The sequence below is a fragment of the Scleropages formosus genome, chromosome 7, assembly GCF_900964775.1.
Source record: "Scleropages formosus chromosome 7, fSclFor1.1, whole genome shotgun sequence".
NCBI classification, from domain to species: domain Eukaryota; kingdom Metazoa; phylum Chordata; class Actinopteri; order Osteoglossiformes; family Osteoglossidae; genus Scleropages; species Scleropages formosus.
This window is the reverse complement of record NC_041812.1, coordinates 9,705,012-9,812,143: the sequence shown is the minus strand read 5'-3', so window position 1 is coordinate 9,812,143 and position 107,132 is coordinate 9,705,012. Positions and strand designations below refer to the sequence as shown.

The 107,132-nt window shown below is 45.0% G+C and overlaps 2 protein-coding genes across 3 annotated transcripts; one reads left to right on the top strand and one right to left on the bottom strand.

Annotated features, from left to right (window-relative positions):
* Positions 1 to 29,757: 29,757 nt before the first annotated feature.
* Positions 29,758 to 87,493, top strand: LOC108937572 (double-stranded RNA-specific editase B2-like). Its single transcript, XM_029253622.1, has 10 exons — positions 29,758 to 29,967; positions 55,583 to 55,669; positions 60,085 to 60,962; positions 73,699 to 73,813; positions 77,452 to 77,620; positions 78,713 to 78,864; positions 79,829 to 79,997; positions 82,858 to 83,048; positions 83,913 to 84,094; positions 84,692 to 87,493. The coding sequence occupies exons 1-10, from the start codon at positions 29,820 to 29,822 to the stop codon at positions 84,869 to 84,871; spliced, it is 2,271 nt and encodes a 756-aa protein (XP_029109455.1). The 5' UTR covers positions 29,758 to 29,819; the 3' UTR covers positions 84,872 to 87,493.
* Positions 87,494 to 87,760: 267 nt separating this feature from the next.
* On the bottom strand, positions 87,761 to 106,825 carry LOC108937791 (WD repeat-containing protein 37-like). Of its 2 annotated transcripts, none has more exons than XM_018757952.2 (14): positions 106,536 to 106,825; positions 104,160 to 104,336; positions 99,692 to 99,788; positions 99,206 to 99,301; positions 98,995 to 99,059; positions 95,163 to 95,298; positions 94,698 to 94,769; positions 94,501 to 94,545; positions 94,281 to 94,357; positions 93,743 to 93,977; positions 93,491 to 93,632; positions 91,180 to 91,314; positions 90,614 to 90,728; positions 87,761 to 90,487 (listed from the first exon to the last, which is right to left on the bottom strand). In XM_018757952.2, exons 2-14 carry the CDS (start codon positions 104,313 to 104,315, stop codon positions 90,356 to 90,358), a joined length of 1,503 nt encoding a protein of 500 aa, XP_018613468.1. In that variant the 5' UTR covers positions 104,316 to 104,336; positions 106,536 to 106,825; the 3' UTR covers positions 87,761 to 90,355. The 2 variants fall into 2 exon arrangements, with proteins under 2 accessions (XP_018613468.1, XP_018613467.1); XM_018757951.2 differs by having other exon boundaries at positions 87,762 to 90,487; positions 106,541 to 106,822.
* Positions 106,826 to 107,132: the final 307 nt, after the last annotated feature.

The window sequence follows — 107,132 nt, the reverse complement described above, 5'->3', positions numbered from 1 at the left end:
CTGCATTGTCTGTCTGGCTGACCTTGGGAGTGTCCCTCTCACCAAAGGTGATAAGATGAGGGCCACAGAATTAGTGCTCTAAATATATAGAGGAGACTCAGGTCAGTCTCGTGCTAAGGAATAAATTCCGGGAAAGGCATGGCCCTGCGCTCGGCCACTCGCCCTCATTTACGTGTTTTTTTTTTAAAATACTGGTAGCATGGTGGCCAGCCAGTATGAACCAATAACACACAGCTGAAAACACTCCCTGCCTGTGATACTGAACACAGGGTCTGTGGAGCATAGATTACTACTCAGGGACTGGTCAAAGAGTCATGACCTCCACATCCAGAAGAGAAAAAATACATACTGGGAAAATATGGAATGGATCACGCTTTACCACAGGGGGGGAGGAACTTATTCACATCTAGCTCAGCAATAGATTTAAGAGCCTGGGAAGACTGGAGTCCCAGAGGGGAAGATTTAAATTCACACCAAAAGAATTGTTTTCTCGCTGTACATGTTTGGTGAATTACCGAAAAGGGTTCATTTCGAAGAACATAAATTTTTTGCCAGAGATAGAATGAAAGAGAAACATTTTAGGATGGCGCAACCAGCTCTAGTGTTCTGTTCTAACTGACATTCCTGGCCATTTTTCGAATTCCTCGACCGTTTAAGTCGGAGGTGCTCAGTCTGCGTTGCTGCCACTTGCTGCAAGCACTTCCTGTTACACACATACGCCTATTTTGCAGCCTGAAGTTCCAGGATTACGGCGAGTGTAGCCGTCTAGTGGTACTTCCTTGAAATTACACTAATTCAAGGAGCGCAGTGTGATGGCAGAAGTCAGGTGTCGCTGTTGTACTACGCCGTGCTCTATTCTCCGAACTCTCTTACATGTTCCGCGACTCAAAAGTGGAACCGTTCCATCAAAAAGTAAGCACAGAAATGTAGAGGAACTTGCAGGGAGAACTGTTACTGTGCGAATATGATGCCGAAGTGAGGCCGTAACTGAACAAGCGTGTTCCATTTCCTTTATTGCGTCCTGAAGGCCACCTCTTCCGTCCTGAAGGCCCTTTCCTCAGAATGGCTGAGGGCGAGAGATCAGAACAACTCACCACATATGACACGTGGTGTGATCTGAGGGGCATTTATTTTCAAATCAAATTGTTTTCATAGTATGCAGTTCATTGAGATGGATGGGGGGGGGGGGGGGGGCAGTGTGAGAAAATGATCAGCATGGAAACTAAACCTAGAGAACATCTCCTCTGTGGAATACAAGGGTATCAGCCTTTTCCAGGTTCACACACACTGGCTGAAACTGCTTGTCCCAGGCAGAGTTGTGGCAAACCGGAGCCTAACCCGGCAACACAGGGTACAGGGCCATAGGGGGAGGGGACACACCCAGGATGGGACGCTAGTCCATTGCAAGGCACCCCAAGCAGGACTTGAACCCCAGGCCTACCAGAGAGCAGGACCTGGCCAAACCTGCTGCGCTGCCGCACCCCCCTTTTATTCCAGCTTCAGTGGAAGAAAAATCAGTAAAAGACAAGTTTTTGTAAATGTTTGAAGAGGGTGTTTTTGACACCTAATGGCGGAGGCGGGTTGAGTAGTGGGGAGCATTACTCAAGTACAAGAAGTGTTACTTTAAGGAACAGTTAGTTAGGCATAAGTAGCGCTAGTCCTCCAGAAATAACTTTGAATTAAAGCAAACAAGTTTTAGGTTGAAAAACTTGTCAAGCTAATTTGATTCAAATGATGGTTTTTAATGTTCTGCACCAGCTGGCAATGTTAACATTTTAACTCCACAAATTAACAATTAAGGAAAATAATTTATATCTCCAAAAATATATCAAAAATCTATCTACAGCAACAGGGACAGCTGACAGCGTACCGGTTAGCACTGCTGCCTTTGAACCCAAAGGTTGCAGGTTTGATACCCAGCTGCAGTACTCTTGAGCATGGTGCTTACCCTAAATTACGCCAGTACAGTTAGTCACCTGTATAAATGGGTAAATAACTGTAAGCACCTTAACACTTTCTTTTGGGGGAAGTATCAGCTAAATGTAATCCAAAACTTTAAATATAGCACTACTTAAAAGTATGTGAACTGTTTGTGTACCTTTGCTTTACCAGAAAAAAAAATTTAATTCATTTTATTTAATAAAATTTTGTTTAATGAGAAGCAGTCTTTCTCATGTTGGTGTGTAATGACCAATTCCTTATGTTGTTTAAGAGGAAATCATGTGAGTAGTAGAAAAACACAAGTAGTGCAGGTGCAAAAACAAGTAAACCCCAGGCTGCATTGGTTAAACCAAGCAGGTAACAAGAATCAGGGGTGTGAATCATATTTGTTCATTTTAGATTTACACACACACACACACACACACACACACACACACACACACACACACACACACACACACACTTGCTGAAGCCACTTGTCCCAAGCAGGGTCACAGCAAGCCAGAGCCTAACCCAGCAACATAAGGTGCAAGACTGAATGGGGAGGGGACACACCCAGGACAGGACACCAGTCCATCACAAGGCACCCTAAGTGGGACTCAAACCCCAGACCCCCCGGACAGCAGGACCCAGCCAAACCCACTGCACCACCACACCACCGTGCCCCCATGATTCACGATTAGGATTTTCTAAATTTATTTTAATAAATTTATACAACAATAATGATAATCCCTTCAGGGTTCGGATACTTTCAAAAAGCATCATATAGCTAAAATATGTATATATTTTTGCAATAAATGAAATCTGTTGTTCCAATAATATAGATTATGTGAATGAGTTTAACCAACTAAACACAGAACAGAGACGGGCTGCTAGTTAAATGGCTGGTTAATCACATTCTCTGAATTTGCTTTACTTGGTCACTAGCTGATGCGATACTTATCCAGCGACATAATGTTTCATTTCGGGCACTGAAGTTCGACGGAAAGCACCGAGAACGTGACGCAGCTGGTTTATTGCAGCTGGTTAAATGGTGTCTAACTCCACTACCTGAGATACTTTATTTCTAAGGTTGACGGTGAAATTCTAATTAGAAAGCATGCAGACCTTGTTAACAAATTAGTGAACAATTAGCAAACTCGCTTTTAAAAAGGAGACAAGCAACTGCTTACTGTACTTTTAGATTGGTTGTGTAGTTCATGTACACTGAGACTGACGTCGTTGGCAGACACACTTGATAACACACAGGTGAAGTGTAGATGATGTACACCAGAAGACCTATAGCCAGTGTTTGGGTGGATAACCCACAGAGGAAGAGACTTCTAGTCCCTATAGGAGGTAGTGATGTGCTGTGTGTAATGTTCTCAGTGCTTGCTGTCTAATTTCAGTGTCCTATATACTGTGTACACATACATCTATTGGATGCTTTTGTCCAAAGTGACTAACAATTATTCACCTATTCATACAGCCAATTTAGGGTAAGTACCTTGTTCAAGGGTACTATAACCAGAGGTTGGACTTACCCCTGCAGCAGTAGCACTAACCACTATACTACTCTCTGTTCCCAGAAATGTGTATATAAATTGGAAAATGTTTTCAGTCTAGCATTTAAATACAACTAACATTTAAAAACCCCATAAAATCAGTACCATTTCATAATAAATGAATATTTATTTTAACATTGCCATGGGTGTGGCTCTTGGTTGTTATACTACAGGTAAGGATCTCAAAAGTACATTTTATTCTCACACAATCTGATCAATACATTTTTTTCTTAAAATTCAGTCGGTAATTATACAGTGTACTGCTGTTACTGACGGTTATCCTCGTTCCTTAATGGTTTACATGGTTAGTAAGTGTTCTAGAACTGTTTGATATTCACAAAAGAACATTTTACATTTATTCATTTAGCACACGCTTTTCTTCACAGTGACATACAACACTAGAAATAAGGGGAAAAAAAACCCTGAGATCAGTTGCACTTTTACAGTAGTTAAATAAACTGAGCCAAAGTTTCAGCTTGTCTACATTACAAACTGCTCTTTTCAATCCTTTAACTTAGTATTAATGTGTTAGTAACATGAATAACGTAGGAGAGACTCACCTAAAAACTCAGTTCAAGAACAGTTCAGACAAGCTCTTACACAATTTGACTCTCCCGATGCGAGAAAAAAAACTTGCTCAAAATCACACCTTTATGTCCACTTATGACAACCTCTTACTGCCCATGAACGAACGAGGCTGAGAGTCAAGGTCGGCCAGAACTCAGCTCAGTGCTCTCATTGGTCAATAATAAACTGATTAATCGGCACCAAATTCGAAGTGCTTTCTATTGCAGATAAATGTTCACATAAATTTTGTTTGTGGTCTCAACGCTCTGCTCGTCAAAATTGTGGCAGAGAACTCATATAGCCAATGAAAACCACTGAAGACACCAGGTACCATCGCATAAACAAATAACTGAATAAAAGTACAGTGCTGTAAAAAAAAGTATTTGCCTCCTCCCTGGTTTTTAATTTTTTTGCATATTTGTCACAGTTAAATGATTGAGATCATCAAACAAATTTTAATATTACACAAAGATAACCTGAGTAAATACAAAATGCAGTTTTTAAATGATGATTTCATTTATTAAGGGAAAAAAAGCTGTCCAAACCTACCTGGCCCTATGTGAAAAGGTAATTGCCCCCCCCCCTTTGTTAAATCATGAATGAACTGTGATTAACCACATTTTTTTGGAAAGCTGAGTTAAATTTCACTTGCCACACCCAGGCCTGATTACTGCCAGACCTGTTGAATCAAGAAATCACTTAAACAGAACCTGTCTGACAAAGTGAAGCATGCTAAAAGATCTTGAAAAGCAACACATCATGCCATGATCTAAAGAAATTCAAGAACAGATGTCAAATAAAGTAATTGATATGTATCAGTCTGGAAAGGGTTACAAAGTGAGAACCATTATCCCCAAATGGAGAAAACTTGGAACAGTAGCGAACCTTCCCAGGAGTGGCCGGCCTACCAAAATTACTCCAAGAGCGCAACGACGACTCATCCAGGAGCTCATAAAAGAACCCAGAACAACATCTAAAGAACTGCAGGCCTCACTTGCCTCAGTTAAGGTTAGTGTTCATGATTCAATAATAAGAAAGAGACTGGGCAAAAATGGCATCCATGGGAGAGTTCCAAGGCGAAAGCCACTGCTGACCAAAAAGAACACAAAGGCTCGGCTCACATTTGCCAAAAAACATCTTGATTATCCCCAAGACTTCTGGGCAAATATTCCGTGGACTGATGAGACAAAAGTTGAACTTCTTGGAAGATGTGCGTCCTGTTACATCTGGCATAAAACTAACACAGCATTTCATAAAAAGAACATTATACCAACAGTCAAAGATGGTGGTGGTAGTGTGATGGTCTGGGGTTGCTTTGCAGCTTCAGGACCTGAATGACTTGCCATAATTGATGGAACCATGAATTCTGCTCTCTTTCAGAAAATCCTGAAGGAGAATGTCCAGCCATCAGTTCGTGACCTCAAGCGCACTTGGGTTATGCAGCAGGACAATGATCCGAAACACACCAGCAAGTCCACCTCTGAATGGCTCAAAAAACCAGATTAAGGTTTTGGAGTGGCCTAGTCAAAGTCCGGACTTAAATCCGATTGAGATGCTGCGGCATGACCTTAAACAGGCCGTTCATGCTCTTAAACCCTCCAATGTGGCTGAAGTAAAACAATTCTGCAAAGAAGTGTGGGCCAAAACTCCTCCACAGCGATGTGAAAGACTCATTGCCAGTTATCACAAACACTTGACTGCAGTTGTTGCCACCAAGGGTGGCACAACCAGTTAAGTTTAGGGGGCAATTACTTTTTCACACGGGGCCAGGTAGGTTGGGACAGCTCTTTTCCCTTAATAAATGAAATCATCATTTTAAAAACTGCATTTTGTATTTACTTGGGTTATCTTTGTGTAATATTAAAATTTGTTTGAGCTCAATAAAAAAAAAAAAAATCAGGGAGGGGGCAAATACTTTTTCATGGCCCTGTAAATTTCTTTACAAACTTACATGGTAAGGGAGTAAAAGTGAAATATTTGGTAAAAACAATTAACAATTACTCAAGCTATGGAGAAGTTAGTTTAGTGGTAACGTACATTGACTGCTTTGATAATAGATTCTGAAAGGAGTGAGTGAACCAACGGCCACATGCAGTGGAGCGAAGATCCTTGCTGCAGAGTGACCCCCTAGCCAGGGACAGCTGGTAGTGTAGTGGTTAGAGCTACTGTCTTTGGACCCAAAGGTTCAATCTCCAACGGTTGTACCCTTGAGTAAGGTATTGACCCTAAATTATTATAGTAAAATTACCCACCTGCATAAATGGGTAAATACTGTAATTGTAGGTAGATTAACACTGTAAATTGCTTTGGAAAAAACCATCAGCTAAATGAGTAAATATAATCAGGACATCACTTCTAACCCTCTGATATTTCCTTCTATCTGATACCCTTCTTTTCCAGTTTCTGGAAACTTATCACAGCTGTAGGACAGCCAGTGGTCACTGAGACCAAGGGTGATTTGGGCCTGAGAGTAATTCCAACTGAAAGCTATTTCAGGATTCAAAAGATATTCATACAGTGGTTCTCTGAAAATGTTTCTTAACCATGATCCTGGAAAATTGACAAAATGCTAATCCATGTAATGCCAGTTGCAGACCCCTTAAATAAAGAATTTGGTTAGATTATTACATTTTAAGGGGTCTTGGGTTTATATTATGTTTTCACATACTCCTGTAGTGACAAACTTTGTCCAGGAGATGTCACTAAAATCAACAAAATGCGTGAAAATGAACCACCAACAGCACGAGTCTGAACTTCATCCCAGCTCAGTATAAAAACATTACATTGCAGAGAACAATATTAACCACTTGTAAAGTTAACTAATTAACATCAGTAAATTTATACTGATGTTCTATAGCTATTACAAAGTTATACAATGCAGCAACACATTTCAGTACATTTTATTCTCAGTGGAGACAAGTACACGGCGTTGAAAGCCTCATGGTCGGAATACTGGAGATGTTCTATGTCACAAGCAAAGGAACATATTTTGATGTAAAGTTATCTCTTTGGAGACTGATAATCTAGTATGTAGTGACTTGTTAAAGGACAACCAGACACAATAAGAAAAACAAAGAAAAAACATATATCAGAAGCCGCAAGTATAACTGCAATAGAAAGACACATTAGGTTAAAGGCTTTCGTTGAAAGCTGCCAATATGTTCAGGTTGATTGTTAATGTGATTTAACAGCGGGACAAAGAGTGTTTCACTGGGCGAGTCTCCGCCTTTCCCTGCCAGCTCTGATTGGGTTAATTGGCCCTTTGTCCCTGCTGCCTTTCAGAGCGCTGAAGAGAACAAATTATACTGAAAGGCCCCCTTTTGATTCCCCCTATCAATTTTGCACCATTACATTTTCTATAAAAAAAATTCTCACATCGTCTATCAAGGTCGCTTAATGATCGCCTCGTTATTATTTAGATGATTGTGTGTTGCAAGCCATTTAGCATGCCCGACAATTCATGCTTAATTTATTTGCTCTAGGTACCTTAATGGCAGCCGGGGGAGCTGAGCCTCTGTAGAAAATGAATATTATACTGTATGTATGAGGGTGTGTAACAGCAGAAAATGAGTGTTATAGTGCATGTACGAGGGGGTGTAACACTGCCTGATGGTATAAAATGTTATGTATTGTTTTAATCAGAATTACATTTAGCCGACACTTTTCTTCAAAGCAGCTTACAATGTCAAGCTACTTACAATCAGTTACCCATTTATACAGCTGGGTCATTTTTACTGGAGCAATTCAGAGTTAGTACCTTGCTCAAGGGTGCTACAGCTGGAGGTGAGACTTTAACCTGCAACCATTGGTTTCAAAGGCAGCAGCTCTAACTCCTATTCTGTCAGCTGCCCTTACATGAGGGTGCAATGTGGTGTGCGATGGGTTATGATGCAGTATGATGGCATATGACGCTTCTTTGTGATGCTGCATCAGACAGAACAAGATCGAAACTATTGTTTCCATCAGTTTAAGTCAATAAAAATAATATTCTACCGTAATGACTGTACAACTGGAAAAACACTAACTCATCAAGTTATGTTGGAACATAATCCCTACAATAATATTTTAATACTTTCGAAAGATTTTTTTCTGAATGTGATATTAGCAATTAATGTGGAAGAGCAATGTGAGAAATAATCATGTGAGGAATTACGTCATAGAGTCAGTGACTCGGCAGCTATTTCAAGATGTTCGAAAAAGACCCGTCTCCAAAAAGACACCGTTCCAAAATGTCTTCACTTCATCAACACAATATGCACGACTGTATTTAAAACACATTTTTGAGAATGTTTAATACAGGATAATTTTAAACACGATGGCAGTAAAGAATAATGTGCGCTTTAGAAGTCTAATAAAAACAGTTTTTTTCTACTGTGGGCCCCCGAACAAACGCCTGGTGTTTCAAACACCGTTCACAACTGAACTGGCACCTCGCTCAAAGTGCAGGAACGCCGCAGGAAGTTCTCCACTTCTCCCTTCCCTCTTCGCACACACACCTCGTCATGTTAAAACGTGGATCAACACGTTGATCCAGGTGACCCGACTTCACTGTAAATAACATATTACGTTTACCTGCCTTTCGCATAAAACCGTGACACATCTGCAAATTCCCGGTCGCAGTAGTTTCTCGGATAACTTGGTTCCTCACACCACAAGATCGCACCAAACACCGGGTGGAACCTCGGCCCCCTGGGCGCAGTGTCATTTAGCGACAGGACAGACTACCTTCCTCGACAGCCATGATTAATGAGACACAAAACAAGGAGCTGAAAGCCTGAATCTGCCCTGATCAAGACAATCAAATCAAGCTATTCATTTTTACATTAACTTTTAACATTTTCAAGTTAGTTACTTTGAATAAATTATATTTTAATTCAGAAGCACTCCTATAAATTACAGTACACCTGCAACAAACTAAACTGCATTGGGGTAAAAACAGCACGCTTATATAACCTTGTGTAATTTCCCGTTTTTATTATTATTGTTATTAATGATAATAATGCAGCTGCTATTACTGTAATTGGAGCAGGAGGACTCTGGTTTCGCTGCTTTGAGCACATTGAGGACAGTGGGGGGTTGGGGTTGGGTGGGGGTGGGTGGATGGTATTGAAATCCAAATGTGGAAAGGCAAGCGAAGCCTCTGGCACACAGTGTCACAAATAGGCACCAGACAGATACTGATGTGCAGACTCGCACCTACGGCTCCTTCATTACCACGCGGCTGATTGGACATGATGGGCCAAATTAATTGGCTCCGGATTGGAGTAAATAAACGTGACGGTCAGAGGAAGCGCAGCACACAGTGCATCCGAACAGCCCTTCTGGCAGACAGACTCGATCCTGCGCTCCAGGATCCCCTCCCCCTGGGGGACTTGGGCACCAAAGAGACACACACAATGCAGTGAGGCCTCGAATGATGCTGGCACCTGGCCATCATCACAGAGAGGATTAAGCCAGCTGAGCTGCTCTAGAAGGTTCCCAAAGCTTCTAGACTTTCTTCAGTGACTCCAGAATGTTGCCAGCTGAGAGGCAGTGAGGAGACGTGTAGGAGAGCCGATTATTTCTGTTTACAGTATCTCTACCAGCTGGATCAACATGGCAGCTGGGACAGCAAAAGCCTTGACAGCTGAGCTGAAGTGACAGTGCCAAGAAGGGTGTCTGTCGCCAGTGTCGGACAGTGGAACTAGAGGTCATCGGAGTGTCGTGAGGCATCGGGGCAGTATCAGTAGAAAAAGATATGAATAAAAGATATGAATCTATTAATCCTGGGGAGCGCAGTGGGTTGGACCAGGTCCTCCTCTCTGGTGGGTCTGGGGTTCGAGTCCCGCTGGAGGTGCCTTGTGGCGGACTGGCGTCCCTTCCTTGGTGTGTCCCCTCCCCCTCCGGCCTTACGCCCTGAGTTGCCGGGTAGGCTGCGGTTCCCCGCGACCCCGTATGGGACAAGCGGTTCCGAAAATGCGTGTGTGTGTATATTAATCCTTTTTTTTAAAACCGGGGAGAACTTCAATAGAAAATAAGTTACTCACTACTGAAAGCTGAGGTGGTCTGGAACCTAGCATGGAAGCATACGAGACAGACCGACACACACATACACACCCTCTCTGTGGGCAATTTAGAGCCACCTGAAACACTTGTCCTTGAATGATGGGAAGAAACCAGAGCACCTGGAGGAAACCACTGTGAAAATTTAGAAAAAAAGGTATTAAATTTCAGATTCAGTATTTTTTTTTTTTTTTTACTGTTCTAAAACAATTTAAGCAAGTATATTTCAATTTAACTGTCACTTGTCTTCAGTGTGATTCACAATGCCAAGTTTGTGCACTAACCTACTTGCACTGATTCAACAATTTACAAAGCAGCATAATATTTACTGTATCAGCTCAGTATAAGTACCTTGATCAAGGGTCCTACAGCAGGAGAAGATTCAAACCCAGGACCATCCACTTCAAAGCAGCCAACTTATTGATTACAAGTACTGCAGTAATTTGAGCTACTGCCTTTGAATTCAAATGTTATGGGTTCAAGTACCACCTCCTGCGGTTGTACCCTTGAAAGTATTTACATTTATCTATTTAGCTGACACTTTTCTCCAAAGCGACTTACAATGTGAAGGTTACATTGGGGGCATGGCAAGTAGCGCTGCTGTCTCAGTGCCTGGGTGGTGCGAGCGGATGTGGTGGGTTCAATCCCCGCTCAGTCTGTGTGGAGTTTGCATGCTCTCCCCGTGTTTGCGCGGGCTTCCTCTGGGTGCTCTGGTTTCCTCCCACAGTCCAAAGATATGCTGTTCAGGTTCCCCCATAGTGTGTGAATGACAGAGAGTGTGTTCCACTGATGTATGGATGAGTGACTCAGTGTAAGTAGTGTATCTAGCAGAGTAAGTCACCTTGGTGAATAAGGGGTGTGGGCTGATAACACTACAGAGTCCATTGGAAGTTGCTTTGGAGAAAAGCATCTGCTAAATAAATGTAGTTATTTATACAGCTGGACTTTTTTTTTTAACTTAAGTTTTATTGATACAGTAAAACTTACCCAGCTGTATAAATGGGTAACTCAGTGCTAGCAGCTTATCAGAAAAATGTAAATACATGAATGTGTATGGAAGGAACATCACTGACCTCAAAACACTTCCCTCCCGTTAAAAATATGAGTGTAAAGCAGCTCATTCCAGCAGTGAGCAACCCTGTGCGTGCGTGTCACCTTGTCCATACAGCACCTGGCCACGCGCGCAGCGCCGAGCGCCAGATTCGAGTAGTAAATGTCATTGTGCAGAAATACGTTGGGTGAAGAAATCCAACAATCAACAAGAGCAGCATTTCGGCGGCACGGGGATTCGCAGGATACACAGCGCACAGCTGAGGGGCGGGATAACATTTCTGACTCTTCCGCATTTAACGCAAAGGTTAAACACCTTTGGCTCCGTCTCTCCCGGCCGAGGACATGAAAGCCGACAGCGGAGCTTCCGCGCGCTCCCAACGTCTGGCCCTGTGATCGTTACCGCCGCCGCCCCCGTTGCGAGAGTCCGCACAAATAAAGGTGCGACTTTGAACGTATGAAAAGCCGGAGGATTTTGCCAGGTCCAATTTGAATTTGTGTCCCGAGACATCAGCCTGGCCCGGAGCTCCCTCACTGGCAAAATCCTCATCGCCGGCATCGTCATGGGATCGGGCACGCACGTGACCTCGCAAAGACAAGTCTGTCTGCTCAGTCCGAAGTGTCTGCGGTGTGTGTGTGTGTGTGTGTGTGTGTGTGTGTGTGTGTGTGTGTGTGTGTGTGCGCGCGCGCGCCCTTCCTACAATGCGTAGCAAAATAAATCCCAAACAAAGTGCACTTCTAAGCAGTCAAAGCTGACCAAAGAAACCGCTTTGTGTCGTCTTGACAGCGCTGACGCCTCGCTTGCCGTAAGTTCCCTAATAGAAGTGCACCTTCTTTTTCGTGTTTCCTGGTGATGGTTTCACCTCCACGCTGACTGAGTCATCGCTCCTAATGCCTCTAATTTTTGCTCTCCGTTAAATGGGCTCTGATTGATGCAGTCAGACCTTAAGAGATCGCCTCCGGAATTTCAAACACTTAATAGTGTTGAAAATTACCGCAAGCTTCCAAATGTCAGACAAGATGAAAATACAAATTAGCCCGAGACGAGCGCGCACTCGTAATTAAGAGCCACAATGAATTGCGATAATAAAATAGTTTGTCCTCGGAGGAAACTATTAGGGACATTATTATCGCATCGCGGCTCCCGCGTCGCCTGGCGACGGCCTCGTTTCCCGTCGCTTGTGCTGTTCACGTGCTCTACTGTGTCGCCGGCTTTATGCCCCTACTGGGCGATACTCTGTCTCTTCGTTCGCAATCAGCGCCACTCTGTCGTTTCCACTCGCACCCCATTGCCAAAGTTCGGTGAACGGGGAGTCGTGAGTGTGGTAGTTATCCTGAGGCCTGGTTGTGACGCTGATCTGATCCGTCATGCTCACATGATGCTCTACAATTCCTTATCAATGCTTTCAATTCAGTTCTTTTTTATGAAGTGCTCTTCTCCCACAGCGCAAGATTCCTGAAGAAAGGATGAGAAGCATAATACAAGTAAAAGGGTGGCTATACATTAAATTACTACAGTAACAATGCAATTATTAAAGCAGTAAGTAAGCCAACTGGCCCTGCATGGATGAACAAAAAACCTCCAACCAAGAGGCAAGGGAAGAAAAAATAACTCTGGGGGTCCAAGTGCCACAGGCTGACCACCCCTCCTGGGCATTTTAGATAAACACTTTTAACTAAATTTACTGCTATGTATGACACCTTTTCTAGATGCAAATAAGTAGATGTCTTGGTTCACATAGGCAGGTCTCACCCACCATGGCATGCAGTCATCAGCTTCCATCAACACAGAGTGCTGTTGTCACAGCCGTCCTCCTCAGCTCTCATCATCGAGAAACAATGCTCAACAAGAAAGAAAGGTTAGTGACTGATGACATAATGAGATTAGAGTGTTTTATACAGAATAAAAACCAGGAATTACACCAGAATGAGCATATAAGTCTTAAACCTGGATTTAAAGACTGAGACAGCCGGGGCATTCCTGACAAAAACTTTAGGCTCTCTGTATAGCTAAAGACACGCCCTCCTACTGAGATTTTATTTATCATGGGTACTTTGAGGTAACCTGCATCCAATAAATCAATAATCTCACTAAGGTAAAGCGGAACAATGGAATTTACTACCTTATAGGTCAAGAATAAGATTTTTATAATCTTTATTAAATGTAGCTGGAAGCCAGTGCAACGATTTAAGAACCGGTGTTGGTTGGTTGTATTTTCTAGTTCATTTTAATTTTAACCTGGATACAGTCTGGAATGGCGAGCCCCATTATAGCGCATTACAATAGTCAAACCAGCTCAAAACAAAAGCACGAACCAGTTTCTCTGCATCTCGTCTACACAAAGATTGCCTTAATTTACCTATATTCCTCAAATGAATGAAGCAAAATCTAGTCAACATGACATCAACATGACATATAGGTCTCTGTCCAACAAAACACCCAAGTCTTTAATACATTCCATATGCATGAAGCTTAAATCTATGAGTGGTAAAGACTGACATGACAGTGTCAAGGGTTTCAGCATCACCACCCACCACAAGTACCTCTGTTTGACTGCAGTTCAGAAATACATTATTACTCATCCACAATTTCATGTTAATAAAACAATTTGCTAATATAATAATATGTGATGGGTCATCAGGTTTAAACAAAAGATATAACAATGTCATCAGCATATAAGAACTTATATTATGTTTACAATTAATGGTAACACATAGAGTGAGAACGATAATGGACCCAACACAGAGCCCTGAGGCACACCATATTCAACCACAGACAAAACAAAGGGATGCAGTCATCTGACTTTAGTACAAACTGTTTATGGTTAGATAAATACAAACAGAACCACTTCAGGACAGTGTCCATTAGTCCAGCCAGGGATTCAAGTCTACTGAGTAAGACACTACGGTCACAGTATGAAAGACAGCACTCAAGTCCAATAACATAAAGACTGAGGTATGACCAGCATCAGATGAGATAAGAATGTCATTAACAACGTGGGTAATGGCTGTTTCAGTGCTATGACCAGGACGGAAACCTGACTGCAATTTTTCAAATATATTATTATGATTAAGGTATTTTACAATACTCCCAAATGGTCACCAGAGTCTGCTGCGCAATGTGAGCAAATTGCTGGCTCTCCAGAAGTTACCATCAGTTGCAACAAGTCAGATTAATTTCCATTGACCACCAAGGTCCACTCTGATGAATTTGCCAGTGTTTGCGCACAGTGGATACAAAAGTTTGATAGATATTGAGCAGCAACCTCTCATCTATCTGTCTCTCTGTCCATCTGTCCTTCTCAGGTGGAGATCCTCTCTCAAGGGTGCGGCGGCTGAAACCTTTCTACTGATGGCTTTTACTCAGCTGGTTCTTTCCAGCTTCCTCAGACCACCAGTTGCCAGGTCTGACGGTGACCAGTCACTGGGGTGCGCGGCTAACGATGCCAAACGCAAGTTTGTTTCATTCTGAAGCAGATGAGCCAAATGTTTCTGGGAGATATGGGACGTAGACGCCTGGGAGAAGCGGCTGGCAGAAGATACAAAGCAGCAGTCATCAAACAGGAAGTAGAGCAGCAGTACCCAGGTGTCTTCCTTCCCTTTTTCTGCCAGAACACTGATTGTTTGTCATCCCCAGCAAGCTCAACCCCCACTCTGGAGTGCCATCAAAGGGCCCCTCCCCGGGGGTGTGAATAATGCAGTGACGGGGCTCTTCTTTGGAGTGCAAGGACACATTTGGTCTTCAGAATGACCTGGGTGGTGCCATCAATACCTTTGTGAAGAGGGCAGGATGTCAATGTAGGCATCCCCTTCCACTCGAAGGTCAGCGCCAACTGAGAAACATTAAACTAGTAACAATAATCTGGTGTTTTAATGCCTTAGTCTGTTGATGGTCTGCAAATATGAAATTATCCTTTGACTATGTTTGTGAAATACTGTTTCTCAGAGGTCAACAGGAAGCATAGTGGTTAGAGTTGTTGCTTCTTGCACGAAGGCCCCAGGTTTGAACCGCACCACCTGTTGCAGTATACTTTGGTCAAGGGTTAATTGTCCAGCTGTATGAACGGGTATATCAGCGTAAATAGACAGTAGTATCAGATAAATAATGACAGGTTAAAAACTTTATCACATTACATAACACAGTTCTTTAAGTTCTATAAACTCTGAAAAAGTCATGAACACCTGCAGCTTTGGAGTTACAGAATCGTGAAGGTTAGTGAGTTTATACACAATGCATGTGATTAACAGGTAGTCATTGCCAGTCGTCTGGTGTTCTAACTTCCCTCCAAAAATTTCTAACAAAATTCCAATAATTGCACACTTGACATGATTATCGTGGAAATTTTTAAGCTCAGTTTTCCCTCATCCATCGGCCTCCTTCATGGCCATGGTTCAAATGCAGGAAGGGACAGAAGCACTCCCCAGGTTGATGGCTGTTGCCAGGTTCTCCTTCTCCTCCCATTTTTGAATGCCAGTGCACTTGTGGAGTTCAAACTCCAAGCACGTTGAAGCACTTTCTAGGGCTGATGTTTCACGCTTTCACATAGGCTGGCGTTTCTGATAGAGCTTCTCTCCGGACAGCCTGCGGCAGCCTGACTCGGCACTCTCTTTCACTTCATTTAAGAGCGCCGACCTGAGGAGGCCTGTGGCCGCTCTGTAAGCACTCTGGCAGAAAATCCCCATCACGCTTATTTTTTAAATACTAAAGTGTGAAGGGCAGTTTTAGGAGATGTGATTTCCCCAGACTGAGGTTTTAAAAAATATTGTGGTACGCTGTTTTGATGCCGTGGCACGTCCATCCATGACACGTGTGAGGTGGGGCAGAATCCAAGGCAACATCAGCATCTTAATGGGGAATTTAGAACAAAAGCAAGACTGATTATCAGATGCAAATTAGCCATAATGACAATAATTACAGCAAGCATCCCATTGGTGGTGGAGAAATTATAAACAGTGGCACGTTGAGCCCAGAGCTAATTGCAAAGGTTTGAGTCGAGGCAGAAATAAACTGGCGAGGGCCGCTCTCCATTGATGTCTACTAGTTTCATATCTCACACAATTACATTGATTAATACGTAAATGATTAATTAAAGTCATTTACGTGTGAGGTGGTGTCACCTTGAGGACACTGTGTTCCAAATGACATGTCCAACTCACTGACGGGCACTGTCTCTGGGTGGATGTAAGCAGACAGGGAGACCCAGGAAAACAACGCATCCATCGTGCACCGCTACGTGACATCATGCAGCGCCGACCCCGTGCTCATTGAAACAAGGTTCACGTTCCTCAGTGTTAATGGTCAAAAATAGTTCCCGCATTAGCATGCATGTGTACATGGAGCGACTCATGAGGCCACCAGACGTTTCAAATTGTTCATAATTGCTCGTTTGTGAATAATTGCTCACTTTAATGAAGACATGCCAAAGGTGTGGCATTGGATCAAACAGTTGATTGCAGACTGCAGGATTCATAGAAAATAATTCATATATTAAAAGGATGTATTCTGCCCAAATTATTAAATGTGCGGTAAATGCACTTTTTATGCGCGTTTCTGCTGAACATCAAAATTGCCGAACTGGGAAGACGAGGAAGACCACCGAGCTCTGAGATGAAGCGCATCGATATTTGACACCAAAACACAAGGAATGAGACAGACGCGGGTTGTGGAAGGGGGACCGTTGCACATGCAGGACCCTGGTGCTAAACAGACCAAAAAAAAAAAGGAAGCGTAATTAAAAGCTTTCTTGCTATGTGAAGTGCGAGGCTTCTGGAGTTCTGAAAGAAAAGCGTCCACAGCGAGGTGATGATTCATACATAATCGCCCACGTAACACAAAGCGCTCCCTTGAACATGTAGTCCCCTGTGAAATGTGCAAGGATGCCGGGGGGGTCTGAAAGCTTGGAGCCATAGGTGATGGGCGAGAAGTTTGTAGCTGCAAAATATTATTATTGTTAATATTATTTATTTATTTTACGTCTTTCTTAATTATTATTACTTTTTCTCTTTTTTGTGTTATAAAAAGAAATGAGAACACTGGGCGCACCTGTGTGTACTGGGTAACATTATGAAATTGTCCCTGGAAAAGGAGAATAAAGTTTAATGTGAATAATAAAACACGAAGTCTGTGATGTCCATATTTTAAGGGACTCCAAATGGAGTACAGAAGCCATGAAACACAAGTGCAAAGCAAACTGTAAAGTGCACAAGAGCCAGAAACAGCAGATTTAGATGTAACATAACTAGTGCAACATACTGGTGTGCCAGAAAGGTTAATGTCATGTTGCTGTAAACAAACACCCGCGCTGTCTCTCTCAGGCTAAGACACACACACACACACACACACACACACACACACACACACACACACACACACACACACACACACACATACACACACAGACTGGGCAGTCAGTCCAGGAAGACTAACACGCCACAAGCCAGGCAACACGCCAGCCCTTGTTGGCATTAAGAGAAGAGGCCGCATCCTGGCAGCGTTTGCGTAAACACTCCTCGGGCCAAGCTGTCGCCACACTTCGGAAACCACCTGACACCCCCCCAAGACAGAACGCGGCGGACGGACAGTGACCCTGTTTCCTCAGCAGGATTACAGCAAAGAAAAGGCAGATACCTCGATTTTCGACAAGAGACTGTGGTCACTGGGTCCCTTTAAACGCCACACGGTGGTCCACTGCTAATTCATTAAGGGCTGGAACTCAGTAGCATCGTCTCCCGGACCTGTTAGCCGGTGTCAAGTGAGAAACATTAAACCAGTAACAACTAAACAGATGTTTCAATCCCTCAGTCTGTTGGTGGCCTGCAAATTTCAAATTATCCTTTGACAGTTTTTGTAAAATAGTGGTTTAGTGGCCATCAGGAGGCATAATAGTTAAAGTTGTTGCTTCTTGCACAAAGGCCCCGGGGTTGAGTCCCACCTCCTGCTGTAGTGCCCTCGATCAAGGTGCTTACCCGGAACAGACAGTGTAAAAATGACCCTGCTGTATAAATTGGTAAATCACTGTAAGAGGTTTAGTGTACAAAGCACATATTTGAAGTCACCTTGGAGAAAGATATTAAATTATGGAGAATAAAAATATATAGTACTACTATGTATTCTATTTTTGAGTTTAAAGCATTGTGACACTTTTGTAATCTCCGAACTGCGTGTTACAAACTTGCAGCACGAAAACTCAAAGACGGTGACTGTGCAGTAGACAAAGCTGCAGCACGCAGCAGGGGACGTAGAGGTTGGAGCTGCTCCCTTAGTCCTTGGAGGTTGTGAGTTCAAATCCCAGCTCCTGCTGTAGTAGTCCTAAGCAAGGTATTTACCTTCTAAAAATACTTAGCTGTTTAAATGGGTAAACATAAGTACATCCCTTTCGAGAAAAGTGTCAGCCAAATGAATAAACACAGCAACTATAACCCACCGGCTCTTGGTGAAGGTGGTATCCTAGACCTCTGACCTGGCTATTAACACCTAATGTAAGGAGGTTTCTTGTCCTTTCCATGAGCTGGGGAAGATGCTGTGCATAAAAAAAATCAGAATTTCCTTCTAAATCAGATAGTTATTGCTTCTTAAATAGTAAGCACTTATTAGCAGGATGATGTAGAGACTCTGATGTGTTCCCTTGTTAATCCATTGTAATAAAGTCAGCAGAGCCTTTGTGAGGCGTTTGACACATATCACACGTCTCCCTCACTTTTAGTTCGAAATAATGGCTCTATCTGTGGAACAGCCTGTTCAAAAATTCTTTTGTTTGTGTGTGTGTGTGTGTGTGTGTGTGTGTGTGTGTGTGTGTGTGTGTGTGTGTGTGGCTTCATTTTCCAAAAAAAGTCTTACATACACAGAGCATGGTGGAAATATTTAGAAATTAGGGAGCAGATGGATATGGTCAGCGAACATGATCTTCATCTGGAGGAGTTTAATTAAATCACATCTCAAGGGCTATTGTCTCATCGCTGCTATAATCTCACACAGTAATAGCATCAATTTAGCTTTAAGTCCCTTCCATATTTTATGACATATTTTTTCCTTGATGTTTGTTTGTTCCTTGTATATGACCATTCCTTTTTTTAATGTCAAGATATAATTTTAAAGGTTTCAAGTTTTGTACCATTTTCCTTTCATATTTTTTTTTCTGTTCTACTTATTTGAATGCAGGTCCTTTGATTGCAAAGTGGAAGCCCTAAGCACTACGCCGCCTGCAGATATTCCGAGAGAAAGAGGAGGAGCAGGAAAGGTGCAGACAGAGGACTAAGTGGAGGAATCAGCGAAGGAGCTCAGTGGGAATGGAATCCGCCGCCTGGGGCTCTTCCGTTTGACCCGGAGAAACACTTTGGCTCTAGCCCAGCGCAGCGTAACGCTGTGTGTTACTAAAGCACTCTTATCTACAGTTTGCATTCTGCTGGACATGACCAAGGCCTGTATTCTTCAGCTCTTAGCTCCTTAGGGCTCAGCATCATATTTACCACGGATATAAAGCCTTTTTTATACTCGCTCTGGTTGTCATTTTAAAATGAATTCTTCCTGCCTCTATCACGAGATGTTTTAACCCTGCTTGCTGTTATTAGGAAGGTGATAAAGTGGATTCATATAAATAAAACATGTGTAACAGAATCGGGCGCAGCCTGGTTGGCCTCGAGCTCGTCATCAACGCAACGACTTGTAAACAGAAAATACGTACAGTAGGTGGAGAACAGAGCGAAGTGGAGATAAAATATGCCACCCATTGTATTTCGATATGAATGATAAGCATGTAAATTAAATTGACAATTAGGCTGTCAGGTTGACGGCTCAATGAGAAAAGCACAATGCTTCCTGCTGTTGGAAAGAAACGGGGCTTTGTGGCAACAATGGGAGACGAGCACCGCTGCTCAGGCCCTCAGACAGACGCTTTCAGCGACGCTCATTAGTCAAGCAGTGGCGCCTGATGCAAACCCAACGTATGTGTCACAGCTGCATTCCTTTCCCAACCCTGGCATTTAACTCTTTGCATTGGTGTTTCACTTTATATTTATACCCAGTCCTCACATCACAGGTTAATTCGTACGATTCACCCCATTAGGCAAATTGCCGTAGTGAGGGGGTCAGTCTGGTGTTATTTCTTATGGAAAGTTACATTGCTTTAACTGAGGATTGTGGTCTTTGAGATGTTCAGTGCGGACATCAGAATGGGAAGTTCTGTATATACAGTAGCTGGTTTTGTTGTGGAATAAGTATAGTGTCCGTGTGCCTTTTCAGAATGAAAGTCATCGGAATCAGTGAATAAAATATCCCTTATGGAAGTCAAATTGCCACATAAAGCGCAGAACACTGTAGGATGCTACACTTAATGTCATGGAAATTACACACACACACACACACACACTTTCAGAACCGCTTGTCCCAGATGGGGTCACGGGGAGCCAGAGCCTACCCGGCAACACAGGGCGCAAGGCCGGAGGGGGAAGGGGGACACACCCAGGACGGGACGCCAGTCCGCCGCAAGGCACCCCAAGCAGGATTCGAACCCCAGACCTACTGGAGAGCAGGACTGTGGTCCAACCCACTGCGCCACCGCACCCCCTAATGGAAATTACACACGTGAGAAAAAGGTTCATATTTTTATAAGGCATTTTAGCTGTTTTCTGCCTTTTATGATCCTGGTAAATGAAGGATGAGTTATCATTTGGGAAGACAGGACAGGAAAAACATGGAGATCAATGCACTGTGGAGCTGGAGGAGACACTATGGACAGCCAGGAAAACAAACAGATGGATGTCGTGTCCAGTCACACCAAAACTCTCACTGGAAGCACAAATGATAAGACTGAGGTCGTCATACTTCGGACACATCATGACAAGGTTGGATTCTCTCAGAAAGAACTCCCTGCAACCCTAAGGACACAATCTGAGGATGGACCTTTCTTCAAGAACTCTGTATGTGTGATTTATAAGAGTTGATACGGACTCGAGTAACACTTAACGACATATGAAGTGGTCATCATTAGAGACCGGTCCTAAAATGTACATTTTTCCAAATGAAACATGTAACAAGTAAACAACATGGGCTGCACAACTAAAGCAAAGTGACTCAGCTGTAAAGTAAATGTCAGGTAGAGGCACTTTAACTACTGTGTGAATAAGGGTCCCGGATGACCGAGAGATAATTGGTCAGTTTAACTTTAAATACAACTGCATGGTAAGACAGATGCAAAAAAATCCAAGAGAAAAATAATAATTATTCATATTCATAATATTCATAAATAATAGGACTTTGTACTGGCAGGAGAGGGATTTAAATTTTGCGAATTGGGGATTACGACCATTAAAGCGAGAAATTACTGGAAGCTTAGTCAAAGGGTGGCATGGAGTGCTTTGTCAAGAAGGACAACGAGCTACAAGAACATAGGATTGAGAAGAAAGGGGCACCTTGTGAGGAACACTATAATTAATCTTGCAACGTACGCATCATTTACATCTTTACCCGTGCGCTGCCTGGTAAAGGTTTAGTGCCAGCATGTCCTCTCATTACACTTGGGTTTATTATAAAGGAATTTTTGTAGAACGTCTTGACTATTTTTTTTAAAAGAAAAATTTATATTTTGGCTCAGCGGTTAGTGCTGGTGCCTCACAGCTCCTGGGCTGTGAGTTTGGATTATACTTTGAATCCGACTCAGTCTGTGTGGAGTTTACGTGTTCTTACCGTGTTTGTGTGGATTTCCTCAAAGATCTTGGGTTTCCTCCCGCAGTCCAAAGATATATGTTTTAGATGGAACTGTGACTCTAATTTGCGCTTAACCCACGTGTGTGTGACTGCTCTGCGATGGACTGAAATCCCATTCATGGTGTACACTCTCTCACACACTGTAGTCCTGTGATAGGGTCTAGATCACCAGGACCCTACACTGGACTAGCAGTTATTGAGAATGGATGGATCGATGGATCAATGAATGAATATATTAAAGGACTTGATATTCAGAGGAGGATTTGGCACAAATCACTGATGAACTGTGTAGGAGTTTTGAGAAATATGGAGTTTAAGCGTGAGGATGCAGGCATCTCAGGGTCTCTCAGAGTTCTTTTCTAATAAAATCCTTTCCTTCTCACAGAAGCGACACTGAGCCTCCAGGGGTCGACTTGAGAAGTGAGTGCAACGTCAGCACGATGCACTGTGCCCTTCAACATCATTTAAAAAAACACTGGGTTCTGGATTGTACGCCATGCTGCCTTTTTCCAAAGTAATTTTATGATTCAAGTTAGAGAAAAAACAAAAAGAGCATCCTGCTTGTTGCAGCGAAAAGGCACAGATTGGACTGTTTTCTCTGGGCTGCAGATCTTCATGAAGATCTCATGTGTGTTTTTCAGAACTCATTTCCTAACTGTCAATCATTTTCTGGCACCAGAGATGGTTTGAAGTGAAACGGCAAGTCTCCCTCCGTCTGGGCTTCATCTGTCTGGGCTCCTTATCCAAACAGTACAGAGTCCTGCCATGTGAACATCCCACCATCGTACTGGTACGGTGTCCACCACCCTATTTGACTTTAAAAAATCAACTTGTAGTATACTTTTATATATGCAATCTCTGCTGACCATACATCATTATTATTACTATTATGGTTATTATTATTTAGAAGAATGTAAAGGCTTCGGTGTGTGAAAAGTCACATTGAATGTAAGACTTTAATTCTGCTTGCATTTAATTTCTCTTGACACTGGACTTGCCTTCAGTGCCCAGGTGCCCCATGGGAAATGTCAACATATTGACATCATTCCAGAACTTGTTATCACCGATTAACAGCTGGCTCTCTTCTTAGATCCAGCAGAGGCAGGTTACAGGACTGTCAGAGCGAGGGTACGTGGCTCTGTATGATTTACCTTTCACTAGACATTTTGGTGAGCTAAGCACTTGCAGGTGTATCTATGCAGTATATACAGTATGCGATGATTTGAACGTTGTTATGTGTCATATGTAAAAACTGCATAAAAATGTCATCACATTTTTTCCGTTAACAGCAAACTCTTGTCCATTACAGGGTTTCTGTGGTCTGGAACCTATCCTGGAAGTGTAACACACACACGCACGCACGCACGCACGCACGCACGCACACACACACACACACACACACACACACACACACACACTTGCTCTTTCTCTCTTGGGCCCAAGGCCCAAACTGCAACTCTGCTCTTCACAGCCGTAGCTGATGGAAACGGACACATCGGCTCTGCTACCTGGGCACCTGCCAAAGGTGCTCGTCTTCAGCGGAGCTGTTTCAGCTCAGGCCAGTAAAAACACAACCAAAATTATAGCAGCAGCTGCTGCTGCGTTTCTTCTCATGGTCGTTATAAGTACTTTTGCAAGCTTCCCATTGGAAGATTTATTCAAGTGAAAAAGAACAATAAAAGCCCTTTATTCTCCCATTCCTGTTACCTCGTTAACTTGCCCTGTCTCCCCTCGATAAGGCGCATCCCTGTAACGGCACAATGGAGCCTTTGTCGGGCTCCACTCAGCCCCTGGTGCTCTGACATTTAGCCATCGGGATCCAGGACAGCTGCGAGAGACAAACTGATCTGAAGGGATCGCAATACCAACGTGTCTCTTCTCCCTCAACCTCTCACCTGTCCAAACTGTCCCCCAGCTCACCTGTCTGGAAATCTGCTGTGACATAACCCTGCTGAACTGACTGCTTTTTTACACACCTGTACGATCCACAAACCACCACCTCAGCAAAGAAAATTTATCAACAAAATATAGCCCTAAAAAGGGCAATTAATTAGTTGCAATTAAAAAGCCAGCAGGGTGTGTAGTGCTGGTGTCATCACCATACACCATACTCACCCCTTGCTGTAGTGCCCTTGATCAAAGTACTAACCCTCAACTGATACAGTAAAAATTACTCAACTGTTTAAATGGGTAAACTGGTGTAAGTAGCTTAGTGTGGAAACCCCACATTTTAGTCACTTTGGAGAAAAGTGTCAAATAAATGAAAAGGCAGTGTAGTCATATAGTAAGTGCTTCCCCAGTGATTAATCCAAAACAAATCGATGGATATAGTGGAAACAAAGTGAAACTGCCAAAAGTATCACAAAAAAATCACTTCAACCTATATACACACACGAATTTGTGTAACATTTTAATTGGTGTCGCAAAGCCTCGCTTTAAGTGTGAACATGTTTTTGTTTACTTTCCATTAACTATACTTATATTCCTTCTGTTTATACGCCGGTGTTAAAAATAAAAAGCCTTCTTGGTAAACATGTAGACCTTTTTGTACCCCTCGGGGGTTAATTACCTCTCACAGAGGATTTTCAATTAGGGACACTATCCTACTGCTACACATCTGGATGCTGATGTTAAGTAACCATGAGCTATGAGTTATGAGCAGCCCTAACTGCCTCCGTCATGGGTCTTGGATCTGTGGTTTTCAATAGAACACAAAGTAGACTCAAACAAGGTTTCCTCATCTGCGCACAAATGTATAATCAGTGTTCGACAAATAAAACCGACTTCAATGCTGTCCAGCAAAGAGTGGACATAATTTCTGCTGGAGTGTGGTACACGATCGGGACAAACAGTTTGAACTGCAGCTGTGCTATTGATTTAGCAGGATGCTGAAATATACATATAGAAACACAAAGAACCTTGTCCTGCTGAAATGGAGAATATTGAAAAATAATCACAACATTTTACTTATCTTTAGGGATGGATCATAGCTTTGGAGAAATTTGCAAGAAATTAAATTAATAAATAGTCATTTCCAGTTCTGTTACACATCTTCACATTGCTTAAAACAATGTCAGTGGTGAATTATGTTTGCACAAACTGCACAATAAGCTCCTGATTATTTGCATGCAGTCATTAAGATGGTGTACAGTGAAATATGCATTTGCATTACATTTGCTCACTTAGCTGACTCTTTTCTCCAAAGCGACATACAGTGTTAAGCTACTTATAATTATTTATCTGTTGATACAGCTGAGCAATTTTACTAGAGCAATTTCTAGGGTAAGTACCTTGCTCAAGGGTACAGCAGCTGGAGGTGGGACCAAGGGCAGCAGCTCTAACCACTACACTACCAACAGTCTCGTAAACAGGGAGGATATGGGACTGCTAAGGTCAGTCCCTAATGTGTGTTAAAAATAGTGTAAAAAAGCACATCCGGGTGTTCCAGGTGAGATGAAGTCGGTTGAGGCTCTCTTCTCCACTGGTCTACGAGGATGCAGCAATCTTGGCTCTCTTGAAGGTCAAAGCGATGTGACATTAGAGATGGGAAACCAATAGTGCTCTCAGTGCTGCTGTCCATAGAGATGACCATAGATATTATTTCAGTAATTAGAATGTTTACAGAGATGATCATTAGACTGATGACAAGGATAATAATAGGTGGGAAGAAGGGTCGTCGCATTGTCTGATGACAGGTGGGAATGCAAATAAAGGAGTCACACAAAAGAAGTGTTACATGGAGGAAGAAATCAGAACACGCAACCTGAGAACTCATACAATCTGTCATGTTTTTGATTAAGGACAAGAAATTTAGACAGAATTAGACTGCAGTCTCCCCATTTTTATGATATAGAGCTGCTTTCCACAGTTTTTTTACAATTTTGGAAAACTTGTGAGGATCAGTCAAAAAGTATCTTCAATAACTTTTCTATGAGAATTATTGTAGATGGTTTTTGACTTACCCTCATATAATATTGAAAGGCCCTTCTGTATATAAAGGGTGGCACAATGGCTCAAAGGGTACCTTTCCTTGCACCCTGATTTTGAGCTAAGATCAGCAGCACAGTGACCCTACCCTGGAAAGACAGTTATTGATATTTGATGGATATTTGTATAGCTGATACGTAGCAATTTAAATATAAATAACAGGCACCATTTGTGCACACTTTTGGAACAGTCCATGTATAGAAGCACTTCATGGATTTCTTTGTATTTATCTAATTAAAAACTGTGTATATGTGGTTCAGTAATTTCCAGTTTGCTTAATAATATGTACAGTGAATATGAGAAATATAAAATCTGATGTATTCAAACGCAGTTGTACAGGGACTCACAAATGGGTTCACTAAATATATTTTCCTATTGATGTCACGAAGAGGCGGAAATGTCTTTGCATTCAAATATTCATGCACTTCGGAGGATGTCAGCGCTGCGTGTGACAGAGCGACAATGAGGCCCGCAGAGGAAAATCACAGACGACACAAGGAGTGGAGCACGAAAAGGGAGGTGACAAAAATAAACAAATTCTCTGCTTTAGACACAAAAAGACGACAATGATGTAAATAGCCAAAACCCTGAAAACTGTGTGACAAACAGAAACATGTGTCATTTTTATCAGAGTCACGGAGGGAAGTGAAAGGCCTCCAACGTCAAGACGCTGTACCATAAACCTGCAGGAGTGTGTACCTGTGCTTCAGTGATTGTGACCCTATGTGTGTGCGACTGTGTGCAACTGTGTATTCATCTGAGTTACCGTGGTAGGAAAGTGCTACAGACACACATTTTGACCCCCGATTTGTTTTCAACCTCACATCTAGGTCACTGAGGCCATTAGACTTTTCCGGAGTCAGATGGTAATTTTCAGATAGTTTCCTCACAGGTTTTAAAGCTTAGCTGAAACAGTCATCCATCCATTAGGAACAACCGCTTGTCCAGTGCAGGGTCACAGTGACCCAGAGCCTATCCTGGAAATGAGGCAGGCTGCACCCCTGGGGAGGGGGGGGGGACAGTCCATCACAGGACACATGAGTTTTATTTCTCATGAAAAATCTAATTTCTAAAAGCACATGCAGCATACAAGCTGCATTCCATAGTTACAAACCACAAAAGAGCACATTATTCAAAAAGTATTTACTTGGTCTCCGTTAACTAGTTTGTGTTTCCAAAAAATGTCAATTCGAAATACATACGTTCGGAAAAGTTCATCTGGCAGCCGGTTAATTATAAACAGGTTTACATTAATAACGCAATGTAACTGTCGTGATGAAGAGAGGAGACGGACGTGACGGACCCAATTGCAGGTCCTTTTAGTCTCAAATCCAAGGAGAAGGCAAAGGTGTAGTTGGGGACAGGCAAGGTTCAGTTGATGGGCAAACTTCGTACGGGGAAAAGACAAGAGACGTGGTCAAGGAAAGAGAGCCAAGGGTGGAGAAACCAGAAAACGGACTAATGGCGCACAGGAAAGGAACGGCTGGAGATCAGGGGAGCAAGAAGCAGCTGCTGTTCTGCTGTTGCTGCGGTTTCTCAAGGTAAGGTTCTGCAAACAGGTGCGCCAGGGCACCGCCCTGTAACACCCTGCCTTCAGGATTCACTGCAGGTGCCGCCGTCAGCCACAAGGTTGGGGGCGTCACAGTAACAAAAATTTTATTCTGTCCCATTTTTTATAATTTCCATTCAGTTTTGTTAGATTAATTCTACTTTTGGAGTTAGTTCAGTTTTTAGAAAAATATTGTGGCATGCAGTGCTCTGGGATCGGATGGAGAAAAGAAGGAGGCGCAGACAATGTACATAAACATTTTATTACGACACCGGCACAGAGAAAAATAACACTATCAGCTCGAGGACCCTCAAAGACCTGCCTCTTAAACCAGCCTGTTTAGCACCCCGAAGGTTTTTTTTCCCCGCACTGGCAAATACAGACACCCCTTTATTTTGCCCCTAAGTACCCCCAGTGGTTTCACACTTTATGCACATTTCCCATAATGCAACTATTTACACTAAACGTATTTCCCGCTCCAACACGCGGTAACGCGGGTCGTTACAACACTCAACGTTCTTGAAATTAGCTAATTTTGGCACCGGGTTCCAAACACAGATATTCGAGGACCTTTTAGGATGTGACGCCTTCTAGAATCTTCCAACGGCAGTGAAGTACCAAACTAAAACTGACACTCCATACCAACTAGTGGTATTGTAATCAGTAAACTCAAACTAATCATAATCAACGTAAAAAAAAAATCGACATAACTAAAAACTTTTGGAAAATGTTGCGTTGTGTAATAAACACGTATGAACATGCACCGTTTCATCCCGGTCGCTCCGCTTGTCCTCCCCGCGCGGTCATTCCGCTCGTGACTTCGTGATCCTGAAGGGGAATGAAGCTCGCGCGCGTAAGCCTGGTGCCGGAGGAAGGTGGGGCTGCGGCGGAAATGCACCGTGTGCACGAGGTGGAACAAACAGCGATGCCCCCCCCGAAGGGGACGCCGCACCACAGTTGCGCAGAAGTTCCGGGAGGTGTCACAGCACGAGTCCGGTTCGCGGTGACGTGACACAGTCGAGCACTTTCTCGCGCTCGAAGGTCGGGTGAAACGGGCGGGACGGCAGCGCGCTCACGTGGCGGTGTTCCTGAAAGTTTGACGGCTGTCTGCGCCACGCCTGTGCGCGCTGTGTACGACACATCGGCGTTTTGGGCTCGTACTAAATCCGTGCGATAGAAGTATCGAGAGTCTTGTCCTGTGTGGAAAATATAACATATATGGCGTATTATTTACGCGAACAGACACACACACTGCTGCCCGCCCAGTCTATTAGGAGGACACAGATACGCTTTTTCATGTTTCCTGATGATCATTTTGATTATTAACTAGTCTAGTGTTAGACTAGATTATAGATAGACTATCTAGACTAGTGTTAGATAGACTAGATTATTAACTAGTTTGTTCGAGGTGACTTCCAGTAGATACTCTGGTGCAATTCGTTATCGCTGAACACTCACTCTCTCTCGCTGCAACAAACACAGTTTCGAGTTATCAGGTAACATTTACATTTATTAATTTAGCCGACGCTTTCCAGCGACGCGACTTGCAACGGTAAACTATTTACATTTACACAGCGATGTAATTTTGCTGGGGCAATTTTGCTAAGTACCTTCCTCAAGGGTGCTACAGGTAGGTGGGATTCAAACCCGTGGGTCCAGAGGCAGAAGCTCCCCACTTCTTGAGACACGTCACATGAGAATCGGAGCAGCTGGAAGAAACCCACACAAACGGGGAGAGAACATGCAAACTCCGCACACAGCGAGTTGGATTCGAACTCACGTCCGAATCCACAAAGCAGGAGCGAACCAGCTCTTCCAGCTCACACAGTTGCTAAAGCCGCTTGTCCAAGTGGGGTCGCGGCGAGCCGGAGCCTAACCCGGCAGCACAGGGCACAAGGCTGGAGGGGGAGGGGACACACCCAGGACAGGGTGCCAGCGCATCGCAGGGCAGCCTAAGTGGGACTCGAACCCCAGACCCGCCAGAGAGCAGGACCCGGCCAAACCGGCTGCGCCGCCGCGCCCCCTTCACTGTTTCAATTTGTCGTGTTAAATAATGTATAAAATACCAATATGGTTTATATAGCCTGTTCAAGTGTTATATAGCCTGTTTAAGTGTCTGTGATGCTCGTGCACTGTGAAATACTGTACATGGTAAAATACTACAGTAGTACAGTACATGATGATGAAATAATGGTCCTGTGGCTCGCAGTTCGCGGGGAGGGGGGGTGCATTGCTGATGTCACATCTTCGAACCCCCCCGATCTAGTCTCATCAGAATGTGCGCCCGCGAGCTGACAGCCTTTCTGCACGCGTCCTCGCGCGGAAAAGAGGGGTCCGGGGACGTCACCGTCCGCTCGCGCACGCCGACTTCCCACGCATACTCTCCCCTGTGGCGGCGCAACGAGCCTGGACGTACGGCGCGTGGACACGGCGCCTCATGACGGCGAGGAAGGAGCGCGGCGGGTCGTCCGAACCCGCGTCCAGGGTGTCGCTCGTGGGGGGCAGCGCTCGCGCGCCGGGAGCCCCCGGCGCCCAACTGAGAGTGAAGTTGAAACGGAGGCGGAGGAGGCGCTGCAAGAGAAGAGGTAAAGTTTGGCACGAGATGAGGTGCGAGAAGGATTTGCTGAAGGGTCCGGTGTGCGCGCGAGAGAGAAACGGCAGAGACCCCCCGCCGGGAGTCCAGCACGCTGCTCCGACCCTCCGCACAGGGTATTCAGTCAGGGTACCCGCCCGGGTGTGGAAGTTCAGGTATCCCAGGTGTTGTGTGTTCGGATATCCGAGGTATTAACATGTTCACATTTCCAGGGTGTTCAGATCTCCAGATGTTCTGTGGGTCCAGATGTGCGTCTCCCGCGGTCAGCGTTTCTTCAGCGTGGTCCGTGTGTTCACAGCCCTACGTGACCCAAAGATAAGACGCCTTTGCCACGTTTAAACTACTTGACGCGAATGAGCGCTGCCGGGATCGGCCGTGCGTTGTTGCGCGTTCGGTCTCTTATTCCGCGCCTTGTGTGAGTTTTGCGCGCTTCTTCTGCGTTTTTTGTTCGCTTACCGTTCCTGTTTTTTCTGTACGGGTGTGTGTTGTCTGAGTGTTTAATGTGTTTTTGCCTGTACTGCGTGCGTACTGTGTGTTTATTCTAGGTTAGCCGGTGGTTTTGACACAGTGAGTGACTGTACACGAGCAGTGTGTAAACCCGGCGAACGCGGTGTGTGTCAGTACAACCCACACAGAGTGAATCTCTGTGTTTCTCCGCGGTGGATGTGGGGAGACGCACTTTAGACTCTCGTCGCAAACACACAGTAGTTACTACTTAAAATTTTCATCAATTTAATATATCGACTGAAATCAGTCTGTTTTGCAGTTAAAGTCTTATAATCGATTATAATCACGATCAATCAGCGGTTTGAGCTGTTTGGACAAATTATGCCTCACTAAAATAATCATGCGCAGTCAGTGCACAATTTAAATGCTCCCTTTTCGTCTGACTGTTGTCAGAAATAGCAGTTTTGCTAATTTATTCCTTTATATTTTATTTAGTATTATTTTACTCACACACACACACACACACACACACACACACTTAACACATTGTCTGAGCCGCTTGTCCCGTACGGGGTCGTGGGGAACCGGAGCCTAGTCCGGCCGCACAGGGCGTGGGGCTGGGACACACCCAGGGGATGCCAGTCCGTCGCAAGACACCCCAAGCTGGACTTGAACCCCAGACCCACTGGAGAGCAGACCTGGTCCAACCCACTGCACCACCGCAGCACCCCCTTATTATTTTACTACTCTCTAAATTAGAAAATAGCTGACAGCAAGACAAAGTGTCACGTGTCACTCAGGCTATTTAACAGTAAAGAATGTGGTAGAACCTTGTGTGTCCACACACTAATACTTGTTTTATCATGGAAGCCCTTGAGCAGTTCTTACAAAGATGTGAATTTACACAGAATGTCGTTTTACACACGCGGAAGGAGATGAAGGAGTCGGGAGCAGGTGAACTCTGAGGATAGAATTGAGGCTTTCATGTTTCGGTTTAAATTTGTACAATGATCTAAGTTGCATGACTGCCATAAGTTTGTGGTGCGTTTTTTTTTTTTTTTTTTTTAATTATCTCCTTAAATGGTTTAGATTGTTTTGGAAATAGTCAAAACAGACATAAAGATATTCTAGAATATTTTTGTGGTCAGACGTTATTGAAAACTGGTTAAGGGATGGGTGGATGGATTGTTTGTCCATAGTTTGAAGCAGCACAGGAAGCAGAGCAGAATTTTCACAATGCTTTCAGAAGATCTTCAAAGGTTTCAGACCATGTTTGAAATGTCTTTAGAGCATATTTAGAATATATTTAGAAAATCTGTAGGAAAACTTTAGAACGTCTTTAGAGTGCTTGTAGAACATCTGTACAGAATATGTAGAACATTTTCACTATGCCTGTAGGAATACTTATAATGTGTGAAGCAAATAGTCCTGCAAAAGATGCAGAGCCCTGGTGAAGATATAAACATAAATTACCGCATTTTATTACCTAAAGAAGCTTAGGATCAAAGGAACAGCACTAAGATCGTTCGAGTCCTACTTATCTGGCAGATCCCATCAAGTGGTCTGGTGGGGCTCCCGTTCTTCTCCTCTGTCTCTCTCAACCGGTGTCCCGCAGGGCTCGGTACTGGGTCCTTTGCTCTTCTCAATCTACACCTCCTCCCTCGGCCCAGTCATTGCCTCCCATGGATTCAAATACCACTGCAACGCTGATGATACCCAGTTCTTCCTCTCCTTTCCACCTGAAGCATCAGACATTATCACTTGCATCGCTGCCTGCCTGTTGGACATCTCTGCATGGATGTCTGATCACCACCTCCAACTCAACCTCTCCAAAACAGAGATCCTACACATCCCGGCTGACTTGTCTTCCTGTCACGATCTCTCGATCAAACTAGATAACTCACTCATTTTGCCTACCTACTTGGCTAAGAGTCTGGGAGTGACGATTGACTCCAGTTTATGAACATTGGTGCATATGGTGAAAGAAACAAACTAAGTTTACTTAAGAATCACACATCTGCAACATGCACACATTGTACATCTATCTGAGATGTACGTCACTTTGGAGAAAAGCATCTGCTAAATGAATACATGTAAATGTAAAGAAGCTGAACTCAAGGTCCATCTAACATGAACAGTAACACATTTATGGCAATTTCAACATTCAGAAAACCTTCATTCTTCAAGGAAGTGTTTGAAATGGAAATTGTGGAGCACTCTTTCTAGTAAATACACAGTTACACACATGATCATGGATCCACCCATGTATTCAAAAAGTGTGTCACAGTTCTGCTCTTGAATGGCTATATAATAAATTTTGGACAGTAGAATGTGATGTTCGTTAAGTTATTTTGCCTTTGGTGTGAAGGTCTCCCAGTGTAGGAGATCCTTTCCAAGCAACATATGCAGGAAGATGAGACTTTCCACAGTATGCTATACAGTGGCTGGAATAAGTCATTAAGGGTGATGAATGAAATTTAGCAGTTGGGAAAAATCGCTGAAATAATGCGCACATAAAATGTTCTCATAGCACCAGGTGTTGGATATGGACCTCAGAGAAGAGTTGCAGTGTGTGGGCCAGGGAAACACATCTCTCCCTAATGGGCAGGTTATCGGCTTGTGCTGATTGAGTATGACAGGAATTAACTGCAGGAAGAAGTCATGGCATCGTTTTATTTATTTTTTAATTAATTTTTAAAATTTTTTTTTTTTTTGTGAGGGGAATACTATCTGCGTTTCGGTGAGATGAAACTTCCCCAGTGACTCGTGCCCTAAACAATTGTGTAAATTTGTACGTGGCGACAGGGTGTCAGGGGGCTAATGAGAAGGAACCCGATGTGAAGTGTTCACTGGGCTGCACTTTCTGAGCAAAACAATGTTGAGCTCAGCGTTGTCGCATTAAATCAGGCAGGGGATGATCCTTCCCAACGGCCTTCGCCCCCCTCACCCTTCAAACACAATATTCACTTCATTACTTGTCTTATCGTACGAAAAGACTGCTGGCTCTGAACTATGCTAATTTACCTATATATGCAATCTTCATCTTACAAATTCAGCTGGGATCAGAAGCCGGTTCCTTATTTGTTTCGTTCGTAACTCCAAAGTCACAGTAAAAGCTTCATAATACGGACATTGATTATTTACCGGTTAGGCTCTTTTATAAATGAAAACTTTTACAACAATGACTTTTTATTGTAATATTTTGATTAGCTTCAGGCTATATTAAAACTGAAACTAATTTAAAATGATCTTATCTGCAAACACTATTGAAAGCTAATTAACTGCAGCATCACATGAACATCTGCATTCGTCACCTTGTTGTTGATCACCAGCACTGAGGGACACCAGAAAAGAGCTGTAAACACTATAGAGGTGTGTTGAATTAACTGCTGTTCAGGTGCTCTTTACTGCTATTTTTCTGCTCGGGGGATAAATACAGTTCGCATCATCTCAGCTACACACGGAAATTTTAGAAAACAGATAAGTGAGGAAAATGGCATTAGAAATAATACATAGCTGTTGGCATCTTCAAAAATCCATGACAATTTTTCAAGACAAGAAGCTGGTGCACTTTACATTACTGTAACGCCATAAACATTAAAAGCACAAACATTTAAGAAAAAGTGCAATGATTAATGTTTTCTTTCATTAGTGGGAACAACACAGTCTGTCTTGTTATTTTAATCTCCATTCATCATCTTGAAAGACTGTTGGAACTGCTGCTGTGCACTAAGATGGTTGTGTCGGCACTAATCCCCAGCAAACGCTGCCGATTATTGCATCATGCGTGTTCACCGGCAGCCCGAAAGATTTTCCCTTGATTTTGTTAGGCTCTCACGAGCAACTCTTTTTAATGGTCAAGTGAAATTGAAATGGTCAGGAAACACAAGAGGGATTATGGGTGAAAACTGGGGCAGATCTCATAAACGATGCACGGTTTTATTTTTACCGCAGTCGTTCTGTCCAGAATAAAAAATTCCTGGAGGTCAAGCTGATAATAGTCCTGCTTGCTGAGAGCAGGCCAGCGTTTCAAAGTGACTCAAGATGAACTTTTAACTTTCCTACGTGTGCCGCTTTTGTGGGATTATGCGATTCTTTTGCCATGTTTTTGCCACGTTAACTCATGACATTTTGTCGTGGTTCTGCGGCAGTATGGACCCCGCGGCATGTAAATGATGGGACGCAAACATACAATAATCGCTGGTTTACATTGCAGCAACTTCTCTTATTGAACCGGAGCACAATGCTCTATAGCTCTTATAGCCATATGTTCTGAATGATGTTAATTAATAACCAGATGTTTGTTAACTGCTTCCAAATGTAAGATGATTTGAAGCCTGTTTTGCATGGCTCTACTCAAAGCACTAAAGCTCTGTATTTACACTTATTTTAAGGGCTCGTTTTAATCACTTTTAACACTAAGCATGTTTAAACAGTCAACGTTAGTTTGTGTTAAAGTACAAAACGACAGGCCAGTTTAGATTACTCAGAAGGTGTACTGCAGGCATTCTTGTATAATCCCCATTTCTGCCATATCTGATAGTGACTGTACTTCGGCGATCCCCTCCCCAATTATTATGAGTATTATTAATAGTGTCACTGAGGAAATTAACATTCAACAGAAAATTATACTGATTTAGGTCAGTGGCCCCTAAGGGACACAAGAGAAATTTTATTTTTTGCTTGTCATGGCTCCTTCAGGGTCCATATTGTCCAGATGGGTGATGAGTCCACCTCTGGGGAAGGTTCCCCCCAGAAAAATTTGGGTTCAGTTTGCCTTGGAGCGCCCCCCCAAAGCAAGAACTTTGTGACGGCTGACCCCCTTCTAACGTTCACAGGTACAATGAATTGGAGGGTAGCAGGTGATCTTCACATGCTGCACATCGCTGTAGGAGTGAGCTTCACGAGAAATGAAACCTAGAAAGTCAGACAGGCAGGAATTTGTGGAGGTCAGTGCCAGAGAAACACCCCCTTTTTGAAATTTGTGGGTTTGTGGCCACTTTGCATGGAGGGACTAACATGTTGACACAGACACACGATTGTCAACGTGCAACTTGTCTGTCTGATACCACCGTGTTGCTGGTTCACATCCCTCAAGTACTGTGCTGCATGTAGAAGTGACATTCAAATAGCAAATACACAGGTAATCATAACGGATGGTGTTGGACTCATTTATGTAGCTGTCAGGAGATCAGGAGAGAAGTGGCTCTGGAAGAGATGGGGTTGAGGCCCTTCTTGAATGCTGGGAGGGATTCAGCAGCTCTGAGGGACATAATAATGTAACAAAAAAGAAGCAGTCATCAGTTAGCTCGGTCTTCTACAAAGATTGTAAACCCTTTATGTTAATATTTATTAATTGCTCATATTGCATCTTATTTTTCACCCTGACAAGCAGTGTGGAAATTTGTTATAATGTTTCCAATTTTTCTGTGAAGGCCTATCGAGGTTATAAATGTGAGCAAAAAATCTCATGTGCGATGTGGGCTCTGTAGACATGCAGCTCGTTCCAGTTGGCTGAAAGGAATCCTCCTCAGTCATCGTTTGCTGTTTTTCATCCTCCGTAAAAAAAGGTGCCAATGAGGGAATAAAGCTCAAACACTGAATGTTTACCGCTCCATGATGCAGGGTGGGAGGCAACCGAAATGACCACCCGAAAGGAATGGCATAACTTTGCTAATTAGCATAATTCATAATTATGCTGCAGTGGGTCCTCTTTGCTCCTGGGACCTGGCACTTAAATTGCTGCTTAAAATTCAGTGTGGAAAAACTAATTTAATGAGTCAAATGTCTCAATCACACAGCTGTGCCGGCTGCTGTGCCGGCTCCATCCGAACAAAAGGTTCTTTCAAAATGTCATTTCATTTAATAATGGGAAAAACCCGTTTTCGGACTGTTAATTTTTTAACAGTTATACGTGTGTTCAACTAAAAAATTTGCCAGCGGTTTTTCACTGGTCTTTGTCATTCATCAGTCACTGGTCATCATTGGCATTGTCATCAGTTCAGTGTTATTCTGTAGAAGAATATCGGTCTATCCGATAGTTCTTCATCAAAAATGATATGGTACAGTAATGCTGTACAGTAGAAGGAGTCTTCACTGTGGCAGCATTTTTTGATCATCCTAACATAAAAAATATCAGTTATCTGCATGTGGAGGCAGAGCCACATGTTCTGGTTCAGCCTGTCAAGCAGATATGGCAGTATTCCTGAAAGATTTTTTATATAAATGATTCCCAAAAAGAAACTTTTTTTGTGTTTCAGTTAGATGGTGCTTGAAAGTAACTGATGCCATAGTGGCTGACTGCCTCCTGCTCCAAGACACGTGGCTTTTGATGAGATAACCGCCGGCCCTCCGTATGCGGCCCCTCTTATTTACCATTCTCCTCACTTGCTCTCTTAGATAAATGTTTCCCTCTTTTGTTCCGCACAGTCGCCTGTGTCTTGGGGATCTGAAAAAAGGGCACCTCCTTTTCAACACACTCAAAAACATCTATTTTCAGTTCTCGGTTGAAGATGTTGTGCAGATCACCCGAAGTGGTTATGCAGAGTTTTTCCAGACAACCGATTTTCCATGGAGGTGCGTCGTGGGCTAAACGAAAGGGCCTTGCTGACTAAGGTGATCGCGCAAGACGACCTCACTATTATCCACTTACTCTAATAAATGAAGCGCTCTGTTGCTATGGTGCTGTGCTTCATCGCTGAAGGGGCCTATGAGGGATTACCGTTGTCTGAAAGAACTCAGAACTCTTATAATCACTTTGGCCCAATAACTGTTGGCTATTTTCTCCTCTTGCTCCGTGAATCTGGCCCCAGAATCAGCAGGACTCGCTGGCTCCCAGGATCCTCATCATGCCTGTTGATTAAGAGAAGGGCCCAGCAGACTCTGTAACAAGCTTAAAAGTTTCGCACCATCTTGTTAACATGACCTGATGGATGGGTCTCCAGGCTATTGAGATGATCTCTAACAGTGCTGGTAGATCCACCCCCCACCACTAAGCAATAACTCCACGGTGAGACTAGAGTGTGACTTGGAGGGAGCAGAAGTGAAAGCCCCTAGATTCCAGCTTACTCCATCTTTACCCATGTACCCATAATTGGTGAACTTCTGTGCCGCTGTTTGACCTGTTATCTTTACCTTAAGCTCAGATAAACTATGTGACATATGGAAGAAGGGAGTATGTAGGGGGTTTTTACATTTACATTTATCCATTTTGTTCATGTTTTTCTCCAAAGCGAAATACAGTAAGAAGGTACATACAATGATTACAGCAGGGTAATTGTACTGTATCATTAAAGGGTAAGTAGCCTGATCAAATGTGTGTGTGTCTGTGTGTGTAAATGTTTATATGTATACATATATAAAAGTAACTTATCATAGGCTTTTACCCTGAAACCTCTCAACTGACCTTTTTCAGAAGAGACCTCGAGTGTAAAAGTAGGCCTGTGAGTTTCCAGAGTAAAATAGTCACTGAGGTCTGGTGCCGAAAAAAGCACAACGCGATTTATCAAGCAGGTGTCAAACCTGATTGCTTCTTCATTGTCATGGATGCCTCTGCAGAATTAGGACATCCTTATGGAACCTAGTGTCTTATTCGAGAGAGACGAACAGACGATCATCGATTTCCCTTGACCGCCTCATGCCTCCTTGGCACCTTATGGTGGAGCCTAGCAGACTTTTTAAGTTGTAAACACGATAATTAGCCATAATCTCATTAGCTGCGTGACTGTAAAATACTGGCCAATATTTCAGCATTTGCAGATTGGTAAACACTTATGTTATACATGATGTGCTTTGTAGAGTTACACTCCGCCATCTTTGGAGGAAGGTTGGTTAATTTTGGGGGTTTGAACAGATTTACCTCCGTCGGTGCCACAGAACCGAGGACAGTGTTACTCATCCTTCTGCATGGCTGCATTAATTCAAATGGAAGACCATTGAAACGTTGCACTTGATTTCAACTTTGGGATCTCACTTGGTAGAGAACGTCAGATCGCAGCACTGTGATGTTTCAGATGTTTTCTGGCTCAATTAAATCCCGACAATCCGGAAGCGTTAGGAAAACTGTTGTGTTTTTGTGATGAAATTCGTCTAACAGCTCGAGAGTGCCTATGCTTCGGGGGGGGGGGTTGCTGAAGCTTGGAGGAATCTGATTGGCTGAAGCCGAACAGCTCTTCGGAGCGTGTCAAAGTGCAGCGACACGGAGAGGAGGCGCTGCAGGACCCCAAGTGACATTTCTCATTAGGAAGTGATAATGGGAGAGAAACAACCCCAGGACACAGTGCAGAGTGGAAAGGCAGGGTGTAGGGGCCAGAGCTCAGCTGGGGCTTTACAGCCCCGCAGTCTGGACCAGCTTCTCTGCTGGTGGCACCGATGCTTTGGAAGAAGGAGAGGAGAGGTCTCCAGGTACCGGTCCTATCACCCGATCAGCAACCTCCCCTTCCCTTTTCCCCTGGACAGGTGGGCATGCCTATGATCTCTGATATCTCTAATTTATGACTGCTATGTTGTGGATCCTCTCCCAAGATAACCCCCCCCCCGAGGAGCACTTCCTCACTTTCCTTAACTGCATGTCCAGGTCAGGGCGGTGGTGGTCCGGACGGAGCCCCATCCCCTACGCTGTTCCTAAGCTTTTAATATTTATGCGAAGGCTGTTTTTAAACTTCTGTCGTCCTGTTTGTTCAAATCATTTCACTTCGCTTTCACTCTCCCACAAGTCATCAAATTAGATCACAAGGTGAGAGCAGGTAAAACCTCAGTATAGCGACTTTTTTCCTTGCAGCTCCTTCCTGTAATTATGTTAGAGGAGTTGTGAAAAACAAGGTGTTAATATGCTGGTGCTTCAGAGCAACACCTGTTGAAATGTTTTTTTTTTAGTACTAAGTGGTTCTGCAGCTCAGACAGTTTAAGTTGACCTGTGCAGTTACTCTTATGAACAAATATTACATTTATTCATTCAGTTGATGCTTTTCTAAAAAACAACTTACAATGTTAAGGTTACAATTACACACACACACACACACACACACGCACACACACATTTTCGGAACCGCTCGTCCCATACGGGGTCGTGGGGAACCGGAGCCTACCTGGCAGCACAGGGCGTAAGGCCAGAGGGGGAGGGAACACACCCAGGACGGGACGCCAGTCTGTCGCAAGGCACCCCAAGCGGGACTCGAACCCCAGACCCACTGGAGAGCAGGACCTGGTCAAACCCACTGCGCCCCCCTATAGGTTACAATTATTTACCCATTTATGCAGCTTGGTGATTTTACTGGAGCAATTCAGGGAAAGTACCTTATTCAAGGGTACTACAGCCAGAGGTGGGGATCAACCCTCCGACTTTTGGATCCAAGGGCAGTAGCGCTAACCACTACACTACCAGCTGTCCCATGTCCTATGGTTTGCCTGTCATAGCAGATCAGAGGCAAAGGATGTAGTGAAAGCCAGGACTGCCTTTCCCAAAGTGCTGCTCGTTATTTCCGTTCATCCACCTCAGTGATCATTTTTCATCACTGTAGGTAACAGAGTTTTCTCACCACATCTCATGTAGTCTTTCCATGTCACTTTGGTCTCTGCACATCTTCAGGTCCCTGAAGAGACATAGCTTGATATAATCAAGGAGACACAGCTTCAGGTCACCAAGGAGGTACTCCAGGCAACCGCAGGGACACAGCTTCGAGGAACAAAGAAGACGCGGGTTGAGGGAACCGAGGTGTCACAGCCTGGTCTCTCACAGGCATCCAAGTCTCTGCTTTTTCATTTTTCTGGATACCTTTTTGCATCGCAGCAGTTTTTCCTTTGTCCTTTACCATGAAGCGACATGCTTCCTACAGATGCTTTTTTTCACAGGGAACCCATTTTTAGACCTAAAATGCATCTAATTAAAGGACAGTCTCACAGAAGACCAATCCCTTCGCTCCCTATGGATGAACAGTGCCCTCTGTGATGAATCAGGGCTTCTCTCGCTTTCCAGGGCTGATAAGGAAGGAGGGGATGCAGCGTCAGCCATGCGTGACGGCTTCAATTACGATGGCCAATGGACCGCCAAGCACTCGCTTACTTGAGACTTGTTCTCACCTCCTCATGGACTCTGTAAGACCTCACAGGGGCAGGGAAGTCCTAGTCCTAGCTGGGGAAGAGCACCACTGTTGCCTGGGGACTTGGTTCCATCTGGCTTTGAACCCACGATAGACTCCAGTGGCAGTGTGGCTGGAGTGAGGCGGCCAAGGACACTATAAAGAACTCCACCAAGCTTCTGAAAGCAGAATGATTCTATCCAGCAGTTGCTGTCAGCAGATTCAGGTTTTTTCCCCAGTTTTTTCATCCATTTAGTTCGTTTTTGAAAATAAACAGTACTTTAACGAGAGAGGAAGATGTCTTAATCAGGCTTGCCATAGTATTTAGGGCATCTAAAAATAAGTTGGTTCAAAATAGCTTTACTGCTATAGTATACTTGGTCAAGGTACTTGCATTTATTTATTTAGCAGAAATTTCTCTCCAAAGCAACTTCCAATGGGTACTATGTAGTGTTATCAGCCCACACACTTTATTCACCAAGATGACTTACACTGGGTCACTTATTCATACATCAGTGAAATACACTCTCTCTGTCACTAACACACTATGGGGGGGAACCTGAACAGCATCTCTTTGGACTGTGGGAGGAAACCAGAGCACCCAGGGGAAACCCACACAGACACAACAAGGAAGCTCCACAGAGATTGAGTGGGGATCAAACGCACATCCTCTCACACCATCCAGGCACTGTGAGATAGCAGCACTACTCACTGTGCCAGCGTGCCGCCCAGTGTACTTACAACGAACTTACAATGTACAAGGTACTAACCCTAAACTGATGTGGTAAAAATGATCTGGCTGTAAAAGTGGGTAAAATCAGTGTAAGACGCTGGTTGTCTAACACTGTAAGTTGTTCTGAAGGAAGTCGTCAGCCAAATATAGGGTAATTGTTGTTTTTGCTTCCATTTGTTATTGTTTGTAATTAAATATTAATTTGAATTTTTAACAATATAATGTATGTTGTTTATTTAATTTAATCTTTCTATTTAATGTTTAATAATGTTTAGCTACTTACCTTGAAGAGAGGATGTGGTGGCACAGTGGGTTTGCCCAGGTCCTGCTCTCTGGTGGGTTTGGGGTTTGAGTCCTGCTTGGGTCCCTTGCGGTGGACTGGCGTCCTGTCCTTGGTGTGTCTCCTACCTTCTGCCCTGTGTTGCCAGGTTCGGCTCCGGTTTGCCATGACCCTGCTTGGGACAAGCGGTTCCAGACAGTGCGTGTACTTACGCTGATTTACTCATTTATACAGCTGGGTAATTTGTATCAGTCCAGGGTAAGTATCTATATAATATAAAGAGGCTACAGCAGGAGGTGGTATTCAAACCCAACACCAGTACTCTATCTACTGCCCCTTTGTGACATTATTATCCCTAATATGTCAACATTATAGGCCTCAATTTACAGTGTTCTTCATAGCTTTCAGTATTTAACAGTACTGTATGATACGATGGCCCTTTAGAAACATCTATTTTGCCTGGGCTTTAATAAATTCATCCTGGATCTCGCAAAATGACCTGGAGGCCCTGGAACTGAAGTGTCAGCTGTAAACTTCACAGAGACCCTTGTTCACACTGTGTGGAAATGGAGCCCAGAAATGGCAGTCAGGAGGAGCGCGGTGATTAGCAGAGACACGGTCGGGCGATGAGAGCTCCGCAGCGTCGCAGTGTGTGTGCTGAGAGCGAGAGGAGTCGAGGCCTTGGGACCCGCAACTTTTCCTAAGCGACGAACGCGTGGCGAGACCCCCGGTCCAGAGACGGTTTCCCACTAAATCTCCCAGAGTTTGGAGCTCCGACACGCGGCTCTGCCCTCCGGGGTGCAATGCCAGCGTCTGCAGCTCTGACATCTGTTCGCTCATCCACCTTCCCCGCTGCTGGGTGAAAAAGTGAGCTGTGAAAAACGTGAGTTCGGAACGAAGCAAGCTGTGATCATTGTTGTCTTCCAGGCTTGTCACGTTCCTCTCCGTGGATGACTGCTTTTATAAATCGCATTTGATGATTTGGCTCAAAATGATTAAGGAACGCCCTGGAATGGTTGGAGTCGAACTAAAATATCAATAAAACAGTCTTACTTCCTGTAAACTGGTGGTGGTGGGGGGGGGGGGGGGGGGTCACTGTGAGGGAGACTGAAGCAAAGGTCCAGATTGCTCTGGGTGGGTCTCTCCTGAGCACTGTGAGTCTCAGGATGACTGGGGTCTTCATTCACATTTGCTTTAATGAACTGTTAAGCTTTACTTACTACTCATTGACTTGATCGTAAATCCTGCAATTGATTTTATTGTCTTTAGAGCCTAACATTCAAGTATAATAATGTAAAATTCAATGTTTTTTAAAATGAAAAATATGTATTCTGGCTGCAAGCATACAGTGGAAACTACTGATTCTGCCAGGCAGTTATTGAGGCAGCAAGTGGTGTAGTACTTACAGGTATTTTACCCAGTGTACCCAGGTTTGAATCCCATTGCTGCTGTAATACCCATGATCAAGGTACTTACCCTGAATTGATACAGTAAATACTACCCACCTGTATTAATAGGTAAATTATTGTAAGTACTACAGTGTACAAACCTACAATTGAGTCACTTTGGAGAAAAATAAATGAATAAATAACAGAGATATAATAATTGGCTACAGAAGATCAAATAAAATGTTGAGCATTTTCACAATTTCCTCCAAGTGTTCTTTAGGTTCTAGAATATTCTTAGGTTTCTGGAAGTGTTTGCGTCCTGCATGTCAGCACCACAGGCACCACACGATGTCACACGCAGTTAGTGGAAACCTGCTGCGGCCCAGAGAAGGGTGACTCGCTGTCAGCCTCACTTCCGCAGGGTTGATGCAGACACGTGCTGGCCCTGGCGCCTCGCACCTCGAGCTGGGCTGCCACGGCCCGTAACTCAGACCTTTGAAGCGAGCCCTCGGCAGGGAAGGAGGTGTTTTTGAGGGGTTGGGACAGCTCCTTTGACTCTTGGGAGACTTGGCGCTTCCACAGTCAGTGTGCTTCTTGTGCCACAGACTGCAAGGGATCAAATGAGAGGAGCTGTGCTGCCCAGTTGAAGTCAGAAAGAAACATCCAAACTGAGAAGAAGCACATTTATTCATTCATCAGACACGTTTTCTCCAAAGTGACACAAACAAAAGTGCATCAGCAGCAGATGAAGAGCTTCAGACACAGGATACACGCAGCTCGTCTGTCTGACACCACCATGTTGCTGGTTCACATCGTTCAAGTAGCTGCCTGTAGAAGTGTCATTCAAACAGCAAATAGACAAATAATCGTAGCAGATGGTGTTAGACGAATTTATGTAGCTGACAGGAGATCAGGAGAGAAATGGCCCTAAAAGAGATGGGTTTGAGACAGTTCTTGAATGCCTGGATGGATTCAGCAGCTCTGAGGGACAGAGGAAGCTCATTCCACCATACTGGGGCCAAAACCAAGAAGCAGCAGACTTCAGATAAAACGGCCAGAGGTGGAGGTGCACAGTGCTCTTTCTGGAATGCAGGGAGTGATTAGACCCTGTGCTTATGTATAGAGATGCAGATCCTTTGACTGTCTTGGAAAGCATAAGGAGAGTGTCGAACTGGATACGAGCAGCTAAAGGAAGATACATGGATACTGATGTATTTGAAGGCTGCTTTCTCCTCATCCCTTGAAGGAGGATCACAGTCATTTTCACTTTCCCGTCTCTGTTGAAACGTCCGTGGTTATTAGCATACGAAGTATCCCAGGATCCGCCTCTCGGCTCACAGGGTGGAGTCCCTCGCCCGAGACATGAAGACGCAGCTGTTTTAACCCGGTCTCGGGTGTTTGGAGCGGCGAGACTGCATCCCAAGAGCTGGACTGGTACCCGTGATGCTGTCTTTGACTCCACGTGCTTATTATTGCAAATCGAAGAACTCCCTGTTTGTGAAATCAGTCATTTCCTGAGCAATTGTTCAGCAAACAATTGCGTTTGTTTTCCCCCTATTTTATCGATTTCTGTTTTGCTCGGTGATCGAATCCTTTTGTTTTCAGAGCACAAAAACTGAACTGCAGCCATGACAGAAAACACTGCCTTTGGGCTGCAATAAATCCCACACTTCCTGCGTCAAATTGCTGGGATGCTGTCATTTTAACCTTCATTTTATCTTTGTTACCCTGCAGTGGACCAGTGTCCTGTCTGGGGTATAACCCCCGCCCCCCGGCCTTACGCCCATTGATTCCAGGATAGGCTCCGGACCCTGATCAGGACAAGCAGTTATGGAAAGTGAATGTAGGAGATTTCATGTTTGTCACGCTGTAGAAAAAAATGCAGCAAAAATATGGAGTCAAACATGATAGAAGCCGCAATGTTATTTTGAGTCCAGTGTGAGGATGGGTCAGAGGTTCGGTCCAATTCAGGTCAACATCACGGCACCATGGGGGACAGGGAACTGCAGCATTGTGAATATTAATCTCTGCTGTTCTGCCTCTTTAGCCCTTGCAGAGTGGCTCTTGGCCATCCTGGGGCAGCTCATCCTGCGGGTTCCTCCTGTACCTGCGACACTTGACCACACTAGCCTGGTTATTAATGCACAAACCTGATTTATTCTCAGAGAGAAGCGGGCCATGTGAACAGGGCGCCAGTTCATAGGCCAACATTTCCAGCATATTTCTCATTTTCTGCATTAACTTGTACCTGTTTTCTACAAATGAATATTAATGCGGACAGATATTTTCTGTAGTTGACCATCTTCGTTCAACCCTTTGAGAATTTGAGCCCAAAACCTACTCCACTTCCTTAACCAGGGCAGCATCTGCTGACCCCACATGGCTGTCCTTCAGGGGGAGAACCACACCTTCTGCATTTCCCTCATAATTCTGCATCTGTGTTTTTTTCACCGCTCGATATTCTTCCAACCCGTTTCCAGTCCTCTTTTATATTTTCCGTTAGAATTCCTTTTAACACGAATGAATAATGATTCGCTTTTCCATGAAATGCTCTTTTTTCACCTCTTCTCACGGAAGGGAAAATGCCGTGTCATTTATATTTGCAATATACAATCAGCTTAGTGGAGAAATTCAATAAAAGCAACAGGGCGAGGAGGAATCTATTATCACCAAGCTGCGTGTGTGTGTGTGTGGATGGTGGGCAGACGTTACGCAAACCGCGTTTTCATTTTCTGCACCTACGGACAGATAGCCATTAAATAGCAGCGCCTCACATCATGCAAACAGAACGGCGAAATGAACGAGGGCCATGAACGTGGTCTGTCGATGTTCCCTCCAGAGATTGGCGACTCTCGCAGCACTCAGTTATAATCGCTACACTCCCTCGTCATTCCGCCGCTGTTGTTCTTGTTTAACGTCACCGATGGCTTGTTAACGCACTGACCGGTTTCCTGAAAGCTCGACAGCCCCAAAGGAGACGGTGATGAACCGCCGAGATCTACTCGAACCCTCAAACGGATACCTTTGGGCCCAGTCCGCTACCCTTTGTTTAGTTGGCACCCCTCGGAATACGCTCCTTTTGTTCTCCCCTCTTACACACGCTGCCGAACGGGAGCCTCTTCTGAGGGGATGCATGCTGTGTGCGGAGTTCACGCTTTGACAGGGAGTATTGTTATGGTTATTGCACTGAAGTATTGTTAGAAAATTGCATCTACAGCGAGGACAAAAGAACAACATGACTAAAATCTGTTTTTCGCAAAAATGCACAACATAATTCATCGACGTGTGAGTGAGAAAGACAGAGCGACAGAGAATATTGTGCAGGAGTCCCAGTAAGCTGCCTTGTTGTGTTTGAAAAGCAGGTCACCCTTCTCATTTCACCCATTTATACAGCAGGGTAATTCTCACTGTATCACTTCAGGGAAAGTACCTTGATCATGGGTCCTACAACAGCAGGGGGATTCAGCCTTTAACTGCGAGGTGAGCGCTAAGCCACCTGCAGCTGTTCTCCAGTAAACCTTATCGGGGATTTGAGAGGTGGGATTTGAACCTTGGTCTTTCGGGTCTAACCCTACCCTCCGCTCCGCTTGCCGCCCGGCGTATAATCCCTTCGGCAAATTCTAGTTTAATATCAATAGGGTTGACAGCAAAAGACAGCCACAACAAAAATGGAAGCGTCATGACCGAATCAACTTAAGAGTTCCACTTTAAAATAATTATTCAGAAATCTGTAAAATGTTATTATGCAGGATCGTCTCGTCGACATTATTCATTCAGCGTCTGCGTCGGGGTTTCAGGCCGGTGCGATAAAGTAGATTAATCGCTGGCGGATGCGGAGTGAGGCGCAGGTAGCTGCTGCGTTCGCAGTGGTTCACGGCGGTTCACGGTGGTGTCACCCCGTAAAAAGCTCAGTGTAAGGCACTGATGGAGGGTGCCGCAACTTAATAACGTGTAACTCTCTCGCGCTTCAGCAGGATCTCACATCCAGGCTGGAAGGGAAGGAGGGATCCAACACTTTCTTTCCCTCTAATTCATCTGCGTGTTTGTGTTTGTGTTTGTGTTTGTGTGTCTGTCTGTCTTCCCTCCTAAGGCTGGGGGAAAATGCAGAAGTGTGATTGATGCTTTTGCTGGTGCAGAGTTTCTCTTTTCTCATGTTCCTTTTCGTATGAATTTCAAGCCCATGTCGTGTGGAGCTCGTTTTGTTTCTGCGCTTTTTTCTTAATTTTGCTGAAAGGTCTGATTAAATGTTCTTAATGTGCCTAGAAATGATATATCATTATCGAAGAGAAGCATCATTAATATTTCTTGCCTAATGACATTTTGGATTATAACACTGCTTGGGGTCCTCTTAATTTCCTTCTGTATACTTCATACTTTAGTGGAAAGATGAGGTTTGTATACTAAGCTACCCACAATTATTTACAATTGCAACAATATAGCAATTATTATTTACAATTACTTAGAATAATGTACATTCACGTTTATTTAGCTGACTCTTTTCTCCAAAGCGACCTGCAATCGTTTAACCGTTCTTTACCGAATTAAATAAAAGAGCAAGGTAACACACGCAGTCTTAGGTCCCCCGGATTGTCTGCACACATGTCTTTGGATTGTGGGAGGAAACCCGCACGAAAATATGGAGAATGCGCAAACTCCACGTAGACTGAGCTGGATTTGAACCTCTGTCCGAACGCACAGCCCCATAGCTGCGAGGCACCGGGGCCCACAGGCGTCGCTTTGTATCTCATGCGGACGGATTTCGACGAAACGTCAAGCTGTCGCTCGTCCAAACTGCCCCAGCGCCAGCCTACTACTTTACCTATCCCCCGAAATTCTCCCACATTCTTGCTCCATCCTGCATATGCGCCTTGTCAGAAACCTTTGGGCCTGATGCCTTCCATCATCCAGATGATGACAGCGGTGACATTTGATTCTCATTAGCAGAAATACCCACTGCTATTAAATACCTAAAGTAAATAACACCGAGGGGTTGCAGGTGAGATCGGGGAGGGCTGTTTATCTCGCAAGAGCCTATTTTTTCTTGCTGTTGCGATTGTGGCTCTTTAAATATATAACGTGATGCTGCTATGATTTGTCTCACTGAAGGCTTTCGATACAATGAGTAATTGTTACAGAGCTGCTGCTCCCCGCATTAAATTTAGCCATGCAGTTCTTGTGTGTTTTTTTTTTAAATTCTCTTTTATCTGATCTGCCTAGTGGACTAAAGGGTAATATTAATTAGTGCAAAGGAAATGGATGGCGCTCTCGTGTGCTGCTCTTTCCCTTTAGTCAAGCGGCATCAGACGACGTCGGTGCTCACTAATGCAGATCCGCAGCGTGGCGCCGCAGCCGCACTCCACCTTTGGGCTGTTTTTGGCGCTACGTTTTTGTCGGGAGGGTGGCGTAGCGAAATTGAATCGATAAATCACGACGTCCACCTGCCACATTCTGAGCTCGAGCCGGTCGGACCCTGGCTGGATGCTACGTTCCTTCTGCATGGAAATGAAGACGGGCCGAGCGCACCGCCGTTTGTTTGTTGTTTGCTATTTGTTTGCCTTGGACTGGATTCGTGCCCGGAGCCAACAGGCTGCGTGTCACTGCTTTGGACACTTTGATGCTCGTGCAAACAAGCAGCAACCGCACGCCGGGGCGCGCGGAGCCGCTCCGAGCAAATGTGACGGCCCGCATGTCGGAGGAAGTTCCTCGGCAACCCGTTAGAGCACGTGTGAAATTCACTCCGGTTTGTTAACGAGTGAGCGTTTCTGTGTGGCCGGGGTTACGTTCAAAGGAGAGGTGGCGCAAGTGTACCTGCGGCTGAGTCGTGCGCACGTGTGCATCTGTGTGCTGGGACTGAGTGTAGCTGTAACAGCTGCTGTTCTCTGGTAGCGGTCGGCCCTCGGTGCGGCTGTCACGCCATCGGCACGCATTGCTCCTCATCCAAGTCCCAGCAGACTTCCTCGAGCCACGTATTCGCAATGGTCCGGTTGAACATTTTCCGATAAAATCCTTTTCCGGTTTACTCATTTTTAATTGAATGAAATTCAAACATTATGTATCGTCATGTTTAGTCTTTTTAACCCTCTCAGGGCCAAGTTAATACGAGCAGTAGGAAAAATCTGTACCAGCTGATGCTGATTTGCAACGTCTGCCTTTAGAGGGTTAAAGACTTTTAATTTACTTTGAAAAAATTAATTTCCTGCAGTTCAAAGGTATAAATGATTGAAGTGATATAAAGCATTTTTTTTATTCATGACATCTAAGTTGATTTTTACAGGACCTAATTCTAAGTAAATCGGGAACATCTGTGTTATTAACTTTTCCTGATTGAGCCTTGGTGATAGTAGTGGTAATCGTGGTAATTAGAAGTAAAGCTTGGTGTAGCAGCGAGTTTGGATTTATGAACAGATCGAGTTACAAGCGAAATTCTGACTCCAGCTGGGTTTGTATGATGAGGAGCCAGACAGTGGCGTAAACAATGCAACGATGGTGTAAACCTCTCACAGTATTTATCACTTCATGGTGGAGTCCATGTTTTTCAAGGGCCTGTATATCATGGATTGTCCTCTGCTGAGATTTAAGTGAATTACCCAACACATCTGAAGGTTTCGACCCAGCCTGATGGATACGGGTGAAATCATATCTTCTTCTCTCTGTCTTTAGATTCATTTCAGCCAGACATACGGCAGATGTTTAGAAACATCTAGGGGTGTGACATCATAGCTGCGATGGAATAAGATGTCCCTCAGACTATAGCTGTGTGACTCTGTTATTATGGGTTCAGCAGATTTATACACTGATCTCAATGCTTGGTTGTTGTCCCGCTGCAGGTGGTCCTCAACTTGAACGGGGTTCTGTTCTGACAACACCTTTGTAAGACCGCTATATCATTAATAAAATATCCCCTTACAGTGTATTATATAAACCATAAGGATATTTTAAAAATCTACATGCGTGAATGCTGTGTTATATAATAAGGCTTTGTTATATTTTTTCACTATTTTCACATATTATTCATATTAAAATTACACTAATAAAGAATAATAATATAAATACAATACATATTATAATTAAATTTTCATGCTGTACTGTAAAGGGGGTGTGGTGGCGCAGTGGGTTCAGCTGGTGCCTGCCGTGTGGCAGGTCTGGGATTCGAGCCCTGCTTGGGGTGCCCTGCGATGGGCTGGTGTCCCGTCCTGGGTGTGTCCCCTCGGCCTTGCGCCCTGTGTTCCCGGGTAAGGCTCCAGCTCGCAGCAACACTGCTTAGGACGAAGTGGATAGATGGATGGATGGATGGATGGATGGATGGATGGATGGATGGATGGATGGATGCTGCACTGTTATTTTCATTTCATGTCCTTTGGTTTTTCTTTTCATCACCACCAAAACACTGACGTTTTCACTTGCGAGTCACTTTAAATAAACAGTAACCTGAAGGGAATCAAAAACAAAAAGTTTTGTGAAGGAAACGCAGTAGCTGCTGCACCCCCGGAAACACTGACTGAGGCCCAAGCATAAGAAATATGATTCCTCGCTGCAGCGCCATCAGCAGATGTTATCATACAGCAGAGGGAATGCTCATCATTAGACATTAAGACCAGCACTTAAAAAAAAAAGTCAGGACTCAAAAATAAGTGACAAATATCATAAGTCATGTAACAGCTGGTAGCATAGTGGTTAGAACTGCTACCTTTAGACCCAAAGGTTGCAGGTTTGAATCTCACCTTTGGCTGTATTGCCCTCGAGCAAGGTCCTTACTCTGAGTTTCCCAGCTGTATCAATTGGTAAATTGTAAAATAGCTTAACATTGTAAGCCACTTTGGAGAAAAGTGTCAGCTAAATGAATAAATGTAAGTCGAGGATCAACTGTATACTCAGAAATGATCGCATGTCCTTCAATGGATCATTTCTCAAGATCTTGCGTCAGCTTTCTTCGCACCCGTGTGGCCGAGCTCTTGGCCTATTCCTGGATAGCGTTTGATCGGTGCGAATTTTAAGGCTGTGTAATCCACCTCCTGTATGGAGCCAGAACCAGGAAACTGCAGAGACTCAGGGATCAATCCACAGATTCACTCGAACTGGAAGAAGGCTGCAGACTCTGTTTACAGATGTCACCTTAATCCGCATCTGGTCCACTCTCTGGTTACCATCTGTAAGGATGGTTCTAAGGGGCTTGATGTGTACAGGCCTGGGTCTGTCCTCCGTAGTGCCGTGACCTGGTGGCGGGTGAGGAGGAGCGCTGTCAGCTGAGTGACCTCACAGCGGTGTCAGAATCAGTCACTGTGTTAAAACCCATCATGTGGTATCCTCTGCCAGAGCTGCTGTCTGCAAGTTGATTTTAAAACTACGCTGTGATTTTTTTTTTTTTTTTTTTTTAGAAAAAAGTTATCCCAATTTTATAACATCTACAATAGCTGCCACTCTTCTCTACTTTTATAATTAGCTTTTTAATTCATTTTTTGTCCTTGGGCATCAGTGCCATCATTTATTCACTGAGGGTGATTATCAAAACTTACTGATATGGCTTTGAGGTCTGCGGGTATTTTTTTAGGTCTTTTTAGGTCTTTTCTGTAGTTCCGAAGCACTGAAAGGTTTTCAGTACTTTGAAATGTTTAATCTGCTAGACCCCTACTATATATTACATATAGTGGAGCAGTGAGGACATGTGACACTTTACAGGAGACCAAATGCGGTGAGTCCAGATGTGTGGTGGGCTGGTTGCCCTGTCTCTGACATATTGTTATATTTATGCTTATTGCTATTTAAGTGTACAAAGGTGCACAGCAAAGATGAAATATGTTTTACGCTGGTTCTGGGGTAACATAAGTCTCCCTAATTCCACACCACACAGTAAACATAATTCACACATATTAATACAGACATGTATTAAAAACACACAATACAAATACACACATGATAATACATACAAATAAGACGTGGGAACACAGGCCACTGATCCCTGGGGTAATGATAAAATATTTTATTTTCAACAGGTCATAATATATAGTGTGGGGTCATAAAGTGTGTTTATATTTTAATATGTAGCCCAACGATGTTTTTGATATGGTTTTGGATATACTACACGTACTCTTGTTTGTTCTGTCTTCTGTGTTAATTTTCTCATTTTAATAAACAAATGCATATATAATATGATATATGGTGAGGAGGTTCTTAGCATACGGTGCCCTTAGTTAATTTACGTTTGTTCTCTAGGTGTGCCTTATGAGCGAAAGGCCAAGCGAGAACCGAACTCCGGTCGCGGCCCGGGTTCCGACACCAAGCAGCCCACTTGTTTCCTGGATGACAAATGAGCGCGTGCCACTGAGCCTCTGCCTATTATTTTGGCGGCGGCGCTGGTGCGCGAGAACCCTGCTCTGGGAACCGCCTTGATTAGACGCAGCGCCTGCGGCAGTGCACTCGCTCGAGTGGTAATACATCACAGCGCGGCGCTGCCGTCGCCGTCGGTGGTCACCTGGGTCGGGTCACGTGGTCGGGGGCGGGGGGTGGAAAAAACTCGCTAATGGGGGCACGCTTGTGCACCGAGAGACTTGGAGCAGACGGGCACATTAAACCTCGGGTTCCTGTAACATTTGAAGTAATGGCCTCATTTATGCAAGTCAGTCAATCTGCGTTAATGTTGGCAGCGCGAGGGGAGAATAACAATAACTGCAGGTAATGAAATGTGAGCGATTAGGAACAGCGGCCTCATAATGAGCGCCCGTTAGAAGGACCCTTTGGTTGACACGCTGGACTGAACTTGACGAAGAGATGCTTTCAGGGGTGTCTAGATTCTAAAGGTCTTGACCTGGAGCGGCAGAGGTTGCGGTGGTTCGAACCGTTGCCTTACAATTAGAAGGTCCTGCGTTTGAATCCCACTTTCCACTCTAGTATTCTGGTCAAAGTACTTACCCTGAGCTGGTAGAGTAAAAATAACCCTGTTCTATAAACAGGTCAATCAGTGTATGTGGCTTAGTGTACGAGCTGAACGCTGGAAAGCAGCTTGGAGAAAAGCATCCGATAAACAAAGATTAGTATTTAAACCTGGACGCACCTGACTGTACTATCACGGTGCTGTCCGAGTGTCCAGACTTCAAGAAGAATGTCATTTATCAACATACCGTACTCAAGAAGTTAGTGAAAGGGGCTTTTTTTTAGCTGGGAAATTGTAATGCACAGAACCAATATTCTGCAGCCACTACAACCGCATACTGTTCACATTATTGATTATTATGATTAGCTGAACACACCTTCAACACACGTTCTCTGTGACTTTGGAAACATATCCAGGAGTTTGGACTTTCACATTTACAAATGATTCATTAATTTTCAGTCGTTAAAAAGCTGCCGTTGTCCCTCTCGGGTCACACAGAGCTCCAGCACTGCAGATTCCAGACCCGATTGATAATTGTTGTAACTGGAGGTCCCCGGTGGAGGCCTCAGGTGTTGGCTCATCATCTCTGCTGACATGTGTGGAAAATGCTGCTATTTCTGCCTTCACCATGACCCTCTGATTCTGTGACCTTTGTGCGACTTTGCCGTCTCTGCTGTTTTACACACATGAGCAGTGAGATGGTCATCTCCTCGCTAAGTCCTTCTGTGACTATAAATAATTTATGTATTGCTATTATTATTATTATTATAAATATTTTTCAGGTATAAGCAATATTATTTTTATTAGTTCCATGAGCTTGACTTGGAAGGGCAAATCCGAGGCCACAAGTCCAGGATGGTGGTGTCTGTGCGAAGTTCTGAAAGGGACACGTGGGTCTATGCTTTTTTGTGGAACCATCTAACCCAGCATCCCTACAATCCAGACCAAGACTTTTTTCAGTTGTGGTATGATTTAAAAAAAAAAAAAAAAAAAAAAACAGGAGTAATAATAAAAATGTGACTTTCAATAGCTGTGTCCTCTCCCAGCATTCGAAGTTACAGATTAGAGGTCGAGAACCTTAACTGCACCCCCTGCTCGATTTTACATGGGTTTTTAATGCTCTGAGATCCTCCAAATGAGCTAAGATGAGCTTCTTCATCACCATTGTGAGGGAAACCTTGCAGGATCATGGGGGAAACACTCAGGAGCAGGAACCACACCATGAAAAGTGTGTCACAGAATAACTGATTTGTTTTTCATCCCAGTGACGTTGGCATATTTTCCCTTCATCCCCGCTAGGGTAAAGAGTGATGCGTTCAAAAAAGGCAGAACATAATAACCCTGAACAGCCATCACAGAAGGACAAGGAAAATATGTTCTAATCATGCACTTGAACTTGGATATTTGTCACGCTATTGATGGGTTGTCACACAAATACCAAGTACCCTGTGGTGAATACGTTATAAAAAACACAACTTCTTTACGGGCTCAAAATAAGTGAAAACCCTGTGAGCACACATGCCTGTACTGTCTCTAAAATGGATTCAGTTTGTGGAGATAATCTGGTTTGGTTGAGATGATTTAGCCAAAGGCTACAGAGTTTTCCTTTCTTCTGCTGTGTGTATAAGTACACATACACAAGGCACAAGTGAGTGATAATGAGTAAGGGTGTCATTGGCTCTTTGTGTTTATAAAGTGGGAAACATATGATAAGAAAAGCTGGCAGTGTGAAATAAAGTGAAGTGTAAGACTGTCAGACTCCTCAGTTTGTCAACAATATTGGAACCGGCGTTCTGTTTGTAACTTGTTTTGTTTGTAACTCACTTTTACTCCTATGTCAAAGTCTGTAAATATAGATGTCTCAGTTTATTTGCGAGTTATATTCTGTAAAATTTCAGATATAAGCAGCCATAATAAATAAAAATGGTTTGTAGGACTTTTAATTTTATTAACTTGGAGCTACATTAATTTACATTTTTAGAGGGTCTGTAAAAATCTTTGATGTAATTATAATAAATAAATAAATTTCATTTTAATATGTAATTATCTTTGAGTTGCATCAAAATTAACACGTTAAATTACACACACACATTTTCAGAACCGCTTGTCCCATACGGGGTCGTGGGGAACCGGAGCCTACCCGGTAACACAGGGCGTAAGGCCGGAGGGGGAGGGGACACACCCAGGACGGGACGCCAGTCCGTCGCAAGGCACCCCAAGCGGCACTCGAACCCCAGACCCACGGGAGAGCAGGACCCGGTCCAACCCACTGCGCCACCGCACCCCCTTGCCACATTAAATTAAAAATTCTTAAAATAAAATAAAAAAAGCCTATTCAATGGTGACTATTGACTGAGTCATCCCATAAACATATGCAGCATCTTTCGTACCGCTATTGGTCATTGACACTCAGGAATAAACGACACAAGCTGTAGACACTGTGGAATGGAGTTAAATTAAGGCGGTCCAATATTCCTGTTTAATGCTATTTACTGCCATTTTTACTACCATCACCCCAGGGGGTAAACAATGCTGACGTTCTAAGCTATGAACAGAAAATAAAAAAGCAGTTAGAAGAGAAAACATTTTAAAAAAAGACTGTCTGAAAATTTGTTAGTCAACTGTTTGTAACACGAGTGGGAAAAGCATTTTAATTGCATCTAATAAAGCAAACTGATGTGATTCAGTTTTCTGCAGGGGATGAGTGTCTCCTCTGTTCAGATGCGGCTAGGGACTGAACCCGGGTTTGACCCAGGACTAACCTGTGTGTGCTGGAGGTCAGTTGCTTTGATAACAGTTACTTGTTTTGTTTCAGGAAAGCTCAGCGCACTTTCTGCATTTACCGGCTCTTTCAAGTACCTGGGGGCAGGAGCGGGAAACGTGATGGATGAGGACAGCTTAAGTAAGACATTAGTCCTTAACCTATCTAACTGACCATGGTGTGAACTCAGTGCTAAATTCCTCTGAGGGTGTCTTTATCACTGCAAATTTGCTGTTTTAAAAACCAGCTCCAGTTTTGTGATGTGCTGTATTGATATTTTAAATAGTGTAATTATTGCTGTCGGAAACAAGTCCCTCTCCCTTTGTTTCAGTTAAATCCCTCTGAAAGCCATTATGGAGAACGTGTAATTAGTTCCCCGAGTGAAGTTTATGCTTGACTTGGTTTACAGTACAAGTTTAACAGTGATTTTTTTCGAAGCAGCACAGTGTGTGGTTATGCAGCTCAGTGCAACATTTACAAAATTCCCACTTGCTTCCTTTTTTCCTGGAAATGCTCTTTGTTTCACGACTCATTTTTTTCTTTACAGATTAAATGTTCATTTTTTTTCTTGCAGAAGAAAATCCGTCCCTTGGCTCATCCATGTAGTTCTTCTACAGGAGGAACTTCAGTATGAACCACAGCAACAAAAATATTACAAACTTAAGTGATAAATCGTGAGAAAGAGATGAATCTAAAGGAAACGGAAATAAAACGGAGATAAAACGGTGCCAAATAGTTTTTAAGTGCATTGTGGAGCAAACTAATCCTCCATGTAGTTTAAGAATATTTGATGTTGTAATCCCGCCGCTTTTATATATATTAATATCCCAGGCAGTAATTTTCAATGGAAAGACAAAAAATTGTACCATAAAGCAATAAAGCAATCATGTAACCCCAGCAACAGAGTAGTCATGATCAAAAAAAGAATTAAAACATGTGACCCTGCGAAGCAAGAATGTGTGTGAGCAAGAAAGAGAATTTATTTATTTGTTTATTTATTTATTCATTTACTTATTTACTTACTTATCATTTTCCATTACACAATATTGTTCATAAACTTGTTGTACCAAAGCTTTGGCAATACAAGTGTATACAATTTATCATGCCAATAAAGCACACTAAATTGAAATTGAAAATGAAATTGAGAAAGGGAGAGAGAGACAAAGGGAGAAAAGAGCAAGAGAGAGAGATAAACACATATAGAGAGATAGAAAGAAAGAGAGAAAGACGAAAACCAGAGATCCAGAATCAATTGCAAAATGATGAACTATAAAACTTCAAAAACCCCTTATGAAGGAAAAAGCAAGGCGTCCGTTTACCCCGCCCGGTATGGGGTCACCGGGGCCCCACCCTGGAGCCAGGCCTGGGGGGGGGGCTCGCATGCGAGCGCCTGGTGGCCAGGTCTATGCCCACGGGGCCTGGCCGGGCTCAGCCCGAAGCCATAACGTGGAGCCGCTCTTCGGTGGGCTCACCACCTGCCGGAGAAACCGTAAGGGGCCGGTGCATTGTGAGTTGGGCGGTGGTCGGGGCCGAGTGCCCGGCCGACCCAAACCTCGGGCGCCAACTCTGGTTTTTGGGACTTGGAATGTCACCTCACTGGCGGGGAAGGAGCCTGAGCTGGTGCGGGAAGTTGAGAGATACCGTCTAGATATAGTCGGGCTCACTTCCACTCACAGCTTGGGTTCTGGAACCACTCTACTCGATCGAGGGTGGACTCTCCACTATTCTGGCGTTGCCCAAGGTGAGAGGCGGCGGGCTGGTGTGGGCTTATTAATAGCCCCCCAGTTCAGCCGCCATGTGTTGGAGTCTACCCCGGTGAATGAGAGGGTCATCTCCCTACGCCTTCGGGTCAGGGAACGGTCTCTCACTGTCGTTTGTGCTTATGCGCCTAGCGGCAGTGTAGAGTACCCGGCCTTTTTAGAGTCCTTGGGGGGCGTGCTGGAAAGCGCTCCCACTGGGGACTCTGTCGTTCTACTGGGGGACTTTAACGCCCACGTGGGCAGCGACAGTGATACCTGGAGGGGCGTGATTGGGAGGAACGGCCTCCCTGATCTGAACCCGAGCGGTGAGTTGTTATTGGATTTCTGTGCTAGTCGCGGTTTATCCATAACGAACACCATGTTCATGCATAAGGGTGTCCACCAGTGCACTTGGCACCAGGACACCCTAGGTCGGAGGTCGATGATCGACTTTGTAGTCGTTTCTTCTGACCTTCGGCCATATGTTTTGGACACTCGGGTGAAGAGAGGGGCTGAGCTGTCAACTGATCACCACCTGGTGGTGAGTTGGATTCGATGGCGGGGGAAAAAGCTGGACAGACCTGGCAGGCCCAAACGCATAGTGAGGGTCTGTTGGGAACGTTTGGCGGAGGCCCCTGTCAGAGAGGTCTTCAACTCCCACCTCCGACAGAGCTTCAACCAGGTCCCGAGGGAGGTGGGGGACATTGAGTCCGAATGGACTATGTTCCGCTCCTCCATTGTCGGTGCGGCGGTTCGGAGCTGCGGCCATAAGGTCTCCGGTGCCTGTCGCGGCGGCAATCCCCGAACACGGTGGTGGACACCGGAAGTAAGGGATGCCGTCAAGCTGAAGAAGGAGTTCTATCGGGCCTGGTTGGCTCATGGGACTCCTGAAACAGCTGACAGGTACCGACGGGCCAAACGGAGCGCGGCTCTGGCAGTCGCCGCGGCAAAAACTCGGGCTTGGGAGGAGTTCGGTGAGGCCATGGAGGAAGACTTTCGGTCGGCCTCAAAGAGATTCTGGCAAACCGTCCGGCGACTCAGAGGGGGGAAGCGGTGTTCCACGAACACTGTTTACAGTGGAAGTGGTGCGCTGCTGACCTCAGCTGAGGATGTTCTCGGGCGGTGGAAGGAGTACTTTGAGGATCTCCTCAATCCCTCCGACACGCCTTCCGTAGAGGAAGCTGAGGCTGGGGACTCGGAGGGGGACTCGTCCATTACCCTGGCTGAAGTTGCTGAGGTAGTCAAAAAACTCCTCGGTGGCAAGGCTCCGGGGGTGGATGAGATCCGCCCCGAGTTTCTCAAGTCTCTGGATGTTGTGGGGCTGTCTTGGCTGACACGCCTCTGCAGCATCGCGTGGAGTTCGGGAACGGTGCCTCTGGACTGGCAGACCGGGGTGGTGGTCCCTCTTTTTAAGAAGGGGGACCGGAGATTGTGTTCCAACTACAGGGGGATCACACTCCTTAGCCTCCCTGGGAAAGTCTATGCCAGGGTACTGGAAAGGAGAATCCGACCGATAGTCGAACCTCGGATCCAGGAGGAGCAATGCGGTTTTCGCCCTGGCCGTGGAACACTGGACCAGCTCTATACCCTCACTAGGGTGCTGGAGGGTTCGTGGGAGTTTGCCCAACCAGTCCATATGTGTTTTGTGGACCTGGAGAAGGCATTCGACCGTGTCCCTCGTGGCATCCTGTGGGGGGTGCTTCGGGATTATGGGGTTCGGGGCTCGTTGCTACGGGCTGTTCGTTCCCTGTATGACCGGAGCAGGAGCTTGGTTCGCATTGCCGGCAGTAAGTCAGACCTTTTCCCGGTGCATGTTGGACTCCGCCAGGGCTGCCCTTTGTCACCGATTCTGTTCATTATCTTTATGGACAGAATTTCTAGGTGCAGTCAGGGAACGGAGGGTGTCTGCTATGGTGGCCGCGAGATCTCGTCTCTGCTTTTTGCGGACGATGTGGTCCTGTTGGCTTCATCGAATCAAGACTTGCAGCGTGCACTGGGGAGGTTTGCAGCCGAGTGCGAAGCGGCGGGGATGAGAATCAGCACCTCCAAATCCGAGGCCATGGTTCTCAGTCGGAAAAAGGTGGATTGCTCCCTCCGGGTTAGGGGGGAGTTGCTCCCTCAAGTGGAGGAGTTTAAGTATCTCGGGGTCTCGTTCACGAGTGAGGGAAAAATGGAGCGGCAGGTTGACAGGCGGATCGGTGCGGCGTCCGCAGTAATGCGGTCATTGTACCGGTCTGTTGTGGTGAAGAGGGAGCTGAGTCGTAAGGCGAAGCTCTCAATTTACCGGTCGATCTACGTTCCTACCCTCACCTATGGTCATGAACTCTGGATCATGACCGAAAGAATGAGATCGCGGATACAAGCGGCAGAAATGAGTTTCCTCCGCAGAGTGGCTGGGCGCACCCTTAGGGATAGGGTGAGGAGCTCAGTCACCCGGGAGGAGCTCGGAGTAGAGCCGCTGCTCCTCCGCATCGAGAGGAGCCAGTTGAGGTGGCTCGGGCATCTGTTCCGGATGCCTCCTGGACGCCTCCCTGGGGAGGTGCTCCGGGCTTGTCCCACTGGGAGGAGGCCTCGGGGCAGACCCAGGACACGTTGGAGAGACTATGTCTCCCGGCTGGCCTGGGAACGCCTTGGGGTTCCCCCAGAGGAACTGGAGGAGGTGTGCGGGGAGAGGGAAGTCTGGAGTACTCTGCTTAGACTACTGCCCCCGCGACCCGGCCCCGGATAAAGCGGAGGAAGATGGATGGATGGATGGATGAACTATATGAAATGCCCCATTTTCCCTTTTTTTCCTTTTTTTTTCGGTTAACTCAACAGGTACGAGCAGTGGGGAGGTCAAGGAGAACCGGGACACCAGAAACCTGGACAGCGGTGCCGTTGGCCCTCGATGCTTCCAGTCATTTCGTAGCGCCGGGGGGACGTTTGGTCGGGAACGGATGCAGCCGCTGGAGGGGGGCGCTGGTAGCGGACGCCTCCTTCAGCTTCAGCTCGTCTGCAGGAAGCACTCGTGGTCCGTGTCGCCGAAGAACGCCCTGGTGCACCTCAATGAGCTCCGCCCGGGGCTCAAATACAGAACGCTGTCGCAAAGGGGTCCCCGGCATGCGCCCGTCTTCTCCGTCACCGTTGAGGTGGACGGCGTGGCCTTCCAGGGCACAGGTGCCACCAAGAAGAAGGCCAAGATGCGGGCGGCGGAACTGGCCCTCGGCTCCTTTGTTCAGTTCCCCAACGCACCGCAGGCCCTCTTCACCATGGGAGCCTTGGGGCCCACGTCCGTGGACTTCACCTCGGACCGAGCCACCGATCTCCTGGGCGCTCTCTTCAAGGGCTTTGAGCCGGGACATGGCGACGGGAAGCTGGACCATCTCCCTCCCGATCTGGCGGTCTGCTCCCACTGGGGCCAAGGGGCAGAGCCAGGATTGCGGGAACACCGCAGTCCAGTGGCGCTGTTGAACGAGCTCCGACCCGGTCTGCGCTACCTCTGCCTGCCGAGGGGAGCTGAGGGCGGCCGTGTGCGCCGGTCCTTTGTCATGGCGCTCACGGTCGATGGGAGGACCTTCGAGGGCTCCGGTCGCAGCAAAAAGCTGGCCAAGAACCAGGCGGCGCTGTCGGCCCTTCGGGACCTTTTCGCTGGGGCCCTACCGCCTGAGTGGAGCACCATCCACAAGCTCGATAGGAAGTGCCCTCTGCTGCCACAGGTGAGCATGGTCGCTGGTACACCTGTGGCCCTTTGGCCAGGTCTCTGTCCCTCACACACCTTCCACACAGTGATGACACCAGAGCGTTTTTTTCCAAATGAAGCATCATATCTTGATGACGTGTACTTAAGCAGGATCACTTATGACTCATCCTGCCCATTTGTTTTCACGCTCCCTTAACTGCTGCGCCACCTTCTGGCCATAATGAGAAACAAGGGTTAAGAACATGAAGGAAAATTGGTCTCTGACTGCCACTGTTTGTTTCCATGGCAAGTCCCACCGTGAGCTTTCAGCAGTGACAACGAGGCGTATGAAATATTCGCTGCCATTAATGGAAGCGAGTTACTTTATTGGAACAAAAAGTGGTACCGTAGCCCAGGGCACTGAAATCAGTCAGGATGTTTATAAAGGTATAATTGAGGCGCTGCCGTAATCTCCGTTTGTTCGCCTGTGCCGCTGCGGTCCATTAACATTCATTTCATCTGTTGCTCAGTCAACATCCACGTCCCTCGAACCAATTCCGCTGTCCACCGAGTAATCTGTACATGGCAGTCGGAGCAAGAAAACTAGTTTGGGAAACTTGCATTTTTCATACACCACTGCTTTCCTTTTAAATTTACGTCTTCCAATGAGAATTATACAAATTTGGGAAGGTCCCTCTGATGTTTGGAGAAAATGCTGAATGAATAAGTGTAAATCTGATGTAAATTGTGTGACTGCCACAATGACTTTTACAATGAATGCATTCTTGCGTACATTGATTAATAACCATTTAAAAAATGGTTCTTAGAGCCAGTTGGAGGGTATTGAACCAGCACAGGGTGAAACATTTTTATCCAATGTACCATTTTTATGTACTTAAATAAAATTGTTATTCTTCATCTGCGGATGGATTGGAACGGTGGCACAATGGGTAGGGCTGATGCCTCCAGCTCTTGGGCTGTGGGTTCAGACATGTGTTTCAATTCAGCTCAGTCTGTGTGCAGTTTGCATGTCCTTCCCATGCCTCTGTGAGTTTCGTCCAGGTGATCTGGTTTCCTCCCACAATCTAAATGGATATGTTTCAGGTGGATTGGTGACTTTCAATTGCCCTTTGTGTGTGTGAATGTGTGATTTCCCTGTGATTGACTGGCATCCTCTCCAGGATGTACCCTGCTTCACACCCAATGCTTCCAGGATAGACTCTGCACCGCCATGACCTTGCATTGGGCAACCAGTTATTGCTAATGGGGGGGATGTAGAACAGTATGACTTTGGAGCACCTTCTCCTTTATTAGTTGATACATCTGGCTTCAGTATTTGCAACTGTCAGTCACATGCTCTTCTGGAGGGAACAGGAAGTCCCACTCACCTGCGCAGGAAGCCGAGCCCAGCCGTGGCACATCGGCAGTGTGCTTACCATATGAAAAACCCCCGCACCATTTCCTTCCAGAACATGGGTAGCACAGATGCTGCCAAGAGCCGCTTCTGTCATTTCTTCCAGAACAACCATTTAAACAGACAAGAACAGCATTGCTCCAGGGGGGGCAGCAGGTGGCGTAGTGGTTAGAGCTGCTGCCTTGAATCCTACTTCCTGCTGTGGTACCCTCCATAAAGGCACTTACCTTGAACTGATACAATTAAAATGGCCCTGCTGTGTAAATGGCTTTAAATTATAAATCACCTTGGGAGAATGTACCAGCTAAATAAACAAATGTAAACGTACTGTAAATGCTGATATGTAGCGGGAGATCCCGTCTGGAGCAAAGCAGGCACTGGTAATAAACAAGTAAAAAAGCTTCTCTTAAATCCCTCTCTAAGAAGCAGATGTATCTGTTACGCCGAGATTAGTTAAGATCGGAGAAATCTGGAGACGCTCTGAATGAAAGAAAGCCGGATCTGAGGTTCTATGAGCATCACAGCGCAGTGGAAATTCATTTTTTTTGTGTGAGGTGGTTGCAGTGGGAGAAAACAAATATTACATTTATTCACTAATCTGAAACTTTTATCCAAAAATAACTTAAACCAGTACTTACCTTGATCAAGGGTACTAGAGCAGGAGTAGGGAAATGAACCCAGTACCTTCAGATAGAAAATAACAGAAAACGCAACAATTCCGGTGTGGGACACTCTTACTGGATTCAGTCCCTGGGGAAGCTGGCTGCTGCTGGGGGTCCGTCTCTGCGGGAGTCCGAGACCTGCGGGGGACAGATCCCCCTCTCTGCTCGACTCTAATAAACCCCACCTTGCGTCGTACGGCGTCGGTTCATACGGCTACACTCGCGGACACTCATAGACAAACTGGCAAAACATCAAACCAGATGGGTCCTGAGATGTGCAAAGTAAACAATTATCACTTGCACAGTTATAAATAGTGTTAAACATTTGCTGGAGTCACACCAAAATATGTCAATTGGTTAGCAGGAAAAGCCCCCACCCCCCACCGCACATACATGGGACATCCTACAGGCTCCGTTAATTGGTGACCAGAGTATCCCGGCATGAGCTGCCTGTGAGGTAAGAAAAGACTATAATGTTTTGCTGAAAACACATTTATGTAAAAAAAGCTGCGTGTACCTGAGTGAAGTCATATACCGTCATGGTGCAAAAGGACAGACTGTACTGCAAGGGGCAGTTGAGTATGTAAGAGCAGACGAGAGGTGGGAAGGAGGAAATCCATGTTTACGTTCTGAGCCAAGTAATCCAAATAGAATAGGAGTGCGTCTTAATTCAACTCACTTCCACAGTGTTTACAGCTCATATCTTGTGCTCCTGAGTGCAGATGGTCAGTAACAAGATCAAGAATAATGCACACGTTTATGGGACAAATCATTGAGCGCTGAATGAACGAACAGGAGTTGAGGAAAACAGTGCACTTTTATTTTCAGTGATTTTAAATTAGTTTCCCTTCAATGTATCTTCTAGTTAAAAAAAATTAATTAAACGTATGTATTTATTTTAGCGGGCAGTGCGGTGGCGCAGCGGTCTTGGCCAGGTCCTGCTCGCTGGTGGGTCTGGGGTTCGAGCCCTGCTTGCGGTGCCTTGTGACGGGCTGGCGTCCCGTCCTGGGTGTGTCCCCTCCAGCCACGTGCCCTGTGTTGCTGGGTTAGGCTCCGGTTTGCTGCAACCTCGCTTGGGACAAGCGGTTTCAGACAATGTGTGTGTGTGTGTGTGAAAATGAGTTTCAAACAGAGTTCTTCCTGGTTATGGGCATAAGATGAGGAGCCGGCGTGCACGTTTCACTGAGGAACCCACACCCTGCCACCTTGTTTGTGAATGATGGGCTCTGGCCTTTAGCTCACTGTTATGGAGGAACATGGTGGTTCTGTTGTCTTCAGCCGTCCATTATAGGGGCACTTCTCACCGTTCCCCTACAGGGTTTCTCAGACCTGTTAGCAGGGGCTCGTCCCAGATGGACCGATTCCTGGCAAAGTCAAACACGGTCATTTAAGGCGCTTCTATTTTCACTCCCGCCTTTGCTCCGAGGACTTTTCCTCGAAACAGGGCAATTAAAGGGCTTTTCATTCAGCGTGAGAATGTGACAGTGGACTAATTCATCCCACGTATTTATTTGCAGGCATCAAGGTGACTCTTGTATGCAAGTGAGCAGTTTGCTTATTTATTAATGTCCACCCAGTCCAAACTGTACCCAACCTTTTATCTGTCATAAAGTCAAACTGAGTAAATAACACATTTTTTCTACAGCAGGTGCCATAGCAGTTGCAGCCATCAAAGGACCCAGGTTTGAATCCCAATAGCAGCTGTAGTTCCCTTAATTAAGGTACTTGCGTTTATTTATTTAGCTGACACTTTTCTCCAAACAACTTACAACGTTAAGGTTACAATTATTTACCCATTTATGCAGGTGGGTAATTTTACTGGAGTAATTTAGAGTATGTACCTTGCTCAAGGGTGCTACAGCCAGAGGTTGGAAAGAAATCTGCAACCATTGGATCCAAAGGCAGCAACTCTAATCACTACGCTACCAGCTGACTTACCCTGAACTGATATAATAAAAATGACCCTGCTGTATAAATGTGAAAATTAGTGTAATTAGCTTAGTGTAAAAACAATGGTAATATCATATTTTTAGCATTTTTAGATAAATGAGTGCATGCCTCAAACAATGCCTGTAAAAATGATTAATAGATGATTTCAGTAGAAATCATCATGTTTGCTGTCTGGCTGTCAAGAGGATATATTAATAAGCAGGTACCATTTCATACATAGTTTTTGCGAAATACAAATGAAAGTGGCATGTCAATTTCTTTTTTATTCCGTAGATGTATATTGGAGCACGAGAAGATTAGAATCTGAAGGTTCAGACGTGGAACAGGTATTCAGAGTGCGGTGAAATTTGTGCCACACTCTCTTATCTTCACAGTTAAAAAGAAGCAATTTGTACATGAAAGGGCCGTGGACAAACATCCCACCGGCATGCAAAATATGACCTATACGCATGTTATTTCTGCTGTTCCGTAGACCTTCACTTTACACGCAGGGTGGAAATCAGGCGCATAGGCGTAACGAGGGGTGGGAAGGAGCTCGGGCTTATTGCTGGACTGTATCAGTATCCTTGACAGCAGGGCAACTCCTCTACTAACCCCACACACACCCTGGCCCAGATTTATGAGCCATTAACTTGTGCTCTGTGGTCTGATCCCTCGATGCGCTCGCTTTTTTCCGTCCCCGTCCTGCCTCGATTTGGGATTCTGGGACAGTTTTTTGGACATGTGCTCCAACCCATCCTGTCTTTGAAATGCACCCATGAGCAAAGTAGAAGCAGGAGTTCCGGCACCAAAGCTACATTACATCCAGGACAGCAATTACAGGATGAAGCATTTGACCCCAACATGGAGGGTGGGGACGGTCATGCTGTTTAGTGATTTAGAATTATTATTTTCTTATGAACGGGGGTGCGGTGGCGCAGTGGCGCAGTGGGTTGGACCGCAGTCCTGCTCTCCGGTGGGTCTGGGGTTCAAGTCCCGCTTGGGGTGCCTTGCGGCGGACTGGCGTCCCGTCCTGGGTGTGTCCCCTTCCCCCTCCGGCCTTACGCCCTGTGTTGCCGGGTAGGCTCCGGTTCCCCGTGACCCCGTAAGGAACAAGCGGTTCTGAAAATGTGTGTGTGTGTGTGTGTGTGTATTTTCTTATGGAGCTCATTCATTCCAAGTCAAAGAGCAATTGAATAAAGGATGGGATTTTGCACGTGTGATTATTTAAAAAAAAAAAGAAAGGATTTTAATTTCTGGAAATTTTCCTACCTGAGCAACCGGTGACGATTTTTCTCTGTGCACTGCAGTTCTGCGGAAGAGGGGTGGAAAGTTCCGGAATAGGCCGGTAATTCCAGTGTCCCCTGCCTTGTGCCCTGTGCTTCTGGGATGGGCTCCAGACCACCTTGACCCTGCAGTGAACAAGGAGTTACAGATATTGAGTGGATATTCACTGTGAAAATGCAGAATATTTTTTTATTCTGGATATTGCTGATGTTATATCATAGTTATCTGATTTTTTACAGATCTTAGGCAGCAGCTATATCGAGAGACATTTGTATTATGTTTTTCTTGATTTTAATTTAGTGTAAAATAAACTGTACAGTTCGCCTTACCAGCGGACTTCCGTGCTCATAAGGTAAGGAGCTGCAGTTTTGGCCACATCACCTTTAGTCAACAAATCCGTTAGCAAATAATAAGTTTGGCTACAAGGCTACAAATTAATATGAACTGTGAAGGAACCACAGGGTTATGTGGATATGATGTCTACACCGCAGTCCTGGAAAAGGTTGTTACCCCAAACAAACTGTCTAATGCCATATGTTAATGTAAAAGTGATTTTTAAAAATTCCTTTCTGACCAGAAAAGTTCCTTTTTTAGTATTATGTAGGTTAAAACAGCCGCGCTACTTATTGACAGCGATGTTGCTGCATCAAAAGGGAATATTTACATTTGTCTGGCGGATTTTTTTGCTCTTTCTCTGAACACCCGCCCTGTGTATTTAACTGAGCTGCGGCAGCAGTGAAATACATTGAACACTTTATTCTTATAGTCTGGGAAGAGTCCACAACAATCTATTTACTCACAGTTGGATGTCAGATTCCTCATTGACATATTCTACTCTCTCGGCCTGTCCATCTGCGCAGCGCCACCTATAGATGGAGAGAACCCAGTGGATCTGTTATCTGGTCCACCTGTTAGAGAAGGGAGTCTGTACCAACCCATTGCACCTGGGCTGCTCCACCTCTCACTGTACGGCTTCATGGTGTAGAGACATACGCCCCCACCCCCTGTGGCCCCCATACTTCATGTATCATGCATTTGTACACGGATGTGTGTTTTACAGGACCTGACAGATCATTAAGTCTCTTTGAAGATGCCTGCTTATGCGTGATAAAAAGGTTAAATTGGTGGGGTGGGAACAGAAGGCTCTGTGAAGTCATCCATTGCGGTACAGGTGCTCGGTGGCCCCTGTGTGGACCAGACCTCTGTTTGGGATGGAAATGTCCTTCTCAGCAAAGTGAGAGCCTCTCATTTGGTCATGAGTGGTCAAGAAGCACTGAAAGCAGGGCCATCACAATGTTTGACTCTTTTCCCCCGTTCTGCACATTTAAAGTGTTCCCGCTGGCAGGAACAAACAGGACGAACCCTGTTCCAGGCCAGCTGTGGGGGGAGGTGGGGTGTTGGGGGGTGCTGGTGATTCACTGCTCACAGGGATGCTATGAAACCAATTAACTGTAAAATACCTCTGCAGAGGAGTGTGTGACCTGAGCACATGGCCCTGGCGAGCCGTGATAACACGGCCGGGGGGTGACGGACAGGTCGCGCGTGCGAATCTGCGATTGGACTCCCACGGGTGTGGTACCACATAATTCTGTGGGAACAATAAATACAGTTAATTTGGGAGTAAATATCAGCTTCCACCTCTTTATCCTCTACATGCTAGAGGAGAACTCTTTTTACAAAGAAGGAGCTATTATTACAGTCCAGAAAAACAATATTAAAAACAAAGAAACTGCATTCAAAATGAGTGGAAACCCATTAATGTTTAACTACTGTATATTCTACTTATATTTGTATTTATTATGAGGACATCCTGATAATTAACCTGCCGTACATGATGTTGATAAGGTCAGGGACAGCAGGTGATGTAGTGCTTAGTGCTATCACCTTCCGGTTAAAGATCCTGGGTTCAGATACCTGCTCCTGTTACAATACCCTTGATTAAGGTTCTTACCCTGACCTGAAACAGTAAAATTGACCTTTCCTTATAAATGGGTAAATCAGTGTAAGCAGCTTAGTGTACGAACCTCTCACTTTAAGACACCTTGAAGAAAAGTCACAGATGAATATAATTTCTGTTTTATGACTGGGTGAAGAATCACTGAATCAGTTAGCTCAACACACGGGGCTATGTTATGCCCTCATCGGTACGCTTTCCCACAATACCTCTGTCTTAAGGAGGTGTGCGCCACTGCAGTCTGCAGGAAAGGGAAATATCCCAGCTGACATTTGTCTTTTCGGGAGGAAATATTGACTTTGGTGCGGAAACGATAGGGTCAGTAGGGGTGACATCTGTGTCGCTTTAGCAATAAGAGCAGAGGAGCTGCCAAAGAGCATGGAGGGAGGGAGGGCCAGTGGCTTCTGCACTCAGTAAACAGACTCCATTTGGTTTCACATTTCTTCATTTAGCTGATGCTCTTCTCCAAAGTGTATTATAGTGTTAAGGTTACAACTGTTTACCCATTTATACAGCTGAGTAATTTTAGCAGAGCAATGCAGGGTAAATACCTTGCTCAAGATTACTATAGCTAGAGGTGGAGTTCAAACCTGTAACCTTTGGATCCAAGGGGAGTAGCTGTCCTGTTTAAAAGACAGTGACAACTTCAAAACTTGCCTTGGGCTCCGGCACAAATGACGGACCAATCAGATTGTGTTTCCATTTTTGACGACGCTGTCAATGGGTCAGAACTTCCTGTCAAGCGCTTCTTTAGTGAGATTTGAACGGAACGAATTGCAACATCTCATATCTCCAACCTGGGCTCATGGCTGCTTGATCCTTGTGCTCTGGTGTAGAAATATTATCATGTTTCAGCAGTCACACAGAATGTGTGAAATGGAAGTTTCTGCTGTACTCTGGAGGTACTGAGTGTACAGGTTTCCTTGGGGACAATGAGATAAGAAGTGCCCCCCTCCGAGTGCCAGTTGGCCTAGCATTTGGGTCATCACCTTGGTGACACTGAGGTCACCATACGTTCTGGACCATAAAGGGAACTGAACCTGATCATGGGATCAACTTTCCGTGCTCAGCATCTTTATGCCATTGTAGATCTTGTCTACACCATAGAATCATAAAATACACTGGGACCGGTTACAAATGACTGAGGTAGGAATTTTTTTCAAGATTCCAAAATTGCGCGCACGCGCACACATTTTCAGAACCACTTGTCCCACACAGGGTCACGGAGCCTACCCGGCAACACAGGGCGTAAGGCTGGAGGGGGAGAGGACACACCCAGGACGGGACGCCAGTCCATCGCAAGGCACCCCAAGTAGGACTCGAACCCCAGACCTACCAGAGAGCAGGACTGTGGTCCAACCCACTGCGCCACTGCACCCCCTTCCAAAATTGCATTCAGAAATTTAAATTCCATTTTCTTAACTTATCTTTTTTCAAAAATTCTGTCTGTAATGGGACCTGAGTTCTTACTGTTCAAGCAGAGAGATAGTGTAAAAAAGCATACACAGAGGGCCTGTCATCTCGAACACAGGAGACAGACTCGACGGACTCAGGTGCATGTGCTATTTTATTTATACAGAACAGCCAAGACAGTGACCAGGAGAGGCAAGGGTCAGGCGATTTGTGTTCATCAGTCACAGAGGGGAATCCAAAGATCAAAGCCGGGGACAGTGCGAAGGTCAGGAAGCCAGGGGAGTCATTACTGTGGGAATAAGGTAGGGATTACGAAGAGGAATACAAGCAAAGGAGCACAGGGCGCAAGGCTCTCGTTGCGGTTGCTCAAAGTGAGGTTCCGTGTTCTATTCTGGTCGAATTGCCTCCTTTATACTTGCGTGCCCTAATCGCCTGCAGGTGCAGAGGTGGGTTATACAGCTGTGGGCGTGACAGAAACCCCCCTTACGGACAGCACTGGTCGCACGATGATGGGAGGACGGGCGCCCCCGAGGGCGAGGCACCGGCCAGTGAAATGACAGTGAAATGGAACCGGGTAAAAAATAGGGCCCACCTTGCCTGTCAAGGGTTCAGTCATCAGGCCATCTGGAGGTATTCTCAATTCCAGTGATTGGTGAGGACCAGGAAGGGGTGCGCCGCTCCCTCCAGCCAGTGACGCCACTCCTCGAGTGCCAACTTGATGGCTAATAGCTCCCGGTTCCCGATGTCGTAGTTCTGCTCGGTTGGGCTAAGCTTGCGGGTGAGGAACGCGTAGGAGTGCAGCTTAGTGGGACTCCCCTACCACTGTGACAGGACTGCCCCCACCCCAACAACGGAGGCATCCACCTTAACCACAAAAGGGAGCTACGGGTCTGGATGATGGAGGATCGGAGCCGAGGTGAAACGCGCCTTGAGCTCATCAAAGGCACATTGAGCCTCTGCCGTCCATCGCAAGTGGGGTCCCTTGGTAGTGGTGAGTGACATCGGGGTGCAGCAACCGAGCTGTAGTCCGGGATGAAGTGCCTGTAAAAGTTTGCAAAACCCAGAAAGCGCTACAATCCTTCAGGGTCATGGGCCTCGGCCACTCCAACACGGCCCACGTCTTTTGCGGGTCCATGGCCACGCCGTGTCTGCTAAGAACAAAACCAAGGAAAGATACTTGAGTTTGGTGAAAAAATTTACATTTACATTTATTTATTTAGCTGATGGTTTTCTCCAAAGCAACTTCCAGTGAACTTTATGTAGGCACTTCTCACCCTTTACATACAAATCGTTTTGCAGGAGTCATTCCAGGACCACCCTCATGTCTTGTACGTGTTGGTCCCAGGACTGGGAGAACACCAAGATGTCGTCCAGGTAAACTTGGACATGTTCGCTGATCAGGTCCCCCAAGACGTAATTCACAAAAGCTTGGAACACGGAAGGGGCGTTAGAAAGGCCGAAGGGCATGACGAGGTATTCGTAATGCCCCAAGGTGGTGCTGAATGCCATCTTCCATTCATCCGCCTTCCGTGTTCGGATGAGGTTGTATGTGCTCCTGAGGTCCGGTTTGTTAAACCAGGTGGAGCAATGAACCTGTTTGAGCACTGATGAAATGAGGGGTAAAGGGTGCGAAAATTGTACCGTGATGGCGTTCAGGTCCTGATAATCAATGCAGGGCCATAGGCCCCCATCCTTTTTATCTACCAAAAAAAAAATGGCGAAGGAGGTGATGTGGAGGGCCAAATGATGCCAGCCTTGAGGGCTTCAGTGATGTATACGTCCATGACCTTTTTCTCCAACAATGACAGGGGGTAGATACGGCTCCGGGGAGGGGGTGTTGTGCCCAGAAGGAGGTCGATCGAGTAGTCCCAGCTGCGATGCGGAGGCAATTTGGCCACCCTGCCCTTGTTGAAGACCTCACTGAGGTCCAGGTATTCCGGGGGAATGACCACAGGGGCGGCCTCCTTGGAGCCCTCGATGGAGGTAGCTCGACACGGAAGCGTCAGGCAAGCGGAGGTGCACTGGGATTCCCAGGCCACCAGTTCCCCAGTGTTCCAGCAAAAGACAGGGTCATGCCGAATCAGCCACAGGAAGCCCAATATCACCGGGGTATCTGGGGACTTAAGCAGGTGAAAGGTCAGCTTGTCGCAGTGACAGGTGCCAACTGTGAGTTGCAGGATGGCAACCACTACTCCAGACCTCAAGGGCTGGCCATCTAGTGCACTGACCCTTAGCGTCACATCACACACCTTCACCGGGACACCCAAGCGTCGCGCAAACCCCTCATCCATGAAACACCCCGCACCCCTAGAATCCACTGTGGCTTTCGCGCGGGTTCTGCTTCCCCTACCGGGGCAGGCTGCTCTGTAATGTCGTCGCTCGCCGCAGTACATGCACAGCCCATCTCGTTGTCTGTGTCTCCTCTCCTCTGAAGAGAGCCAGCCCTGGCCGACCTGCATTGGTTCTAGGTTGTCGGCAGGGGGTTCTGGGAAGGACGTGATCAGCCGACCATGACCGTGTTTTCAATGAAGCGGTCCAGGCGCCAGTCTTTGCCGCAATACGCCAGTTCGGCTTGGATCCAGGGATGGAGTCCCGATTGGAAGCTGCTCAGTAAGGTGGCGGAGTTCCACCCGCTTTGCTCAGCTAGGGTCCAAAACTCGAGTGAATAGTCAGCGACTGATCAGTTAACCTGTTTGATGGTCATGAGGCGGCCGCTGGCCATACGAGAGGACAAGGGGTGGTCAAAAACGCCCTTAAACTTCTTTTTGAAGTCCTCGTAGGTTGCTGTGGAGTGGTTCTTCCAGTCCTCCGTTGCCCATCGCTGCACTCGACCAGTCAACAGCAAGATGATATATGCTACCTTGTTCTCATCAGTGCAAAAAAGGTGAAGAGAACACGAGAACACCAGCTCGCACTCCATGATAAACCCCTGGCAATTTTCCAGAGACCTGTCATACTTCTCCAGGGTAGCCAGGCAGGGACCGTCGTGGGGGTTCACTGGCGTGGGGAGAGGCTCCGTAACGGTGGACGCCGCCTCCTGAAGAGGTTCTGACGCGGCTGGATTAGCGGTTATCTACACGATTCTACTCCCCTCCAGGACGGTAACCAGCCCACAGAGCGTCTCCTCAATTCGGCGCAGGGACTGTTCATGCAAACCCAACATGGGGCCTTCGGAGGAGACAGCATGATGCAGATGGTCGAGTACCGCTGAGTCCGAGTTGGACAGCGGAACTTCTGTTATCTTGAGCACAGGAGACGGACTCGGCGGACTCAGGTGCAGGTGCTCGTTTATTTATATGGGACAGCCAAGAGAGTGGTCAGGATAGGCAAGGGTCAGATGATTTGCATCCGCCGGTCACAGAGGGAAATCCAAAGATCAAAGCCGGGGACAGTGCAAAGGTAGAAAGCCAGGGGAGTCATTACTGGGGGAATAAGAGTAGAGGTTACAAAGAGGAATACAAAGTTCTCTCCTGCTCAAAGTGAGGTTCCACGTTCGGCTCTGGTCAAGTTGCCTCCTTTATACTTGCATACCCTAATAGACTGCAGGTGCGGAGGTGGGTCGTATGGCTGTGGGCATGATAGGACTGGAGTGTGCAACCACCTTAATTCATCTCACTTCTTCAGTATTTACAGCTCACGCCTGGTGTTTTTGAGTGTCGGTGATCAATAACAAAATGAGGAATGCTGCATATGTTTATAGGGCAAACCAGTTGAGGATCAACACTGAAAAGGAGTTTATGGAGATGCCATGTTTTTATTTTCAGTAAATTCTGAATTTCCTGTGAAATTATTAATTTTAACGTAGCTCAGAAGTTAATAGAACCAAACCCTGTAAATAATCTGAGGGTCATGTGTACTTTTAAGATTTTGTTGATTATTAGTAAAAGTGACTTTAGATTTACAAACAAATTGAGTTATGGACAGACTTCTGGTCCCAGTTGTGTTATTAAGGTAAAGAGCTACTGCACATTCTCTGGAATGGAAATTATATGATGTTTAAAAACTCCACCTAATATGGGTGTACTTGTGACGTGATGATGTGGAGTGATTTGTGTGAATTAGTGTCCTTAAGAGGAAAAGCAACCATGAAGGGCCGACTGATTGTGTCTTGCAGGGCTTTGCTGAGTCAGTGTCCCGCTTGGTGGCAGAGAAATACAGCGAGCTGGCAGTCCGCTGGAGCCCATTGCATGCGTGTCCCAGGGTCTTGGCGGGAATCGTAATGACCAGAGGTATGGCTCGCCTCACACCCTCCTCCATACGGCTGGTCACAGCCAACCCACAGCCTCCTCTGTCTTTCGTACACCTACCTGTCCCTGACCTTTGAGCATGTAAGATGTAATATTACCTCCCCTAAAAACAACTCTTACCTTATTTGTGTTGTCTCAGTGCCTTACTGAAAATGCTCAGTAACACAAAGCAAGGGGATCTCTGTGGATCAGCACACAGCAGCTTCTGTCAACTAGAAAGATCTGACTGTAGGGGGTGTAGTGGCTAGATCTGCTGCCTTCCACTGAAAGGACCTGGGTTTAAATCCCTTGATCAAGGTACTTAACCTGAATACAGTAAAAATTGCCCTGCTGTATAAATGTGTAAATCACTGTAAGTATCTTTGGAAAAAAAAAAGTCAGATAAAGGAATACACACACACACACACATTTTCAGAACCGCTTGTCCCGTACGGGGTCACGGGGAACCGGAGCCTACCCGGCAACACAGGGCGTAAGGCCGGAGGGGGAAGGGGACACACCCAGGACAGGACGCCAGTCCATCACAAGGCACCCCAAGCAGGACTCGAACCCCAGACCCACCGGAGAGCAGGACTGCGGTCCAACCCACTGCGCCACCGCGCCCCCCAGATAAAGGAATAGAAATTTAAAAAAAACTGAAATACACACACACACACACACATTTTCAGAGCCGCTTGTCCCATACGGGGTCGTGGGGAACCGGAGCCTACCCGGCAGCACAGGGCATAAGGCCGGAGGGGGAGGGGACACACCCAGGACGGGACGCCAGTCCGTCGCAAGGCACCCCAAGCGGGACTCGAACCCCAGACCCACTGGAGAGCAGGACCTGGTCCAACCCACTGCGCCACCGCGCCCCCCAAAACTGAAATATGTATCTTTCAAACACTTGAGGTCTTGTATTCATATCATTAAGCAGAAGCACTTGGTTATCCCTCTAACTGGTCCATGCTGGGTTTTTACAGCATATTCAGCCAAGGTGCTGGAGCCGGGAGCATTGACTTAGTTTATTGATTGGATTTTTGTGTAAATGTGGTAGGAGAGTTGTTGTAAACCCTCCCTCCACACTGTTCTCCCCGTTACACAGTGTCTGTCTCTGCTCCTTTGAGAGAGTGAGTGAGGGAGAATGACCTGTTTGGGGTGACCTTCAGACAGCCCAGACCAGCCTTGATCTAATCCTGGTTCTGATTTAGTTACGCCAGCTCATGATTGGTTCGTTTGTTCAGTAATGAGGGCGTTATCTTCAAACGCCCAGGCACGCCGTGGTCGCGCAATCTGGCGGGAACAGGCAGAGGCGGGACACGGACAGGACTGCAGGCGGCTCCGTCCTTCGTTCTGAACATCTAACAGGTGCCGTCACAACCCCGGTGCGGCTCAACTTTCAATTGCACGCCATCCCAAACCGAGCCGATGCACCTGGCACATAAAGGCATAGTGCTGGGATTTTCATTATGAATAGCATACATGCATCACAGAAATGTATGTATTTCACACAGTTTATAGTCATGTAGAAACCTCTCTCACCAACTATGTCTGGAGATTATATTTTTGAAGCTGTATGGCTTGTTGAAGTGAAGCTTTTTAAATGTGGGTCCAGCAAAAGGCATAGTGCTTCAAGCTGTCACATTGCAACTGATTGTCCCAGGTTCGAATCCCCACTCCTGCTGCAGTACCCTACATCAAGGTATCTTTAATTGCTACAGTAAATATTAACCATGCTCTATAAAACAGTAAATTAGTGCAGGTATCTTAGTGTACAAACCCCACACTGTAAGGCATCATGGAGTGTCAGAATAGACAAAAGAATATTTTCAAAAAGAGGACTCAGGTCATCTAGAGGTCAGAAATTCACCTCTGCTTTGGAATCGTGAGGCTCTGTGGACCAGGGACTTAATTTACTTTTTGTCTCCAGTTTACCATAGTTTCCCTCACATTTCAGCAATTTAAACAAGTGGAAAATGGTTTCCTCCTCCCCATCAGCATACTACCGTCGAGCAAGACAAAGGGCATGACGCGCAACTATCGAAAGCACCCTGCTGTTTGCTTTGTGCTGTTTTTTAAATTTTTGAAGCCAGCAAAGAGACGGTGAATATTGACGAGCCCCGTGCATCATGAGGGGGACCCCCACTGCGCACTGTAATAATGGAAATGGGGTGTCAGTGCGATGCAAGGTAGCTTCTGCAGGAGTATCTCAGGGTGCTCCCTGGATGAAGCATCTGAGTGCAGCAGCTGCAGCTCTAAGCACTACGCCACCTGCTGCCTGTGATCACACACCACATCTATATATACACCCCTGCTGGGGTGGGAATTGCACTAGAAATCATCCTCTTTACATTGCCACCACAGCACGGCTGCAGTTGCACTCAGTTTTTGGAGAGGGGTACTGCGTGAAAACGCAGTAAGAATTATAAAAACTCAGGGCTGGTTGCTCTTGGTGTTTAGCAGAGACTGATGCTGGTTTCTCTTTCCTGCCTTATGTCCTGCAGTCCTCTGTTGTCCCGAAGCCAATCCCTAGAGACTGTGTAATGAAAAGGGATTGTGTGGGATGCCACCTTTGCTCTTACTGCGATTTTGTCACCGTTATGACAGGCTCCCGGCTCCGGGACACAAAATTAAAGTTCCCAGGCATCACACAGCTCTGTGGGTATGGGATTGGATGGCATCACTAGCTGGGAAGTGAGGCACAAACAATGAAACCGCCACGACCCTCCTGTCTTGCTCCTGCTGCAGAGTTGGATGTAATGGCAGCAGCTAACATTTGCAGCTGTCAATTTTTACCTTCACTATTACACTTTGCCTCCTCAGCATACAACAGTGAAGCTACAAAAGTTCAAATGCACAAATCTTTCCCACTTTATTTTTTAAATAATTTTTCTACGTCGCTCTATTTTCTGAAATTTCTCTTTGTAGTAGAGCAAATCTCAGTCTGTGTTTACTCTCTGAGCAGATATACAGTATGGCAGTAAAGAGGAGTCAAAACAGAATAGTAGTGTTGGACCACCTTAATTCAACTCACTTCCACTGTGTCTACAGCTTGTGCTTGGTGTTCCTGAGCGTTGATGATCAGTGACAATATAAGGGGTATTGCACATGTTTATGGAATGAATTGGTGAACAATCAGTATTGAAGAGGAGTTTGTGGTGACAGTAATTTTTTTATTCATTTCACATTAGCATTCATTAATTTAGCTGACACTTTTCTCCAAAGTGAAGTACATCTCTGAGAACGATACAAAAACTGCATTATATCAACAGAGGTAATTCTGATCAATCAGATTTATATCTGATTCACAGAACCTAACCAGTGAATAAATTGTGGGACCTCTGAATTATTAACCTTGTACTGACCATGACTTAGTCCTAGTGGTGGGACTTTTGAGTTATGAAAAGAATAAGCTGTAAACAAACAGAAGGTGGAAATTGGGGTTACAAGTTTTTTATTTTTTTTTTACCAGTTATACTGAATAGGAATGATGAAATTTTCTGTAATCTTATCACAGTTGTTATTTTAGCCCTTGTGTAATTTGTGGAATCACCTGTAACCGTTGGATGGCTCTAATATATGGGTCACACCATTGGATGGGTCATTCACACGCTTCCGGATTTGTTGTCTCTTTCTCTTAGGGATGGACATTCGACATGCTGAGGTGATCGCCATAGCAACTGGAACAAAGTGCCTCAATGGCGAGTATATGAGTGACCAGGGGCTCGTCGTGAACGACTGTCACGCTGAAGTCGTGGTCAGAAGAGCTTTTGTGCGCTTCCTGTACTCTCAGCTCGAGCTCTTTCTGAGGCAAGTCATGGAGAATGCACTGCTGCTCATTTCACTGCTAGTTATTAGAAATTAGAAACGTATTGGAAAGATTACATAATCTTTCATTCTGAAATCAATTAAGAAATGCCACAATAAATCAATAATACCGTCTTATTCATACTCTTTGCTGCATTCAGTCTCACTGTCCCCATAATTATTAATTAGCTTAGTTTTCTCACAAAAACCATGAACTGTTAACCATTTTCAAATGAGACTGCTCTGTAGATTTTTATTGACTTTTATACATTTATGTCACCTGTTCACAGGCATCTTACTTTTAGGGTGATGTGGTGCCGTTCTGTTTCTGCTAAGACTGAATAAATGTGGCATGTGTGCACAGCTACACTCACACACTCATTTAGCAGACTCATGGTACAGCTCAATAAACAAAAGAACATCAACAACAGACAAAGGGCTTTAGACACAGACACAGGACTGTCAACACATGGCTTGTCTGTCTGATACCACCATGTTGCTGGTTCACATCCCTCAAGTAGCTGCCTATAGAAGAGACACTCAAATACAGTAGTAAATACATAGATAATCATAACAGATGGTGTTGGACTCATTTATGTAGCTGTCAAGAGATCAGGAAAGAAGGAGCTCTGAAAGAGGTGCCTTTGAGGTCCTCCTTCGGTACTGGGAGGGATTCAGCAGCTCTGAGGAACGCTGGAGCTTATTCAAACATATCAGGGCCAAAACCAAGACCCTACAGACCCTTTATTTTGGCTCCTTGTGAGGGAGACCATGAAACGGCCAGAGGTGAAGGAGCACAGCGCTCTTACTGTTCATACCAAAGATTAAAGCTTTTCGTCCAACCAATATGGATTCCTTGCAAAATGTGGACTTGTAAGATATGAACAGGTTTCTGGATCCCATCCCAATAGGAATGCAATGTTTCAGCTTTAAACACTGCTCAGTTTGACCTTCTTTAATAAAAACCTCATCTTCATCAATATACCATATATGTAGAGTTGTACGCACTGTAATGACCGTTGCATAAAAGAGCAAGGTAATCAATAACAAAAATTAACAGACACATTTTGTTTTTACCTTTTTCTCCATCTTCAGCAAGCAGCAGGAGGACTGGCAGCGATCAATCTTTATCCCACATGAGGACAAGGGCTACCGGCTACACAGCGATGTCCGCTTTCACATGTATGTCAGCTCCTCACCCTGCGGTGACGCCCGGCTCAACTCACCCTACGAGACCACGGCTGACTGTAAGGCACGCTACAGTATCTATCTATGACATTTATGGTTTTCTCCAAAGTGACTCGCACTGTTAGATTGTTTCTTGCACTGATTTAGTCGTTTATGTAGCACAAGGTGGCAGCTCTAACCGCTACGCCACCTGCAGCCCTTTTACAGGTAATGAGAAACATGCATATGTGTTAGTGTAATATTCTGCTTTCTTCTGCATGTTGAAAATAGCTTGAGCTTTGAGCCTTGCATCATCAAAGAGCGCATTGAAATAGTAGAGAGCAAACACCGATTCATGTACTCATGGACTAGTTATGGTTGAACGAAAATGCATAGAACTACATACTGTATGTTTGCAGTACGGGGATTTGTTTCAGCTGAACACCTGAACCATCCATCTGTTTCTCTTACTGAACAATGTTGAAGGCATTTAATTGCTTTTTCTTCACTTGTCTGTTTTTAAAACTTTTTGTATATAGCAACACAAAACGAGATCCGTGCTTACCCACCAGAGCCACAGATGGCAGTAAAGAGCACCCAAACAGAATAGGAGTGTGGGACCGCATTAATTCAACTCACTTCCAGTGTTTACAGCTTATGCTTTGGGTTTCCGAATGCTGGTAATCAGGAACAAGATGAGGAACGTTGCACATGTTTATGGAACATCGATCAACAATTGGCACTGAATAAGGGTTTCTGGAGATTATGAGTTTTTTTATTTTCATTCATTTTAAATAATTTTCACTTCTAAAGTTATTTGCAGTGAATAAAAAAAATTCAAATTAAAGGATTTTTTTGTTTATGGGCTTACGGTCCTAACCCGTAAAAAAAATTGAGTGATAACCTTTTATTGAGTATTATGTAAACAAACTTCTCCATACAAACTTTCGGATTCAAACCGTGATCTTGAATTGAGGAGCTTGTGTAGAGGGAACAGGACCACTTATGAGGTGCCCTACTAGACAGTCCTCTCTCTGCTCCCAGCGCACCGCCTCCTGCACCTGGCTCGGCGAAGCCACAGCCACCTGCGCACCAAGATTGAGTGTGGGGAAGGGACGGTCCCGGTGCGCTGTTGTCATGCCGCTCAGACGTGGGACGGCGTGCTACAGGGGGAGCCGCTCGCCACCATGTCCTGCACCGACAAGATGGCTAGGTGAGTGGGCGGGGCCAAGATGGGCGGTGCTGACCAGTTCCCACATGTTATGGGTTATTCCAAGTAACACTACTGATGGGACCCTAAGTGAAGAGGGAAGCAGAAAAATACCCTCAGACGGTACATGACACCTGGCGACAGCACAAAATGACACAAATAAACCAACATTTAACCTTGGTGATGGAGTGGCGTGTTTGGCTCACCATGAATGTCTCCCCATGTGCCGGGCAGATGGGTGCTGTTTACAGCGCCCCGCAGGAAAGGAGCCCCCGTCAGAGCAATTCCACTCTTCGCTGACATTTCAGTGGCAGGAAGAGTGTATTGATTAAAGATTTAACTTTATTAAAAGATTTACCATTTATTAAAGATTGGTCAAAGCAGATCTCAGTTTAAATAAGGTATTATTATGAGGGACTTTGGGAATTAGGGCAAGTTGCCTGGTATTTACTGTGTGGGGGGTGGGTTTTTTGTGGTCATATATACACAGGGGGCATTAGTGAGGTAGCCTGAGCTAGGTGGGCGGATATCACATATCCTTTTGTTATTGAACTAGTCCAGAGATTGTATGAGGACGGTGCAAAATCCTGTATTAATTAAACCAAATAGAAAAGCATGACCTGTTGGTGGCCTCCCGACGGGATGGATGAGGTTTGTAACTTTTCTATCAGGCTGTCTGGAGGATTAAGCTTAATGCCTCTGGAGAGAAGACAGTAGCAAGCAGCAGATTTTGAGTCTTTTGCCCCCTTTAGTCACATCCAGCCAGTAGAAATTCTGGACTCACACTGGGGTCCACAGAGCCATATTTTATATATTATATTACTTTCTTGAGGATGTGCTTAACCAGAATTTGCTGGGATACTGAGCAGTACAAACGAGAAAATAATGTATTTACAGGTTTCTCAAACTTACAGTGTAGCTGATGCAGTGGAACACCAAGTAGCACTGGTGCCTCACTTCTCCTGGGCTGTGGGTTCAGGTATGGGGTCGAATTGTGCTCGGTCTGTGTGGAGTGTGGATATTCTCCACGTGTTCACGAAGGTTTCTTCGCACAGTCCAAATCGATGTGTTTCAGGTGAACTGGTGACTCTAAATGACCTTTTGTGTGTGTTTGTGTGTGTAATTGGCCTGTAATGCACTAGCTGACCATCCAGAGTGTACCCTACCTCACACCCTATGTTTCCAAGATGATTCTGCTTGAACAAGCAGTTATTGATGATGGATGGATGAAATAATAATGAACAATATGATAAAGAAATGACAGAGGGTTATTATAGCTGTTTGCATAGTGAGATACAGACTGTTAAAAATGTATTTAAAGATGTTTAAATTCTCCGCCCCACACTTCAGCTCAGTCTTTTGCACACAAACACATTTCCTTTCTTTCCACAGTTACAAAGTCAGCAAGCACACACACACACACACACACACACACACACACACACACACACACACACACACACACACACACACACATGTGCTTCTGCAGGCCCAGATGGCGGACTTTTCCAGAGATTAACGCACATTTCCTATTCACTGCACACATTCCTGGGCAAATTTGTGTTATGGACTTAAATATTTCTGATTTTTTGCAGGAAGGGCAGTAATCCAATTAGTGGATGCCTTTTGTTTGATTTCCTCCTGCCGTATCATAGGTGCCACAGACTCTTTCCACAGATCTCTTTCCTGGGCGCCGGGGTTCTATCTGAGTGCGTCAGCGAGCGAGGAGACATATTCCGTGTTAATTGGACGCTCAGGGAGATGAGCAATGGTGCTCGCTTAATCAGAAAGGTGTGTGGGGCAGGCAGGGCTCCATTATTTGCGTAATGATAAGAGAAAGAACAGCAGTAAGATTAGCGACATCCTTGCCGCCATTTGGCCTTTTTGAACGTTACGGGGGTGTCTGGCTGCAAACATGGAGATAATGTTGTGCATGATGAAATTAATAACATAGTGAAGTAGCTTTGCTGGTGCACAGTCCCGCTTGGTTCACTTGGTTTTGGTTTCGTAACTGTGTGTATGGATTTTTTCACATATGTATCAATATTCTAATACAGTACACACAATTTTGCAGTCTTAATATTGAGATAAGAATCCACAAGTCACAAGACTTTGAAGAATCATCTAAATTTCTAAATGGCCTCATCTGAGAACACGGAGCAAATCACCGGTCACACTGTAAATGATCCAACTGGAGAAACATGAAATGTAGGTGGAGCAGCAAACTTTATTTGCATTTATCTGACATTTTTCATGAGGTGATTTACAGCGTTGGATTTTCAGCTTTACACAGACACACACAGTCTGAAACCGCAGCGAACTGGAGCCTAATCCTGCAACACAGGATGCAAGGCTGGAGGGGGGAGGGGACACACCCAGGATGGGATGCCAGTCCATCGCAAGGCACCCCAAGCAGGACTCAAACCCTAGACCTGCCAGAGAGTGGGATCCGGTCAAGCCCACTTCACCAAGACACCCAGCGAAGGGGGAGAACCACCCCCCCAGCTTTACACAGCTTTACTCTTTTATACAGCAGGTTAATTTTTACTCGGTTTAGGGTAATACCACTGATGTATGGATGAGTGACCCATTGTAAGTAGTGTATCTAGCAGTCTTAGTCACCTTGGTGAATAACGTGTGTGGGCTGATACTGCATAGAGTTCATTGGAAGATGCTTTTGAGAAAAATGTCTGCTAAATAAATAAATGTGAATGTAAATGTAATACCTTGATCAGGGGTACTACCGTGGAGGTACAGCTGTTTGATAGTTGCCGAGCCCGTGTAGTTTGATATGTCTGCCATATGGTCTCTGTGGGTGTTATGTGGTCCTGTGTCTGACCTTGTCCCCTGTCTGTCTCCACAGGTGGAACGTCCTGGGACTGCAGGGGGCTCTTCTCACTCACCTGGTGGAGCCAGTGTACTTGTACAGCCTGACGGTGGGAAGCCTTCAGCATGTGGGTCACCTTTCGCGTGCAGTGGCCCACAGACTAGGAGGGCTGGGGGGTCTCGGGCGCCTGCCTGCACCCTACCGCTGCCACCGGCCCCTCCTCGCCTGTAAGTCAACCCACTTCCTGTTGCCCTGCCAGCAAAAGCCTGCAGATAAACCCTGGGGCACACGTGTATCTCTTGTCTTTTTTGTAGCACAGTAATGCAGGTGTTCATATCCTGTTAGATGGTATTGTGTTTTTATTTATCTGAAGCTTTTCTCCCAGGTGACGTACAATGTTTTGCTTATACCTGACAGTCTAACACCAGCCTTACAACTATTATTATTTATTACAGCTATACCTGAGACTTTTACAGAACCAAACCCCGGTGAATAAATTAAGAGACGTCGATAATATTAAGAGGCGGTGCAGTGGGTGGTTCCGCTGCTTTAGAACGGCTGAGCTGTCCGGACATAGGTTTGAATCCAGTTCAGTCTGTGTGGAGTTTGCATGTCCCCGTGTTTGTGTAGGTTGCCTCTGTGTGCTCTGGTTTCCTCTCACATTCCAAAGACATGAAGCGGAATGGGTGATGCTAAATTGACAGTAGCGTGAGAATCGGCGAGTGCATGTGTCCCTCCCTTGCAATGGAAGGGTGTTACCCCCAACCTTGGTCCTAGTGATTCCAGGATGGGCTCCCAACCGCTGCAACGCTGCCCAGGACAAGCAGTTAAATGAAAGTTAAGCGTATTGTTCACGATGCAGATATTGCTTCATTCATTCGCTGGGATGGTTCTCTAAAATTTTCAGATATACCTATAATACATTTTTAAAAATTATGTATTATTATTACTTACTAATTGTGCTTTAGTGGTGAACGTGACTTTGGATTTATGAACTAATAAAGTTACCAACAGAGTGTGTTTGTAAAGTGAAGAGCTGGAGCTAAAATGATCAGCTCAAAGTGTCTACCCCTGTGGGCTTTGTGTTTCAGGCCTTTGCCGCGGTCGTCCCTACCATCCAGGAAAATCCCCTGGAACCAGTGTGAACTGGACTGCGGGCGACGCCCAGCCGGAGGTGCTTAACGCCACCACGGGTACGAGAATGGCGTCAGGGAGCCCCTCCCGGCTCTGCAAGCGAGCCCTGTTCACGCGCTGGGCCAAGCTGGTCCACAGGGTGAGTCCCCAGAGCACACGTCACCTGAACAGAATTGCAGTGGAAGACATTTGACCTCGAGAGAGTCCTTTTCCGACCCATCTTTCAGTGCACGGTCACTCTATTCCAAGTCACGCCCCCTAAAGCACCCGCATACACGGTCGCAACACCACACCTCAGCGCATGTGCTTCCAGTACCGGGTGGTTTTGGAGTCAGTCCTTGTGTTGAGCTGCAGTTCCCATTGGAGCCGCTTATTATCGCTCTCTGTTAGCGGGAAAGCAAAGTGCAGATTAATTTGCATAACGTTAGCATGGATTACAGTGTGCAGCGCAGATCGCTGCGTTTCCCAGCCGTTTCAATTCTAATGACAGCTCATAATCGCTTCCACAAGCACTTGAGCGACTTCACATGGAAACCCAAATCACACACGAGATTAAAGGCACTCATCTCTGCACCATTAGTTCTCATGCCTTTGACTGCCTTTGTGGTACAAAAACTGTAATGGACTTAATGTGCTTGTGAAATTTAAATGGCTGGGATGTGGCTGTTGGCAGTGACTTCCAAAAAAAGTCACTGAGCTCCTCCTCCTGGCTCCGCCCTCTTACTGTCACCCACAGCTAAACGGATGTGGCGCTGGACCATGGGAGTCGACACCGCTGCCGTACTGCCAAGCCAAGAGGGCTGCTGAAGTCTACCAGGCTGTGAAGCAGCGATGGGTCAGTGCGCTGCGGGAGGCGGGGCTCGGGACCTGGGTGCGAAAGCCACCTGAGCAAGACCACTTTCTGCTGTGCGTGTGAAGTCTGTTTGTTCGGAGCCAGTGCAACCTGTCTCATGATTAGGCTCTACTCTATACCAAAGGAGGACAGACACGGTTAAAGACTCGAGAGAGCCAGGGATGATGTCGGACCCTGACGGCCATTCCTATGCAGAACCTCACAGCAGCAGCTATTGGACCATCACGTTCCGTGTGCTTGCTACTCTTGGAGTTGTTTGGAGTTGTTGGTTCCTTAACCACTTTCACTTGGGAGGCAATTTTTTGGTTCATTCGGTGGATCAAGGCAGGTCTCACAAAGGGCTCACACCCAGGAACACACACAGCCATTCGCTGAGACCCTGATCATACGAACAGCAGGCAGCGTGTCTTCAGCCTTGACATTGACATTTGGGCTGGTGGTACATGGTTGGGGTCTCACTGTCCATTTTGGATCTGAGTGTGTCCTCACCTGGTATCAGCCCCATTGAAGCCTCCTTCAGAGGATCATCCATCAACACTTGACATTTCAGTCTGGCCGGATCAACATTAATTGTGGCCATTATATGCGGCCCTGTTTGCTTTGCGGCATGCGCGGCACGGGAGAGACCACGTGAAAGCAAGTTTGACTCAGATTGACTTTTAATTTCAATTTGATTCCTTATTGTAATGTACTCAAGCAGGGCTAGGGGTTTTGACTGCTTTGGCCTTTGCATTTAAAGGAGATGCGAACAGAATGCAACAGGACAGTAATGAGCCATTCATTCATTAGGTCATTAGTACCTTAAGTGACATTGACACCTAGTGGCAGCTATTGGAACTATCTTGGCTTTGAAAATCTGTGAGGAAAACAGAAGGGAAAAATTATTCTGACCTTTGCTACCGGGTGACTAATACTAGCAGAGAGGGAAAGGTAATGTGACTGGGACTTAGATGCATCACTCAACTGGCCCAAAGCAAAAGGATAATCTCTAGAGTTCAAACCAGAAAACACAATAAGGTAACAATGGAGTAGCTGTACACTGGTTTGACATGATACAAATGGTCAAGTTATGTTTAATTTCACATTCTTCACTGATATATTTTCCAAAATGTATGGCTGTAGTAGAGTAAAGAGGACCTGCGTTTACAGATGGTAGTACAGAGTACACAAATTAAGAGTAGGGAACCACTAATTCAACTCACGTCCACACTATTTGTAGCTCGTGTCTGGGAGTTGTTGATCAGCAAGACAGGGAACGTTCTACATGTTTGGAGGAAGAATCAGTCAACATTTAGTATAGGTGTTTGTGGAGATGGCAGATTTTTACGTTCAGTGGTTTTAAAATTGAGTTACATTATAACGAAGACTGAAAGTTAAAAATCTTACATTGCTTTTTGTATTTTTAATTTAATACATCTATATCCAGGAGTTTTCCAGAACCTAACTAGAGAATAAATCAAATGACATCTGCTTTTACTGATTGTGACTTAGTGGCAAAAACAAAGACTTTGGAGTTAATTTGATAATTTTCAGTTCAGTTGGGCTTGTTGAGGAGCCAGTCTACTTCAGTCTTCTCTCAGCATTGTCACAGTGTGGGCAGGTTGGTTTCTGAGTTGACGATAAAACATCTATTTCAAAACAATTCTCTTACTTGTCTGAGAATATAATACACTGTCAAGTTTTGACTGACAAACATTTTGAACTCAGTGACTGAATACCAATGAGTTCATTCTATTCAAACAAAGCACTATGTTATGGAAGCAGGATTTATACATTTAAAAGACCAAAAGAGGATGAGAGAAAAAAAAAAAAAATCAAGAAACCTGCTTGAACCCCAACTTTACATCTTGAGCTTTGTGGGATTACCGTCAGAAGTGTGAACCAGTCAGCATAGCAGGTTATTGGAAAACTCATTTGCCAGTCAGACCTTTTTCGCAGTAATCGATCATACATATGTTTTCTTGGTATTTTCACACTCTGAGTTAGATGTCCTTCAGATGAAACTGTGAGCCGTGATCTCCAGTGTCCTCTCTGGACCGGAGGAAGCGTGACCAGGAGCCAGTGGGATCTCTCTCTGCACAGTGGCCACAAGTGATGAAACAGGTTCCGTGGCCAAAGAATTATAAATAATTACTAAAATTTCAGTGTTCACAACATACATGTTCAGATAGAAATTAGAGACCCAGCCAGATTGTTTATGAACTACACCCTCCACTGCTGTTGGTCTGTTTTTCCCCAACATGTTTTTTACCTGCATATTTTTCATACATTTTAAAGCTTTGTCCAGGTCAGGTGTGGAGAAATTGAGAGAAACACTGAGAGAGTAAAGAGCATGTGTAAATACAGTATGTAAAAACAGACTGTGATCTATTACTAGTGAATGTTTTTGTGTTGGTGAACAATAAAATAATTATTAAAAAAAAACAGTTTGCCTCTTCCACTATAGTCTGTTCTAAAGATCGACAGGGTGCAGGGGGTTTTCGGGGTTGACAGCTCACGCACCAGAACCTCAACAGACTGCTCAACACCAGAACCCGCATCATATAATTAGATGAGCCGAATGATGACGCCTCTCAGGTGCGTGCGGAACAGCAGCTGAGGTGGCAAACCACCTCACCAGGTGTCTAAGGCATAAATGAGTGTAAATGAATGCCTATCACAGGTGTTGCAGCTCACATGCCGGAATGAAAGTCACTCACGCTCACACACACACACACACACACACACACACACTGTCTGAAACCACTTATCCCGAGCAGGGGCCCCAGTGAACCGGAGCCTAACCCAGGAACACAAGGCGCAGGGCTGGTGGGTGGGGACACACCCAGGAGAAGGCGCCAGTCCATAGCAAGGCTCCCTAAACAGGACTCGAACCCAAGACCCACCAGAGAGCGTGACCCAGTCAAGCCCACTGTGCCATTGCACCCAGCAAAGGGGAAGAAAACTGCAAATGAAGAGGTGAAAAGAAGGAAGCCAACTGATGGAGGTCAATGAGCTCAGCCACCTGACCAGCGAATGCAGTGAAAATGAACCAAAAGTATATTTTTTAGCGCCAACATTTGTGAACACCACCCATTTCAGCAAGGGGCAAAACACACACACACACAAAATTCAATAGTCATAAGATGGCTTTTCACTCAGGTGGATTTCTGATCTGCAAACCATCAGAGTTACATGCTTATTCACACTTCCGCACGCGCACACACACCTTCCCAGGGTAGTGATAAAACTGGCAAATGTGGAAAAAATATGTCAAGAACTGGTCTTCACTTTAAATTTGAAAAGACAGTGCATTTCTATGAGGGCAAATACTAGAAGACACGCGTGTGATTGAGGCAGGTGAAACTTTTTTTTTGTTTTACACTTTCACGGATCAGACACATCTCGTTTAAAGCGCTGTTGTCTAATACAGCACGACGAAATTGCGCCTTCGGCGGATTACACAACACACAGATGTTGCGGGAACGTTGCGGGAACGTTGTGGGCTCGACTCGGCGCGCGACAACAGGAAGTGGCACCGCGCGGGAAAATAGCACTGGCTAACTAGATAGTCTCGCGAGTACGTGGAGGGTTGAGCCGTCTTTCGGGAGTTTTAAAATAAAATCCAAAATAATTAAGAGGCTGTTGTGAATGAAATATAAACATCTTACAGAACGCGAAACAAGCGTTTCCCAGCAATTTATTCTCCGAAATACACCTAAAATAAGCCTGGACATCTTAGACTGAAGTCACATTATTCACTTCGGTTGTCATCATAGATCAGAAAAATCCAAGGTATAAAGCGGATTTCATAAAGGCAAAACAAGTTTCAAAACCATGAAATGTTTAAGAGAAGCAGCAGCAAACAATAAAAAGCCTGTTTTGGGGGGAACATGTAAACGTGGAGGGCAGGTCAAAAGCAATATGAAATATGTTTAAAATGCGCTGCAATATACTAGTATATAGACCCCGAAAAAGTTCTTTTATTTTAAAAAGCAGCTATTAGCCATGTATAATTGCTTAAGTATCGAAGTGTTAGTTTCCAGAGACTGTATTATACGACTTAAAATCATGAAATAATACTATTGGCCCAATCATGTTAATACCACTGTTATTATACAGTGAGGATCATGTGACATTTCAAACACGTAAGGATTCGTGTGTGTGACAGAGAACTGAATTTTATATCAGGTCACATCCCACTCTGTGCATGAGAAACACTACATGCATTTCACTAGGTTATTAAAACGCTTTTGCTATCCTTACACTAATGTTAATGGTCAAGTTAAGTCTCTTTCTGGGATCATTCGCTAAGTGACCCCCACTCATGATGAATACACATTTTTCAATACAGTGTCATGAATATATTGTTGGTTTTTTTCCTCAGAATGAAATGACACAGAAAGTCCCTGTCCATGAACACACAGTGCAGCCAACACACACACACAGCGAATTGTATATTCCCTCTTAAGGAAATACTTGTTTAAAAAAAGAAACATACGGACATCACCTCTCATATTTCATTTGCGTTTAATATGACTGATTATAGTAATTTTGATGTCTCTGAACTTATTTTGCTTATTGTAGAATGTTACTGTTCGAGACACACCGGACCCCATTAGGTTCAATCCGTCTTCCCCTGAAGGCAGAAGGAAAGTTGATGGGTCTGCTCCGAGTTCACAAGACGATGTGGTGAATCCCGGCGGCATGCTCCCTGTGATACTACAAACCCACAGCAAAACAATACGCTCCAGCTGCCTCCCACCCAGTATCCATGTCCAAGCTGTCAAATGGGACCCATTAAAGCAAATAAACCATCACAAGAGGCTGAGTGGAAGGCATGGTACATTATTTACGTGACAGGAACATATGTATGGAGAGTACTGGAGGTGAAAACAGAAGAATCTCTGCCCTCATCTACAGGCGCAACCACTGAGGAACACCACACAAAGTGATCCCCTAACTTACAAAGTCAGATGGCTCAAAGGGCTACTTTATTTCTGCCCCCCCGCAGACATTGAGTCCTTGCTCGGTGAACACACATCCAAGTGTTCCTGTGGTGGAGAATCTGGATGACGCCCCAGTACAATCCAGATTGAGTCATTTGTCCCAATTCAGAAAGAGAAAGTCTAAAACACCAATCCAGCAGCAACTACATTTCTGGGCATCTACATCGCAACCTGAGCCTGGGGATGTGAATACACAGCATGCAGCTAAAACAGTACAGCAGCTGATTGGTAAGGTTAAAACACAGCAGGGATGTCCTCTTTGACCCACAGAGTTCTGAAAACTGTGTGTGGGAACAGTGTGGGAGAAAAGCTTAAAGGCAAGTTTCAGACCAGTGGTAGGGAAAATCTATGTGTCACAACAGCAGAACAGAGCTGCAGAGTCTATGTGCGCATGTGTGTTTGTGTGTATGAGACAGAGAAATACTTGTGGCAATACAGAGTATAAGTCATCAGCATTGTCACCAACAGCAGCCCTGCAACTCATGTTTTCGCAGTTGCCCCAAGCTGATCCCAACATTTGTCCACACAAGTCCCTGCTGGCTGACCAGGGATCAGTGTCTCACTTCTCTTGCAACAGCGCAGGGATGTTAATGTTCCAGCCGATGGCCTGGCGGTCAAAGCCGCAGCTGAACAGGTTACAGGATGGGTTGTCATCACTCCAGGCTGTGCTGCACGCCATCCTCCGGTGGCCCTGTGGAAGCAGAAGGGGGTGGATGGCCCTCAAGAGTCCCTCCAGGAAGGGATTGCACCAAGGTAATGGACACTAAGGGATGTGTGTGTGTGAGAAAGAGAGAGAGAGAGAGAACCTGTGCTTTACCTGCCGGTTGCTGCGCGGCAGGCGTGCCAGCCGAACTCCATTCATGTCAAACAGTCGAACCTGCCGATTGTCATGCGGCAGAGCGATGATCCTCTGGCCCACAGAGATGCTGATCCTAGAGACAAAAAACAAAGCAATGACAAAGCAATGTCTTCAAAAACCATCCCACCTAAAGAGGATTTATAAATTTAGTTGATGAAGTTTGCAGTAGCTATGAAAGATCTTGGGTGTGAAGCAATATGGTGAGTGTGTTTAGCAGGGGTTTCTAAACCTGGGACCTGCTTCATGGGGTCAGTGAAGTAAAGGCTTTTCCTCTTTCACTAAATAACAGCTAAAAATAAAAATATTACTATGCCATTACTATCTATTACATAAATAATATGTAAATATAGTTTTCAGTGCAATAAATTGCAATATTTTCTCCAGTTTTTTTTATGGATAATTTAGCAGAGAGGTCTTTGGGTTTCATCACATTGGTATAGGAGTTTATGGCCTAGAAAAGGTTGTTAACCTCTTGTGCACAGAAGCAGAAAGGTTGTGTATCTGTACCGCCCATCCCCACACACCGGTTCACGGCAGAGTCTGTGCGGATGGTTGCTATCGGCGACCGCATGTTTTTCAGGTCCCACACCTTCACTGTGCGGTCATCGCTGCCGGACACCACATTGTCCCCCAGGGTAAACACTGCAGATGTCACTGTGCTACAGCAAAAATACATGTCAGCACAAATGTGAACCTGTAACACTCTTCAGCATACAGTTCTTAATGCTCACATTATTTTCATAGTGGAGAAATACTTCATGCTCTTCGCACACTACAGCAGTACAATGAAACAAATGTATTGGTTGCAAGAGGCAACAGAATAAAACACAGTACTGTAAAATTTGCACTGCTGCAAAATGTATGAAAAACATTTTAGAATCAAAAGAATTTCTAAATTTAAATTTTTTGTAAGTTTCAGTTTCAAGCTAAAATGCATCTACTGCAAGACATTCCAAGTCTCTTAGCAGTAATACAGATGCATGTGTAGGTTGTAGTATAGTGAAACATGGTCACAAATAAAGACTCAAATGCGTATAGAATAAAGTATGTGACATGAACTTATTTGGAGAGGAAATTACATCATCTCTAAGGTCAGAGGTTGCAAAAGCTCAAAAAAAGTGAAGACGCAGAATATGTTATTAACTTAAGATTTGTTTTCAAATAGGAAAAACATTCCATAGATAGGTTGCCTCTTCCAATTAACACTCAGGAAATGCTTGCAAAAAGGTGTCTTTGCATCCAATTATTTCCCACAGGAGGTGACAGATCCTAACAGCTGAGTGCACAGACTCCAGCACAGTTCATCACCTGATGATCCCTGGGGGGCCCTGCAGCAAAATCACCTTTCAACACCAAAAAAAAAAAAAGTTTTCGAACTGGATGTAAAAAAAAGAAAGGGGGGGGGGACACAAACCTTGAACCAAATCCTCAAGAAAACCACAGAAGCATTACACTTCTGATTCTGAAGCTGCCATCTCATTAAGAGCATAAGCAACAGGTGGCATGGTGCTTTAGGAGGTGGATAAGAGCCAATAAGGGGCAAGTTCACATGTAGAATTATGCCATGTCACTTCGTGTGAATAAAAGCCAACAGTTTAAAAATATATATCACAATCACCATCAGTAATGAAAATATACCAGAATATGGATATATTGAAGATATACAAAAATGTTAATAAAAAATGTTTAACAGACTAGACTCATCACATTGAACTTTCTTGAGCTTCTGCACAGTCAGTTCACCGGCTCCTCAATTCAATTTACTTAGACTGCAAATCTGTAGAACTGTAACTCATTTTGTTTATATCGCAGAGTCATTTTTTTCGCTACGTCAGATTGATAAAAGGTTTAATGACACAAATGTCCCCCAGTTTAATCAGATGACGATCTGTAAAAAAAATCTCAGATAGCGATAATTTAAAAACCAGACATCATTCATTTTGAGCCACAATAAAATTCTAACTAATTTAAAATTACAATAAAAGTCTCCACAGACTGCCGTTCAATGTTGATTGCAACCGATTCATCCCATAAACATGTCCTGCACTCCTCATCTTGCTATTATTTAGATACTTAGGAACAGCAGACATGGGCTGGAAACACTGGACAGGCCCTGAAGTGAGGTATCCTGTTAGTGTGATCTTTACTACCATCTTTCAGCTCTGAGGGTAGACGCAGCTCACGGTTACCGACACTGAGAAAACAGATAAAGGAAGAAACATGTTAAAAATAAACCCGAAAGGTTTATACCTCCAAAAATTCTGATCTTTACTTTGTAACCCGAAGAGCTAACGCCTAGGCAAAATGTCCTGCAACTAACTAAGAACCGGAATATGGTGGGGACCAAAACTCATAGAATGAAGTGATTCAATAAAACCAGTCCGCATAATTGATGAACAAATAAAAAAATCTGAGCTGTGGCTCAGATGTTGGCGTTCTGGAGAAATGTCATTAAAGTACGAAGATACAGATATGGTGGACCAGGTACATTTGAAGTGTTGCACTGCCCCCTGGGGACAATACTGAGTACTACACCAGCGGCAGAAAAGAAACATCCATCCTCCATCCAATTTCAGTAACTGTTTGTTCTGATCAGGGTTGTGGCAGTCTGGAGCCTATCCCAGAATCACTGGGCACAAGGCTGAGGAGAGTATATACAGTCCATTGCAGGGTAGCCACACACACACACACACACACACACACACACACACACACACACACACCATGGACAATTTTTGAGTCACCAACCCACCTGAAGTGCACGTAGAGCCAATCATCACAGCATAAATGCACACTTCAAGACAGAGCTCTAGTGAGCGTATGGAGGGTACTCACTCTGTGTGACCCTGGAAGACATTGACGGAGTGTATGGCGGGATCCCGGAAATCCCACAGGCGGAAGGTGGTGTCCCTGGAAGAGGTGACAACCAGGCGTTGAGCAGGGTGTGTGCAACAGTGGGTCAGCTCCTGGTCATGACCTGGAAGGAGAATAGAAGAGCAGCGTGGCATCAGGGTTTGAGGCACCCTGATGATCATCATCATAATCATCACCATCATCAGTGGGAAACTGGCTGGAGAGTTGCAACACCTGTCAGTGAGTGCACCAGCTCAGATGTCTCAACATCATACAGGTTGGCAGCACGGTCCCAGGATGCTGTGACCACCTGCTTGCCCCCCACCAGCCAATCAGCGCAGATCACCACTCCCTGGTGGCTCCTTAGGGCTGTAGAGGCCACCCGCAAGGTGGGACAGTCACTGGGGCCGTCAGGGTCCCCGTCAGCTTCATCCTTGTCCGAGAAGTCGATCTCATCTTCACCAGAGGCCTGCCACCAATGAGAGAGCGCACTTAAGGGTCTCGCAGGTCTTTTTGTGAGTGCATTGATTTAGTCTTCAACTTAGCTCCATCTTTACTTTGTCATTTTCCTGGAAGAGCAATCAGTTTGGGACTGGAAAGCAAATCATAAGCAAAATCAGAACTCATTTTGATTCACTTTGGAACCCAACTGAATTCAGATAAACATCCAGCCTCATTCTCACGCTAATCCTTAACCCAAATGAAATTAAGTGATGGTACATTAAGTCTCAGAAAATGGAGCCCCCCCCCCCCCCCCGATTCGGACACTCACCCCAACGTCAACCACGGGCACTGGGGCAGGCAACTGCACCATGTACCTCCAGATATGGGCTGTCTGGTCCCCAGAGGCTGTGGAGACAGAACATCTGGTCAAAAGCTCCAAAGCAGACTCACAGGATTCTGGTCTACACTCTAAATCCTGGTGGGTCACATGGGCTGAATTTCATTCTGCTGTAAAGGAGGGCTTGAGGGGATTGGCCACGTTTCCATACCTGTGAGAGCCATCTGCTCCGTTGGGTGGAACTTGATAGAGTTAACTGTTAAAGTAAACACACAAAAATAAGCACACCAGGCCCACATCATTATGCTCCTGCCACCTTGTACAGTCTCAGGCCACTGCAAAATGTAAATGATGAAGATACACTCCATAAACTCAACAGAAATGTTATGCTGCACTACTGCATCTCACCTGACCCGGCATGGCCAAGATACTTGAGGAGACACTTTCCGGTTTCGATGCTCCAGAGTGCAGCACTGTGGTCTGGAAGGAAAAGTGACACGTCTCAACATCTTTGCATGTAACACATCAGCCATCCACCTGTGCATTTGATCCAGAATGTGCCATTGTAAATCTGTATGAGTATGTACGCTTAACCGTAACTTACCTATACTTTTGTGTCCAACTGGGTAAGCTTCAAGTTTGTATTAATTCAGGGTAAGGACCTTAATCAAGGGTACTACAGCAGGACTGGGATTTGAATCTGGGTCCTTCAAATTACAAGGCAACAGCTCTATCTACTACACCATCTGCTGCCCCTAGATACAGTACGCACCATCCTTGCTGGATCATCGAAACCAAAGCAATACCATGCTTACCCATGAACGTAAAGAGTTAGTGAAAAATAGCCTGCAGGCCAGCATGGCGGCGCTCTACCTGCCGAGGCAGTACCCAGCACCACTGGATGCAGACGGCTCACGCTTACATCCCAGATGCCATCCCGGTGACCCACATACTCCCTCACCAGCTGGCACACAGCTCGTGATGTGGTGGCTTTGAAGCTGGACACAATCTGTGGGATAGGAGATCATGAAAACCTTATGCAAGAAGCCGCTCCCATTTGCAAAGCTACTCAACACTCACACAAAGCCCCTCCCAGGCTGGCAGATGGACTACGCAGAAGGCAGGGTGGGAGCAAGAAGCAGGGGCAGCAACAATAGGAAGTACTTTGATGGGCTTCAGCAAAGTACTTATTCAGTCAATTACAGAAACCACAAAGCAAACGAAGGACCCTGAAATGAAGGCTCGGTCCCTGAACCTGGCTGTTGATGCCGAAGAGAAGCGCCAAGTTCATACTGATAGAATTAAATGTCGATGTTGACAATAGCAGCTCGGAATAAAATACAGAAATACAAATGGACCGTTTGGAGAACGGTTCTAACAGAAAAATGATTTTAAAGGATGAATGGAGGGCTTCAACAAGTGTGGTATTCACATACCATACTAATGGACATTAATGGATTAATGAGGGACTCGCTGGAGCAAACTGTCATTCTGGCAGCCTTGTTTTGGCAGAAACGTTTCAGTACCAGTGAAAACTGTTACTCCAACCCTACGTCTCTTCACACTTATCTGAACATGAGAATTTTATATTTAATCCTGTCTTCAGTGTGCACTGTGATTTTTAATATTTTTTTTAAATGAGCAAAGGAGAACAGATGCATTTGCAAAAACGCCAGCTCCTCAGCTTGAAAACACGACTGAGGCTGGAATTCTCCTCACAGCTTATTTTGTTCATAACTGCTAAATCACTGTGAAAACTAAGTTGCAGTCTCAAAAGATTAACAATACAGATGTCTATAGAATCTAATCTATAAATACATGAACATCTAGGCTACAGCTATAAATTAATAGCTCGTAAAGCTTTAAGATAAACTACAAGTTATATTACAATTGAAAAGCAATTTAAGATTATTAAAAATAAGAACATCACTTCCACAACCTCCTACTCAATGGTGATTGTTGACTGATTCATCTCATAAACATATAAAGTTCCTCATCTTGTTATTGATCCCTGACAGTCTGAACAAAAAAAAAAAAAAAAGAGCTGTAAACACTGTGGAAGTGAGTAGAATTAATGCCTTTATACACCGCTATTACACTTTGATGCAAACAGAAGTTTTAGAAATAAGTGAAGAAAAAGCACGTGAAAGTAAATTAAGAAAACGTTTGGATCCGTGAAAATTTGTAACAAGAGGAACCAGTGCAATTCTGTGTATGGGGTTAAGATCTAGGGGGAGGGGGGGAAAAAAAAAAAAAATAAAAATCTGTTCATCTTCACAAAAGAACAATGACAGGTAACTGCTAAACAGCCACGACAGAAACGTGCTGCAAGAATGATGTGAGGACCACGCCAAAGGTACTGCTGGACATCGTTTCAATCTGATAAGGTCAAACTGCTCTGCGAAATGCACCCAGGAGACATGGAGACTGTTCTGAATATGAGCACTGCACACAAACCCAAATACGAATCGAAAGCAGACCCCCTGCCCCCGCTGTGCAAAATCAATCATCTGCTCGAAGTTGCCGTTTAGCCCGAGAAACATCAACGCAGTTCCGGTTCAACTATTACGCGCAGCCAAGGCACAGCGAGAGGAAAACATCAAGGGCTGGACAGCACAGCGTCTTCCGGTGAAGCCGGGATTCACTAGACTCGTTTCAGTGTAACTGAGGCTGCTCCTGCTACATCAAACCGCTAAAGCTAATGTAAGGGTTAGCCTATAGGGTGAGCCTCGCACTACATCTGCTCATATGCTAATGCTCCAGGCTACGTAGAGCACACCGAGGCTGCCTCCATTGCATGTTTTTGCAGTGGAAAAGCCATATTGTTGCTTGTTTTACACCGGTGAAAATGCTTCCACATTTTTTCAAAAGGAAGAAACATGGCAGAGACAACTGGCAACTATTTTTATAGCAATAAATATTAATTCCACGGAATTACACTGAAATACAGGTTATGAATTCGCTAATGGAGCAAAATATTACAAATATACATTTTACTAATATTATGAATTTACTCAATTTATTGCATAGGTTTTAACACTAATGCAGGTGTTAAAAACCATAGAAAGAAAGCACAGGAATTACAGGTTGTGTTGTGGCCCATGGTTGCGCTGTGTGAAGGCAGCTGGACGACGTTCACAAAGGTGAAAACAGCAAAAATGTGACTTGACACGTCTGTTCCAGACGGCCATGCAGAACAGACCGGACCGTGGTAATTCACAACCGAGGCACGGCAGCCCCCCCCCGCACGAGACGCACACCTGAGAAACGGGTGGCACGCGTGACTCCCGGGGGAGATGGGCGGGCCACCTGTTTCCTGGGTGCTCACCGTCACGTTCCTGAGCTGCCTCTGAACGAAAACCACCTTTTTTAGCCAAGGCAGACTGAATGCACAAGCCAAGGCTGCGTTAGACAACTCTGGATTAGTAGCTTTGGTTGTCTGCTTTAATATCATTAAATAAAAAAAGAAGATTCCACACATATGAATCGGAGGGTCTCGGGGGTGGTGCACCAGCCCCGTTGCCGGGCTGTTCATGCATACTGGAACACGTGGAACGATCCGTCGATCCGTTACCCATGAGTCTCCCCACAACTCCCAGTTTCCCACACTGAAGTTGCGAGGTCCACCTACTTTGCCGTGGAAAGAATTTGATCGCTATATCACAAGTGAAAGAAGAAAGCATTTTAAATCCATAAGCACTCATTTCAACCGTTCATTAAAAGAAGCAAGTCAGCCCCCTACTGTCAAACACAAAACCCTTCCCTGGCAGTCGAGGTATTTCACTTGAGCAATTTACAAGCAGTACTAATTTAATTCATATTTTATGAACCAGACTGGTGCACCTCTATGTGTTCATTAATTACACTGGCTCCTCAACTTACAAACACAACTGGGACTAGAAGTCTTTTTGAAATTTATGCCCATAACTCAGGTCACTTTCACCTGCCAAAACAAGTCTAATTATACAGCTATCCCCTGATTGACTTATGGATTAGACTCTGTAAACACCTCAGATTAAGTTACAATAAATACTTTGTAATACTTTATTATTTTTATTAACTTTGAACCTCATTAAAATTTAAACTTCAATGAAAATTGTGTCATCTAAAACTCTTACTCAGTGCCAGCTGTTGACCGATTCGCCCCATAAACATGTGAAACATTCCCAGTCTATTACTGATCAGTGACATTGATTTTAAAAAAAAAAAAAAAAAAAAAAAAAAAAAAAAAAAAAAAAAAAAAAAAAAAAAGACAGCTGTAAACACTGTGGAAGTGAGATGAATTAATCACAGAGGTCCCACACTCCTACTCTGTTTGGGTGCTCAGTACTGCCACCTATTGGCTCAGAGGAGAAACAGGCTGCATTTGCTACTGCAGCTGGCAAATTTGTAACCTGACAACTTGTAACTTGAGGAGCCAGGGTATCTCTGACTCAAGAAAAATATCATCATTTTCTGATTAAACTGAATTATATAGCTGATTAAAGGGCCTTTGCTCCAGAATGCAACATAAAAAAAATTAAGATTCAAGAGTTCGTCATATGTACAGTTAAGTCTGTTACACTGTACAAGAAATATGGAGTAACACTGACTTATTTTTAAGCAAACCTTAATACTGAAATCCAGCTTTGTAGCCACACACATAATTTTAATGAAAAACGCTAATGAGTTAAATGCTTAATCTGAGGTATTAAAATGTCTTTACCTTACTTGTGGATGCTTTGTATGTGGTCTTCAGTTTCTGAGAGAGTTGACTCGTACTGTGGCTGGCTGTTTAAACGGGGCAGAAGATATTTTGCGTTACCAAATAAAGTGTTAATTAAAAAAAATGAAAAAAATGAAAAAACAGACCTGAAGAGTCAAAGCACGTAGCACAAGCTGAGGCGCAAGAATGAATTCAGTTCTCATCCCCGCACCTTTGGTTTTCAGAGCCCCCTTGGCCAAATCAACCCCATCAATGGTCTGTCCATCGGCAGCCAAACGTTCATTCAGTGTTTCTATTTCTCGGCGCACTGAGGAAGAAAACAAGAAAAAAAAAAAAAAAATTTAACCACATCAAAAAAACAAAAAGGCTTCTGTAAATACTCACAAAATTACTAAGGTAAATGTTAAATTTGAGCATTCATCTGATGCTTCTCTTCAAAGCAAATTAACGATGTGAAGCTTATACACCAAGATACTTGCTATGATTTACCCATTTGTAGAGCAGGGTAATTTTACCTTATTGATTCAGGGTAAGTACCCTGATCAAGAATATAACAGCAGTAGTGGGATTCAAACCTATGTCCTTTGACTGTATGATGATTGCTCTGAACAATACTTTGTCTGCTGTCCGCAGCATAACATTGCTGTTATCACCTCTGCGGCCACTCTGAAGCATACGGTACCGCAGTAATACTCACATTCAATGTTTTCAATGTAGAGGTTTTCAAACTCTCTCTCAATCTGACTGAAGAGGTCCAACAGATTGCTCCTGAGCGACATGGGCAGCTTAGAGTCCTGAACACATGGAGAGGGGAGTAAACACACACAGTCCTGAGAAAAAGGGCCATTTTATTATTAATTAATTTTTGTAACTCTTTTCTCCAAGACAACGATGTTAAGTTTGACATTTACAGTAACTTACCCATTTACACAGCAGAGAATTTTTACTGTAACAATTCAGGGTAAGTATCTTGATCAAGGGCACTACAGCAGGAGGTGGGATTCAAACCCAGGCCCCTAAAATTGCAAAGCGATGGCTCTAACGACTATGCCATCTGCTGCCCACACTAGACTACAGTTCTTTATGTGCAGGTTACCACAGCTCTAAAGTGTGGCTTGTTAGCATATTATGGTACTTGGCATTAGTGCAGCAGTTTATTTAAAATTCAGACAAAACAAACACACAACTGAAGTTAATCCCCAGGTCAGGCTGGTGCTGGGGAGCCTGAGAATTAGCCTAAGGAATGAGGAGACAACGGACGTCATTGTCCCGGTTTTATCCTGCAAAGCCGAAAACAATAAAACGGTTGTGGAACAAGGTGTGAACTAAACTAGATGCGAGAGATTATAAAAATGGCTGTTTGAGGATTCTGGGAGGAGATGAATTCATTACAAGTGTTCACAACGTGGGGGGCGTGGTGGCATAGGGGGTTGGACCAAGTCCTGCTCTCCAATGGGTCTCGGGTCCGAGTCCTGCTCGGGGTGCCTTGCAATGGACTGGCGTCCCGTCCTGGGTGTGTCCCCTCCCCCTCTGGCCTTACGCCCTGTGTTGCCAGGTTAGGCTCTGGCTCACCACAACCCCACTCGGGACAAGTGGCTTCAACCAGCGTGTGTGTGTGTGTGTGTGTGTGTGTGTGTGTGTGTGTGTGTGTGTTCACAAGTGTAGAGCGTGACACTGTGTCCGATACGGTCAAAGTGCTGACGCAAGTGAGGTTCAATAACAGGGGAGAATATCTAGTCACTGCAGGTGGCACTGGTAGAAGGATGCTGTATGTTACTGACACACACACACACACACACACACACACACACACTAAAGGGTAAAACTAAAAGTCACCAGTTCACCTAAAACACGTCTTTGGACTGCGGGAGGAAAATTCTGTGGAAACCCCACGCAGACAGAGCCAGATTTTATCCCATGTCCAAAACCCACAGCTCAAAGGTGGTGAGGCACCAGTGCTACTCACTGTACCACCCACCTGGAAACATTTCCAGCCACTAATTTCAGCATTGTCTCTTTATCTTACTCTCCAGATGGCTGAAGGACCCACTGATGTCATCTATGGACAAGTTACACAAGTACGAGAGAGGGAATAAATGTGCTGCTGTGCTCATCATTATTCACCAGCGTGGTTCCACAGAGACTTCATCGCTTCATCAACTTAGCTCACAGTCAAAAGGCAGGTGCACATCCACAGTGGACCAAGTTGTGACATCTCCCATTGCAGTCTTTGGGGTTGGCATTCCTTCACAAACACACACCTTAACCACAATACCACCATGGGGTCCTCCCTGCTCAAAAGTGACAGTTGCAGGGCCTCCATTCCAGCACAGATCATGCAAAATTTATGATAAAAATCCTACGCCTATTGATCATTTCTGAAAATACAAGGCTTTTATTTTAAAGGCATGTATAATTACAAATAAAGACGCATGAGATCAACGCTGTGAGTGGGAGGCTGCAGCTTCATGACTGAGCAGGATGAGCAATTTATCCATAAAAATACACAGGACGAGAAGCGCATGAGAGACTACATCTTTGGGCACTGGCTTGGGGCGCCAAGTATGGAGAATCAGCTTGAACCTGTAGCCAAGAAACAATGGCGTGGGGTCTGAAGGATCTCTGTGTGACTCTGCAGCCAAAACACTGATTTCCCACAAGATCTCATGTTTACCTCTTTATACACCTGGCCTTGGGATGGGGTCCCTACTTAAGGGTCAAACCTGTAAACTTCCTGGCCACAAGTCCTGCTCTTTAAAGTTTTCCTACCTTCTTATGTAAATGCAGTTGGGTTGATACATTAAGAAACCATTTGTTATACAGTGCTGCTTGAAAGTATTCAAACCCTTTATATCCCTTGGTTTCACCACAAAAATCCTTATTTAATGAGAACCAGTCTTTCTCACCTGACATAATGGGTGTTACTGCCAGTTTTAAAATGACCAGATCCATATATTTCTTTAGAGGAAATCATGCTTGCAGTACAAAAACAGAAGTAGTGCAGGTGCAAAAACAAGTGAATAAGTAGAACAGTGAATAAGTAATATTTTATACAATAATGACAGCAGAGTTCTCAAACTTTCTAGCAGCACTGTATGACCACAATCTTCAGAAGTTTTTATATTTTACATATAAATGAAAAAAGACACAAATGTGTTATAATTACAGTTCTTTGAAAGAACATGCCTTCCTGTTTAGCTTAGGAAACCTGCCTTGTTGGAGGATGGAAAACAGTTGCTATGGCTACCATTATGCACATGCCATAATTGTGTTGCAAACAAAGACAATCATGGAAGGAGGGAAAAAAAAAAGATTTCCATATGAAATGTCCTTTTAAATGATGCAGTTTAGAAGAATGTAAAGCATCTGCAGGAATCAGGCTACAGTCTGTTCATTTATTTAAAAAGAAAAAAATCTTTAAAATGTGGTTACCAAAGTGAACTTATACATCTATTTTCAGAATAACTAAAATCTCACTCTGCTGAAATGATAAATATTCAGATTGTTTCAGTGGGTCTGCATCAGAATGTAAAAGCTGGAATGCTGACAAATTTACAATGCAGCCTAGATTTCAAATGAACATGTGCAGTCATAATAATGATAATTCATACATTATACAGTATATATGCTACAAACCATATAATAAAAGATAACTCATACCACATTTGAATGTGCATTAAGATTCCATTGTTGGCACCAAACCCCTAAACAGAGTTATACTTTGCACTGACAACAAAGTGTCACACCTATTGTCATTTCCTTGGCTGTGCTCATACTTCTTAGATACTCTCACAAGCCCCTCTACACAACGGCACAGTATTTATTGGATTCTTTCAACCTGTGTGACCTCAGATTTACTCTATTTTAATACTGGATTTTACATTTACATTTATTCATTTAACTGATGCTTTTCTCCAAAGTGCACAAACACACACATTGACTGAAACTGCTTGTCCCAAGCGGGGTTGCGGCAAGCCGGAGCCTAACCTGGCAACACAGGGTGCAAGGCCGGAGGGGGAGGGGGGACACCCAGGACGGGACGCTAGTCCGTCGCAGGGCACCCCAAGCGGGACTCAAACCCCAGACCCGCCAGAGAGCAGGTACAGGCCAAATCCGCTGCACCACCGTGCCCTCACGTTTCGCCAAAGCGACTTACAGTATTAAGGTTACAATTATTTACCCATTTATACAGCTGGGTAATTTTACTGGAGCAATTTAGGGTAAGTACCTTGCTCAGGGGTACTACAGGTAGAGGATCCAAAGGCAGTAGATCTAACCACTACACTGCCAGCTGTGCTGTGTTTTTAATGTTGGTCTGACATATTAAATGTGAGTGATGCACCAACCACATCAAACTACTTTTATGTGCTAAAGTACTTGGCAAATGAAGTATTATCATATAAAATCAGCTTGTAGAGTAGTGGTTAGTGCTGCTGCCTTTGGAAGCAAAGGTTGCGGGTTCGACTCTCACCTCCCTCTGTAGTACCTGTAAGGAAGGTGCTTAAACTAAATTGCTCCAGTAAAATTATCCAGCTGTATGAATTGGTAAATAATTAAAAGTACTGTAACATTATAAGTGGTTCTGGAGACGTGTCAGCTAAATGAAGAAATGTAATTCATTTGATTGACATCTTCCTCCAAAGTGCCTTATGAGGTTTGGACATGAAGCCAATATCACTGCTTTAGCTTTTCCGCAATAGAGGCATTTTATTGTGTTAACTCTAGGTAAGTACCGGGTTCTACTGCAAGAGGTGGAATTCGAACCCGGCCCGGGTCCTTTCAAGACGACCACTAACCACTACGCCCCCTCCCGTCACCACTGCCGCATCTACAGTCTTTGCTCGCCTTGGTGACACAGGCAGTAATGACAAAGCTGAAAAGTGCACTGGAAGCCAAAGTTCATATTTGCGCGTGTTTCGGGAGGACACACAGCCCGGATTACAGTGGTGCTGATCCGCTGCGATCCCCACGCGCTCAACAACAGGCGCTTTCTTCATAAATCATACACAGGAGATTTGACACGATTATAATAATCGGTACTTGGCAGATGCTTTCATGCAAATGGGCATATATTTGCCTTGGACAGATTAACGGAGCTCAGCCTCAGGTGTGGCTCTCGGGCAGGTGATCTCCCCCAGTCCCCGACCCGTCCCGTCACCCCTCACCTGTGTGTCCAGAGCGTCCCTGTGCGACCCCGAGCGCTCCTGCTCCGCGCTGTTCGTCCGGCGGATCGACAGGCTGTGCGACTTGCGCTTCTGCTTCGGCTGTCTGCCGACTCCCCCAGCGCCGCCACCGCCACCGCCGCTGCCTTCCACCGGCATGATCGCTCCTCAATCAATGCGCTCCAAAAACAAAAATCAAATTCATTATAAAAAAAACACATGCGCGCGCACAAAACTCCTACGCAGAAGCACCTCAATACACATCAAGCATTTTCAGTCACGCGTCCGCTTCGTTCTCCCACCACCAGCAGCCTTCATGTGGAGATATTCGTAACATCTCACTCTTACAGTGTTTTATTATTGCTCATTCATGCGACTCTCCTCCTAAGCGAACTGCGATACCTGGTCCGACAGCACTACAGCAAGAGGGGGTCAAACCCGGGTCCTCTGATTGCAAGGTGACTGACGGCTCTAACTACTACGCCACCTGCAGCTCCAAGAGAGCAGTGTGAGCACACAGGATGAGTAATGCCCTCGAGAAAAATACCACAAAAGAAAGCCACTTTGTTTTAGAATTCACAGATTCCGTCACAGCGCAGAGAGTGTAGCTGTTAACCTGAAGGTTGTGCGTTCGAGCCTCACTTCCCGCTACAGCTGCTCTAGAGGTGAGGAAACAACACACCTCGAATTCTGACGTGTCAAAATTCAACAGTATGTAAATGGCTCCGATAACATAAGCTGATTTTAATGAAACTTGGGTGAGCTAAGCAATGCTGTATCATGAGCGCCGCGCTTTCCGCTGTTATGACATCACGATGCGTCAGAAAACTATTAATAATAAATCATCAGCAGTACGCTACGCAGTGGGTTGATGATGGTGATAATAATAATTTGCACAGGGGCGAAGGGGGGGGGACACGCAAGGCACCGCAACAAGGAGGTCTTGAACCCCAGACCCGCCCCACAACTGGCACCAGCTGAACCCACCGCTCCACCATGCCCCCCTAGCTACAATAATAATAATAATAATAATAATAATAATAATACCGCTATGGCGGACGAGACATATCTTGGTGAACTGGGAAATCAAGTTAAGATGCAGCTACAACGCTATTATCAGTTGTAAAACGGACTTAAGTCTTTTAATCTAGAATGCCCAGGAGAGGTGGGCAGCCACAGACACTTGGACCCCCCCCCCCCCAGAGGTTTCTTTTTTTTTCTTCCTTTACTTTCAGTTGGGAATTTTTTTTTTTTGTTCCTTTCCTCCGTGGCCAGCAGGCTTACTTATAGCTTTAATATACATGGAAAATCTGTTACTCTAGCATATAATAAACTATCTTATTTATTTGTCTTATCCCTTTGTTCAGCGCTGTGTCGCTGTGTGAGAAGAGTGCTCTATAAAAATAGATTGAGTTGAATTATCATTATTATATAGTTGGGCATTTTACTGGAGTAATTCAAGGGTAATGCCTTAGTCAAGGGCAATGCAACAGAAAAAAAAAAGCTGCAAAAGAAATTCTCTCAAAAAGAAAAAATATCCCTCATGTTCTGACAACAGACTGTATTCATAGTTCCACCTAGAAGACTGAAACCTAAAAGTCACAAGGTTAAATTAAGGTGATGTACAATAGAATGTGGTGCAAGAAGGAGGAATGGAACTTGTAACCTTAAATTAATGTTATCGATTCATGTCCTTAGAGACAGGCAAATTTAAATTTAAATAAACAGTAATACTACTACTACTACTACTACTAATAATAATATATAATCCACTAAGTACTTGTTGAGTTTATTTATTATAGTAGTATTATCATGTTCCCTCTAGACACCTGGTAAATAGGACGCATCATCACACTATATATAAGCCCGTCCTCTTCTGTCCTTCAGACCAGCTGGCACGAGCCGCGGGGGGGGGGATCGGACATCTCGTCCAAGACCGCAGTGTTGCTGCTCAGAAAAGACCCCTACTGCGCGACACACACACACACACGTAATGACAGTGAATCTTGACGTAAATCTTCTCACGACTTTTCACACAGGACAGGACTGGACCTGGAGCGGAGCGGAGCGCAGAAAAGCGAATTTAGAGCGTGTGGCCACAGGCAGATTACAGAAAGCTCGTTACCATAATAAGCCACCTCTGCTTCAGACACCTGGGAAATCCCACAACAAGCTCATCAGGTGACACATCAGCGATATGCACGCAGCCTATTTGTACCCGGATGGTATCCTGCTCGCACCCTATGATCTTCACCATGTTTTCACTCTGCTTTGTCCCTCTGTGAAAGTGCGCGCGCTGCCCTCCCCACGCTGTGTCACGCAGGAAAAACGGAGCATCCTTTGCTCCGCTGTGTCCGACGGCGCGCATAATAATATTACCTCACCTGTGAACTCCTAAGTGCGCAGATGAGAGCGCGCGGCAGCCGCGGGACGCCGAGGCGGACCGGTCTTCGAGGGGGGTACCATTCTCTCGCGGGGACCAGCAGTGTGGTCCCGATCTCTCCGTCTGTCAGCTCGCCTGTCCCCGTGTCCTGGGCTGTCAGGATGACCGGGACGACATGCCCTCTCCACATCCGGGCATCCACCACGCGCCGGTGTTAAAGGGTGCCTCTGGTGGGGGCGGGGGCCACGCGCTCTGCAAAGACGCTCCAAGATTAAAAGACCCGCGACACGCAAAGACCTACAAGTAACGAAGACCCACAATATGGAGAACGGACGAACGGTCCGCAAAGGCGCGTCACCTGGAAAGATCAGTGAAAGCGAAGACCCACACTCGCGTGGGTTCATTTTTTTCCTCCCGGTCTTGCCTAGCGCTTTCCAGTACCCTTTATGTAAACACTCTTTTCTTTAAATTATGTAAACACATGGACAATAACGTAACCGTTTTTTTTTCTGAAAATCATTTTTTGGGAGATTCGTGTTTATTACCCATATATTTACTTTTTTTCAGTACCAACTATATTTAAAAAAATCCAT

Excerpts from the sequence above, each read along its gene's own strand:
- LOC108937572 (XM_029253622.1), top strand. The coding sequence starts at position 29,820 with ATGACGGCGAGGAAGGAGCGCGGCGGGTCGTCCGAACCCGCGTCCAGG. Across the intron at positions 29,968-55,582 it reads GAGGCGCTGCAAGAGAAGAG|GAAAGCTCAGCGCACTTTCT; the intron begins GTAAAGTTTGGC and ends GTTTTGTTTCAG. Across the intron at positions 77,621-78,712 it reads CAGCTCGAGCTCTTTCTGAG|CAAGCAGCAGGAGGACTGGC; the intron begins GCAAGTCATGGA and ends CTCCATCTTCAG.
- LOC108937791 (XM_018757952.2), bottom strand. The coding sequence starts at position 104,315 with ATGCCGGTGGAAGGCAGCGGCGGTGGCGGTGGCGGCGCTGGGGGAGTC. Across the intron at positions 95,299-98,994 it reads ACAAAGCATCCACAAGTAAG|ATTGTGTCCAGCTTCAAAGC; the intron begins GTAAAGACATTT and ends CCTATCCCACAG. Across the intron at positions 94,358-94,500 it reads GGAGCAGATGGCTCTCACAG|CCTCTGGGGACCAGACAGCC; the intron begins GTATGGAAACGT and ends CTGTCTCCACAG.